Source organism: Spea bombifrons, chromosome 4, assembly GCF_027358695.1.
Source record: "Spea bombifrons isolate aSpeBom1 chromosome 4, aSpeBom1.2.pri, whole genome shotgun sequence".
In the NCBI taxonomy this organism is placed as follows: Eukaryota; Metazoa; Chordata; class Amphibia; order Anura; family Pelobatidae; genus Spea; species Spea bombifrons.
This window is the reverse complement of record NC_071090.1, coordinates 27,608,868-27,753,046: the sequence shown is the minus strand read 5'-3', so window position 1 is coordinate 27,753,046 and position 144,179 is coordinate 27,608,868. Positions and strand designations below refer to the sequence as shown.

The window sequence follows — 144,179 nt, the reverse complement described above, 5'->3', positions numbered from 1 at the left end:
CATCTACCTGGAAAGGAGCAGCCTACCAGCCACCAACTCCTAAGCCAACCGGGAGATTATCACCAACACCTTTCCTAGCCAACAGAGCAGGGGCCACATCGGGCCAGGGGGATACCCGCCGGTGTTATCGGTGTAACCAGATTGGGCACTTGAGTGCCACCTGCCCTTCTAAGAGACCATCTCCACAGACAAATGGAAATGGAGGTACAGCTGGGGGAGCTGCACCTGTTTTATTTGTGGCTAGACCAAAGGAGGCACAAGGAGACAACTTGCAGTGTGTAGCAGTTGAGGAACACCCAGCTGTCTTGTTTGTTTCCAGGGTTCAGGGGAATGAAGATGAGAACCTACAAAGAGTGACTGTAGGTGACTGTGTGACTATGGGACTCAGGGATACGGGGGCTGCTTGCACTCTGGTGCGGCCCGAGATGGTAAAATTGGAGGATCATATCCCTGGGAAGACCATGTCCATCCATGGAATTGGCAGGGTGCGCCCTGCAGTGCCAGTGGCACGTGTGTACCTTGATTGGGGTGTGGGCAAGGGTTTGCGGGAGGTGGGTATATCCGAGGATATTCCTGTTAATGTTTTGCTGGGCAAGGATCTGGGTCGGCTTGTTTGCCAGTATGCACCAGTTGAGGAAACCTGCAAACCTAGAGGGCTGGTAGAGGGCCCTGTCCAACCTAAGGTACTGTCTGAAACTTTGGGAGTAGTGGGTAGCTGGGAGGGAGCCTGGAAGGTAGAGGTATGCCTGTCTGAACCAGCACCCAGGATCCTGTCTCCTGAAGAGATGGAGGGGGATGTGCACCAAGGGACCAGACGTAGAGAGCAAGCTCTAGGGGAAACTTGTGGTTTGACCTTTGGAGGGGCAGAGGTTCAGGAACAGGGAGTCTGTGGTGGCTCTTCTGGTTCAATGCCCCCTGATACGGAAAAGCATAGTGTGACTATGGGTGATCAGGTAGCCAAAGGATTCGGGCATGCTGGGGATACTTCTGTCAACGTGTCTCCAGAAGTTGTATGCCCTGAAGGTATTATCCCTGGAAAACTAAAGGGGATTGGGGATGTGTGCCCAACTGTGTCTACAGCACCCGAGTACTTAGATCTGGGTGCAGGAGAAAGTATGCATGATGTTGGTGTGTCTGAGGATATTCATATTACTGAATTGTCTCAAAGGGTAAACAAGGGATATATGGAATGTGATGTATCTGTGTGTCAACAGCCAAAACTCAGCTTTAATGCTCCAGAGGAAAGGCTTCCTTTAACTCTTAAAATGCTGGAGGTTAAGAAGACCCCTAAAGCTGTAAAGTCTGGAGATAAGGAGGAGGGGGAGGAAAATTCACACCCAGTTATCCCTTTTGTGTGTTTACTGAGTGGGCAATGTGAGGGGCAGAATATTTCCCCTGTAGCTGTAGTGGCATACCAGCAAGATGCTGGGGCAACAGCTACAGAGGATAATATAGAACGGGTTGATGAAAAGACAGCTACATTGACCAGTCAGCAAGAAACCCCTCGCCCTGTGAGTGTAGGTGAAGCCAAGAGCCTGGGAGCCACACCGGATGCCCAGGACAATGGACACCCGTTTGCTGTCTTGCTTGGGAATGGGCAGCGTTTAGCTATCCTAAGCAGGGCAGAGAAACAAATGGATGAGGCCTTAAAACATCGGAGTAACTTATCGCCAAAGGAAGAGGTTTATTCAAGGGTTGGCAGAGAGTGCTTAGCTATGGTGTGTGCTTTGCAGGAGTTACAGCCATGCTTGTATGGTTGTGACTTCACTGTTATAACCTATCACAACCCTTCTCTTCAGGCAGATAGAGTAGATGGGAAGCTTAGCAAGTTGCTGAGATGGAGTCCGGTGCTACAGCAGTATTGTTCTACTGGCTGGTGTGACAAGTCAGCTTCTATGGGAACGTTGACTGTTTGTCTTGTCAGGGGGAGACTAGAATTTAGGCAGACATAGTAGATCAGCGTGTGCTGACCTCCTCTGTCCACCATCTTAAAGGGGGAGGTGTCATGATTAACTCATATAATGTAGTGGATGCATGGAAGGGTAACCCAGCAGAGGTGGTTAGTTTCTTTGTTTAAGCATTCAATGAGTTAATCTGATGTTGATTTAATGTGTTTCTTTGTGAATGCCCTCTGTATCTGTTCTGGCCAGAGGTGTCATCTTCCCAAAGGACCCCTGTGGTGATTCATGGCCTAACTGATAAGGATCCTTAGTTATAGGAATTCCATTCCTATCTTAAGTGGGGGGGTTTCCATCACCTTTACCCCACCATAACTTATTGGCACATCAAAGATGGGACCCGATTCTTGGGGATGGTGTCATATAATCAGTCATGTGGTCAGAGGGGCGTTTGCTTGCAAAAGTCTGATTTAGGGACAATGCAGCGACCTCAAAGCAGAACTCCATGATATACTCTGATTGGAACAACATCGTAAGAAACCATCTGGACTTAAGGAGTTCCCACAGGCCTGCTTATTGGAGAAACCCGTGAGTGAGGGTCCTGTGTTTAAGTCCTATTGCTTTTAAGAACGGTTTGCTGTTTTACTTTTATTTTGTATGTCTTGTTTTTTGTAATTGTGGCACTGTGTAATCTTTGTATTTTTGTTATTAAAATATTCATAATCCAAGTCTGTCTTTGGGCTCTAGTATCGATATCCACAAACCCTAAGAGAGGATAACGCGTTACCGTATTGTTATTGAGTTCTACAGAATATATATATATATGTTGTTTGCCCGGGGTGGGTTGATATATATATAGAGATAAATGTTCTAATTCGGATTTCTCAGGAATCCGGTATCAAAATCGTGAGTGGTGGCAGACTACCTGGGGGGATGCAGGCAGGATTTGGGGGTTAATTTGGTATAGCTTATGCCTTGTTAAGGGGTCAAGTTAGTAAATCCAGAGGCCTGGTGCTATTAACCCCTTCATGCCCATGCCCTCCACACAGTCACGGCTTGGCAAGTAGTCCTGACCGTGACAAACTCACTTAGCGATCACACAATTTAAAAACAATGAAATTGTTGAAAATTTCAAGTTTCACCAGAAAGTCTCTCTGCATATTTAAACTATACCAATATGCATAAGCACTGATACTCTCTCACTGCAATGATTTGCACGCAAACAGGGTCATCACTGTGACCATGGCTTCAAGTTTCTGTGGACATGAGACAATTTATAAAGAGTTACCTTATTTTTGAAGGCGTTAATCACTTTCATATAAAGCTGAATTTGTTTTCCCAGCTCTTCAAATGATTTTGGTCTTTCTTCAGACTCCTGATAGCGTGTCTGAATTGGCTGCCCCAAATTCTAGAAGTAAATAAAAAATGAATATGAGTGTTGGCTATAGGCATATATCCTGTTTTTTTTTTATATAAGTACCCAAATTTATCACTAAATTAAAATCCACAAGTTATTTGAGTTACCTTCAGGTCATTCAATTTATCTATATAAACTTGCTTGGCCTGATCTTCTCCATCTTCATACAGCCAGTTCTCAGTGTCTTCCAGCTTGAGAATCAAGCTGTTACGGTCCTAAAAATCACATAACATGCAAGTTTGTTTCCTCAAATTACATGTAAAATGGGATCCGAAGCGATTGCAGATGTAACAAACCGGAAGGTACACCAGGTCAAGGCATGGAGTGGACAGAGCAAGCTCTTCATCCATCAACATGCCCAAAAATCCATTAACAACATGATCCCCAGATAGGGAACATATCAGATACTAAACTGATAAGAACAGATACTACATTTGATCTTAGCTAAAAGGCAGAGAAGAGATAAAGCCAATAATGAGCTTTAGGCTGGTGAAAGCTTAAGACTTAAGCCTATTGGCTGTTGATATAGCACCGATGCTAAACTTGCCCCTCAAATAATTCCTTTCCTAATGCAAGGACACATGTTCTCCAGAGATTATGCAGTGTCTCTAGCCTATAGCGTTTTTTTGACCATACCAAGTAAAAGAAAAAAACCAAAAACATTAAAATCAAACACACTTACATCTTCATTGACAAACTTCTCATAAATGGTGCACAGTTTGTCCCTCATCTCATACACATACTCTTCAACTGCATTTTTAGCATCGTTACGCTCTTTCTCTAGCTTGTCTTGCATTATCATCTTGCCCTGACGGAAAGAAAAACAAACAAAAAACAGAGAAACATGAAAGTCTGGACTGCAGTTCCAAATGTGAACACACACCTAATGTGTATACAGTCAACATGTTACAAACCTCATTTTCCACAAACAAGTTCAAGACGTCTCTTCCCAATTGCCATGGAGGGTAGTGCTCAATGGGCAGGTCAATTGTGTTGGTCTTTACTTTGGCTTTCTTGGCTTGGGGAGGTTGATCTGTCTTCTTGTCCTTGGTCCCAGGCTGTGTTGTCTATAAGGGGAAAGAACCAAAAACTATACTTCAGCTTGCAATGGTATTTATTAATGTTAAATACTATGCATGAACAAAACTGGAATTTAACTGCAACTGTTAAGCATGGACTAGAATATTCTTCATATTCTGGACAATGCTTTACACATGCAGTTAAATTATGCTATTTACATTATGGGTCACCTATCAAGAGTATTTTTAGTGCAAAGGTAGAAGTGGAGGGCAACACAGGAACATTCAGCAGGATGCACTACTTCTACCATTTTGCGCCAGAACATGACGTTTGCATAACCCTTTGCAAAACCAGTTTTCTAGGACTTTGGAGCTTAGAACTTCCTTTTCAAATTATACACAAGTAGTTCTTTAAATAAATATGGTAATAAACGCACCTCCATTTCATCAGGGTTAGTCTTGTTTTCTTGCTGCGTCTGCTGGTTTTCTTCTGATTTAGCCTCTTCTTGGTCAACTTGCATTTTCTGCAAACAGAGTTTTGGGTCATATAAGACAACCAAAATTTCATAAATGATTAACAACTAAGCTACAAAAAGATTAGGGAACTATGTTGTTTACCACAAATTGTATACAGTATTATAAATCTTAAGATATAAAGCCTACCTCATCATCTTTGCATGCTTGATCCGTTTCCATTGGTTCTTCCCCTTCCTCGATTTTGTGGACTTCAACAAGTGATGCACTAGAGACGCTAAATATCCCATGGACATTTACACGAACTTTAACCTTTACCTTGGAGCTGGATCCATCAGCTTGAGGGATCACCTTCTGAACATGAAACTGACCTAAACAAATGAACACAGTAATCCAGATTAACCATCACCTTGTGACACCATACTTGGTATTTAATACCCGACCCACAGGTCCCTCGACAACTTTTGGTCTGAGATCTAAGCCAACAAAATTGCTCAAAGGCCGTGACAAGTAACAGACTTCAACCGTAGGTTTGCAACAATATCAGGAGACCGCAAAGTTTTATGCAAATTAATGAGATTTGCAGTTCCAATTTTACCTAATGAAGGGTCTGGGTAGGGTAGTTCCTTGGGTGCACTGTAATAAGCATCCAGAGAAAAAGGCTCTTTCCTATAGAAAGTAAGCACTTTGGAGAAAGGAGCTGCATGGTTCTTCGGGAATACCTCACAATCACTAGAGAAAAAAAAAAAAAAGCATTTTACAAGAACATTATAATACGATCTTACACCTACATCTACAATATTGGAAGGAGGAAGGAGAAAAAAACAAAAACACAACATGGGTACCTTTTGCCAACACTTGACAGTTGAAAGGTATATTTTTGGAAATTTGAGGAGGCTGCATTACCAGAAGCACTATATTGACATGTTAAAGCCTAAACTCATGATATAATGCAATATTTCTATCAGTACACATCTCACAAGGGAGATAAAGAACTGTGTTACAGAAGGACCAGGCTCTTGCACAAACTTCTAGACATAAGGGACATTGTATCCTATGCTAGGAAAGTAGGTACACAGCAGGGGTTCCATTACTTCCCTTAAACTTCTACTATAGCATCCAATAAATAAAATTCACTTGGGTCAAACACATTAGTCCTAGCTTTTACATCAGAACAAACAACTAAGAATAACAATTAATGCAATTAATAGTGCATTTTAATTGCGCCTTTAAAAGAAAATAGAAAATATATCTTTTCCTCAATGTTCTTACCTCAATCCTTCTTCAGCTGGGGAATTCCATTTCAACGATATGGGGTATGGCACCAGATCAGTTATAGAAAACTCTCTCACTTTAAAGGCCGGAGACAGAATTGCACACTACAAAAGAGTTGATGAAATTACGTGTTTGATCATAGTAGCTCTCTTTTACCAAACATTAACCACTTCCTTAGTGAAGGAATCACTTAGTGTCTTAGCAATCAACATCAGCTCAAGGTTAGAGTGATGTAAATCCGCACTGACAAAAAGTCAGTTTTATCTCCTTTATTCCAATAACCCTCCTCTGTGTACAGTCCTGTAGGCTGCCATTGTTGTCCAGATAAAAATATTTTAAGTGACCTTTATGGCAATGATAATGAAGCCTTCCACAGAGTTTTTATTGGTCACAGTGGCAGGCTTGACTAATTGAATATTTAAAGAATAAACACTATGCTGGCTAATGCCTTGGTGTACAGAATGTGAAAAAGGGATTTCTATACTAGCATCACTTAAGCAGCTTTTGAGGTAAACAATACAATGCTCTAGGCTAAATCATTCAGGCGCCACCGGCAAATGAAAGTGTATGATGGAAAAAGGAACTCTATAACCAGCAACCATCCTGTGAGTAAAGTGTTTGAGTAGTGTATACAAGAAAATATCACATGACTACCTACAAAAAGATAAATATATAGGAATGGGCAAGAATGAACTCTTAAGGGCTATTCTTTATCACTGTACACAGTATAGCGTTTCATTCTCAGAAGATCTCATTTTTCATGGCGCTTCCTTTGAATCCACTTTGGGATGAAGTCTATATACCAACCTGTAATGCACAGCCTCTGGTTACAGCTTCATCAGCATTCAGAGTTGTGCTGACTTCTTTGTTAAAGAACTTCATTATTCGTTCTTTAACAGCAGGAATTCTAGTGGCACCACCAACTATTTCAACTGAGTAGATATCTTCTTTTTTCAGCTCTGAGGGGAAAAACAAAATAAGTGAATACTATCCCCAATGCAGAACACTACACAAGATTAAAAGCTCGAGAGCCAAATATACCAGGATTTTTTGTCAATCAGTGACTCAAGAGTCCCTCCAAGCAAGTCATCATCATCGCTTGTATTTTATTTAGGAGAAGCACGTTTTATATTGTATTGGCTCGATTATAGGCAGCACCCTTAAAGTTTTTAAAGAAAAAATACACGAGTGGAATGGTAAAACAGTATTTTATCTAATGAACAGGAATATAGGTATTAACTTTTTTGGTATCTATTATGCAGTTAGTTATATACAAATAGAAACTTGGAAAATCAATGGCCATTTTTAGCCCCCCCATTCATAATACACCTTATTTATAGATATGCCACTCTGCCCCCCGACTAACCAACGCATTCCCAGACTTCCTGGTCTAGCGGGGGCAGCTGGTGGACGTCTGCGGAATGCGGGTAGACAACCTCTGCCTGCCACTTCCACCGGGACTTCTGTGCAGGCGCACCGTCATAGAAGTCCCAGGGGAAGTGCCGGCAGCAGCAGAGGTTGACTGCATCGTGCTGATGTTCACCGGCTGCCAGAGAGGAGGATCCAGGTCCCTGTGCTGCTTGAAAAAAGGAGGGGGGCACACCTTCATGTCCCGGGCATCCCGGACTACACAGATTATAGGCCGCACACACACTAAATCGGGCCAATATGGTATCCCCCCCCCCCCCCGACTTAAAGGTTATACTCTCAAAAAGGCTGATTTATACATTTCTTCAATCTGGTCATTCATATACTTACTGGCTTGTTCCAAAACACTACGCAGAGGAGGTTCAACTCGAGATAAGAGACTGTCACACATTTCTTCAAAATGGCCCCTTTGTATAGAGGAAGAACATTTCTGTATTACACATCAATAGATTACCAAAAAGTCCTATCATCTACCTCCATAGCCATAAGTGGGTTTTTAAACTCAATATGTCAGCATAGGGAGGGGGGTCCATGTGTATTTAGGATTAAGTTTGAATTGTGGGTGTTGGAAAGGATTACACTCAAGTTGCACTTGCATGTGCAGTACAGAAGTTATCTACAGAGAATCACTAGCCTGTTGTCACGGCTAATCTCACACACTAGGGCTTTCAGAAAACTAACATTGTTTTATTATTGTTACATTTTAAAACAAGTTTCATCTAGGGATAATTTAATCAGGAAAGGTCAGGGCTAAAGTACTTAAATTGCAAGAATTTTCACAATGCAGCAGGTTGTTTTTCAAATAATTATGAAAAGAGCCTTCAATATTTACCCTCACTCTGTGTTTCATGCCTTTTTTCTGCTGAACTGATCAGGTCATATTTTATAAAACAATTCCTGCCCTAGTGGAGAAAGTGTTTATTGTCTTACCTGTTCATCGATCCAGAGACATCAATATCATTCATGAAACACTCTATATTCAGGGGCAGTTCAGAAGCATTTGCACTCATCAACTTCTTGAGTTTCTCACACTCCTGAGCAAGGCGCAGCAAAGGTCTAATTTTTGATTTGATATCCAGCTTGTATTTTTTACCAAACTCTTCAGTGAAATAGTTTACCAAGACCTCATCAAACATCCTGCCTCCCAATGTTGGATCAAACGCAGTGGCTAAAACCTGTAAAAATTGTAAGTATATCTGTAACCTGACATCTTAACACAGTTATGCTTTTCTCAACTGTATCAGAAGTGCAACTTTATATTCCCCCCTCATACCCACAACCCCCATCCTCAAAAAGACCATTAATTCTCCCCACATTAGAGACCTCTACATGACTATTGCTACAATCAAATTATCCACCCCCAAGAAATCCATTGCAAATAGATTGTAATTTCTTGCAGCATGCTTACACCTGTTTGGTAGGCCTCGTATTACACATTTGTATTATTTGAGCCTGTGACTAGCTTAGCACACCGACATTTTTTTCTTTCCCAAATAGATTGTAAGCAAGAACGGGATCCTTATCTCCTGTACCGGAATACTGCAGTGTGTGTTAACTTTAACGCAAATAGTCATTTTTACTTTGTTAATGCTAGAAACTGGTGGTGCTTTATACGAATAAAAAAAAAATAGGAGTTTTTTTCCTAAGTCAGCGTTAGAGGTTAAGGTCTGTATATTATACTTAAAACGCATTAAAATCCGTAGCCCACTCATACTGTGCAAAATGGGGCTGTGTTTCCACACTTGCAATATAAAAAGCATTCCTGCAAACAATTAAATGTGTCCTGTTGGTACTCTCAATGAAGATGTGATTAGAGCAGATTTTTTCTTTTTTTACAGTAAGGAACTCACTTTAAGTTTTCCCTTGTTAAATGCACACACAGACACTTGATATGCAGAATGCCCCATGTCCACAAAGACCACAATCCTTGGCTTCTCTTCTGGGGCAGGCAAATCTTGCTTATATATTCCATAAGCAAGGGCAACTAAACAGGGAAAAAAAAAAAAAAAAAAGAAGTCAATATGAGGAAAGATACAACTCTAATCTCATCATTTTCTAAACAGACTGAAGCTTAACTACTAAGTAAGCTTAAGTAAGCAGTCCACCCAAATTAGAAACCATCCATTTTTATTTGTGATGAACTTAAACTATTAGAAAGTTCCACCCCGGTGGGGGGAGACACATGTAGTCAGTGGACTGGTTGATTACCTGCAGTAGTTTCATTAATTAGCCTTAAACAGTTCAGCCCTGCTATCTGTGTGGCATCCATAACAGATCTCCTTTCGGCATCAGTGAAGAAACATGGAACCTGGAAAATTACACATTTATTAAAGCATGTGGAAACGAGATGAGAAGAATTTTAGGAAAAAAGATCCATTCACTGTGATAAGGAATATAAACTCACAGCTACAACACAATCCACAACAGGTTTCTTCAGCGCGCTCTCTGCAGTTTCCTTCAGCTTGGTCAGGAGCATTCCTGTCACCTGCTCTGTGGTAAAGCTTCTCTCCTCCTCCAGATACATCACCTGGAAAAAGCAAGCATTTTGTCATTTTATGCCTCTAGCCCCTAACACACAACATTCTGGAATGGGCAGTGAAAGACATATGGCAGTAAATATGATTACTATAATGGAGTGTATTTAATATAGGCATGGAGGTCAGGTGAAAAGTGAAGTATGCGGCGGCACACAATTCTTCATATTATTGACCTTGAAACCAGCTGCTCCTGTAGGCAATTCAACAACTTCACAAGCAATGCCATGTTTTTCAGCCTGGACAAATGGATCTGTGTATGCTCTGCCGTGAAACCTTTTGAAGCCCTGTAATGTGTTCTTTGCATTCGATATCACCTAGAGGAAATAGAGGAAGCATCAAGTCAGCATTTTTCCTACCATGGGAAAATGGGTTTTAAGAAAGAACCCATTGACCTTGCGAGCAGGAAGGATGCTTGTTTTACTTAAAAGCAAAGAGGAAATTAAAGAGCAACACTGTTATAGACACAGCCTAAGACTATAAACAGTTTACAAACAAACAGATGAAAATGCTGTGACCTTCTGAGGTCCCAAAAGCTTGTATCTTGACTATCGAAGTTAACTTACTTGGCCTTTTGCTGCTGCTCCAACTGTTCTGTTCTTGGGACCAAATGAAACACATGCTCTGCAACAGAAGGAAACTTCATTAGAAAAGTATACTGGGCTGTATTATGCAAATGTGTATGTGTATACTAACATCAGAGTCAGTGTGTGCATTCTGTCAGAGTGTGTGTGTGTGTGTAAATGTATAGTGCCAGTCAGCATGTATAGTGTATTGCCCCAATAAACATCCTTTAACTGCAGACCAAGGGGTAATAAATGAAAATAAAAACAACCAAATTTGTAGACCCCTGTTAGACATTCATTGGATGTGGCAAAGCTGAGTAATATAGAAAACCTGTTATTTTACATATAGTTTGAAGCTAAGGAACATGGTCACCAAGTATACTATGTAACCATCTGTAATAATCATATGCTGCGAAACAAACATTTCAGAAAAGCTCCTCTTCTACTACACATGTACGGCAGGGGCTAAATCGGCAGCCATGTCAGTAGCTAGCATCTGTTCCACAAACATCTGCTTTATTTTCATCAGCAGGTGCTAGCAAAGGCATACTTCACTTCCGTAAAGGCATGGAACAGGCTTTCTGCCTAGGGCTGTGAAACATACAAAGCTGCACTTTTAAACTAAGGTGCCAAGTATGTGGCAGTCAGCAGAAGCACTTGGCAAGTTTCCATGGCAACAGTAATTTTGTAGCAAAGTACTAATAATGCTGCTATTTGTAAACATCAAAAAGGCTACTTTTCGGGATATACAGTACTGTGCAACAGTCTTTGTAGGATGTGAAAATGCTGTAAAGTAAGAATTCTTGTTTTTAACACCCTTTGCCTTTAAAACAGAGTACAAAACGAGTGTTTGCAGGCAACAGTGAAGCATGGTGCAAGCGCAGCTGGGATTTGGTCTGAATTAATGGTCTCATTAACACCACGAAGTACAGGCAGATATTTATCCATCACGAAGGCCCTAAGTTTATTCTGCAGCAAGACTGCGACCTCAAACATCATTAAGAACCATCTTTTGCGTAGAGAAAAACATGGAGTCCTGGAAGTGATGGTATGACACCCCCCCCACGGAGCCCTGATCTCCACATCATCCTCTGGGATTACATGGAGAGAGAAGCAACGGAGGCTGCAGAAATCCACAGAAGAACTGTGGTTATTCCTCCAAGGTGTTTGGGACAACCTACCTGCTGAGTGCCTAAAAATCTGTTTGCCAGTGTAGCCAGAATAATCGATGCGGGTTTGAAGGTTAACAAACATTGATTTGATTTAGATTTTTCTTCTACACTTTTCACTTTGCATTTTGTCAAGTGATAAAAAAAATAAACTATTGACATGGCTATTTTGGAAAGCTTTCTTACTGCACAATACTATCCATTGCTCAAAATCAGGAACTTAAAACTTAATTATATCCAAAACAAATATGGGAATGCCACAGCCTAATCTCATGACCAAACCTGTTCAAGGTGTTACTCATGCATGTTCTGCACAAAAGAGGACACGCCACACCCAGAATATCATTCTTAATAATTCACAAAACATTTACAGATTAAAAGAAAATCAATTGCAAGATTTTTTAAATAAAATAACCAAGTCAAGTTTAATGTGCATCACTTTTTAATATTGTAAACATGGCCACTAAGCTCCAGGCTTTAGACTGGGCAGGTGAAGAGCATTGAAAGATCTCAAGCAGCCTATGGAAATATCCATAGTTGACAGCTGACACTGACCCTTCCACTCTTGTGGTCAACGATTTTAGGAGAAGCATACCGTTTTGGTATTGGCTGCCACAGAAATAATGAGAACATTTCCCAAACTTTCTAAAAGAAGCACAAACAGCTAGTGTAAGAAGATGGCATGAAGATTCAGATTTGTACCAATACGCATATGCCGTTTCCAAATTCCTAACATGGATAAGCCAGGCATGATCTTGCGTGAATTGTGGGAGTTAAAGCTTGGCTTATTGACTAATAGCATGGGATTATTTTGCACAGAAAAGAGGATGGACACCGAACCACTAGATCACAAGTGGGCAATAATGCAACGGGTCTGGTGAAACTCAACTTTCCAAAAGAGCTCAATATGGTGAGAATCAAGAGAGCATCTAAAGTAACTTAAATATACTATGCAGTATATGTTCCATTGTGCCATGACCAGGCATCCAGACCACATATTTTTCATGCAACACCCCTCGTGACATGGGAGATCTCCATTATGCATTACTACATAGGATTGCTGGGTGGTTTACCAACAGTATTTCCCCCTCCCTTCTCACTTCTTTATTGGCTTTCTAAACAGTGGCCATGGTGAATTGTCATGGCGAATGGCTGGCTATGCTGACATTGCTGTACCGTTACATCACAGCCACATCTTCAGAAGGTACAAAGTGCAAAACCAGATTGTAACAATGTGTTCTACTTTTTACTCAATGGAAAACATACATTGAGTAAACTAGGTACAAACGCTCCTTCCAACATATCACTGTAGAGCTATAGCAGATTTCGCCACCTCTGAGCGGCAGCAACAAAATCTACAGGAAAGCACACGCCATACAAGGCCCAGCTCCACTAAAAAATAATTCGTTACATGGCCTGATGAAGCAGCCAATTAGTGACAGGAAAGGGCTACCGCTGAACTTAATTGGAGTACTTTCCGCACATGTACATGGGGGTTTGAACTGTCCCTTGCTGGCATTTGCCAAGCTAGCCCCCGGAGCGTGCAGTCACCACCGGCAATCTCCAGTTTTAGGAGTCTAACACATCCTCCAGCGTGTATGCTCAAAAAGGGCTCCTATTGATTTCAATGGAAGCGCTTCCCGACCAGCAACAGGCTGCTTCAAGTGGCCAAAACTAGCACAAGATGCAGACAGCAATTTAACCAGATTTTGGTTTTTTTACGGAATACTTCAATATGCATTCAAGAGTGTTTGTATTTTCAGACGCTACACACAAGGTATCAGTTACAGTTTACACGCCCATTAGCACCAGCCCCACTAATGGTTTTTCTTCTAGTCCCGGCAGCAGACTTCATACATCCCAGCACAGAGGACAGTCTCCAAATCAGCCACAGAACAGAGCAATTAATGCCAATATAATCCTGTAACTTGGGTTTAACGTTGACAGGGTCTGGATGGACCAGCCAGGAATGTGAATTTGTGCGTAAAAAAAAAACAAAACAAAAAAAAAAAACACACATTTGGTGTGATGAGCAGAAATCCTCACTCTTCATTTGAAGTGGGGATTCAACTTGCCATGGCTTTAAATGGTAATCGATCACTAAAAACAGAAGGCTGGCTGTGCTATGCTCCTCACTTGTTTCACATGTTAAAAGCGCTAGGCAAAATTGCAGGTTTTCAGGATGCTAGCGTGGCTCAAACTTGCTCAGGTTTCTTTTGCTAAGCGTATAACAAGCAAATCTGTTTTGTGCAGAAGTGTTGATGCAATTCATAATTGTTGATGCTACCTTGTACTGCTTTGGGCAGGAAGCCTGGGCAGTTTATAATCATTGTCTCTACAGCAGCACCATTCTCCTTTCCTTGCGTTACCCTGGTGAAAAAAATACAAAAACGAAGAAAAAAAAAACACGCTGGCAGCCCCCACCAGCACTCACTCCATTTACACATCATGGCACAGTTCAGAGGTAGACGAGATAGGTACCATAAAAAGTGTTCCCCATATGCCACAGGTACAGTGAAAGAACTGGCCCTGTGCCCCCTAAACAGCTCACTAACGCAACACTCTCCACATACATGTTAACATTCTACACACACGTACACACCTGCCAACACCAAAATGTAACAAACATCATACAGGCTAGCACCACACTCTTATACACACACACACACACAAACATCTGGCACTATACATATACACACAAACACACTGACTAACACTATACATATACACACACTGACTGACACTATTGCATACACATACACACACACACACACTACTCCCCCTCATAGGGCATACGGTGCTGGATTCATTATGGCAATCCTGCAAACCCCCCGGGCGCCAGGAACCGGTTTCTAGTCGCCATGGCGACCTGGCACCCAGGGTTTGTTGAGCCCTGTATTAAGACAAATAAAGATGAATACCGTATTTGCTCGATTATAAGACGACCCCCCAAAATCTGAATATTAATTTATGAAAAAAAGAAAAAGCCTGAATATAAGACGACCCTATAGGAAAAGAGTTTTACCAGTAAATGTGAATTCATGTAAACTATGTGAACAATTGTTTGTTAATAAAAGCTATGATTGAGAAAAATATGTTTTTATTTCCTTTTTTTCAACCTGCGCCCGCCCCAGTTATGCACATCTGCCCCCACGCTTGCCACTCTGCCCCAGAAATGCCTTATACCCTCTAAATGCCACTGTGCCCCATGATACGCCTTTTAACCCTCTATATGCCACTATGCCCCATGATATGCCTTTTGACCCCCTATGTGCCACTCTGCCTCCAGAATTGCCTTATACCCCTATATGTCACTCTGGCATTTAGGGGGTTAAAAAGCATATTATGGGGCAGAGTGGCATATAGGGAGGTATAAGGCATTTCTGGAGGCAGAGTGGCATTAAGGAGGTTAAAAGGCATTTCACAGAGCACTCTCCCCCCCCCCCCCATTTAACACTCCCTCCCTCTCCCTCCTCCAAACTTACCGGTGCTTCTGAGTCCCCGGTGCTTAGTCCGGGCAGCATGTAGAGCTCTACGTGCTTGAGCGGAAGTTGTCTACGTGAATCGCTTAGAGCTCTACGCGCTGCCCGGACTAAGCACCGGGGACTCAGAAGCACCGGTAAGTTGGCGGGGGGCATAACACAGGAGGATCTAGGTCCCCTGCATCTGAGTCCCCGGTGCTTAGTCCGGGCAGCGTGTAGAGCGCTACACGAATCGCGTAGAGCTCTACACGCTGGCCGGACTAAGCACCGGGGACTCAGAAGCACCGGTAAGTTGGGGGGGGGCATAACACAGGAGGAAGTTCCAGGTCCCCTGCATCGCTGTGGGGGATCTGGATCTTAGTCTCATAGTCAGAACTATTTGAGGTCTGATTATAAGACGACCCGATTATAAGACGAGGGGTATTTTTCAGAGCATTTGCTCTGGAAAAAACCTCGTCTTATAATCGGGCAAATACGGCATTTATAATAATTGAGAATGTTTGCACATGCACCACTGACCTGCAGAGAACCAGATATTTCTCGCATTTAGAGGGGGAGAAATTATAATGTATTTAAGTACAGTATACAGGAAAGAGTTTTAGGACTGACAAAAACCTGGTTTAATCTCATTTTGTTCCAATAAGCTTTTCCTGCACACCTGGAGGCTACATATTTGTCAATCGCACAATTTCTTGCTCAGACAAGACCACGTTAGATTATTTTTTTTCTGTGATTGGGTGTCCGTTTCCTTATTCTAATTTTATTAGCTTACACCAATTGCTCTTATCACTATCATTGTTTGGCTATTTTATATATTTATAAGGTGACTAATAGTAATTGTTTCGAAGTGTTGATATAACCCAGAAGACCAGAGTATTGCAACAAGCTCTTTTGTTTTCCAAAGAATCATGTAAATATCTTAATTACCTTATTTTCTTATATATTTAACACATACAATGAGGAGTTTATGCAAATAGAAAAGAAAAAAAAAAACAATCGTGTAGGATGCCATACAGAATGGTATGCGTGTGTGAGGGTGTGTAACACAGACATTGGTACACAAGCTCATCTAAAAATCATTTACTTCCATGGTATATAAAAAAAAAATGAAAAAAAAAAAAATAGGAAAATACACCAATGTCTCAGTTGAATATAAAGAAAAGTCCAGAACACTTACAGGAATAATTGAGTGCTTCAGTTCAATCTTTGAATGTGGTGCAGGGCACTTCCATGAAGTGCAGTGAAATTTGAAATCTGCAGAGCCTTGGTTAGCACAATGCCAGGAAGTAGGCACCGGCTGAAATTACTAAATCGTGTCCCTCAGTGAAACCTTGCTTAAACCGTTGACCATTTATAATCTTTTTTTTTTGTTGGTGCAAAGACAAATAGGGGTCTATCCAGTGAAGGGTGCGTTGGCAGGAGAGTTTGATCACTCAATTAACCATCTATGAGGGACCAAAATCTTTCAAAATCTCCTGCCAACTCACCATTTACTGAACAGAGCCGGTTTGTCTTCGTATCCTCAACAATCTCGTATCTTACGGTGCTCGTGTGAGCTCAAGTGTTTTTAGTAGGTCTTGTACAAAGGTAGTTCTTGAGGTTCAAACGAACACATTCTTCAACGCTTCACTTCACTATCACTACCATTTGCCATTTAACAACATTCTCATCCCACACAGGTGTTGACAGATCAGACTAAAGTGTGTTTTGCTGGTCATTGCGGTTGGAAACATTGTGGACACGAGGAGGAAACTACCAGAAAGGTTTCTCCAACAACTGCCATGTAGCTGCCCTTCTCTGTGTCTCAACCAGGAGTGGATGTTTAACGAGTCACCTCACTACGGGTTCTCACGTTTGTTGAAATAGAACAGCACAACTGTCACCAAACCTCTACGCCGGGAAACAGGGGTGTTATAATTGGGAAGTAAATCTTAGTACACTAAAATGTCACTAACGGTGGGAAAGCCTTTAGTCCTGGGGTGATCACAAGCTCAGGTAAAACTAAATCATTCGAGCATCACCAAATGGATTCTAAAGTACACATCACTAGTGGTGTAATGTGGGGCTATCCTATCTCATAATAGTCCCACACTAATAAATTCCCTAGAGTGAAAAATGAAAACAGGAGGCAAAAAGAGACGTCGCTCTTTTTTCTTTAAGACACATCTTTGCTTTGTCCAGATCTATTCAGCAAATGGATACCTGACAGGAGAGCTTGACCCCCCCCCCCAAGAGTCTCCTCGCGTACTGAAATATGCATTATACAGGGTCAGCTCAGCTACTGTCAGCCCCTTATAATGAATAGTGACGCTATGGCAAAAGGTGCCAACTAAACTGTCACCCACCCCCCTCAATTTTCCTAGCGTACCGCTTATTTTAACATTGTGTCACAACAAAGCAACATTATATCCAAAAATAAGCTTCTATAGTATAAAGCATTTCTCTTTAAAATAGAATTATTAATGAGAAAAAGAGGCCGCTGCCAAGAAACTTCATAAACCGTTGTACAGCGCTATGGAATACGATATATAAACAAATATCTAACCCTTACAGAGTATGATTCTCATTGGAACGCCTGTTGGTGAAATATATATATATATATATATATATATATATATATATTATACTCACATCTAGATACATAAGCAATAATGAATGGATAAGTATGCCCACGTAAATATGCCCCATTATTAATTAACACTTAGAGCCATATCTAAGGCAATGAAGGTACACAGGGTGGACGCATCGTCGTAAGTATCGATAATCACGGTGGGAACTCGGGCCCTCGGGTGGGGAATAAGCATGTGCAAAGCGAAGGGCGACAGTAAGCATGGCGGCGCCGGGTATACTCACGGGGTGCTGCGGTCGCTATACTCATTAGCAACTGTTTCAATGCCTCCAGCACGGGCCACGGCAACGTAGCAGCTCTGAAAGCCCAAGTCAAAGCCCACCACAGACATGACTGCAGCAGAGTGAGCAGCGCGAAGGGACACGAGCGGCGAACAGTCAACAGGCCAGCAGCCACACACGGGGATGAATGGAGCCGTGCAAAGTCTCGAAAGATCTCGCTGTCAGAGGAGGAGTAAAAGGGAAAAAACTGTTCCGGTCCGTATCGCGAGATTACACTACGTCACTCTCTCGGACGGCGATAGCCAATCCAGGAAGTGCTGCGCTTCTAGACAACCAATAGCCCTCTCAGAAAGCCCGGCTACCTCACGAGCGGGCGTGGGAGGCGCCTAGTGACTAAGCTTCCTCCTCACGCTTCTTTTTCCCTTTCAAGGGGAGGGGGTGGGCCTTCCGCCATAGTTTAGTGCGTCATACGTACATTGATGCAGTTGCCACGGATACCGCAACGAAGGGTGGGCTGCGGCTCATAGAGTCGTCTGGGCTCTGACGTCACGTCCCCGGGATCAGGTAGACATTCCAGGGAAGATAAAACAAAATGAAATCGTGATGACCGAAATTCCCCCCAAAATACTTTACATCACATAAGGAACATGAATACATCCTATACAAACATTACTCATTGGAAAATGATCTGAAGAGATAAAAATAACTCATGAGCAACATCTGCCAGAGAGAATCCCTCCAAGGTTATAAGTAGTGCATTGGGTCATCAAAAAACAATGTACAAGTCATACATAATGCTATTCTGAGAGGTTCACGTATGGCGGAGGACTGGCATATCTCCAATTGCATGAATTAGATTGTAAGCTTGCAAGAGCAGGGCCCTCTTCTCCTTTGCACCAGTTTGTTATTGTATGTGTTTCTAAACTGTTCTTCTGACTGTAACAGTGCTGAGGAATCTGTCTTTATAAATAAATGTAATGTAAAGAATGGAAACACAATATGGACCAAAAGAAAACTGCTAATCCTAACTCATGGTGTTACCACCACTGACCTCCAACCACAACAGGTCATACAGAATCCTAACTCATGGTGTCACCCCCACAAACCTCCTTTCACAATAGGCCATACAGAATCTTAACTCATGGTGTCACCCTCACAGACCTCATCCCGCAACAGGCCAGACAGAATCCTAACTCATGGTGTCACCCTCACAGACCTCCTTTCACAACAGGCCATACAGAATCTTAACTCATGGTGTCACCGTCACAGACCTCCTCCCACAACAGGCCAGACAGAATCCTAACTCATGGTGTCACCCTCACAGACCTCCTCCCATAACACATGGTGTCACCCCTACAGACGTCCTCCCACAACAGACCATACAGAATCCTAACTCACTGGAAGTTCAACATGGCACCTCATGGCAAAGAACTCTATGAGGATTTGAAAAAGAATTGTTGCTCTACATAAAGATGGCCTAGGCTATAAGAAGATTGCCAAGACCCTGAAACTTAGCTGCAGCACAATGGGCAAGACCATACAGTGGTTTCACAGGACAGGTTCCACTCAGAACAGGCCTTGCCATGGTCGACCAAAGAAGCTGAGTGCACATACTCAGCGTCATATCCAGAGGTTGTCTTTGGGAAATAGACGAATGAGTGCTGCCAGCATTGCTGCAGATGTTGGAGGGGTGGGGGGTCAGCCTGTCAGTGCTCAGACCATACGCTACAAACTGCATCAAATTGGTCTGCATGGCTGTCGTCCCAGAAGGAAGCCTCTTCTAAAGATGATGCACAAGAAAGCCCGCAAACAGTTAGCTGAAGACAAGGACATGGATTGCTGGAACCATGTCCTGTGGTCTGATGAGACCAAGATAAACTTATTTGGTTCAGATGGTGTCAAGCGTGTGTGGCAGCAACCAGGTGAAGAGTACAGAGACGAGTGTGTCTTTCCTACAGTCAAGCATGGTGGTTGGAATGTCATGGTCTGACATGAGTGTTGCCGGCACTGAAGAGCTACAGTTCACTGAGAGAACCATGAATGTCAACATGTACTGTGACATACTGAAGCAGACCATGATACCCTCCCTTCAGTGACTGGGCTGCAGGGCAGTATTCCAACATGATAAGGACCCCAAACACACCTCCAAGATGACCACTGCCTTGCTAAAGAAGCTGAGGGTAAAGGTAATGGACGGGCCAAGCATGTCTTCAGACCTAAACCCTACTGAGCATCTATGAGGCGTCCTCAAACAGAAGGTGGGGGAACGCAAGGTCTCTAACATCCACCAGCTCTGTGATGCCGTCGTGGAGGAGTGGAAGAGGACTCCAGTGGCAACCTGTGAAGTTCTGGTGAACTCCATGCCCAAGAGGGTTAAGTCAGTGCAGGAAAATAATGGTGGCCACACAAAATATTGACACTTTGGGCACCATATGGACATTTCCACTTAGGGGTGTACTCACTTTTGTGGCCAAGGTTTAGACATTAATGGCTGTGTGTTGAGTTATTTTTAAAGGAACAGCAATTGTACACTGTTATACAGGCTTTATACTCACTATTTTACATTGTAGCAGACTTCTACAGCCTGCAGACTTCTAGCCTCCTGGAAAAGCCAGCATGGATTTTCCCCAGAATGGGGGAATGGAGCATCGGCCCACCCTGCTCTCCAATTGCTTCACCCCAGGGACCCATATGTATAATCTGCATAGCAGCTGTACTCAGATGCCATGCTAATCATCTCCCTGGGGTTCACAATCTCACAGCACGTAAAGGTATTATTGTACTAAAGTCTTATTAGTTCACTATGAAGCATTTATGGGAATATATATGAACCGATATTCCAATGGCTAGTTATAATGATTATAGCTAATGATTTTTTGAGTATGGTAGAACGATACAGAGTGTACAATCATAGGCCTTACTTTTTACTTGCTGGAATTATGTCAGAAGATTAGCTGCATCTGATTAGTATTAGATCTGACCATCAAGCACTATGTAAATTTTTATTGATAATGGGTCTATGTGATCTTTTAACACTTCTTGGCCGTTGGAATTGGGTTTATAGCCTGTCACAGGTGATGCACGTAAAGTTACCACTGTCCTAAAGTCTTATTCGTCCACTATAAATGAATGCACTTTTTTTTTTTTTTTGGACATATACTTAGTTATTGGAATAATGACATTGAGTACATATTCGCAGGTGTCAAATTTCATTTGTTGGAATAATGTTTGGTGACCTATACATATATAGTTTAATTTTTTAATATACACTACACTTGACCCCTTGTGAAGGGGTCTTATTTAGATTTTGGACTTTCAGCCTGTCATAGGCGAAGCACGTAAAGTTATTATGGCACTGAAGTCTTATTAGCTCACTATAAAGTAATACACTCATTGGAACACGTTTAATAGCTCACTACATTACAGTAATGATTTTTTGGGTACATATTTTATTATTGGTAAAATGACATCGAACTTATACTCATAGGTCTTAAACTTTTATATGATAGAATTATATCCGCTGACCGGCCGCAGCTGATTATTGAATAGATTTACACATATTGCTTGCATCTTCGACTGGCTTTGCAATGGTATTACATTTATCTAAATGACATCCAATGGCATATTCAAAGTTTTTAGCGGTTTTGGACATATACTTAGTTATTGGAATAATGACATTGACTATATATTCGCAGGTCGCAAATTTCATTTGTTGGAATAATGTTTGGTGACCTACATATATAGTTTAATGTTTTAATTTATAAATAAGACCCCTTCACACTTGACTGGCAGTGTGAAGGGGTCTTATTTAGATTTTGGACTTGTTATAGGCAAAGCATGTAAAGTTATTATGGCACTGAAGTCTTATTAGTTTACTATAAAGTAATACACACATTGGAACACATATGCACTGTTTTAATAGCTCACTACAATATATTAATGATTTTTTGGGTATATATTTGACCATTGGTAAAATGACATCGAACTTATACTCATAGATCTTAACCTTTTATATGGTGGAATTATATCCGCTGACCAGCCGTATTGAATAGATTTACATATATTGCTTGTATATTTGACTGGCTTTGTGATGGTATTACATTTATCTAAATTATATCCGATGAGATGCTATTCAAAGCTTTTCATCAGTTAAGGTGTCTACAATTAACTATAAGTATTATATTAAGTAATTGTCCTATAGGTATTGGACTCATGCAATATTTTAATATTCATGAGTTATTGACATTGGGCTCAAGGCCTGATACGGGAGAAATATGTAAAGTTATTATCATATTGAAGTATTATCAGCTAAATACATTTAATGGAATAAATACACATGGCTGATCTAACAGACTATGATAACGTTTTATATCTAAATGATTTCTTGGGTACATATTTATTTATCGGTATAAGACATTGTGATCAAATTTCTAAATGTTGGAATAATGCCTGTGGCTTAGATGTACCCATTTAATGGACATGTACTGAAGGTATAGCACATATATGATATTAATCTGTATATTACTAAGAAAATCATGAAGGTGATTTCTCTATATGCTCTAAAGGCAGTTGTGATTTTTTTTTTCCCCTCTTCATATTTAGTTGCGTTCTGTATAAATATAAATATCTCACAAAGCTCCTCAATAATGTGGATGTACTATGACCCCGGAGAGATTCCAAGCCAAGGGATGTAATAATTAGCTTTTCTACTTTCAGTGCACGTCAAAAAATCATGGAGGCCTCTAGAGAATTCGCCCCCAAAAATGAAAAGTTTAAAAACCTATTATTCTTTCAGAATCTGTCTTTGGCTACCCGACTGAAAAGGAAAGAATTTAAAAATGTGACTTTAGCCATGAGGTCCCGCCGCATTAGATATGCATGGGGGTTCCCGGTCAAACTAATCGTTTGGACAGGAAAGCAATCGTTGAGCTTGTCCACAGTGGATACATCCTGGAAATGATTAAATGATAATGCAGATGGTCAAGAGCAGACGTAAATTGACTTTTTTTAGCACAATATATATAACTAAAGCTTACACAATGACATAGAAACTTGTACAATTTTAAAATGTATTAGCAAGAACACCTAGTGGTGAATATAGTATAGTATAATTACTTGTTTTTTCTCTCTAAAAATGCCCAGTTCTATCCTATGAACAGGAATTAAGATGAATGCAATATTTAAGATGTATTATGAATTAAGGAACTACAATGCATTTGAATCACTTTATACTATTCAAAACGCACTATGAATTAGGGAGTGGTTTACTTAAGCATAATTTAGTAATTAAAACTTATATTTATACACTCTGACATAAACGCATCTGGGTTAAGTGGATAATCTAGTTCTATAGATTAATGATAGAGAAACGTTTCTGCACAATATATATAATTAAAAAAATAAAAACCAGAATATTTAAAATCATAAACGGGAATAAACACCTATCTAGTACAGAAGATATTGGGAGGGCTTTTGGCGCGTTCTACTCAGCTCTTTATAACATTGAAGGCCAAATTCAAGATAAGCAGCAGATTAGAGAATATTTGATAGATTCCAGATTGCCAAAACTACCTGAAACTGTGGTGGAACAATTGGACATTCCATTTTCAGAGAGAGAAGTGTGGGGCGATAAAAAATACGTAAAAGCCCCAGGTCCTGACGGATATACTGCCATGTTTTATAAAAAACTGTCTAAATAGGTAGCACCATATGTAACTTATACGTAACTTATATTTCCCTAATGGTATGTTAGAAGCTATCATTCTCCCTTTACCCAAGGTAGGGAAAGATTGTATGAAAGCATACGATTAGAGATCAATTTCTTTGATTAACTTCTTCTATTGTCTAAAAATGCCCAGTTCTATCCTATGAACAGGAATTTAAGAAGAATGCAATATTTAAGATGTATTTTCAATTAAGGACCTATAATGTATTTGAATCATTTTGCATTATTTAAAACGTATTATGAATTAGGGAGTGGTTAATTTAAGTACAATTTAGTAATTAGAACTTTTATGTAGATACTCTGACATAAACGCATTTGGGTTAAGTGGATAACCTAGTTTTATAGTTTAATGTACAATATATATAACTAAAGCTTACATAATGACATAGAAACTTGCACAATTTTAAAATGTATTAGCAAGAACACCTAGTGGTGAATATAGTATAGTAAAATAACTTTTTTTTCTCTCTAAAAATGCCCAGTTCTATCCTATGAACAGGAATTAAGATGAATTATCAATTAAGGAACTACAATGCATTTGAATCACTTTGTACTATTCAAAACGCACTGTGAATTAGGGAGTGGTTTACTTAAGCACAATTTAGTAATTAGATTTTATATTTATACACTCTGACATAAATGCATCTGGGTTAAGTGGATAACCTAGTTCTATAGATTAATGATAGACAAACTATTCTGCACAATATATATAATTAAAAAATAAAAAATGTAAAAACCAGAATATTTAAAATCATAGACGGGAATAAACACCTATCTAGTCCAAAAGATATTGGGAGGGCTTTTGGCGCGTTGTACTCAGCTCTTTATAACATTGAAGGCCAAATTCAAGATAAGCAGCAGATTAGAGAATATTTGATTGCCAAAACTACCTGAAACTGTGGTGGAACAATTGGACATTCCATTTTCGGAGAGACGTGTGGGGCGATAAAAAAATACGTAAAGCCCCAGGTCCTGACGGATATACTGCTATGTTTTACAAAAACTGTCTAAACAGGTAGCACCGTATCTAACTTATACGTAATTTATATTTCCCTAATGATATGTTGGAAGCTATCATTCTCCCTATACCCAAGGTAGGGAAAGATTGTACGAAAGTATACGATTACAGACCAATTTCTTTGATAAACTTGGACACAAAAATGTATTCTTCTATACTAGCAGACCACCTGAAACCTTTATGGCAGGAAAAAAAAAAAGATAATAATAAGACTAAGATCCAGATCCCCCGCAGCACTGCAGGGGACCTGGACCCACCTCTCCGGCAGCCAGTGGAGGTCTGTGCGATGCACTTCTGCCGGGGCTTCTGTGATGGAGCGCCGGCGTCACATGACCTTCCGGTACTAATTCATATAAGCCCAGCGGAAGTATCGGCAGAAGCAGCGGAGGGTGTCTGCGCGTATCACACTGGCTGTCCCACTAGACATCAAGGATTCTGAAGCATGGGGAGAAGTCTAGGGAAGCACTGGTAAGCCGGGGAGGTTAAGAATCGCATATGGGGGGTATAAGGGATTTCTGGAGGCAGAGTGGCATATAGGGGTTAAAATTAATACCAGGGAGGCAGAGTGGCATATAAGGGGTTAAAAGGAATATCAGGGAGGCAGAGTGGCATATAAGGGGGCAGGTTGGCAAATAAAAGGAAATAAAAGCAAAAAATGCATTTTTCTCAATCATAGTTTTTATTAAAAAATAGCTTACATGTGAATTCATATTTACTAGTAAAACTTTTTTCTTATAGGGTAGTCTAATATTCAGACTTTTTCTTTTTTTCTTAAATTAATATTCAAATTTTGGGGGGTCTTATAATCAGGGTTGTCTTATAATTGAGCAAATACGGTATTAATATCAGACCCTACTGCCAGCACATTTTATGTTGAAAAAGTTGGACCTTACCGTGACATTGAGAGGTCCTCTCCCCCGCTAATCATCCCCAGTGTCCCCTTATTCACTAAGCCAGGGGTGTCCAACATGTAGCCCGCCGGACTTCAAGGTGCGGCCCGCATGAGCCAGCTGCCTCCACCGACCACTTAATGATTAACCAGTACAAAAGGGGATGGGGCATCAATACACAAGGGAGGGGGGGACTACATTAATACTACAGGGGGGTGGGCTGGCTGGAGCATCAATACACAAGGGGGCAAACACACAAACAACAAAGCAGTGTGGAAAGCATTTTTATGCTGTATGTAGTTTAACCCATCCTGATGCGGGTTTCAGTGTGGCAGAGCCTGTCCTGGTTTGTGTGTCGGTGTGGCAGAGCCTGTCTTGGTGTGTGTGTCGGTGTTGCAGAGCCTGTCCTGGTGTATATGTGTGTGTTTGGGTGTCTTAATCCGGCCCAGCTTCCAGTGTGCGCCATCTTAAATCCAGCTTGTACCCACAGTGTGCTCCAGCCTTGTGCAGTTTTATTTGGCTAAACTTGTTTTAAATGGTTTGTGGACTGACTTTCTTTTACTGTTTAAGTAATTTAATATTGATAGAGCCTGTCCTGGTGTGTGTTTGTGTGTGTGTGTGTGTGTGTGTGTGTGTGTGTGTCTGGGTGTCGGTGTGGCAGAGACTGTCCTGGTGTGTGTGTCTGGGTGTCGGTTTGGCAGAGATTGTGCTGGTGTTTGTGTGTGTCGGTGTGGCAGAGCCTGTCCTGGTGTGTGTATCTGGGTGTCAATGTGACAGAGACTGTCCTGGTGTTTGTGTCTGGGTGTCGGTGTGGCAGAGACTGTGCATATATTTGTGTGTCGGTGTGGCAGAGCCTGTCCTGGTGTGTGTGTCTGGGTGTTGGTGTGGCAGACACTGTCCTGGTGTTTGTGTGTGTTCGTGTGGCAGAGCCTGTCTTGGTGTGTGTTTGGGTGTCGGTGTAGCAGAGCCTGTCTTGGTGTGTGTGTTTGGGTGTCGGTGTGGCAGAACCTGTCTTGGTGTGTTTGGGTGTCGGTGTGGAAGAGCCTGTCCTGGTGTTTGTGTGTGGGTGTCTGTGTGGCAAAGCCTGTCTCGGTGTGTGTGTGGGTGTCGGTGTGGCAGAGCCTGTCCTGGTGTGTGTTTGGGTGTCGGTGTGGCAGAGCCTGTCCTGGTGTATATGTGTGTGTTTGGGTGTCTTAATCCGGCCCTGCATCCAGTGTGCGCCAGCTTAACTCCAGTTTGTACCCACAGTGTGCTCCAGCCTTGTGCAGTTTTATTTGGCTAAACTTGTTTTAAATGGTTGGTGGACTGACTTTCTTTTACCGTTTAAGTAATTTAGTATGACAAGGTTGACAAAAAACTGTTTGTCCACTGCTTTTTTCATTATCGCCAAATTAACCCTGTATTAATATCCATTATAAAGCTAAAAGGCCATATTTTCTCTCAGTGAAAAATGAGTGCGGCCCACGCACACATACGTTTCTGATGAAGTGGCCCACTGCAGAGAAAACTTGGACACCCCTGCACTAAGTCATACCTCTCTCTTACTTACTCCCTGTAGTTCAGGTATAGATCAAATATACAACACATGAAACAGTACTTGCATGTATAGATCAACTGAATAAGACATACAAACCCTATATTTGCAAGTAAACATAAATAATGTATGGAAACATAGCATAGCAGGTATAAACAGAACACACAAACACTGCATTGTAGGTATAGATCAACTGGAAATTACATGTAAACTCAGCACTGAGGGTATAGATCAAATAAACAACACATGGAAACAGCATTGCAGGTATTGATCACCTGAAAAAGACATACAAACCCTGTATTTGCAGGTATAACTAATGTATGGAAACATAGCATAACAGATATGGATCAACAGAATAACACACAAACCCAGCTTTGAAGGTATAGATCAATTGGAATTCACATAAAAACTCAGCATTAAAGGTATAGATAAAACCCTAAATTACAGGCATAAATCACAGGTTGCAACCCCCAAAGCCATCCCTGGCATCCATACTGTTCACATAGAACCTGACCAGCACCCAGATAGCACACATAGGACTTGCCATCTTTGTCCCTAAACAGCCCAGCATTAGTCGACTTTATCCCCAAGGCTCAACCACCTTGCTTGTACCATCTTTGCCTTTCTACAAATAAATTATACATCCTTGATATAACACTTTTACAGTCACTCACTAATTCACACTTTCGTTCACATCATTCATTCATTCATACAATTATTAATTCTCTCACTCATTCACACAAATCATTTACACATATTCATTAATGCATTCTCAAAAATTCATTATCTCACTCATTCACACAATCCATCCACACATTAAATCATACTCTCACTCATTCACATAATTCATCCACACATTCATTCATTCTCTCACTCATTCACAAAATTCATCCACACATTCATTCATTCATATTTGGCACCCACCACACACACACACACACACACACACACACACAAAATGATTGTTGGCTAGAATATTTATTTCACAAATTTTTATCTGTATGTCAATCTGGAAAAATAAATTAACTCATAAATAAATTAAATAAGTTTAAATAAATAACATTTTCTGAACAGATATGGTACCACGTAATTCCCACTACTATACCCTGACCCAGACATTGACAGTAGTGCAGCATAACCCCTATTTTTATACACTAAGCCAGACATTGACATAGTAGGCCTCTGCCCCTAAAACAGCCTGTCTGTGCCACCGCTGTCCATTTAGCAGCCTGCCTGGGCCAAGTCTGCCATTGAAACCGCCTGTTTCTGGAAAAAGCCTGTCTGTGCCAAGTCTGCCCCTGAAACAGCCTGTATGTGCCAACCCTGCCCCTTTAGCAGCCTGCATGTGTCACCTCTATCCCCCCAATCAGCCTGCCTGTGCCACCTCTGCCCCCTAATCAGCCTGTCTGTGCCATTTCTTCATAACTGCATTCATTCAATCCATCACCCACAAACTAGCATTTATTCACTCACTCACCCTTTCACTCTCCCGCACCCACTTACATCTCTTGCTGATTTCCCCGGTCAGGGTGAGTCAGATCAGGTGAACCAGTGAACTTAAAATAAAACGCAAACGCTGACAACATTTTGGGGACTTTTGCCATGGACACACCGATACTGAAGGCATCGCCCAAATAACACAACAAAACTTCTTCGAAGGACCATCGGAAGGACTCCTAGCAGTAGTCCAGAAATGTTCCCATTCCGTCCAAGCCGTACAATAGGCCATCCAGGTAGTGGGAGCCAATGACCGCTGGAGCAACTCTATTGCTGATCAACCCCGAAACTTCCCATCCGAGCCGGGCAGGAATGACCCTTCATCTCCACATCCTGTGCCAGCTGCCGAAACCGAGCCCATTGCTGCCGAGATAGAGCGTCAGCGATGTCGTGAATATGAACAGCCCGAACAAACATGTTTAACTGTAAACATTGAAGGACCAAATGTCTGAGCAACTCAATCACCAATGGTGAGGAAGCTGAAGCCTTATTAATCGCGGAAACCACTCCTGTGTTGTCACACCGAAATTGAATCCTCCTGTCCCGCAAGAAGTCCCCCCATAACTCAACAGTCACCACAATTGGAAATAACTTGGAAAAACAAGATTCATCACCAAATCCAATCTGAAATAATGCGCTGGCCACTTCCAGGCACACCACCTACTCTGAAACCTTCAGAGTCGGACGCATCAGTAAACAAACTAATCTCCTGATCCTAAACTTCCTTCACCATCCACACTGATTTTTATTAAAATCGGACAGAAAAACATCCTAAACTTCCAAATCATCCTTCAACCCCTTGGAAAGTCGAACAAAATGATGCAAAGCCTTCATATACCTGCTGTCGCCAGCGCCATACGCCTGCAGAAAAACCTCCCCATGGGAATAATCCTGCAGGTGAAATTCAGTTTTCCCAGGAACTAATGCACCGAGAGAAGCCGAAAAGATGACTCTACATCAGTTGTGGCCAGCAGTGCCCCCTGACTGTAATGCTGCACCCAATGCAAAGCACTGTCAAAAAGTGCCGAAGACACTTACACAGGTCCCTGTCAATGCCATCATTAACTGAGTTGCCCTTGGGATACAACAGATAATGTGAGCCGAAACTTCCTCTGCTCCTTCTTGGGCACAACACCCAAAGGAGAGACCCTCAAATTATCAAAGGGGGGTGAAGCAAACGGCCAGCCATACTCCCCTATTCAACTCCCCTTCCCTAACTTTACAGACACAACGTGAGGATAAAAGAGCGCAGATTTTAAATTCCTAGAAAATGGACAAACCGGAACATCCTTAAACAGATTCAGAAAACCATCAGAAAAACCATGTTCCAGCAACAGGCCCATGTCCTTCAAACCATATCGCCTAAGCCATGACACCATTGTGCATATGGTTACTAGAGTCTTCCCCTTTTCCTGAAGATCCAGAACCCTTGCCTTACCTGCCCTTTTTAAAACACGACAAGAGACGGGAACCGGAACAGCCTGAGCACTCATGCTTGTACTCCCCACTTGCATAACCCTGCATTATACTGCCAGGAGTAACCCTTTCGCTGCACAGCTGATGATGTCACGCTGGTACCGCCGGCACCCCCTGAAAGGGCTGATCAATAGCCCTGACAGAGGCTGTAACCTTCAGCCATAGCGCAATGTCCTTATGATCCCAGTGTATCAAATGACGAACTGCTTTGCTCTGCCTAAACTGCTCCATGACCCATGTGGTCACGTAGCCACGGGGTGCTATTCTCAAGGGCCAAAGCCCTGATCTGTAAGAACAGACTCTCCAAGCCCTCATCAGCCGTAATGGCTATTTTAGGTGGTAAATTCAAAAGAAGGGGGGTGTTCTAAGACCGAAAACTGGACAAAAAAGGCCCCAAAAAGAAAGGTATTGTTGCCTGATTGCCCCTGGACAGCTGCTTGCTTCCCCTGCTGTCTTCAAGCAAAGAGAGTGGTCCCTGTGTATCAATAGCCCTGCCTGACCTCCCCCACCTGTGACCACACCCTTGTCCCAACTACCCTCCCAACATGAGCAGGCTGCCGCCCCTTCATTCATTTTTGGCCTATAGGGCTCTCTATACTTCTGTTTGGGACAGGAAAGCACACCTCTGCCCAGGAAGGGATAAGGTAACCCCACCCCACTTGGTGGCCGACAAGGGGAACACCATGTGAGGGGCAAGCTAGTGAGACAGTGAGATCAAAACATTGCAGACTTGGACAGGGCACCAATATCGGACGATAATTTTAACCCCTTAATGACAAAGCCCGTACATGTACAGGCTCAAAATACATAGTTTTCAATGGGTTTAGGGACCGCCCATTGTCCATAAGGGGTTAAAGAGGTATATGGAAATGTCAGGTTCTGGGTGGGTTGGGGATTCCAGTGAAAGCAGTGGGGTGGAGTTCAAATACGTGCACTCCACTGCAATCCTGGCTACCACCACACCCACACCACCTAGCGGCTGACAAGGGGAGCACTAAAAGACCAGCCTTTTGTAGACGGATATACATAAGAGGCAGGATGGCAAGGGAGTGAGATCCAGAAAATTCTGTTAAACCCATTTGGTAGATAAGCACATTGTCATTTATTTACGCTATTTAATGCCAATGACCATTCTACTCATTTATGTGATATATATGCCATTGATCACTCCACTGCTGTCATGGGTATCCCCACCCAGCAGCAAACAAGCCGAAGTTGAATATCTGTAACGGGCAGGCTAGCGAGTTTCCTTTATCTGGTGCACTGTGAAGTTAGGGTACCTATTTCACTTTTCGGGAAGAAATGTGCCTCCCTGTCCCATTCAGGAAGATTCTGCATCTGGCCTTGTCATCTTCCTTGCCCCTTACACATTCCTCACCAGCCTGTGCCTTATATATATAGATATATAGATATATAGATATATATATCCTGGGTGAGGTACCCAGAAAAGCAGTGCCTCCAACCTTAGCCCTCGACCTATATCTGGCTTTTATACGCCGGTCAAATGTTTCAAATCCCTTTATCAATTGGCGGCCGACAAGAGGAACACCCAATATATAGGGGCAGGCTGGCTGGGAGCTCTGCAGACAGGGTATCAATGTCAGCCGACGAGTTTACAGGGGTATAACAGTGTAGTATATATTGTTCTCCAGGTCAGATATTGCAATATGGAAATGGTGGGTTGTGGGTGGGTTGGGGTTACCCGTTATAGCAGTTGGATGGAGCTCACCCCTGCCCTTGACGATGTATCCCTGGGTCCCCATCTAACAAGGGGATCTCCCAATATATGTAAGGGGCAAGTTGGCCAGGCAGTGAGATCCAGAACTCTGCAGACTGATAAAGGAAATACATGTGAGGGGCAAGCCAGCATGACAGTGAGATTCAGAACTCTATTAACTGAAATGGGTGTGATGGCAATTAAAGAGTTATAGCAGTGCAATGGAGATGTGTTCTTTGGGCCAAATGTTGCAATGTGGAAAAGATATGACAGTGTTTTTGTCTATGAACGGGTTATGGGGGTCTTTTGGTGCTCCCCTTGTCAGCTGCTGGGGGGGTGAGAGTACCTGTGATAGGAGCCGTATATGGCATATATAGCATAAATTAACCGAATATATATGTGAGTTACAGAACTCTGTACACTGGGGCAGGGGACAGTCTTTGGTTGATCAAATTGTCGGGCTTCTGGGTGGTGCGTGGGTACCTGGGAAAGTGGTGAGGTGGAGCTCACCGCTTTCCGGGAAAAGACAAAGACCTCGGCTGCCAACAAGAGGGACACCCAATATGTGAGGGGCAAGCTTCAGGTTAGTGAGATCTGCACTCTGCAGACATGGAATCAATGTTGGTCGACAACTTTAAAGCGGTATAATAGTGTAGTATATTTGTGCTCTCAGGGTCAAATGATGCAATATGGAAAAGATTTGACAATGTTTTTGTACATAAACGTGTTACACTAGGCTTTTGGTCCTTCACTTGTCGGCTGCTGTGTGGGGTGGTGGTATCCTTGATAACAATGGGGCTGAGCACGGGCTTACCACTGCATTGCTTGCCCAGGGAAAGGAAGCAGGATCGCAGCAGGGTCATGAAACGTGAAGTAATGTGACTCTGCTGTGTTCCTGCATCCACTTAGAAATACAAGAGATGTTGCTTGCCCGTGGAAGCGATCGCTGTGGTTGCCCGTGCCCGCTAGAGTGGTGGGCCCAGTTGCAGTTGTGACCTGTGTAAATGCAGTTGCTGCGGGCTCAAGAGGCAGCTGCTATGGGGCACCCAGGAATTACTGGGCTCCGGGCAGTTTCCATTTTTTGCTCCGTATTAGAGACGGCCCTGCTCATCCTCATGTCAGGGTCAGATAATGGAAGGTCATGTGACCTCACAGTAAAAAAAAGTGACTGTTCACATAAGCAGGTAGAAAGATGGCGCTTTGAAGGTAAAGGGGTAAGAGGAAGGAAAGTGGAAGGAAACTGTGAGAGAGGGGGGATGAGGGAGTGAAAGAGTGTATAAGAGAGTTAGGTAGGGATTGAGAGAGGGCAAAGGAGTTAGGTAGGGATTTAGAGAGAGGGCAAAGGAGTTAGGTAAGGAGTATGTATGTATGCATGTATGTTTGTATGTTAGAGGGTGTATGTGTTAGAGAGTGTGTGTTTGTTAGCATCAGTGTGTATGTGTAAGTATGTGTGTTAGCACACGTGTTTAAGTGTGTGTTAGAGTGTTTGTTAGTGTAAGTATGTATTGCATATGCATGTTAATGTGAGTGTGTGTAAACTGGTGTAGCAACTGACTGGCACAGGGGCAATTGTGCCATAGACCAGTCCAGAATTCTATAAACACAGCCAGATGGAGTTAGACTGCTTGATGTTGAAAGCCAGGGGGCACTGGGGGCATTTGACATGGTTTAAGAGAGATAGATGATAAGGGAGTTAGATAGGGAGTATGTATGTATGTGTATGAGCGTGGACGTGTTAGAGGGTGTGTTTTGTGTGAGAGTGTGTAAATATGTGGGGAGGGCAGCAAGGGGATGATGTTTCTTCAGGTTATGGTTTATTTATTGTCTCCATATGGCTTTCCTCTGGCTGAGTGGGAGATGCTGAGCCTTTTAAAGTTGAAGTAAGTTTTATTGACCTTAGTGGTTTGACCAAGGCTGTGTCCACAACATCAGATTTATGAACAAACATATATGCTGCCCTCAAGTGGTAATAATAATGCAGTACAGTGTGTCTGGTTTTCAAAGATACACCACAAGAAAAAAATGTTCCTTATTAAAAATAAACCCACTTATTGCTAAGAAAATTGATGAAAGAGGAGCCCTTATCCACAATTTTGCCATGTCAAAAAATATTTTATGTACTTCTTTTGCTTGTGTGTAACACACAAAACAAATCAAGAATTCAGCATACACCCAGCAAAAAAGACGAGACAGTTAAAGTGTAACAGCAGTGATGTATTTACTTTTGTGGTGGCTCTAGGCTCAACCTAGAGCAGTGCCCCCAGCCGCCTCTTCCTTTGATCTTGGTGTACAGGTACAATAATGACGCCGGGATATGTTGTGTTTTAAAGACACACAACTCCTTTTAATGAGGCCTATGGACATGTATGGAGCCACCACAGCCTTCGTAGTGTAAATAGGCCGGTTGGGGAGATCAAAGTTCTCTCTTGTACCTGGCCAATTGTGCAATTTAGTTTAAATTTAGTAAAATTCATCTCTGGGTAAGAGTGGTCACGTAAAGTCTTGCACGGAGGCACTGGACTAACCAAGTTTTCAGCATTCCTGCACATTGCCTATTTTCTTTATACATTTGTATGGGTGCAAGTGCCCTCTCCTGTACAGCACGGAGTACGATGGAGGCTTGCCACGATGCCTGTCAGGTATGCTGCGGGAGCGTCTCCAGATCACGACAATTGGCATGCCACACCCCAGTGAATTTCAGTTGGATCGGTTCTACATAATCAAATGACTTAGATGGACAAGCCCTATAGGACATACTGGTACATAAGGTAGGAATGACATAAGGAAAGTCCAATTGTGCGATCAGGCGTTCTCTTCTGGCAGAGGTCACTGCTGACGTGCACTGTAAGTATTGTTTAAAACTGTTTACATGCACCCCAGAAGTTCTTTATCCTATCGTTTTATTTAAACAAAAATGAAGTGGGGATTGATATATCCCCCGGCTGCTGTGATGTCTAGGAAACAAAATGTAAATGTTACCTTTGTGATTAGATAATAATGATGTAAAATGCACTTTATAAAAGAAACCTGAGCAGTTTTGTACCTCACTGGTTTCCTCTCCAAGTACAGAATGCTGATTTGTACCTGCAAGATAAGAATGGAAAGCAAGCTTTGGTAATCCTGAATCATGTTATTCTGTGCTTTGGTACCTTACCTGAATAATCATAAAAATACATTCATAACCGGCTAAAATTAGCCTACCTGGCACAGCCTCCACAGTGACCTTACACCGCGGCTCACATGCATCGCGCTGGGAAATGACATTTCAGTATATCCTGGCTGGCTGGGGTGACGCCGTGGGACAAGCCTAAGGTAGCGCCCAACCATGATGGGGGGGGACGACGACGACAAGAAGCATACTAAAAATGAATATCAGCAATATATATAATAAATACAAGTTAAACTATAGGATTTAATATTAACGTTTCCAAATTTATTAAAAGATGGGTCTTACATTTCTTTACTAGTGAGGCTTATTTACACCACATCAGAGCTGGCAAAGTACATTAAAACTTGTACAAAGGATGCAGAGTACAACTCACTATATCGCTTCGTTATAAACAGTAAACTGTGGCTTTCAGACACCCTGTCACACGAGCTCAAAAACAGAAAACTATTTCAACTATTGGACTAATCCTTTCACATTCTCAATATGGAGATAACCAAGACCCAATCTGGAATGCATTGCTTTTCACATTGGATACTTTTAGGATGTTTTATTTCTGAAATCTTACTGTACGACTGACAAATAAAGTATAAAAAAAAAAAGACTCCCATCCATATTGTTATATACTATGACCATTTGCTATATATACACACACACACACAACCATTTAAAAGTTTGGGGTCATTTAGTAATTTCCTTCTGAAAGAAAAGCAAAATCGGGCCATTAAAATATCAAATGGATCAGAAATACAGTCTAGACGTTAATGTTGTAAGTGACTATTGTAGATGGAAATGGCTGATTTTAATGGAATATCTTCATAGAGGTCAGAGTCCCTTTTATTATACCCATGTTCCAGTGGCACGTTGTGTTCACTAATTCACGTTTAAAAGGCTAATTGATCATTAGAAAGGCTTTTTGCAATTATGTTAGTTTTCCTGAAAAACAATATAACTGAACCCAATTTTTTGTGTGTGTATGTATGTATGTATATTATATATAGAGACCCCCCCCCAAAACAAAAACCCAGCAGTTTGAAAGTTAAAGATAAAGCACCAAGCTGCCTCTGGGTCCAACAAGTTAAATTTAGGGACAATTTTTACATTATAGACATTTTAAGGCTACACATTCCTTAAAATAAAAAGGCACACTGTTTGAAACCCAAAACATTTTTACAAGGCAATTATATTTTAGTGCTAAAAATTAGATGCGTCACCATGTGGAAATACAGTCAGTTATCTGTTCCACTGCACAAAGAAAATGTACTTGGACTTCTCATTCATTGCACAAAATATAGAACTAGTAGAAATATTGTGGGTATAATATCCTTTCTCCTCCATTTTAGCGTTTTACTAGTAAACTCTTCTATGCTTTTTTTGCTAAAAAAATATTTGACAAAACACTTATAGTATTTTCCAGATACAAGGTCAAACCTGGCTTCATAACTTACACCCTGTTAACACTTTTGGGAAAAAAAGTTTTTCCAGTTTATGTACAACCAGTGAACACATTGGCTTAGTCTCTCCAGATATAGCAAACGAATGCAGCGGGGCCAGTGACATCCACTTGTCTAATCTGTAATCTTTCACAAAGAAGGAATTAGAAACCAATTTGCCAATGTAACCTGTTAGACTTTTCCAAAGAAGTCACTTTAGCCATGTCTTGAAATTAAAAATAAAAAAGTTCTAAAAACGTAGGTGCTTCTGAAACGTGTACATCAATCAAGATATACATGGGATTAGATACGAGCTAGGACAAGTCTTTTTTGAAATCTCAGATACAAGATCTTGAATTAACAGTTTCAGACGCCATTCTCTGGTTCTTCCTCTTCTATTTTTTGATTTTCTTTCTTATTGGCTCATCTTCTGAGCTGCTGTCGTCTCCACTACTACTGCTGCTCTCACTACTGCTGGTGCTGCTGCTGGACTCTGTGTCCGACTCAGAGGAGGAAGATGAGCTTTGTGAGGAAGACGATGAGCTTGAAGAGCTTTTGTCACTGTCCTCAGAGGATGTGGAAGAGCTGGATGAATCGTCACTCTCTGAAGAAGAATCGCTATCGGAGCCGCTGCTGCTGCTGCTACTAGCACTGCTGCTGCTACTGGAGCTTGTAACACTTTTGGATCTGAAAAATGATTGATAGTGCTTTAAAAAAAAAAAAAACAAAAAAAAAAAACATCCATGCAAGCATTGCGCAAGCAGAGATCCATAGATAGGAATGGTTACATTATGACCAATAGCCCCAATCACACCATATAAGGACAAGGAACTCTTTCACTACACTGTACCACAGAAGGTTCTGATTCACCATCCCATCAAATATCCAGGAGCTAGGTAGGAAATCCATCTCAATAAATATGCTTATTTTGGGTGGTATGTTATATTAACCTCCAGGGAAGCCACCCTTCCTTGCTCCTCAAAATACACAAAATAAATATTTAAAACATACTAGATGAGAAAAGAAAGGAACTCACCTTTTCTTCTTTGCTTTTATTTCTGGAACGCTGTTACCACCACTTCGATATAAAGAAAAAATAATAATATGTTAGTTTATTTCACTCGGATATCATTCATAACACAGATCATAGCACCCAAAATAGCAAAATTAACAGCAAGACAAACTGAATTTGAATGTGACGATTCTATTAGTACATTGAACCTGGGACCTCTAGAGGATACCACTGGGTATAAAGACAGGGAGAGATTCTCATCTCAAAGAAGACGGCTATTTAAGGTGTGATTGGAAGAAATCTACAGCTCTTTCAGCGAACAGATTTCACACTGGGAAATCTAAAGACAAAGTGTAATAACGGCTCTAGATGGAGAACATGCAAGCAGGAACCAGGGACCCATCCCCCAGTGATGTATCCAGGCCTAGGACAACTAGGCCTATGGCGGGCAGCAGTCCGCGCTGCTGTCAAAATGGGGGATAGAACGCTCTTGGGCCATAAGGTGCCCCAGTGTCCTGCTGTTCAATGGGATATCTAATTTATCTTCTCAGACAGCTCATTTACACTATAGAGGCTGTGCAGATCGCCTTTAAGACACAGCGCCGGGATATGACATCATATCCCAGCATTCCGTGCCTTAAAGGCTCAGCACGTCTTTTGAAGCAGTCCAGACCTGATGAGGAGAGGGTGGCTGGGGCCGGAAGGTAAATAAATCACTGCTCATCCCTCTCAGTTTACATGGTTTAATGTGGAACCAAACCAAAGTTGGACTTTTTCCCCCAGTGATGGAGGTGATAGCCTACCTTTGACCCATAAGCAAGCGGGCCTCTTTTTCTTTTAAGGCTTTCTTTAGTTCCGTTGTTCGGGAAGGTCTGTAGAGATATTTCCTTTTGCCTTTACATTCGTAGCTCCAGTGACCAAACTCGAGGCACTTCTGGCAACGTACATTTTGCTTATTAGCCTCACTGGAAAAGAGAAGTAGACAGCTGAGAAAACATTTTAGTTTTAGGTCTGACATGTGTTAATATTCTCCTTTACCTATAATCTAGTTTTCTGAACTCCCAAAACATTTCACCCGTTTCAATAAGAGTAAGTTAAATTTATTTAGATATTATTTAATCAAATGCATTTTTTTTGCTATCGTTAATGTTCAATTTATACAAATCTGTAATACAGCCATATACATTAGCAACAACAGAAGTTACCTTCTCTGGGACAGAGTTACTGCTCTTTCAGATGGTATACAAGAGGTATGAAAAATGCTTTATAACCCTTGATATGTCACTCTGCCCGATACTCCCCCCCCCGGTATGCTTTAATAACTCTTGATAAGTCACTCTGCCCCCCCGCCGGAAAGTCACGTTACGCCGGTGCTCCATCATAAACGCCAGCGTAAGTAGAGGGCAGTAACGGAGGATGTCTGCAAGCATAGCACAGACACCCGCCGGTTGCCAAAGAGGAAGATCCAGGTCCCCTGCAGCGCTGAGGGGGATCTGGATGTTAGTCTTATAGTCCGACCTCCATTTAAGGTCGGATTATAAAACGAGGGCTATTTTTCATCGCACTTGCTCTAAAAAAAAACCCCTAATCCTATATTGGAGAAAATCGGTTCACCTAATCGATCATAAAAATCGTTGATAACGACTTTCATAATCGATTAGTTTCTGCAGCCCTAGTCGTACTTACGCCTGCCTCCGAGCGATCAGCCGGTGCATGGGAGTAGCCATTTTGGCCAAAAGTAGCCCCGTGGCATTATGGGAGATGAGTTGCTGACGGAAGTACTCTCATAGCGGGGTAAAGGTCATCGGTGAAACTAGCGCAGCCATATTTGTTAAGGGACGAAGTGACGCAATAAGGTTGCGCACATGCTGTTAACGAAGCGCGACGCCATTTATTTGTTGGTTTTACCTGACCAACGGACTTTTTTTTAAAGTTTATAAAGTGGGAATGAGCAGGAGGAGTTTATTTCCTCCTACAAGCCAAGTGTTTGTTTTGTACGGTATGTCCCCAATTGGATTAGTAATGCAAAGCTGGCATTATACACGGGCTGTACAGAATAAACAGTCATAGCATAGTGAAGCTTCAAAATGTCCTCTATTTAATATTAATACGGATAGCAGTTTCCACAAAATGGTAGCTTACTTTAATGTAATTACAAGTCTATTTAGAACATTTATAAAAGAAGCAAGGCACGTACCGTGAACAGAATTCCAAAATACTGGACAATGTAATTTAAAGTACAATAATTTTACTATTAAGTAAAGTCTAAAAACTGCCTATTTACAGAGCAAATATTAGCGCCATGTCTGTCTCACAGATCGGATTGACAGAGATGGACAATGTATGCAAACAATATGTTGGCAGAAGTAGTTTTCCATAACAAATAGCTGACCTGACACTGTTATCATAGAAAAATACATTGTATAAAAGTAGGTGTACATTTGCAAATGTGACGTTGGAATATATGGGAGAATCTGGTAGGACGGGGTTGAGAGTTCCAGAGAATAGCTGCAGGGCGAAGTCCTACAGACATGAGTGGGGAAAGTGATAGATTAAAGAAGCAAGCAGTTCGTATGGGTAAGAGCAGAGATAAGGGAATCATTTTGGTAAGGGGTAGACATTTAAACTTTAGCATGCACAGTGAACCACTGGAAGAATTTAGTGGGCAGCAGCCAAAGGGCAATGGGAAGAAACAACTAGTAGGATTGTTAAGTCATCTATCATGTAGTCGGGATTTTAAGATTCTATTCTACTTTTAGAGCCAGTGTCATTTGAGCAGGAGAGCCTGAGGAGCAGCGTATGGGATGGCGGATACTACATTAGAGTATATGAGGTCAATGTCACCCCCACATCCTCTGTTCTATCAATGGCAGGCACCTTTCTGGAGCTCTGCTGACAGGCTCACCTACTAAAGCCACAGCTTGTCTGGGTCCATGGCATGTGTCTCACCAGCCTGCCCCTTACATATATCTGGCTTAAAATTCCCAGTTTTTTGGTGCTGTCCTTGTCGGCTGCTGGGTGGCGTGGGGGTACCCAGGATAGCAGTACCTTACCAGCCTTCCCCTTTTGCAGTGGGGTAGGATTGAGGTCACCTGGGATAGTAGTAGGGCTGCAGCAACTAATCGATATAATCCATAATGAAAATCATTGCCAACGAATATCATTATCGCTTAGTTGAAGCAATTTTTATTGATTATAAAATGAGGTTTTTTTCAGAGCAAATGCTCTCTAAAATACCCCTCGTTTTATAATCCGTTTCATTCAGTGTGACTCACAGCAGTTACTACTTACAGTCCCTCCCTGTACTTACGATTGGCCCCGCCCCTTTCTTTCTCCCTGTCCCTCTCTGCAGTCACACTGATGATTGGCCCGCCCCTTTCTTTCTCCTAGTCCCTCCCTGCAGTCACACTGATGATTGGCCCCGCCCCTTATTGCGATCAAAATGCTCAACAATTCATCTAACTGTGAGTATAAAATTAATATCTGGGTTGCTGTGGGGCAGTTGTGGTTAATGGGGTGTTTAGGGTTAATTTAGGGGCAGTTTTAGTTGATGGGGTCATTAGGGTTACCTTAGGGGCAGTTATGGTTGATGGGGTCTTTAGGGTTAATTTAGGGGCAGTTATGGTTGATGGGGTCTTTAGGGTTAATTTAGGGGCAGTTATGGTTGATGGGGTATCTAGGGTTAATTTAGGGGCAGTTGTGGTTTATGGGGTCTTTGGGGTTAATTTAGGGGCAGTTGTGGTTTATGGGGTCTTTAGGGTTAATTTAGGGGCAGTTATGGTTTATGGGGTCTTTAGGGTTAATTTAGGGGCAGTTGTGGTTTATGGGGTCTTTAGGGTTAATTTAGGGGCAGTTATGGTTAATTTAATGCTGAGGACTGAGGGTTAATTTAATTATGTTAATAAGGTTAACTTAAAGTGCAGTTAGAGGTAAAGGTGGGCAAACTAAGGGGAATCTAAATTATTATTATTATTATATTTTATTTATATAGCGCCAACAGTTTATGCAGTGCTAAATACAATACATCAATTCAAGGGGTATGGCAAGATGAGAATTGACAGACTAAGACAAATCAATACATTAGGTGGAGAGAGCCCTGCTCACAAGTTTACAATCTGGAGGGAATGGGGCCTGGGGGCAGTGAAGATTAATCCTGTATTTATTTATAAAAGTATTGTATCAGTGTGCTGTGAACAAGTCTGTGAATCTGTGGGGGCACTCTGGGATATCTGGGGGGTATAAGGCATATCTGGGGAGGACGGTGTGACATATCTGGGGGTATAAGGCATATCTGGGGTACAGTGGCATACAGGGGAGGGCTGGCAGCCTACGGCCTGGGGGGCAAGTATAGTCAAGTGGCCCATTGCGCCACTGAATCAGCCCATCATCCATGCACATCTTTTCCTGATTTTCTAACACATGTTGATGTGATGTGATATAATGTAATGGGATTGAGGGTACCTACAGAAAGTAAAGTGCCAGGAAACAGATGATCAAATACACACCAGGACAGGCTCTGCCACACCGACACCCAAACACAAACACCAGGACAGGCTCTGACACACTGACAGACAAACGCACACCAGGACAGGCCCTGTCACAATAACACCCAGACACACATACCGGGACAGGCTAAGCTACAACAATAATAATAAAAAAAGTATTTTCCACACTTTTTCATTGACCCCCCACTTAGTTATTTTGCCCCCTTTTGTGTAATGGTCCCATCTATGTCCCATGTGTTATCTATCTCGCCAGCATAGATAAAATGCTGCCCTGCAGTAACCCCTTAGCACCCAGATTTCACTCACAGGATCTGCCCAACACCCAGAATGGAAGCATAGGACTTCCCACCTTTGCCCCCAAACAGCCTGCCTGTGGTATCCTCAAACAGCCTCCCTGTGCAATGCTTTCTCCTAGTTACACCTCCATGCAATCACACAGGTATTCATTAATTAATTTATTATTCACAAACATTTATTCACTCATTCATATATTAATTTCCTCATTTACAGATACTAATCATTTACAGATACTCATTCATTCACTCATTGACAGATATTCATTAGTTCCCTCAATCACTCATACCCATTCATACAACCTCCCCCACCCCCTTACCTGAGCTGCAGATCACTCTGTGCCACTCGCAGACTTCTGCAGGAGCCGCTGCGTCCCTCTGGATTCTTCTCTTGTACCACCCGGGAAAGCAGGAACGGAGTGGAGTCAGCGTGACTCCGCTGGTTTCCTGCTTGTCTCGGGTGGAACAAGAGACGCTGCTCGCATAGCGAGCAACATACAGGTAAGTGGCAGGGCATCCTTGGAAGTGATTGCGGGGGTTGTGACCTCTGCCAACACGGTTAATGCAGGCTTTTGTCCCGCATTTAAGACGGCCATGACGGTCGTGGGGCCGCATCGGTCACTCGGCCGGCCGTTTTATTAGTATTTAGGGTGGCCTGGGGGGCAATTGTCCCCCTGCCCCATGGCCCAGCCCGCCCCTGGTGGCATATCAGGGGATATAAGGCATATGTGGGGAGGGCGGAGTGGCATATCTGGGGGTATGTGGCATATATGGGAGTATAAGGCATATGTGGGGAGGGCAGTGTGGCATGTCCAGGAGGCATGTGGCATATCTGGGAGTATGTGGCATATCTGGGAGGCAGTGTGGGAAGCCTGGGCTCAAATGTGCATAACTGGGGGGGGCAGGTTTGGAAATAAAAACAAGAAATTAATTTTTCTCAAAGTTTTTTATGTTTGTTTTTAACATCCTGTTTGTTTATTAAATTATTTTAAATAAATGAAAAAATTACATTAATTTTTTTTATCCGATTAATCGAAAAAATAATCGGCCAACTAAATGATTATGAAAATAATCATTAGTTGCAGCCCTACATTTTTCTCAATCATAGTTTATGAAAAAATTGTTTACATGAATTAATATTTACTGGTAAAACTTAGTTTGAGACATAATGTGTTTTGGGTTCTTGTACCTTTAAAATATAGTTTAAATTATATCGGTAAAATAAGAAGGTGAATAGAGAAATGCCATTGTGATAAAGAGAAAAAAGTGTTAATGACACATCTTAATGTAAATTACAAGTTTTTATTTTAAATAAATGAAAAATTTGCATATTGCTTTTTTTATCCGATTAATCGATAAATCGGAAAAATAATCAGCCAACTAATCGATTATGAAAATAATCGTTAGTTGCAGCCCTACTTCAAACCCCATTATTCTGCTGGCTGCCTATACCCCGTTAATGCCCTTACCCCTATCCACGTTCTATTCCAAGTACAAATATAGATAGGCTCTTTTACTTGCATGTGACGTTGTTTTCATAAAAATATGTTGTTCATGAAAATATTAAGCTCGAAAAAGTTGAATGTTTTATATTCCCAGGGGATTAAAGAGAAACCATGTGGCCCTGGTGCAAAATTTGCCCCGGGGGCCCCCAACTTCATCAAGCAACATGTCCTGTCCCACAGTGCCACCTTTGCCTCAAACAGCTTGTTAGTGACTTTGTCCCAAGCAGTTTAGCAGTGCCATCCTAACCTCCAAACAGCCTGTTTGTGCCATCTTTGCTCCAGTTTGTAGGTGCCTCCACACAGCTGGTCTGTGCCATCTTTGCCCCCACACAGCTTGTCTGTGCCATCATTGCCCCCAAACCCCGCTTCCAACATACACTCTGGCACACATATGTAAACACACTTATACAAATGACACACTTACTCATACTCACTAACACACATGTGCACATTCATTCTAACACACACTCCGTCTCACCACTTAAATACATGTCCATACACAAACACTTACACATCCATGCTCACAAACAGAATAACACATCCATGCTCAAATACACCTATACATACACATTCATGCTCACATACATACATACATAAACACAAACACATATACATACATACATACCTCCTGCCCACCACTACAGGAGACAGGAACGGTTGTTACACCACTGTATATACCTTTTCTTAGTTGGGAAACAAAGTCTTTCCCTGAGGATTAACATTCTTTCTGTGATTAACTTATTATAAAATAATATCTACTACACTAAAATTTCTAAATTTCTAAACATTTAATACCTATACTATAAATAAAGCTTTTGTTTACATAAGGTGAAATTTCAAAGCTTCTGATCTCAATGGATGACCTTACAAGACCTGTGCATACCATGACATGACCCCATCCCCCATTCAAATTCTTTCTATTTCTTTCCAGATGACTTGTATACAGTAATCACATGGCATGGGGGAGGGGTGATGACCTATCACTCAAGTGAATCTAATGGGTATATAAGAAATAAGATATTATCTGCTCATTACTCTTGCCAAACACTAGTGTTCTTCTCTGGTGGCTGAGCTTAAATTGCTATGCATGACAGCCATGATCATAATGTGAATGAACCGAAGTTGTACTTTGTGTATAGGTTTATTTACAAAAGAGGACATTTTTAGGATACTTACAGTTAAAACTCATTGGCCTTAAACATTTCAACTCCTGTGCATTACGAAGGACAAAATCTGAGTGGGCAACACATAATCATGCCTTGGAACTTTATGGCTCTGGCTACCTGGAGCCTGCTCCCCCTTGCAGGTTGCAGCTAACAGTGGGCTTTCCTGCTGATGGTGACTGTTCCTGCTGACACTGGTGGGCATTTCCGCCGACGTGGAGAAGTGGGGCATGTCAGAATGCCGCTCCTGTGGCTCACAGTTTTCAAATGATGACCCAGAGAAAAAGTGATTATCCTGGAATCTTTGGGCAACAGCCTGAGACTTTCCAGATATACAAATAATGCATGTGTGGCTATTTTCAATAAATCTCATTCAGAGACTTTCCCTATTATACAGGTGGCAGTCCCAAAGATATGGCCTGTCCAATAGCGGAATGCACGGCCACAAGAGAAAAAGCAAATCACAAAAACAAAATAGTATTTTTAACTTGTTCTGTAATACGTTTTACTTTGATATAAAGTGGATATAGATGCAATATGATTTTTTTTACAATTTTTTTTACCTCTGGATATCTTTACTAGTGCCCTGGAGAACCTGCTCGAAATCCTTAGGCAATACACAGATTGATGAGGAGCTGGATGAGAAAAGCATCTACAAACCGCATTAAGCTTGTCAGGAAAGCATGTTATAAGTTGGTCCTCCACTGTCTACGTACCATGAGTAAAAATGTTACAAATGCTAAAATGCTAGATTTGATTTTCAGGGAGCAGGGGTAGTGAACTGGTTGGAAAGAGAAGATAGAGGCAGTACCCTTTCCTGTTGTTGGTAGTAAAGTGGTGTTTTTCTGCTCCAAGTTGGTGGCCACAAAACACCCACACGTTATTTACGGTCCGAGGGCTCAGCTAACAGCACAGACCTGTGGGATATGACAAGCAGTGTGTCCTGCATGAATTGCCTTGTCTATTTTGTCACATTAACAGCTCGGTGGAGTTTGCTATCCCAGTTTGGAGTGAACGGAAGTATGGAAAATGCTACACCCAATCACAAATGAATGGAGTCTTGCTGAGCCAATAGAGACTTAACTCCAACCTAGGAAGTGACTTGGTGTGGCACATTAAGGAACGTCTCAAATTTTTTTCTTTTATGGAACTAAAATGAATTATTTAAGTGTGTGTATTTTTTTTTCTATATTCCTTTGCTTTGTAGTTGTCACTGCAGAGGATAAGAAGTGCTAGCACCTGCGCCTTTAGAGGGAGGCTATAGAAAATGCTAATTTGGTTAGTGAACCAGCTTGGTGAAGCCTTCTGGCTGCTGTTTGGTTAGCTGGAGTCAGCTGACTAGGCTCAGCCAATCAGCAGCTGGCCCTGAGCCCTAGCTGCCTGATTGGTGGGTGGTGTCATCTGATCAGGGCTGACCAATCAGAGAGAGGTGAGCCAGGGCTGGCTGCTGATTGGTTCCTGGAGTCAGCTGACTAGGCACAGCCAATCAGCAGCAGGCCCTGAGCCCTAGCCTCCTGATTCGTGGGTGATGTCACCTGACCAGGGCTGACCAATCAGAGAGAGGTGAGCCAGGGCCGGCTGCTGTTTGGTTGCTGGAGTCAGCTGACCAATCAAAAACTGGTAAAACCAGCTTAGTATCATATTGCATGCGACTTTATTATTTTTTTATGAGCAACTAAATTATCTTTTTTTTCTTGGTTTTATGGGCAACATGTTTACCAATTACCACTGCTTTTGCCAAGGGGAGTTAACACCCATCATTACCGGGGTGGGAAAAAACTGGCCGGATTTGAACTTACAAGCAATTGGGTGAAAGCCAACACCTTAACCACTACTCCTAGCTAGAGATTCGGGAATATACTGGAAACTAAAGGATAGTCTCCGTAGTGTAACCGTTTAGGTGTTCATCTTGGATTCTTGAGTTTCTGGGTTCAATTCTCTGAGGGTTAAATTTCATTTTTTCCTGGATGCTTTTTTGTGTGCTTTTTTGCATTTGGTAAGGGAGAAAAAGCGATTTTCAGCAACCACGTAGACCAAAACATAAGACATCTTGTCTTTGCCCTTACAAGCCACCATTCTTTAGTTTATTAAGTGTGTTTGTTTGGGCGTCGCATCAGCTTAACCCCTTAATGGCAAAGCCTGTACATGTACAGACTCAAAATGCATTGTTTTCAATGGGTTTAGGGACCGCCCATTGTCCTTAAGGGGTTAAGGACTGTATTGGGGATTGTTTCTCCAGTCCCTTATGCCAGTTCTCTGGCATAAGGGCCTTGGTTTCTTGAGCTTCTGAGTTCAATTCCCTATGTCTTCATTTTTACCTAGATCTGTTCAGGTTTTTGGTTTTTTTTGTTTTTTGAGAAGAAAAGCGATTCTTAGTAACCATGTAGACCAAAACATAAGACATCTTGTCTCTGCCCTTACAAGCCACCCTTTTTAGTTTATTTTTGTGCGTTTGTTTGGGAGTCAGGCTAGGTAAAGGACTGTATGGGGGTAAAAACTAAAGGATTGTTTATGTCGGCACTTACCCTGTTCTCTGTGGTGCAATGTTTGGTTCCTGAGATTCTGGGATCAATTCCTTCAGGCTTTACCTTTTCCTGGACATAGACCAAAACATAAGTCTCTGCCCTTGCAAGCCACCATTCTTTTGATTTATTTTGTGTGTTTGGGAGGAAGGCTAGCTACAAGACTGCATTTAGGTAAAAAAAACAACAGATAAAAGTGTTGCTAGTGTCTGGAGTGTAGTGGTTAAGGTGTAGAACTAGGGTGCTAGAGTTTTTAGGTTCAATTCCTTAGCGGCCCTTTTTTCAACTGTCTCTCCTCTCTGTTTTGTTTTTGTTTGCATTTGGTGAGAGCTCCTGCTGGGACCTTTTTTCTGCCAAGGGACATTTGGATATTTATATCATCATTCACAGGCCATACAAAATCTTCAACTTAAAAATTAGCCCTGTATTGTATATTTATCCCACCAGATAGCCCTATTTTGTGTATTGTTTTTATGTGATGACCCCCAGCCAGCTCTGCATGTAAATGAATGCCCCACTGCCCCCCACACACCCTTGTGTATTGTCCTCATCCAGCCCCACATTGTATATTTATCCCACCACCCAACGCCCCCCTTTAATTTATGTGACGCCCCCAGTAAGCACCCCCTCATAAATGAATGCCCTCACATCCTTACATATTGCAGCTGCTGATTGGCTGAGCCTTGTCAGCTGACTCCAACAGCCAATCAGGGGCTGGCCCTTACTCCTGCCTTCTGATTGGCTGAACCTGGCCAAGTGACTCCACCATCCAATCAGGCATTGGGATTGAGTACCAGGGGGTTTTGAAGCTTCACTTTCAGGCCTTGGTTCTTTTGTGTCCAGGCTAGGGCTTATCCTTTTACAGTATTTCCCCTGTCTCTGGTTTTATATTGCCATTGGCCCTATTTTATTTTGGTGTTTTTCCTGCCTCCACCTTTGCTCTTACTGAAGGCACAAGGTTTATCTGACCCTATTGTCTCCAATAATGCTAATGTCTTTTCCTTAGCTTATCATGAGTAGTTCTCCATTCCATTGCTTGAATGTGTAGTGTTCAGTATGGGGGATGACTCAAAGAATGAACAAACTAGTCAGATATACATCCCCCATACTGCAAGGCAGCATTTTATCTATGGTGGCGGCATCAATACACAAGGGTAGCAACTGGCATCAATACACAAGGGTAGCATTACACAAAAGGGGGCAAAAACACTAAGGGGGGTCAACGACAAAGTGTGGAAAATCCTTTTTTTTTTTTATTGTAGCTTAGCTTGTCTGGTGGGTGTCAGCCTGTCCTGGTGTATGTGTCTGGGTGTCAGTGTGACAGGACCTGTCCTGGTGTGCATTTGTCTGTCTGTCAGTGTGTCAGAGCCTACCCTGGTGTGTGTGGGTGTTGGTGTGGCAGAGCCTGTCATGGTTTGTGTGTGTCTGGGTGTTGGTGTGGCAGAGCCTGTCCTGGTGTGTGTGTGTCTGGGTGTTGGTGTGGCAGAGCCTGTCCTGGTGTGTGTGTTTGGCTGTTGGTGTGGCAGAGCCTGCCCTGGTCTGTGTGTGTGTGTTTGGGTGTCGGTGTGGCAGAGCCTGTCCTGGTGTGTGTGTTTGGTGTGACAGAGCCTGTCCTGGTGTGTATTTGATCACCTGTTTCCTGGCACTTTACTTTCCGTAAGAATAAATTGAACCATAGTCACTTTAAAAGACAAAACTTTCTAGGCCCAGAAATCAGTGAGCAGAAAAGTGAAGGTTTTGTGTTATTTCATCTATTTCAATCATGTCGTGTTAAATTGTGGCTTAAGGGGTCCCATGTATGATGACCTTTTTAGTGTACTCCCAATCACATTACATCAACATGTGTTAGAAAATCAGGAAAAGATATGCATAGATGGTGGGCTGATTCTGTGGCGCAATGGGCCACTTGACTAGACTTGCCCCCCAGGCCGTAGGCTGCCAGCCCTCCCCTGGATACAGCATCTCAATCAGATTAAAGTCAGGCCTTTGACTAGGCCACTACAAAGGTTTCATTTTGTTTCTGTTGAGCCATTCAGAGGTAGACTTGCTTGTGTATTTCAGATCATTGTCCTGCAATCCAGTGGAGGCTTCTCCATAGGAGCACATGCGCACGTGAACCCCCAAGCAAAACAAAATTAGCAAAATTTATAAAAAATCCATTTTAATCTAAATTAAATCGTAATTCTATATAATTTAGATTAAAATAGATTTATGATGAATTTTGCAATTTTTTTTTCCTTTTACGCGTTGGGGTTCACGTGTGCATGAAACCACCTCTCCCCTGATTTTTCCTGCCTGCCTATGCCAAGAAAGAGCTATGAACAGGCTCCCAATTTGCTAAAGCGCCGGCTGAGCCGCCCATTTGGGAGAAGCTCCCAGCTGTCAGCTCCCAGCCAACACACTCACCGCCCAGCCCGGAGTTTCCCCGCCCTCCCCAGTGACTGAGGCGGGGCTAACAACACAAGGCACAAAGTGCCATTATTCTGTGTGTTCATGGAGAGGAAACAGCAGCATGCGAACCCCCATTGGAATTACCCACCAGCCGCCACTGCTGCAATCACAGCCAATTATGGGCCTCTGTTGGTACCATCGATCTTTGTCCCAACTCCACTTCCGGCCCCTGTATGCATCTGGCCCAACCATACTATTATGACTGCCCTTCCGCCTCTCATTGTCAACCAATGCACCATAGTATTTTGCATGTTTACAGCAGCAAGTCGTTGATAAAAATGATGTTATCTTATCAGAATTACAATAAAAATAATTGAATAAGATTTTCTACATTGTGGACAAAGTCCATGGTACAAAATTGCCAAATTTCACACTTCTGTTTCTTGACATTGACAAGATACAATTTTTTTAGTACGCTATCTCTATTCAGATTTTGACCTTTTGATTGACTCAGGTCACCACCATGTTTGACTGTGGGTATGATTGCTCTTATTGTGAAATGCTGTGTTAGCTTTATAACTAACGTAACAGGACCCATGTCTTCCATAAAGTACCACTTTTGACTCATCAGTCCACGGAATATTATCTCTAACGTCTTGGGGTCTGAACGTATAAATCTTTCCCCTTAGCAAGGCATTAAGGGGTTAAAGCCTCCAAAAAAGGGAAGAGAAGCGGGTTTTTAAATTTCTACCTGCAGTGTAGAGGCAGCAGATGCACAGATGGATCATGGAAACTAATCGATTGGAAGTTTTGAACCTAAGGGAGAGGGCAGTGTGAGAAGAAGTCTCCAGGTTTTCAGTGGACACTACCTGATGGTTATACATATACCTACCTATGTGTGAACTCAACTGTTTTCTTTTATTTGCTATTTACTAATCAAGTTGTGAACATCTAAAGTTAGTCTGTTTATTGGGCTGTAGAGTAAAATTAAACTGTCTTTATTTTGAAACTTCTGTGTCCTGTCCTGCTGTGAGAGTATCCCACAGAGGCACACACTACTACAGGGTCATCAAGATATTTTTTTGGCAAGCCTGTGTGTTTTTTTTCTTTTAGTCAGCAGTGGTTTTCACCTGAATGGTTTCCATGGATGCCATTTTTTGCACAGTCTCATATTGCACAATTGTGAACACTGACCTTAACTGAGGCAAGTGAGGCCTACATGTTTGTTTGGGTGCTTTTGTGGCCCCCTGGACGAGTCGTTGAGCTCTTGGAGGTATATTGCTAGGTCGACCACTCCTGGGAAGGTTCACCACTGGTCCAAGTTTTGTAGATGATGTCTCTCACTGGCGTCCCAGAGCCTTAACACGGCTTTGTAACCCTTTCCAGACTGATAGGTGTCGATTACTTTGTTTCTCTTCTGTTCTTGACTTTCTTTAGTGGTAATGTGCGCTGCATTTTCAGACCTTTTAGCCTACGCCATTTTTTTTATTTGTTTGCTGTTTAGAGTCAACAGGGGTGGCCATAATCATTGATTTAGTAAGAAAGGGGGCAATTACTGGTAGCCAGGTAGGGTTAGATAGCTTTTTCCTTCTATACATGAAATTATCATTTAAAACTGCATTTTGTGTTAACTCTGGTTATATTTGTCCAATTTTAAAAGTTTCACGATCTAAAACATTTAAGGGTGACACATATGCAAAAATAGAAGGAATCTGGAAGGAGCAAATACTTTTTGTTAAAAGCACTGTAAAGTTATTAACTGTACCTATATAATAGTGTTTACTAGTCAGGGTAGTAAGCAATGGATGTGTATTTTAATATAAGTACGTTTGTTTAATTGTTTTCTGAAGAGGCAAATAAATTGCTGATTGTTGTTGTAAGGTTAGAAATCATTGGTGATGTGATCATTTTAGAATAGGAAATTGACTTAATAATGCCGGCCCTGCCACAAGCAGAACCTTCAGCTAAATATCTACAAAATAGTTACGCTGTTATAGAAGAAAAACATAAAAATCACTGGTAGTTTTAATAAATGATTATTGTTATAATGTTTTCTTTGAAACATTCAGGTACAGTTCAACAAAGCTACACAGCAGAATTCTTGTATTACTGTGAGTCTGTATCATAAAGTAAGCCACATGAATAATGTGCAGAACTTATTACAAGTTGTAGGGAGATAATTGGATTGTGTAGTTGAAACTGGTTTTAAACCTTGTTTTTCAAGACATAGATTAGTCAAGTAAATCATGATTCATTTTTAAGGAACGCTGGTAACTATAAGCTGTAGTATTATATTTCCACCCTGATGTCACATGTTCAATTATTGTAAAGTGTTCAGAATGCATACCCCTGGCGATTGGGCCCAGGGTCGGACCTTTCAGGCAACTTTCTGTGTTGACGATATGCAAGCCTGTAAAATAAGGCAGAGTGTAAGGCAATGAAATGGTATGGTTCCAGCGTCAATATATGTGGCTTCCGAAGAAATGTAATAAAGAAACAGAATCCTAGTCATTGTGATACAGTAGATATAGGTACAGTTTGTGAGCCCTCTCTTACTCCCAGCATAAGTATTCATCAGGGTGTGACAAGTAAATATCAGCTTGTAAACTCTATTAAAGAACGCTGGAGTATTCATTTCCCTCAATTTATATTACATTTTTTTTATTTGCCAACAGAAATTTGAATGGGAGTGACATGAACACATCGCATACCATAGCATAGATGTAAAAGTTGTAGGGGTACAGCTCAGTGGTCTACTTTGGCAAAGAGCTTGGCTAGGCCTAACCCAGAGAAATGTACCAGCCACTTCCAAGCACTGTGGAGGCCCAGTGTCACAGACCTCCATCATGTAACTGAGTGATTTTAAAAAAGGAGATCTCTGATCATCCCAACTACCCATAAAGCAATGCCACCCTCTGGATCTGCCCCCCTTAGTCCACCTTCTGCTTTTGGTGCCCCAGTGAGAAGAAGAAGAGAGATCATATGGAAAAAATATGATCTCATATTAAGAATTGTCCTTTAGCACTATGTGTGACAACCAGAAGGGGACTGGTTTGTGCCTACACTGTAAAAATGAAATAAGTTAAGACATCAAATACTTTTAAATCCTGTATGTACTGTGGCCAGTAGCTCCTTCACTACATCCTTTAAGAAATATGGGCCCTTCAGCCCCTTACAATGCTGGGGCCCAGTAACAAATGCTCCATGTGACGCGGTCTTAATTTTGTGCCCATTTAACTAAAAGAACATTTGCGTGGTCAGGCATTGATGTTGGACAAGAAGGCCTGGTTCGCAATCAGTGTTTCAATTAATCATAAAAGGTGTTCAGGGGGTTGAGGTCAGTGCCCTGTATAGGCCACTTTATGTGAACAGGGCCATTAGCATGTCAGAACAAGAAAAGGCCTTCCCCAAACTGGTGACACAAAGTGGAACTAAGGGGCCTATCTTAAATTCTGGAAAAAGCTTTAGACCATTATCCCTCCTCCATTAAACGTTACAGTAGGCACTATGCATTCCAGTAGGTAGCATTTTCCTGGCATCTGCCAAACCAGATTCATTAATCAACTTCCAAATTGTTAAGCATGATTCATGAATCAAAACAGCATAGTTTCCACTGCTCCTGGCCCTAGTGTATGTGTGCTTTACACCACTTCAGCTGTCACTTGGCATTGTGTATATATAACAATTTCATGAAGTTCGCCACGCGGTGCTTGTACTGATATTGCTTCCAGGAACAGTTTGGAACTCTGTAGTAAGTGATGTGCCAGAAGTTAGGTGACTTTTACGTGCTTCAACACACAGCATCCCCGCACTTTGAGAGTGGCTGGTCTCTCTCTTCATGACTGAGCTGTTGTTATTCCTAGATGCTTCCACTTCACAATAGTAGCACTTACAGTGGACCAGGCAGAAAGTACACAAACTGGCTTGAGGCAAAGATGGTATCCTGTGATGTTTAAAGTCACTGAGCTACAGTATTTAGTATTACCCATTTAACTGCTAATGTTTATTTATGGAGATGGCTGCCTATGTGCTTGATTTTATACACCTGTAAGCATTGGGTGTGACTGAAACACCTAAACTCAATAATGAAGAAGTGGTGTCCACATACTTTGTCATATAGTGTGTATATAATGGTGTTTACAGATTAAAATACGCAATTTATAGGTCTTAAAAACTCAAGTTATACCTTACCATCAGAGAAGCTGCCTTAATGTTTTCTTGTAAGGATCTTCATAATTATTCATCCTGTGACGGGACGCCCTGTACCCCGACTGGGTACTCCCGCCATACGTTGCTTCCTTGCCGGGTCACAAACAATTAACCCCTTCAGCGCCAGGCAGAACCAGTGTTGTAGATAGAAGGGGGGACGTCGCTGCACCGGACCTGCGTTGGCACTCTGGCTAGCCGAAGCTTAGCTACACAGTGGGGCTGTTGTCCTGAAAAGGACAATAAAGGATCATAGCAGCCCACTCCAAGCATCAGGCAGCACTCATGTTGAGGTGAAAACAGGACAAGGGGTAATTTACATACAATAGACACAACAAGCCATACAAAATTCTCCATCAGGTCCTCCTTTACACACGGCTCAGTATTTGCACTGAGCCCACCTCAGCCCAGTAGGAGGTCACTATTGTAGTCTGTGGGGAGGATGGTAAACACTGGTGTCTCCCTGACTTCTGTCTGAAACCTGCTGGATATCAGATCCAGGTGCACATACTATCTCTGTCCTGTCAGCCCTGACCCAATGGAGAGTAAAACCACCCATAAACTCCCTCCCAAAATGCAGGAACCCCAAATCTGTCCAAGCTCCACAGTCTTTAGAGTGTCTGGTACTTTGGGAAACCTGGCACTCCGTACCAGGGCCCATAGTCTGTAGAAAGGAGGCTGGCACTCAGTCCCCTCCAGAAGCCCATGGCACGTAGGCTTCCGTGACACATCCCAATGACTTCTCTCTGCCCTAAAATTAAGTTGCTAATAATTGATTAATTTAGTTAGTAAGGAGAAAGGTGAGCATTTCAAGACTGGATATTGATTGATATCAACTTTGCCAACTTTAGACACATTTCCTCTTATAATTACACCTATTGACAAACAAAGTAATTTAGTTATGCCAAATTCTATAAATGTGGCAGTTGCTCTTTAATAATCAAGCGAGTGCCCTTTTTTGTTCACTGCTGCCCTGCAATAAATAAACAAAACACACACATACATATGCCCTTGCACATTAATACATGCCAAGACACACCTATACATTCATACGCACACACACTTACACATACACACTCATGATAATAAACACTTACACAAACACACTTACTCACTCTTTCACACAAATAACCATCACAGCCTTGCCTTCACTGTAGCCTTTTTTAATAGCTGCTCTCACACTGCAAGCCGGTAAACCATTACCGCAAGGTCAGTTTATGTGACAGCCTCCGCAAGTTCAAGTCAGACCAACTCTTTTGGACAGGCCCAGGGTCAATTTCTTACTGCTCTCAGGGGAGCGTCCACCCTTGCCTAAAATGTATTATTTAATTGAAAATGTATTATTTAATTAAACCTGTTCTCTGTGCCATAGTTCGATGATTTTTGTAATATACATTTTCTCGGCCAATTAGTCCTCTGATTTCCTAAAATATATGCAGAATATCAACACCTTAACTGGCTGGTCTGCAGTGTTCCAGGGTTGGATTTCAGCTGATGTATTGCACATAAAATATATAGCTTCTATATGACCAGTAGAAACCTGCTGACTTGATGTAATTGAACTCACTAATGCGAACCAAGGCCATTAATGTTATGGAACAAAATGCCTCTGTAATGATGGATTTCTGCATAGAGAATGTATTTAATTCAGCGGTCAGCTGTCAGTCATATCCTATTTTAGTTACAAAAAATTACATATACATAGATGGCTGAACATATCAAGTTAGTCACCAATAGTAAAAGGCCTGACAATTTGGATTTGTTTAAACCAATGGTTTCCAATCTAGTCTTACTACTATTGGAGAACAGCAATGGACCACCCACCCACCTCCATACAATTGACAGCTATCTGGGGCTGGTCCCACCCTTATCTGCAGCTATCCCCGCGCTTCGTGGGACCAACTCTGCCCCCTTCACAAAGCAGCTCCACCAGAAGAGGAAGGGTTCCAGGTAGCCTGACCTAGGAAGTTAACCTGATTTAACTCCTCTCACCTACCACTGCCAAGCCTTTCCTAGCCTCACTCTTGCAGTCGAGCTGTATGTATGTCCAGCGATATTATTTACTTAATTAGTGTTTACATTGAGATATACTTGTGTGGTTAGTCTATCTCAAACATTGGCACTTTTACCTCTTGTGTAATCCCCCCACCACCATCTCCTTCATGATTATAAACTTGTTTCTGCTGTGCTCTGCTTACTTTTTGTTTTGTAAATTCAAATAGTTATGTGAAACACTACTTGTTAAGTCCTCTTTACTTATTGAATAGTGCTGAGCTATTTGATTGCGCTATATAAATCATTTAATAAAAATGGACTATGTTGAACTAACAATTTCATGATCTACCAGACTATAAGCATCGGACTCAGTCTCCAGCTTCATGACTAAGTATAATATGGGTTATGTACAAAAGGCAGTTCTGGTAACTCTTGGCCAAGTATCATTGCTACCTATCATATGCATATCCAGAGAAATCCGGGAGAAGTGCCGCTTTTCTGGTTCTGCGGGTCAACACATGAATCCTCTTGATTTGCAAGTACTGTACAGCGCTACGAAATATGATAGCGCTCTATAAAAAATAAATAATAATACTGCAAAATTGTTACCCAAGTAACACTATTAGGTTAATGGTTTGGATTTCATAAGCAGTAATTTGTTCTTTTTAGAATTCACATGGTTATTTGGGCACTGTACTTAAATATTTCCTGAACATATCATATTAACAAAACAAAGTATTTTCTTTTCTTGCTGATTCAACTACTTCATAGTTACATAGCTTTCATTATCGTCTCTTGCGGGCTTGCAAGTCAGCTATAAGGAAAATGGATTAATATTACTGTCCATTTGTATATTGTCAATGTTTAATGTTGGCACTCTATGAGTAACATTAATTTTCAGTCTCAGTACTACCAGGTTTAGAATTACTTCCTGATGTTCTATAATGTCTAATGTACAACTTTTTGAACCTGGTGTCATACTGCCTGGGAAATGAAAGCTGGTGGAACCCATGCCAATTATAAGGATATTGCCGGCTCTATCAATCTTCTTCTGGGTTGTATAAGGCTACAAACTTATTTTTCCCATTGCATTGTAGTTTGCTATAAGTTCTTTCTTGGTGTTTCCACCTTGTTATGTGTTTTTATAAGGTCTAATAAACCACCTTTCGAACCTGGTCCCACACTACATGGGAAATGGTAGCTTGAGGAATCCTTATCAGTTCTAAGCATATTAACTGCACATTCTTCTTCTTCGTTGTCTCGGGTGTACCGACCTGTGTACTGTTGCTATGTATTGTTACTTAATGTTCCTACCTTGTTAGATATGAATCACCATACAAGTCACGTGGCCCAATGACCATTTCCAAACCAGCTGATAGTAACAATTATTTGTCGCCTATGTTATCAGCAATGTTGATATACATAGTTGAAGCTGGACTCTCCCGCAGCATAAAGACAGACCAAAACACTGAAAAGAAGGAGAACTTTGAGTTGGCTCAGCTCCAGCTTACATTCCTTTACGCTTTAGGAAACAGGCCAAGGCAATCAGCTTTTCCATTTGTGCATTCTCGCAAAACTCTAGTCGAGGAGAAAACAGTGAGGGAATTTAAACATGCACAGGGCAGAGATATGGCTACCAAGGATTAAATAAAATGTGAGGTTGTTACCCTAGGGAAAAAATAGGCAGCCTTAATGGTCCAAAAGGCCGTGAAATTATAGGTTTAAATGTACAACTTTCTGCATGTGCCACTACTTGCCCGTACCTGGTGCAGACAACTGGCTTGCAACTGATGAAGTCCCACATGCTGACTCTGGGGAGCAGTTTGGTAACTCTCTAAGGTTACACCCACTGTCATCTACTTCACACCCACTTGCCTTGCTTTCCACGTATATTTGGACCTAGACCTGGCCCAACCCCTTCCCTGAGGTCAGCTACACCACTAAGAGAGGGGGATACGATCATACCTGGGAACTCTCCGGGTTTGACACGCCCCGCTCCCTGCCCATTTTCTCTTTAAATGGGGGGTGTTTCCCGCCGACGTCAGCGGGAATGCCCCCGGCGTCAGTGGGCAGTCCTGGCCGCGTCCCGCAAGGGAAGGCTCCGGGTAGCCGGAGCTCATAAGTTCCCAGGTATGGATATGATACAGTGAATATAAAACATCTATACACCCCTGTTAAAATGCCAGGTCCTTGTGATGTTAAAGAATGAGACAATTTTATTACAGCAACCAGTCTTTTTGGGTAGGAGTCTATTAGCATGGCACATCTTGACGTGGCAATATTTGCCCACTCTTCTTTGCAAAAGCACTCCAAATCTGTCAGATTGCGAGGACATCTCCTGTGCACAGCACTCTTCAGATCACCACACAGATGTTCAATTGGATTCAGCTTCTGGTGAAGCCATGCTTTTGTGGATTTGGAAGTGTGCTTTGGGTCGTTGTTGTGCTGAAAGATGAACTTCCTCTTCCTAACTACCAAAATTGCCTGGTATTTGGAACTGTTCATAATTCCCTCCACCCTAAGGCCCCGGTTCCAGCTGAAGAAAAACAGCCCCAAGCCATGATGCTGCCACCACCATGCTTTACTGTGGGTATGGTGTTCTTTGGGTGATGTGCAGTGTTGTTTTTGCACCAAACATGCCTTTTGGAATTATGGCCAAAAAGTTCAACCTTGGTTTCATCAGACCATAACACATTTTCCCACGTGCTTTTGGGGGACTTGATGTTTGTTTTTGCAAACTTCAGCCGGGCTTGTATGTTTTTCTTTGTAAGAAAAGGCTTCCGTCTTGCCACCCTACCCTATAGCCCATTCATATGAAGAATATGGGAGATTGTTGTCACATGTAGCACACAGACAGTACTTGCCAGAAATTCCTGCAGTTCCTTTAATGTTGCAGTAGGCCTCTTGTAAGCCTCCCTGACCAGTTTTCTTCTCGTCATTTCATCAATTTTGGAGGGAGGTCCAGTTCTTGGTAATATCTTTGTTGTGCCATACTTTCTCCACTTGATGGTGACTGTCTTCACTGTGTTCCATGGTAAATCTAATGCTTAGGAAACTATTCTGTACCCTTCTCCTGACTGATATCTTTCAACAATGAGATCCCTCTGATGCTTTGGAAGCTCTCTGAGGACAATGGCTTTTGCTCTAAGATGCAACTAAGCAAATGTCAGGTAAATCCTACTTTAACATCACAAGAACCTGGCATTTTAACAGGGGTGTGTAGACTTTTTATATCCACTGTATGTACACACACCTTAACCAAAAAGCTACCCTGGGACATTCAGCTTTGGCAGCATGGGAGCACCAATCACACCTATATAGGCCTGTTAAACATCCCATTCCAGATGCATTGTTATTAATATAGTGTTGCCCCCTTTGCAGCTATAAGGGCCTCCACTCTTCTGGGAAGTCTTTCCACATTTTGGAGTGTTTCTGTGGCAATTTGTGTCCATTCGGCCAAAAGAGCATGTTTAAGATCAGGCGCTGATGTTGAACGAGAAGGCCTAGCTTGCAATCTCTATTCCAATTGATCTCAAAGGCGTTCGATGGTGTCAGGCCTCAGTGTGGGCCAGTCAAGTTTTTCCACACCAAAATCATCCATGTTTTTATGAACCTTGCTTTGTGTACAGGGGTAAAGTCATGTCTAAACAGAAAAAGGCCTTCCCCAAACTGGTGCCACACAGCTGGAAACATACAATTGTCTAAAGTGTCTTTGTAAGCTATAGCATTAACATAAAAGCCAAGCCCAAACCATGGAAAACAGCCCCAGACCCTTACCCCTCCTCCACCAAACTTTACAGTAGGCCCTATGCATTCTGGTTCTGTGTGTAGGGTTATTGTGGAATCCACCAAACCCAGATTAGTCCATTAGACTTCCAGAGATTGAAGTGTGTTTTATCACTCTTAACCACACATTTCCACTGCTCCAGGGTCCAGTGGCCACTAGGCATTGCGCATCGTGATCTTTGGCTTGTGTGCAGCTGCTCAGCCATGCAAACCCATGAAGCTCCTGACAAACAGCTCTTGTGCAGATGATGCTTCCAGAGACATTATGAAACTCTGTAGTGAGAGATACTACAGAGGACGGGCCATTTTTATGTGCTTTGGCACACGTTGGCACCACTCTGAGAGTGTGCACTTTGTTGCTGATCTGTTGTTACTCCAAAATTCTTAATCTTCACAATAATAGTACTAACAGTAGAGAGTATCGGAAGAAACTTATTTCCATCCTGAAAAAACATAGCACACTCAACTAATAAAGAGGGAATTCACTGTTGAACAAAGACACGGCAAAAATTGACAACAATACTTTTAAGATGAAACGTGTCCAAAGCCCTTGAATGCTCATTTAAGTAAATATTGTTTTCTTTGAGACAGTTTATAGTGAATAGTAGTCATAACTTGAGTAAAAATGTATAATGAGGAAATATATAGTTCTCAATGTGGCGCAGCCGGCGTAGAAAAAAGTGTAAAAGTGTCATAATGGCTATTTCTAACCATGGCCCTTTTAGTAGTAGTTAAAAAAAAAAATAAAAAAAAAATGGAAACCAACAACATGGCTCTTATTACAACGTCCTTGCAGGCGACATGAGCTACGTACGCTTTGGTTGCACACACCAGATTGCGATGACCCTTAGTATTTAGTGCGCAGGCGTAACCTTCTCCTCTGTAAATCAGCTCGCGCCAAGGCCACGAAACTAACCATTCCCGGATAGTGGAAGACCCGCCCTTCTTGCGTCACGTGACGTACAGGGAGCCCCTCCCAATGGTCAGTGGGAGAGACAGACAGACATCCACAGATACGGAGACCGTGAGAGGTGTTTACCCACCCGGGGATTTATAGCCACCGCGCGAACACGGGCGGCTATCGCAAGGACGTCGTGAGTCTTCTGTAAGAATGGAGAAGACGAGAGACGGGTCACCGGAGGGCCAGTATAGCTGCTGAGGGGGAGAGACACTGGGTTAATCCCCGTACACACGGTGGGGGAGGAGGAGGTGTTGTCCCTGCTGTGGCAGCGCCCGGGCCGGAGGCCTCAGAGGAGGAGCAGGAGGTAAAGAAAAACACTGCTGAACCCACGGTAATCACTACGTAATCCCCGGCCTGGAACGCCGGTAGTTTAGTCTAGGTGTGGGTTGTCGGAATTCCACCGTCACGGCTGCCTTGTGTGACCACATCTCCCGCGGCTCGCTATTTATTGCAGCGATAGCTGAAACACAGTAAGGTGTATTTTATTGAAGCGGCGATTAGAAGTGTGAGCTTCGCGGCCACTCTGCCCCGCCTTCTTGCATGATGCTAACCTGATTATCTCCCAGCAGGGGGTACATCTCATCTTTCCACCCCCCCCTTTACCCATTAGTATGTTGTCACCAGGGTAATGGGGGTGGGATAGAGCTTTACTGGCCCAGACATCAGTGGCCCTCAAGTTAATCCTTTCAGCCAGAACGACTTCATCTGTTAAAAGACCTCTTGGGAAGCAGAGCGTAGCAGTCTCCAGTTTGACAGAAGAATTTCAATGAATTAGAAGCTGATTGCCATCTCTGTTACCCCTGAGGTTCTGCAGCAGCTGCTGGCATTTTTAAACTAAGCATGTGATCTCTGCAGCCATGGCACAGGCATTAAAACCTGTGAAAGAGGATAGAATTGTCCCCTGTGACCAGCAACCACCTTGGTTGGTGTTTAGTGCAAGGTACATGGCAATCATGGTGTTAAAGGGCAATTAAACTTGTAGTCTGTATGACCACATCAGGGTATGCTATGTCTACACCTCCCCCGATCCCTATTTATAACGCTCTTGGTGTGAAGTCCCTTAGTCCTGTGGAGTAGATAGGGGAGACTGTGCTTTTGACCATGGCCTAGGTAGACCCGCCGTGCAAATTGTCCTGAAATAACTCTTGTCTCGTGTGGTGTTGACGTAAAATGACTTTGGCTGTAAGCTTGTGAGTTGCCATCTTGGTTTTAATTGAAGTCTTCCTGTATAACTAATAACTAACACAATGCAGTGTGTCGTTATGTGAGATAGGATGGTGTTCTCCTCACCCGTTTTATCATAACCCAATGGACTTCTGTGATGCCATCTTGGTAGGAGAGACACCGGTTGAGTTGGTTTGATTTACTGTCTTAAACCGATCTCATCTCGAGTGATCCACACCACGCTGGACCCTCCTACTTGCTTGTTTTGTTTAAACTGGAGATATCCGAGAGAAGCTGGTTCCTTTTGTGTGGCCCCAAAGCCTACTAGCTGTGATGATTAGGCCTGTGAAGGTCTGAATCTCCAGTAATTGACGTCAGGGCTTTGTTCCTTCACTTCAGGCCAGTGAGCATGTCTGTGGCATCAACTGATGGGGGATGCTATGAAGACGCGGTACTAGTATGTCTAATGCATTTCGCAACATGCCTTTGCCACTTTTTTTGTTTTTTTTGTTTAGGGAAAATTCGATTTTCAAAGCTGTTCTGTTAATTCTGTTTGAGAATTGGGCATTGTTTTCCAGCACAGTAGGGTAGGGGTTGACAAATTCAGTTTGGCTCTAGACAGCTTTTTTATTTTTTTCCCCCAATGTTTGTTTTCATATCCCCCCCCCCCAGTCTTGAGTTAAAGTGTGTTTATTGGGGCAATATGACATAAAACGCACCTTTCTCCAGTGCTTCACCAAGTTGTACACTACCACGGTTAACCCCTTCGTGACGAGGGGTATTTTACACAATAACGACTCAAGCTTGTGTGTTTAACCATTATTCATACGCTTACACACTAACACTAAGCGTGTTACTTACACACTAACACTAACATGCTACACTCATACACGCACATGCTAACGCCATATACTAATATACACTTTACGCTTTATGCAGACATACGCTAATGCCATACTGTAATATACACTACACCATACATGCACACACTGAATCAGGCACTACAATACAGTAGAAATAATGACACTATACTGTTACACATGCTGACTCTAGAACTATATATGTACCCACTGACACGATATCACTAATATATATTATACACACATTCAGTATCTACCCACACATACTACCTCCAGCACTATACACATAAACGCGGACTCTGACACTACAGTATACCAACATGCAGTCACATATTCTACTCCCTCTCCTTACCCCTTTATCCTCGTGGAGACCTGCCGCATCAATGTTCTGCCGTGGCAGCTTTCCGTGTGTAGGGGTGAAACGGGTGCCTTGAGGTGCCCAGCTGGGTCATTTAACTCCCTTCACAGTGCCCCTGCAAGAAAAGCATTGGCTGTTGGGTTCGCAGTGGCAGCCCTGGGCACTGTTTACTCCATTGTCATACAAAACCCTGGGCCCCAGGAAGTGGCTTCTAGCCGCCATGGCAATCTGCCGCCCTGGGTTTGTTGGGTTCTGCATAGGGGCTATATTGGTGGCTATTACTTTTAATGTTTGGAATCTGTGTCCTGTTGCTTTAGCAGGTCCCCACACTTTTGTATTTCTTGGTAAATGATTTTCCATACTGTGGTATTTCTGTACGCAACAAGCTTTAGGTTGATTTGTGGAAAGTTTATTGGACTCTAGAACCACCAGCCACACATTTGAAACCAGTCCGGTTCTAATGCGGTTGTGTTTTTTTTTCTATGTCCCAACTTTTGCCTAGGCATCTTCATGAAAGTTCTGCCCCACATAAGTCTACATTTAGTGTCTCAACATTTCATGTGTCCTCTTCTAGCAATAGGTCGGCTGTACATGTGAAAGTTTGGGAAACAACAATGACATCATTAATGTATGTAAGTGGATTTATTTATTTTTGGTCTATAGAATTTTCCAAGCTATGTATGAAATGGAAGGTATTGGCAGATGAGCTAGTCCATGTATCAAAACGTGATATTCTGATGTCCTTGTATCCTGAGATGAAATGAGAACGTCGCCGTAAGTGCCCTCCGATGCAGAGAGGAAAATGAAGCTGACGTAATCTGAAGATTACTTCCCAAAGGGTATATTTACTTGGAGCCCACCTTGCATGTTCTCTTCATGTATGTTCCTATAGAATTAAGTGAAAGACTGTTATGTCTGCATGTGACAGGTCCACGTGTTGGTTGACCATTGCAGGGTTGTTCTTATATGGAGGAAATTCCTATAAAGATTATTTCTGTCTAATTAACAATGTGCTAAACGTTTCAACCTGAAAGAAAGGGTCGTATTTCATGTTCTAATAAACACTCCTTTATCTGAAGGCTTGTGATTGTAGTCTTGATGAGGTACTAATGAAGATCCAATTAAGTAATTTTCCTGTAAACTTCCTTATTAAGATGGTCTTTTTTAGTGGTTACAACTGGGATTTTCTACTGGTTAGATAATTGGAAGACAATATGAGAAGGAATAAAAAGGGCAATATAATGTACTCTAATGTGCTTTCTTAACTTGTAATATATGCGGAGGTGACGTGGGGAGTATACCAGGCATGCACACTGGCAACAAAATCCCTGCATGTCAAGATGCTGGAGATCCATAGATGTGGGAAAACGGCTATTTTACATCTCGGCTATGATATGCATTAGGGGAGTCTATATGGTGGTGGAGTGTTCCCCTTTCTCGTGCCGGATGTATATTGTCAGTAGGGTTTGCAGCAGTGAGTGTTAAGGAAGTTTTTGTTGCTTGAAGCAGAACAGGAAAAAGTTACTTAACATGACATAGAGAGTTCTGTTCTCCCCGGCGTAGTTCACAGGCGGGACATCTAGTGTTCGCTACGGTTGTGTCTTCTAGCCGGGCTTCACACTGGACGGGGTGGCACTAGCCTCCGCTGGTGCAAGAAGTGAAGGGATTATCACTGTTGCAATACCACGCGGCTTGTGTAGGGGCATTTGGTGCCATTTGTGCCCTCGATATTTACATGATTACATTGTACGCTGTGCCAGGTGCAACTTCTCGATAACAGAGCAACTACTTGCCCATTATATAAACACACAGTTGTCTTGTCGGTGACACTGATTGTGTTGGTTAGTATGGATTCCCACTTGCTTTAGTTGCATCCATCGCTGATTTTGATGTTTCACAAGTGGAAACATTAGAGTGGTTGGCATATAACGCCTTTGCGTTTGTGCGCAGTAATACCGTGACGTCATTGCTGCATCCTCTGTCATCGTTTATATGTGGTGTCTTATATATAACATGTACTATTGTGTAATAACTGTTCTTTAGTAAGGTGCTATGGCATCATGATAGTTGGTAGACAGGATGTATGAGTCACTTTTTTCCTCATTCTGCACACATGCATTCCTGCGAGCTCAAAGGATTGTATGAAGTACTATTTTCATATTCGGTAAGTAATCTGATCTGACCTTTCGCTTGACTTTAGACATAGTTCAGTGTGTAAATGAATGCACGTTCAAAATAAAAGGGACAGCTTCAAATTGCCCTAGTATATGATTGAATATGTGTATATATGGGTGTTTGTATGTATGTGTATATAATATAATGTATGTGTGTGTGTGTGTGTGTGTGTATCCGAAGCAGAAAGTGTATAAAAAGTAGTTTATAAGAACATCTAAGAAGCAGCACTGTGGTTCCAATTGTCCTCGCCTTGGAGCCCCTCTGTTTAGTTGTTTGAACAGTATGGAGATCTAGGTGCCGGCTGTGGAGGATGACATGATTTACGGCTGCGGTAGTGTTAGTCACTGTTTCTGTGTTGGTGGAGCTACGTTCACGTTGTATCCATCACAAAGTTTGTCACTAATTTAAAATTTGACGCAGTCGGTGTTGGGAAGCAGCTGTAAACTGTATGATCCCTACGTCTTCCCAAACTGCTTTGTACACAGCTGCTATAAGCCCCGTATTGTTTGTAAATGAAAATGCTTTCCAATTAGAAGTGTTTTAGTGGGGCGGTTAAAAATTGCCTGTGGGGTGCAAGTAGACTTGAAGAGAAAATTGCGTGGATACGTGGGAATTTCCAATAAAGAAACGTTACTGACAGGAGTTGGCAAAGCGCTCTTTTGGTCTTGTCAGGGCTGAAGGCCGTTATGGTGTCCGAGTACAGATTACTTGCTGTGTCACTTCATCTGATCCACCTGTTCTAACAGGAATAGCCTCCACGCATGTGTAGTCATGGGGTCCGAAGATCATCTTTGCCCACTCCAGTAGAAAGCTGCATTAATGCTGTAATGTTCTTGGTGAGGTCGCCGTGAAGATGGATATAGAAGGTGGATCTGGTATGTTGATTATTGGATCCATTTTTGTTGTAACTGCGTAGTCCGCAGAAACATTTTATACGCTTTGCCGCCTGGCACCTTGGGCTCACAGCCCTTCCTATGGTTATTTCTAAATGATTTTTCCCGTTATCTTTTAGATTTGTTCCTCCATATGTCCGAACCTTTGTTTCCGAAGAAGGCTTTCTTTCTTCCCCGTTATGGGACGGTTAATTACTTGGGGAGAGTTAAAGGAACGCCCCAGCCCTGTTTACATGCAGAAAATGCTTATATTATCTGTTTTTACTGTAAATCGCAGCCAGTGCATGTGCCAGTAGTGTACTTGAGTATGTTTACGCTTTCAGGCAGTGAGGGGAGGGCGTTTTATTGTGTAACTTGCTTTTGAATCTTTTGGGCTCAGTAGACCAGCAGTGCATGGGGAGGCTGAGGGAGCTTTTGTTTCTTTTTCTTGGAAAAAAAGTTATATTGTATATAATTTTGACACAACTGTACTTTTTAACACCATGAGCTTTAAGGCCTTTCATAGTCATATGCAGTTTCCACTGGTTGGAGTCCTCTTAATATGTCAATACAGAGCAGTCCATCGGTTCACCATCACAGTGAGGAATATGAAAACCAACCGTAACACTAGTTGTGCGACTACATGCATGTCGCTCGTCAGCATATTAAGAATGTAAAAGCCCGGTCTGTAAACAGAGGTTTATCTACAGCATATATATCGTTACAGTGAACTTTGAACACTCTAGACATAAATACACATTTTGATCGTGTGATTAAACACTGTCAACGTGTGGCTCTTCTAGTGCTAGGAAATTTCCATTCCTGGGCAGTCCCTTGATGTTTCATCCTCAGTCACGTGTTGAGTCATGGTTTTTAACTCTTCCTGTCTTTGGACATGGTGATGCATTGCAGAATATCTCAATGGGCCAGTATTTATTCATTATGAAGGGCCAAGCACTGGAAGGCTTCCCCAGCAAGAATGGCTTTTCAGCCCTGCCTAATGCACGATTCAGAGGGCGAGGAGACTTTGACGTGAGTGCACTGGGTTTGGCTTTTTATAATATATAGTAATGCCAGTGAGTGGAAATTGCAACTTTCCCTTTAGTGAATAGACCCTCGTGTGCTGCTTTCATGTCATGAGGGGGTCGATTCTGGTGTATTTTGGAGACAGTCCCTTGCCGGGCTGTGAATTATGGTCAATTTACAGTTTACTCAATTCATAGCTTTAGTATATTTGTTGCTTTATACCAGAGGCAGTGAAATTCTTTATCGATGTGTTCCAAATATGCAGTGAGGGTAATGGATCTAGCTGTCCAAGAGAGGAATGAATCTTTAGTCATTGGACATAACCTTTTTATTGGGGCAGCACAGAAAAACATGTAGACCTGCATAACCTTTTTGAAACTCAGTGGTCTCTTCTTTCTGCAGGATGCATTCAGTCTTCTTTATCCTTTTGTAGCCCTGACAGCCGCGAGGATTGGCATGTGAACTCTGTTTGTTCACAGTAGACTTTAATACCATTAGTCCTTTTATTGCCACAAGAGTGAATTACTGAATAAATTATAGTGAGGTGATACTTATAGATTCCATGGTGTGTGTGATCAAAGTACACAGCTGGAGTATATTCAGTCTTTTTCCTCTAAGTTGGGCCTGTCAGCTTAATAATGTGTATATGTTCAGGTTCTTCAATGGCGGCTAACGTCACATGATGCTTCCAATATGTGTTGCCATGTATCCCTTAAATATATTCTGAATAACTGCAGAGGAATCCGTGGGCGCTTACGGCTAGTATACTGACCATTAAAACAATTCAAAGCATAGCTGTGTGTTTGCCCCCATCTGCTTTTCCACTTACTTTTCTCAGAGAAGTAGCCCCCTCTGCCATGAGAGACCCAGAACAAACATGGGATTTATGAACTCTGACCTAAGTGAAGATGAGAGATCTGCAGATCCCTGGGTATTGATCTAGTCTTCTGTGGCTGCCTTCATCACCTTACTGTTTGAGAGAATTTGCCAGGGCTGCTACTTGATGGTTCACTACTGCCCCACACACCTCCATTTTGTCAGTATTGCCCTGACGTTTCTTTGTCACTCCCATGCCTTACGAATGGCTTGTGTAACGTTTACCATACTTGTGTGCAGCAGCTGATTTTTTTTTTAGGCTGGTCAGGCTGTTGTCTTTGGAGCGTTGGTGTCGAGTGGAAACCTTGTATGCTGGCATATGCAGTGCGATGGTCCAAATCAGGACTGACCAAGTTCTGCACGCTCACATGTGCCCCCACGCTTTGTGCTGATATGTTGCAAAACATTTAAGTGTTTAAAGTATGATTTTGTCGTGCCTGGAATATGACATCTAAAGATTACAACGCATGCACTGTAAAATCTATAAATAGAAGGCAAAACCTTGTTTGATTACGCAAAAGAGGTCACCTAGAGATCAGACATAAGCAGCTTGCACGAGGATGTGCGCTACGTTGGTGGCGTGTCCGTGTTTAGCTTCTGTCGCTGGGTGGATTAGATCACACTGACCTGTGAATAGTCGCGTTTGTTGGACCGTATTATGACTAGCCAATGAATACATTCGGTTTTGAGGCATATTTAGACATCACTTTATAGCCCCTCTTCGGAGAGATTTGACGTCGGACCTTAATATAACCTCTTAAAAGCAATGTTTGTATTTAAAATCGAGAAATTAGAATATATTTGTGCAGGACTCTAGTGTTCTGCAGCAATAAACGCTGATCATGATAGAAGCATCAGATACACATGATATTGGAAAGCTTAGTATCTTTCACTTTAGGGATTCTTTAATTCATAAGGGCATTCTTCAGTGGCCTTGCTTCACCCCCAGCTATTACCTGTGTGGGAGATGTATAGAGCCAAACACATGCACGGCGCTGCCTCTGGGCGGGTGTCTATACATGGCAAATATTTCGTTTGACTTAAGTGAGAATGCTTTCCTGTAGCTGATTGGCTGCTTCATGGAGCCAATCATTAGCTAGAAACGTTGTTGGAGGAGAGCAGCTGCCACAGCTTCTAAGTCAGAGTACTACATATGTTTTGGGTTTTTTTCTTGTAAAGAACACACATGGAAGTAAACAGAGTAGCTTGCTATGCAGTCATGTTTGGTAGAGCTGTCAGGTACTCAAAACTGCTCCTTTAAGAAGAGATGTGGAGGATTTTTTGGATGGCCTATAAAAAGGAAGACCTCCTTCATACTCAAGGAAAGAGCTCCGTTGCCATTATTTCTCACAATTATGCCACAAAACATATGAGGGCTTAAAGGTAGAAAGGGCTACAGGGGAGCAAATAACTGGGAGCAGCTACCATTGAGTAGGTACGGTTGGTAAGATTTAAAGGGTTTTTACCCCAGCTGTACCGATGCAACATTCCTTTCCTCAAATCTACTTCAGAAAAAGCTAAACGTTTTACCTTAGGAATAATAGATGAGCTATAAAAATGAGTCCTCCATGTGACTAGACGTGCGACTTTCTGCAGGAGGCTCATATAAGAAAAAGTATATTTTGTACTGGTACCTGTTTTATAAATTAACGCGTGACCTGTGCCTTCACAAACACTTTGAGAGTGGTAGTCTACGTGAATGCAAGGTAAAATATTAAGATCCTGCTTTTCTAACCTTTGGCCCAGTGCGGAGCTGGCTTCCTGTCCAGACAATGTGACCACATGAAATATTGTGATCATAATTCATAGTCGTGTCTAACAATGCTTTCGTTATCAAGAGGAAGGGGTCATAGAGAATGCAAGATTACATTATTGTGTAGTATGAAAGAGCGGCAGGGACCCAGTCACCAATTTTGTTCTAAGCATGCACAGTCTCCTAGTCTTCAGCATCTCCTGAGCGCAAAAGGTTGTTGACTGTGACAGATCTGCTTATATGTTCTTGTGTGAGTTGAAGCCTTTAGATGTGTTGGGCTTCTGGTAGGGAAACTTGGCTGTGTCTTACAAATATTTGTCATATACATTTTTTTTTTGGTTAGTTGCAAATACACTTAAAGGATAGTAAAAAATGACATTTGGGAGAAGTCTTGAGGAAGTCTACGCTCAACCTCTTTGTTGATATCACCGTAAATTGCCCAGCAGTCGCAACAGTTTGCTTCACCAATCCACTCAAGTTTTAAGCATTAGTGTCCCGTTACACGGAATGTTTTCATTTGCAACGTGATCCACGCGCAGCAGTTCAGCCTACCAGACCTGGCTTTGTGTATCTTGTATCTTTGTATAGCTTTCGTCATGAGTCTGTCTTACTGAAAACTAGCGTTGGTATCAATACGCAAACTTAAGTTAAAGAATATGAAATGTTTGTATACCTTTTATTCCCTTTGCAGGGTGATCTGTCCTCGGCGTCACCGTGCTCTTAGCTTGCGCTGCATTAAACCCACATAGGCTCATCCTCCTAACCATGCTTTCCTAGGATTGTGTGTTCTGCCTTTAAACATGGCTTTGTTTCTATTAGGTGTCCAATGCTTGGTGTCCTGGTTGAAAATGATATTGTAAACATTATGAGCTGTAACTAGAGTCGTGTCTCCTTACCACACAGTCATGATACTGAGCAGCGATCGTAGCCGTTTAGCAAAAGGATCTCGCTCTCAAACTCTCTGAACCTCCTGCCGTAAATCTCCAATATTTGTACAAACACTTGTTTGTCTATGAACGTGTGTTTGTTCTCATAGGAACGAGGCAAATATTTAAGGCAGCCATTAGAATTGTACGGGCTGTCAACTTCAACATTAATTTGTCAATAAATGTAGCTTTTTGCCCGTTTAAGCACCGCAAATACCGGATTCATACATTTTGTAGGAAGAATGTCTGATCGTATCAAAACCTTTTACTCATTTCTTGCCATGAGTGAGATTGAAGATAAGCATTTCACTGCTTGTTGATTGAGATCACATTTCTCTGTATTAATATTAAAATCATCAGTGAAGTTTATTGTTGTGCTTAGTACTATATTTATATGTATTTATACATATATATTATCTATATTTGTAGAAAACGCATTACCTGCAAAACAATGAGTGGGGTTCTCTGATTGGTGGGTACTAAAATATAAAGTTCCACTTTAATGTCAGGCATTAACTTAGTATTTAACATTTTGTTTCTCAAGAAAATGATTGTTTCTTATACTTTGAATAGTCTGCGGATCAGTTCCCTTGACAGTATAGCTTACAACCCAGCCAAAGTCAAGATTTGTTTTTCCAGCAGATGACCAAGTATAAGTCCTATACTCTTACTGGGAGGTTACACGTCTCTAGTTCCCAAGTTAAAATAATGAAGATGTTTTTTTCGCCGTGCGTTTAATGAATGTGATAGCTGTAATGCTTTTCCCCCCTTGCAAATACGTGGCGTGATTTGTCAGAATCCTCCTCGTTTAACGTGCCCTCATCCCCCGGCTCCTTGGCTTGTGTAAGATGTGTTTGGCTGTACGCATTGGTAAATACACATTATACTTGCCCTGAGCCAGCTCCAGCACTGACTCGTGTAGGCGTTCCAGGAAAACTGTAAATACTTGAGGCATTCTTCAGTTTTCTAAATAAAACAAAGTACTTGAAGTTGCATCCTTTGTTGTCGTGTCCCTTTAAGGGCACGCACCTCGTCCAATCATTACACCCCAAATTCTTCCTGCGCGTGATGACTTCTCAGACTTGTGGAGCTGCTGTTGGTTTTAGCTGTGAGGTGCAGGCAGATCTCCACCATCCTGTCTCTTTAGGAAACGCAGGAATGTTTATGTGGTTGCTTCACACAGCCTGCCCAGCTCTGCTCGATGGGCCTCGTTCCAGCTTGAACTGGATTTTCAGCTTGCTCAGCCTAAGCCTCACACTGGCGATCCACGCTCGGTTACTTTTCATCTTCTGAAGGATGCAGGCCGCTCTTATGTCTTTCGGTGTCTGTGTTGTGCGCTCCTTGCTTTTTATGCATCTGCAAATGTCTTGTTAGAGGTTTCAGTGTCTTGTCCCCTTTTTGTAGCAGGGTGTTGGGGGTAATACTTGCACTTGGTTACTTTCTTACAGTTTTGTGAGTTTTTGGGTCTTAAAGTAATTGAAGGTACTCAATGAGCTTGGTGCTGATGGATCTTCATAATTGGACAACCCTTTAGATATTTTAGGCTCCCATAGAGATTCATATGGGGGGAGGGGCAGCAGTTTAGTGTTGGGGGATGTGGGTATTGGTCCAGCTATGCTCTATTGTACTTGTATGCTTTTCTTTAAGTCTGTTTGATAAGTCACCTCGTTGTATGTGGGAACATACATCGTGAGGCAACAATTAGTCTGCTGTTTTCGGGGCAGTTGGAGTCTTACCTACATACGGGAAGTGAAATGATTCACATCCTATTCACGAAGAGGAATGAGTTATAAACCTATATTTATAACTACGTGTTTTGTATTCTCTGTATACTTTATGTTGGGCATTAACTATGTAATCGCCTTCTGAACCAGGTATTTAAAGAGAAAAAAACGAGTGCCGTGTTCACAAATCATTGCAGGATTAGTATTTAAATGTACCCATCGCGCATCCTCTGTATATATGTGAATTTGGCTTAGGGCAGGTTCCGTTTGTCGACATGTTTCACTGCTGTCTCACGTGGCCGGTAATATGATGCTTTATTTTCTTTCTCTCAAAGGTGACGGCTTGGGAAGGCAAATCTCTCCAGACAGAAGCATGGTTGAAGCGCAGGTATTCATTCTGCAGACAATCGGCGAGGTGGCGATAACTGGTAGGAGTTTTATTGGCATTTTCTTGGTAACGGGAGGCTATTAAACGCTAAACTCCAGAAGGTATCCCAGCTACTCTCCTCAAGGCCCCGGTTTGAATATTTAGTATGTCCTTACATCTGCGCAGGCAGATAGTATTACAATTCAAATAAATATTTTAATTAAATATTTCTGTATGAAGAATTATTCCATATAACAAACAATTAATTACACAATAGTGTGGATAAGTTTAACCATTGTTGCTTCCCTCCAGCAGTATGTTTTGTTTACCGGTCATACATAATATTTTTAATGTTGAATGAGATCAATAAATCGCATCCAGTATAGTGATGAACTGAGCGTGTTCTTTCTTCCTCTTTCATATTCCCACACTAATCTCACTAATCATAAAACACGATGTTTGATGCAATGACGGTATCAACCCGGAGAATGCACTTATCATTTTACACCAGTATTATTTGAATCCCAACCTTTTGATCCCATATCCTGAAACCCTATTCTGTTGAATGGTTCTTTAGGACAGGAGTGGAGACCACTGTCATAGCTAGTGCCTTTTGAAGCTGAAGCTTCTTAATGTGACTAGTGACAATAAGCCATTCCTCACATTTAATTTAGCAATTATATTTAATATTTTATAGGAAAATATTTAAAAAGTAACCTATTTCTTATAATGGACAGTTAAAATGTACTTTAGCGACAACTAAAGTCTTTGCTGCGTCTGCGATTTGAAGGCGTGACGTTACAGTAACATCTAATGTTACCTGTATAAAAAAACACGGTTGGTTTACAGCGTCTTAGTCACTTATGCGATGGACAATTATTTTACTTGGTTTTGGCATGACGTGTTTAGACCTCACAGGCATATTAAACAAAACTGTTGACAAATCTCCAGCCCCTGTACAGTATGACGATACTGGCGTGACTGATTAGTGACATCTACTGAACTGGTTTGGTGAGACTGAGTTTGTAACTCTTGACGTGTTTACTGACATTGTGTAATTACGTTTCTGGGTTTGAAGCCCCCTTCTACTTGTATAATATGATTATTTACATTTTTACCAATGTATTTTTGACAAAGCACAGAGTGTTAGCGTGGCTGAGGTAGACTTATTTTTTTTTTTTTTTTTTGTCATGCCTTACATGGATATATGGACGGACCATGAATAAACTTTTTTTGTTTTGTTTTCTCATTTTGATTTGTTGCAATTTGTGAGTGCTGACTGCGAACATCATTTTTCCCCTACTGTGATTTTAGATGCAAGGTTTTTCACTTTGGTTATATAGTACTACGAAGGGCTGGAGGAAATGTGCGTCGGGGCTCCTTATCTGACTATAGAGGAGAAGGCTTTGGCACACGCCATCCACTGTTGAAAGGAAAGGGCAGTTCTTGTTAGGGAAACTCCATCGGTTTCACTGAAAGAAAGGCCTAGGTGAAGCAAGCGCCTGCTGAGAGCCGGTGTCATCGGAGGGAGTGAAGATTAATATTGTGTGTTCCCTATTTACCACAACGTGAATTTATTGGACTGGTGCAGCATGTGATCATTACTTCCTGAGCAAACATTCGTTGGCACACGGCCCTGTTTACATGTTAACCCATTATTGCACTAAACTCTCCTGAAAGGAATGCAGCCACCCGACCTGCAAAAGAGCGTCTGTTTACCCTAAAATAGTTTCTGGCCAGCAACAGCCCGTTGTGTATTAGCGCATTGTTCAAAAGGCCTATTTCTAGTTTTAGCTGTCTGCTTTCATACGTGTCTTGCTGTTTTCTCTTTTATTTACCAAGTGTAATTTCCTGCATTTCTGCAGCTTTCCTGGAATTCAAAGTTTTGTAGTTTTATATTCCAGGTGGGAGCTGAGAGCGAGAGTACATGAAAGCCCTTCCTTGTAAACAAAAGGGGTTTAAAGAGAATTCTTTAAAGGATCGTCCATATTGGAGTCCATTTTGCGAGTGCTTTAAACTACTCTGATCATCTTAGTAGTTGCTGCCTTTGCATGTATTCCAGGGAACGCATGGGGCAATCGTTTTAATAGAGACATACATTTGAGTGGCTTTTGTGTCTGAGGTAGGAGCCGGTTTCGGGCTGGTGCATAACCTTAATGCTGAACAGAATCCAGCAGTCCAAAGCTGTTCTTACCAATAACCTTTTCCATCATCTTTTATTGTGCAAACACTTCTGGTTTACATTCTAATATCCATACAAAGACGGTGACTTATATCACCTTTCAGAGAAATCATTACATTTCACTTGACGTTTATTTATAGAGCTCTGGCCAATTCTGCAGCACTTTTTTAAAAGAGCGGGTGAATGAAGATTAACAATTAAACCTATAATAGTACGCATGTTAATGCTGAATGAGAAGAGGATTTTGTTCTTGCAAGCTTACACTCCATGATGTGTTATGAATTACAGTGGGGTGAGGAAAGTGGGATGTGTGACATCTAGCTGTAAGTTTGATCCCCACAGTCAGGCCGGGACTGGGACAAAAAATAGGCCTGGGCATTTAAGCCTGAGCAGCCCATTTTTATTTATTGTTAAAGCCCACCCTTCGTGGACCATCTTTGCATTCACACAAATCATTAACAGATTCATTAATGCAGTCTCACAAATCATTCACACAATTCATCCACACATTTATTCATTCATTCTCATACGCATTCACACTACCCCCTCTCCCCATCTTATCTGCCCCTTCTCGCTATGTTCCCCTTTTCACTGCACCTCACCCTACTTACCTTGTTGCTGGAGCAAGCAGCAACTGCGACTGGGCCTGCGGCCGGGCTGGATTGACGTAGGGGCTGATGGAGCTGCAGCTCCAGGCCCCCACCTTAAACTAGGCCCAGTCAGGACTGGACTGACTGGGCCTATGCGGCCTCTACGGATAGGGCAAGTCAGTCCGGTCCTGACTGGGCCTATTTTAAGGTAGGGGCCTGGAGCTGCAGCTCCATCAGCCCCTAAGTCAGCCCGGCCCACCGGGCAAATGCCCGATGGCCAGTCCGGGCCTGCCCACAGTCTTAGTTAGTTATTTCTGTGTTTGTAAGTGATATATCATGCTGTTTAGATGGAGGTTGTGTTTTATAAGCAAGAACAAACAGGACAGTCACATTGAATTAATAGTGCCATTGATATGTGTACCAAATCATATGGTATTCTGCTTTACTCTAAGTGAATTGCCATCTGTTTTTTTTTTTTGGTACTTTATTGAGTTTGAGTTTGACGGCGTGCAGTGGGAAATAAAGTCTTTCAGCTTGCTTTACAGTTTAGATTTTTGAAGCGGACTGTTATTGCACAGTCTTAGTCTCAAATTTGTACTTCGCTATATTTTTGTGTGAGAGTATTTCATTTGTTTAATGTTTATGCACCACAAGGTGTTAGCAAAAAGCGCATGAATGAAAACTTTGCGACGTAAGAGCTATGGAGGTTTGCAGTCTCGTTGAGGAATCTATCCAGTACAGCCTCCGCATTGCCTCCCTCTAGAATTAACATTGTAATGTTTAGTTATTCAGCTTGTTGACTATAAGCCTAGCCTCATAAATTCACATATAGCTTTTTTTTTGGCTATACCTGTTTATGCCATTTGTATATACATGGTTTTGCTTGTGTGACTTTAGGTTGTGTGGCCTGGTAAAGAATAAGTAGGCTTAGGGTCTTGTACATTAAATAGCATCATTCAGGCATTTTGTGTTTTTTTTGTAGGAGCAGACGATGACAATGTCATGGAAAATAAATCCCATTTTCAGTCATTGTTCATAAATTCCAGCATTTACGTGACTTTTCCCTGATATCTGTCTGTAAATGTATTTATAAGTTGCAAAAGTACATAGTTGACAACCTTGGAATGCTATCGACTCTATGCTACTACACTGTGTTGGTGTCTGTAGCGATTTCATCACTTCTTTGTATATGTTTCTAAGTGAGGGTTGAGTTGTATCGGCTCAGCGTTTTTTTTTTTTTGAGCTTGCCTTTATCATAGTGATTAGTTGTGTAGCAGTTTGTAGCGTTCTCGTAGACTTACAGACTTGGCAGACATGTCGCAAACCCACCGAATAATCCCCACATGAAGGAGGGTGTGAGATGATTTAAAAAGCTTTCCACCCTACTGACGAGGGATTGAGCGTGCACTTGATGACACCCGTCTATGTCAAGTTAAACTGTTGAACAGGCTGATGTGCCTTTCCAGTAGAAATGATATGGCCGAGCAGGATATTCCATATAGAAATGTTCTCTGGAATATGGACAGACTTGGGAACAACTGCAAATTTCAATATGAAAGCATTCCTGTCATTTTGGTGCTTAGAAATATGACAATCATTGAAATCACTTGTCGATGACCAAGGTAAAAACTGAGTCGTTCAGAGGGGTCTTTTGGTTCTTTGTGCAGTACATTTGCCAAATACTTCTATTTCTTTTATTTACTTTGCTAGCAATATGAACCGTGAAGATCGGAACGTGCTGCGTATGAAAGAAAGGGAAAGGCGAAATCAAGAAATCCAGCAGGGTGAAGACACCTTTTCATCTAACTCTCCTCTCTTTGCTGAGCCATATAAAGTTGTAAGTTCACATTTGACTCATTAACTGGCAATTGGATCTTATGAATTATCTGAATATTTTGTAAATCAAACAGGGCAAAAGTGGTTTCATCGGAGACCCTAGCGTCGAATGGGCCTGTGACCGTAGAAACAGGTTTAAATATACAGGTATGGTTTCCATACGATGTATTACAAAGTTCCATAGTGTTGCTGACGTATAAGTCTGTCATATCAGCGCTATTCAGTGTAAATGATGGACATAGAAATAAAGAAAGGCGAGGTTTAGACCAGATGAAAAGAGATTTTGGATCAGTCCTTCACTTCACATAGTACTTCACATAGTATTGCCACGTATCAGTTTTTTTTTTTTGTAGTAGTAATTTAATTTGTCGTGGGGGGTGGAGAAGTAAAAAAACTGGACCTTACATGAGTTTTGCAGAACTTCTGGAGAACTTTTTAATAATGAAGGGGATGGAAAAAATCAAGAACTTGAAAAAATATAATCTGGCATATTTTCATTAGCTACAACAAGCGTACATATTTAACTTGGCAGGACTATTTAGACATCATACAGAAGCAGAATAGATTGTCGCTTAGCATCACTACTATGCGTAATGTAGGTTTTCTGTCTGCTGTAGAGCTTTAGGCGCATTGCTCCTGGCATTTTTCCAGACTTGGCCACTGGAGTGAAACTAAGCCATTTTCGATATTGACCAGCAGTGTTGGTAAACTTCCCCTTGCGGCATAGACGTGAAGAGAATGATGGCACTCTCAAACTGCCCCAGCCAAAGCAAGAATATATATAAAAAAGTGTTTTAATCATTGGCATATTATGAAACACTATTGGGCAAGGAATGCGTCTGAGTTGACCTTTTGGGATGCAGAAATGTTCCATTATACAGACCCAATTGTCTGAAGGATAAGCAGCATCCTTAACCTATACTTCAATATACAGCTATACCAGACTTTCATCGCTTTCTCTTTGCTACTAAATATCTTTGCAGTAATTTGCTGTAATAGCTTATGAAAAAAGGTGTTGTGTAAAATCACCTTGTCTATCACCTTGGCTGACAATAGGATGTCAATTGGCAGATTCCTTTGGCTGCTGTGGGGAGAAGACCACTTTTCTGAATTTGTGCTTGAGCACCTAGTTATGCATAACCCTGTCTTTTTTTTTTCCCCCGTTCTTTGCTTGTTTGGATGTGAAATGACAGACGAATGTGTGACACCGTTTTGAGTAGCATAGATTTAGGGGCTGTAAATAATTATCTCTTTGTAACGATTCCTTGCTTGTGAGACTCAATTTTCCTCTGTATATTAAAAGGATAGTCAAATATCCCTGACACCCACACTATAGAAGAATGCTTGTTAATGTACTCTGTTAATACTTTTAATAAGCATTCTTCCAAAAAAGTGCTTGCCTGACACGGTAGCGGCAGCAGCTGCCTTCCTCCTACGTTATCCAACTTTCACACATGCACCCGCAGCGTTCCGAAATCCCCCCCCCCCCACAGGCCAATGCTGGAGATGGCTGGAGGTGAGCATATTCCATGCTGAACACATCTCCTGCGCAGCATTTAGCTGGTTGGTGAGGGTTCTCCAGAATCCGTTCTACATTAAAGGGACCCCACATTTATTATGTGACTTAAAATGTGCTATACACAGTTATATTTACTTTCTAGAAACTGTATATATTAGTGTACATAAAAAGTATATGAAGTGTATTAATGTTCTTGATCCAGCTGTCTCCGGGATATTTTTAATGTATGTACACTTTAGACTTAACCAACAAGCCCTGACTTGTAGTTTTTGCTCCAAATTTGATTTGTAAAATTCTAGTTACTGGAATTCTATTACCACGAAAAACAGGTTCAGCTGGCTTTTATTAAATGTATGTTTATATCAGGGCTTGACAAATTTGTTTTGAATCTAGAAGCCAACTAAAAAAGTTAGGAGCCATTTTTCTTTTTTTTTTTTTTTTTCCAAACAGTTTTTTATTTTCAACGACAAAAATAACAGATCTTAAATTTACACGTAAAAAAGACTAGAACCAAACGTCATGGGCATTTCAGTTATGCAGATAATTTGTGACACACCAAATTTTTGATATATTAGTGTTTTTCATGTGGCTTTTTTTTGCTGCCAAACCGACACCCAAACACACACCAGGACAGGCTCTGCCACACCGACAACCACATCAGGACAGGCTAAGCCACTACGAAGCATAAAAAATTTATTTTCTACGCTGCTTTGTCATTAACACCCCCTTTTATTTTTTTGCCCCTTGTGTATTAATGCCCCAGCCAGGCCCCACTTTAGTATTGGTTAATGTCTTCTGCCTCACAACTTTCTGTATTGCCCCCTTTTTGTGCATTTATGCCACCACTTCCATGTGCATTGATTTGTGTTTCCTCCAGCCAACACTGCTCCCTTGTATATTGAGCCCCCCACCCCTTTTATAGTGGTTAATGTGATGCCCAAACACCCTTTTGTCTATTGATGCCCCCACCACCATGTGTATTAGCCCCAGCCACACACACCCCTGTTTATATAGATTTTGTAATTTCAAAACCCAGCCATCCCCCTTTTGTATTAAAGTTTTAATGATGTCCCATGGAAATTCCCCCCCTTTCCCTTAAATATAGGTCCACTTTCCTCGAACCCCTGTTTTTAAAAAAAAACGTACATTTTGGCTTTTCTTTTTCCCCTGCTCTCCTCCGATGTGACGATCCTCTCCCCGTCACAAGGTACTCTTCTGTGAGCCCCGCCCCCTTGAGCGTCATGTCTTGAAAGGGGCGGAACGAAGAGCCTCACTGAGGCACTGCCACTTAGCAGCACCGTGTGTGCAAGCCGGCCGCCTAAACACATTAAAGCAGCCGGCGTGCACACACAGCGGTCTTACCACCTCGCCTCGTGGCCGCACTACATGAACATTCATCTGTCAGCCCACCCGGTGGGCCGGTCGCAACCTGGCGCCAGGGATTTGTCAAGCCCTGGTTTATATTATAATGTTGCACTTAGATTGTCCACAAGTTAAATCCAACTAACATTAAAACGTAACACTGAGGCACAAGTGTACAATTTTTATGGTATTCTTGATTCAGGTGACCTGCTCCCACAAACTACGTGACTCCTAAGTGATCTGATAGACCTTACTTTTGATAGAAACAAACTTTGAGGCTTTGTTGTTTTGTCCGTTCTCATCCCTTCCAAGTGCGAGTAGGTAGATCCTTTTATAATTGTTTACTTTTAAGTAGCCTTCTTCGTATTATAATGGCAGATATCTATAGCAAATTCAATATGAATTAACCCGTGGGATATGTGCATTGTCCAGTATGTTTGTTCAATATCTCTGCTCAATAATAAATCTCTTGTACGTCATTGCAAAATGTTGGTTGTAGAGTGGTCCTTTGTGGGAAAACCAGAGGTGAGTGTGTGATTGCCAGGCATAAACCTACAGATAGCATTGCTTATTCAGCTTGGTCATTTCAAGAGGGTGTGAATTTGGAATTAGAAGCAAATGTGTTCACATAACTTTGAGTAGCTGCCTTGACCGGTAAACAAGGACCAGTTTTATTGTTTTGGCCCATGAAAACTTTAGATTTTTGTTTGTGTTGAATTCTAATCTTTTATTTATTTTTTTATATTTTTTTATTAGACTAGCAAGGAAGATAAATTATCAAATCGCATCCAGAGCATGCTGGGAAATTACGATGAGATGAAGGAAATGATAAGTGACCGTCCTTTGATCGTTGGAATTCCAAAGCCAACAGTTCCACCACCAGATGATAAATCTGGACAGGGCTTCTTTGGTGATCAGAGACACAGCAGCTCTCATCAGAGCAATAAATGGACTCCTGTGGGCCCGGCCCCCAGTACTTCTTCCCAGTCTCAGAAACGATCCTCATCCAGCTCACAAGGAGGACACAGTAGAAGCAGCGGTAGTAGCAGCAGCCAGAGGCACGATCGAGAGTCCTACAGCAGCAGCAGCCGTAAAAAAGGGCAGCACGGGTCAGATCACTCCAAATCCCGCTCAATCAGCCCAGGAAAACAGTCTGCATTAACCTCTGGTCATTCCCGCCCTCACGGGAATGATCACCACAGCAAGGAACGCCCCCGTTCAAAATCCCCAAGGGACCCAGAAGCTACTTGGGACTCTCCATCTCGAGCACCTTCTTTCTCAAGCGGGCAGCACTCTACTCAAACCTTTCCCCCGTCCTTAATGTCAAAGTCTAATTCGATGTTGCAGAAACCTACAGCTTATGTACGACCCATGGATGGGCCAGAGTCTATGGAGCTAAAACTGTCCTCTGAACACTACAGCAGCCAGGCTCAAGGAAGTAACATGAGTGAACTGAAACAGAATAGCAAAGCACACCTAACGAAGCTGAAAATACCCTCCCAGCCGCTGGATGTAAGTTGTGTAGAACTTCTTTGATATGAAAAGTAATAGACATTATAGTATAACTGGATATCTTACACATTGTGGGCTTGTTCTAAAATCCAGACGGGTCTTAAGTGTTTATTTTTTTTTCTGTATCTGAGATCTGGTTTCTTCTTGCTCAAAAGAAACCTGAAAGTTTGTGTAACTTAAAGTCCTGCTGTGCTCTACAACTGCAAATTATGATGGGCATCCGAGAAAAACCAATATTAAAAGGATAAGTGTCCTTAATGTAATGAAAGCGCTGTAAAGGAGCACATGCTTCATAATAAGTCTCAAACTTCCTCTCTACTTTTTGGCATACGTTGTGCCGTTTAGTTAAACTGTGTCCTTTTTTTATGCCCATTAAATGAAATTGTATGGAACATCCTCCGAACATTACCCTGTTTCAGCGTAGATTAAACTGCGCTTGTCATGATCAGGTCCTGTTTGCTAATATGATGCAATATCCTTTGGTTATGGAGGCCAGACAGTCTCTTTATTATGTGTTTTGTCGGTCGCCTGGGTTGGAATGTAACTAGGCTGATGGCATTAGAAGAGTTTGTCGAGTTTATTGATTTTTGTCTTAACATAAAATGAATCTCCATCCTTCGCTGTGTACCCAGATTACGTGTGTTTAAAGTATGATCGCTTATGTTGACTGCTTCTTGGCAAATCTTTATTCTCTGGGGAGTTGTTGCATATTTCGTAATGTTTTTTTGCGTGTGTTTATTTGTTGCCACTTAATGTAACCCACAAGTGTTTCATGGTACAACTCTGTTCTTTTACTGAAGTGTAGTCGGTAAGGTTCTTTAGCTTTTTAGATTTGGCCGAGCCAGCGTTTGCTCATTAAGTGTAAAAGGAGCGAGAGCTGAGCTGAATCGGACTCCTCCTTAAGTTACATTGAGCCATATGGAATTTGTGAAAACTGTCCGTCTCAGACATAAATATATATTTATAAATGTTTTGTTTTTTTCAGGCATCTGCTTCTGGTGACGTAAGTTGTGTAGATGAAATCCTCAAGGTAAGTCCTGTGTAATAGTTAACATTTTCTATTTTGACAGCAATAATCCTGTAATTATCTTTGGTATTGGGTTCCACCAAATTTAGCATTACGTTTTTGTAAGAGAGTCTGGTTTGCCTTTAGGTTCCAGCTGACTAAATCCAGCTGTTGGCCAATAAATTCAAACGCTTTAATCCTGTGCATTTGCAGTAAACATACGTTTATCTAGCGCAATCACCGTATCTTTGGTGTGAGTTCCCTGTTAGCGCCTAATATTGTTTTTGTAAACAGGTCTACGTTTTCCATTAAGTTTTCATGCTTTCTGTGCGTGTTCTAGCTTTGTTATATCAGATATACTGTATAGTAGTAAAGAATAAAATGACCCTAATCCACTAGTCTGACATTCTATGGCAATGCTAATGAAGTCTGCTCATTCCCACAAAGTATCGGCTCAAAATGTCACATGACCACCAGCAATGGCCGCCTCTACTTCTGCATGTTAAAGCTATAGTGTCGCTATTACCAGATCCTACATTTTACAGTTTTATATACTAAATAAAATCTAACTTCAATCATGACGGCAATCGTTATTACATGTTTATTTTCTGTCTTCAGGAGATGACCCATTCATGGCCTCCACCTCTGACTGCTATACACACCCCGTGCAAAACTGAACCCTCAAAATTTCCATTTCCTACTAAGGTTTGTAGCACTTTGCATCCCGATGATGCCTTCTACCCGTACACACGCTAGAAAATGTTGGTACGCATTGAATGGCAAAAGGGTCTCGGTAGCTAGTAAGAATGGAGTGCCCATCATAAGTAGCGTGTAAGAGTTTAACCAGAAACTGAGGCTTGTCATTGAATGTATGTGTGCGGAAATTACTTTTATTTACAACCTCTGCGGTTTTGGGTACAATGAATGAGTTTTGTAAAGCATACATGTTGGAAGAACATCTGCCATATCCGCCAAAAAAAAAGTACACGTTGCCACATACTGTAAACAAAATGCTGCTGGGGATATTATATACACCTATGTGCTGACATAAGGATTAATTGTGCTGTAAGGTAATGATATAATTACCAGATTCCTTTCTGTCTGCCTGTGCTTGCAAGACGATGCCAGGCTGTGCCGTGTATGCGCCGATTAGTGCTATACGCCCACTTTTTCCCCCGATGAACTATCACACCCCTTGGGCAATCTTGCATTACTTTGTATTTATTTCTATACACTTACCATGTATATCTTTTTTTTTTTATTTATTTTTTTTTTTTTAGGATTCGCAGCAGGCTAGCTTTGCCACCGGTGAACAAAGTGAGTACTGAACAAACATACAGTGTGTGGTTTTTGTAGCTCTGATTTCCTGACACAGCCAGTGAAACAATGGAACTCTGGAATTACTTCACAGGAATGATGAAAAACCGCAATTTAGTTACGACATTTCATCGTTTGTCGTTTTTCATTTTATTGGCGACCAAAATGTTGCTGCTTCTACTGTAAATAAGCTAGTTTGGTTGCATTTTATGCAGTCCCAATAAGACCTGAGTTAGTCATCCACCCACCATGATTATGTTTTGGGACGGGTTAGTTACTATTATAATTGTTAAAAGGTTTCTGATAAATGGCGACTCAATAAGCACAGTCAAGTGTTTGCTTCCACAAATAGTTCTTGTCTCGGTGACTATTACATCGTTTAACTTATTTTGGATTACAATAAAAGATCAGTTTTAGGGTGCCACATTACCATCAGTGGGCTTCTTGTTTTCCATCTATCTGGCTTTGCAGACCCTCATTGTTTAGATCCTAAATTAAAGCTTTAGAATGAAATGTTGTGTATGGGCCCATTAAAAGATAAACTAAAGATCCCCTACTGTTTCTGAACATGAAAGTCCCAATTGGGTTATTGTTTCTCTGCGTTGCCTGTGACTGGACATCACCCGGTGTAAATCAGGGGTGCGTTACTGGTTTTGGTCACATGGGTCAGCATGCTATACAGCTCTTTTTGCTGTATAACAATGCTTTGTAGGTCACGATGACTGTTAGGTAAAATAAGCCTTTCTTCTTTAACCCTGAAGAGGCATCCTGAGCGCCATAATGTATCTACTTGCTTTAATGGCTTTAGTTAAAATCAGTCCATCAGTGTTGTGATTTATACCTCTGCCGTAACATTAGCCGTTCTATAACGGACCTAATGCCTTTACTTCATAATACTGCTCCATAATCTATTAAGCAGTGCTGTTCTAGATATAAGCGGGTATTACCCCACCCAAGACCTAGTCAACAAGATCCTTGTAGTTTTTAAAGTTTACACCTTGATTCTGACTTGGCACAGCCCCTGAGCATCCTTTGATTTGTACTCCTTTCTTTGCACGACATTGTCAACATTTAGCAAATGCAGGGATGCGTGTGTAAATGGTGAACACATCGTGTGCTAACTGAAATGCATATTTCAATGTAACGTTCCCTTATGTATGTTTGTTTTTTATTTTAATCTGCAGAAAGACTAAATCCATCATCAAAAGCTACTAATGGTCATCTACCAAAATCGTAAGTGTAACACTTGAGTGTTTCTTAGAGAAGTCTTTTCGATCATAAGGCAGACAAGCCCACTGAAGTAATAAAACTTTTTGTGCTTTTGATGTTTGTGCCCATTGTGCAGTACTTGGTTTTGTGTATCTTGTGCTGATACAAACCTGCGTGAACCTGTCCCCTAATGAAATGATGTCATTTGACAAGAAATTGGTTTCAACGTGACATAAATACTTCCGTGTAAGGCAATTGATGCTAAGCGCTGAATCCCCATTAACACGACTATCTCTCCTACTAACCAGGCCCGGTGCCTTGGGTTCATCTTTGACTCAAACCCCTCTCCTTTACCCCTCACGTTCAGTCTCTTGCCAGATCCTGGTGCTTGCACCTAAAATAACATCTCTTGTATCCAACCAATTCTCAATCAAGAATCCACAAAAACTCTTGTACATTAGCTTATTTCCCGTCTTGACTACTGCAACACTTCTGTTTAACGTTCCGTTGTCTCGCTGTGACGGGACGCCCCGTAACCCAACTGGGTACACCCGTCGGCTATTGTTTGCTTCCTCCCGGAACCGCAAGGGTTAACCGCTTCCAGTGCTAGACGGTACTGCAAGGAAGGGATCAGGAACAGACTCTGTATTCTGTGTAATAACACCGTAGCCCGCTGAGACGTAGCCAAATACGGTGCTGTAATTGCACTGAAAAGGACACTGAGTGATATAGCCAGTCCCTCGATCATTAGACGAGACTAATGTCAAGGTGAACAATAACACTTTATTGGGAAACACACAGCCTTTCGTGCACCACTTTAACAATGAAAGAACATAATCACATTAGTACAACAATACCCTGCCCAGACAGCCTGGCGCCATACTCGGGCCTCCGAGCCCAGCAATGTCCGTATAACCCCAAACCGCTGTTTTCGGGCTGATTCAGAGGGAGCGGCAGTGATCACGGGCTACCAATGGATAGCTCGGGGTCTCTAGAGTATTCTGTCCAAAACACCACATGATCCGCAGTTGGGACCCCGAGCGGTAGCAGTTTAAAGGTTCCCCGGGACAGACCTCCATACAGCCGGGCGTGGGCTCCATGACTGTGTCGGCTGAACCCCGTTCTCCTGGAAGTAATAGAAACTGGGGTTCCATGGGAGGCTTCCTATCTGAACCACCCCTTGCCTGTACCCCCGCCACCTGTGGGTTAACTCTACAAAAGAGTGCTCTGGTGTGGTCAGTGGTGTCCAGATTATTAGGGGTTAAAGTCAGCGGGCAAATGCTCGGGTCCTAGCCAAGAAACTTCTCCAGTGGATTATGGCCAGGACCTGGTCAGGCAAAAGGGTATGTGCAAACCTACTCCAGTGTTACCGATGTGGTTATGCTGGTGGGGTGAGGGGAGAACAGGAACCACATAACAGTAAACAAAATAAACGGATCTCTGCCACCCAGGGTTGTGACACTCGACTCTCTCCTCTGCAGTCTGTCCTAAATGCTGCTGCTAGGCTTATCTTCCTTGCATGTCGCTCCTCTGCTGCTTCCCCACTCTGTGAAACCCTCCACTGGCTCCCTATTACCTCTAGAATTAAATTTAAAATCCTAACATAAAAGGCCCTCCATAACACTGCTCCTCCATACATTTCTGCCCTCGAAAGCAAATGCTAAGGCTCTCCTCCTCACTTATCACCTCTTCCTTTCCCTCTACAAGATTTCACTCGGGCTGCGCCTTATCTCTGGAGTCTACTTCCACCGAACCTTCAGCATTCACCCTCCCTCTCAACGTCTCAAAACTCACTTCTTCAGACAAGCTGCGCCATATTAGTTCCCAAAACTTTCCTGTCACTCATTAAACCACCACACTACCTCTCACCGTTCTCTGTGCCTTATGTTTGTCACCCCAGTCCCTCAAGATTGTCGGTTTGCGAGCCGGGCTCTCTCCATCTAATGTATCGGTTTGTCTTGGTCTGTCAATTCTAGTTTTGTCATACACCTTGAATTTATGTATTGTACTAAGCTCTGCGTAGATTGTTGGCGCTATATAAGTAAAAGACGATAATAAATGGCTTATGTTGAACTAAAAATCTGTGGTGTTTAAGCCAAAGCTGGAGGACTGCCCTTTGGCCACATTGCCTATGGCTCATTATAAATTTCATAATGTTCAGAAAGTCCTGACTTTTATGTATAACGTTGAGTGAAATACTGACTTTTTCTGCTGACTTTTGGCTACTTGCCACACATACCAGTAAATTATCTTGGTGTTTGGCAAGATTTAGATACAGTGGCTGAGTTTGCCAGCGTGGTGACGTACCTTACAGATAACTGCTGAGTGACACTCGAGTCTGCGCCAGCAAAATATTCTATTATGTTTTACAAACCAGCTTGACGTCTTCTGATGCACTTTGGTAGATTGGTTCTCATTATTATACAACATAAAATACCACATTTGCTTACTATTGTTACAAACTGCACCGGCTGTTGCCGTATATCTGCACGTATGCCGCGTCATCCTCCATTCTCCCTCCTTTGTCCTGGTATTGATTTAAATACAGCATTCATACTAGATATCTGTGTTGTAGTACCCTATTACAGCATTGTAAAGTTTTAACCGAGATCAATATGTCAACTCGGCAAAATCACGTGACTTTTGTTTATTGGAGCAGGTCGGTCTGCCGCGTTGGTCGCTCACTTGCTGTACATGATGTAAATCTATAAGTTCACAGACTCTTCTGACCTGACACATGGATGATTCAATTTCCTGTTTTATTTGTAGTATGCTGAAAGAGGACCTAAAAATAAGCAGCAGCGAAGATAGTGACGGAGATCAGGTAAAGTCATTCGAGACCATAAAAAATTTTGTGTGATCTTCTGGCACAGGAAAATATGATGGGTGATCTTATTTATTTTTTTTTTGCTTCCTGAATGTTGAAAAGTGTTTTCTTTAGTTTTTTGGGTGGTGGTTCCAATGCACAAATGGCTTTTCAGCAAAGACGTTGGTGTTCTCGGAGCTGATTAGATCTACATAATACAAACTGCCTTTTCAGCCGTTTTGTGTTGCAGTGCAGTACTTCCCACATCTCGCTATTGCAGCCTTAGCATGAAATAAATGCACGATGTCAATCAATTGAGGTTCGCAATATTATTGCTAACCGGTGCATAAATATGTCCAATTATTACCTTGAAAGTACACATCTTCCCTAAGTTGTAGATTTGACCAACAGTTCCTTTACCTGGGTTATTTATTTAAAATGCATCGTGCAGGAGTGAATACATGAATGTAAAGGAAGTAGAATGTCAGTAGTTGCTGATGTCCCATTATCAGAGAATAACTTCTTCCAATTCTTCTTTCTGTAGGAATGTGACAAAACTGTACCTACGAATACACCAGGAAGGTGGGTTTGATCTCAAATTGTAAACAGCTACTTCTTAAACGTATTGTTTCTTAATCCGCTTTGCATCTGTAATGAAAAGCTGTTGATTTAATGCATATTCATCTTGAGCTAAATGGTAGTTCACAGTGGAAACGGCATATAAACGTAAACTTTAAAAGGCTTAATATCTGATTAAAACCAAAAAGCCTATCTAGTCGGCACTGTTATTCTACCTGCGGTGAACTATTAAGCATTTCTTGTAAAGATTTTCTGAAAATATAGTTATGCTTTTTTCCCTTGTCTCGATAACCTCACATTGCCTTTAAGGTTTGGCAGGTAATAGAAGTCCCTCCCTGCTCGTCATAATTATAGAGTAACCTCCGGGATGTGACAGAAAAGGAATATTGTGTTCAGTCACACCGGGCAGCCGTTTTAGTAACTCGCTGCTGTGGGTGGCTAGTAACATTAGAAACCCAGAATTTATGGCAGGAAAGAACCATTTGGCCCATCTAGTGTGCCATTTTTTCCGCGACCTTAAGTCAGTCCTTGGTCCTGTGTCAGAGGCCGGCTAGTTCTGTGCGAGTGCCATGCGTGTTTAAACTAGTAGCTGTGATCTCGCTCCGCTGTGGTATTCCGTTGGGTAAGACAAGTTACCGGTTGTCTCAAAGCAAGTCGCAGGTATGAAACTTGTCACTGCGAGACGGCGAATTATTTAATGGGACAAGTGGACTGGAGAAAAAAACAAAACTGGTGACCTGAAAGGATTCTCTATTAGATTAAGAAGATTAAGATTAGCCCTTAATCTGGCTGTTTATCGTTAAACTAACACGGTGTATCTGCTCAGGTTAAATTCTAATGCCATTTTATCTCTCTAGAGTATTTCAAAGTGTAATTTGGAAGAACGCTTGGGCATGTCTATGTTTTCAATTGTTTTAGTCGTGTTTTTTCCTACAGTATTAGCGCACAATGAAATCTATGTAGCTCTAACGCATTCTTACCATACTTTTTGGTTAAGTAAGGTTAATCTTAAAGCAATAAGAATTACCTTTTTTGTTTTAGTTCTAGAAGATCCAGTTAATGATATTCATCTGTACCATATCCTCCATGCTTTATTTTTAGTATTATTAATGTTTAAATGCCTCGGCTTTGATCTTCACTCCTGTCTTCTCCCCTCCTTGTTCTTTTAGTAATTCTGAGCCCTCACAGCATAACAGTGAAGGAGCTGAGAATTCCAGAGATGACTCAAGCAGCCATAGTGGATCAGAAAGCAGCTCTGGATCAGATTCTGAGAGTGAAAGCAGTTCTAGTGACAGTGAGGCCAACGAACCATCGCGTAGCGCTTCACCAGAGGTAACCTGTTGGCTTTAGTCACAACATGCACCTTTCTTACATTATCCCGGGTGATTGTAAATTCTAATTATAAAATATGAAGTATATAGTTTTCAATAGAAAATAAGGAAGCCCGATCTGGCATTCCCTTCCGGGAGACGGCGCTGCTGGCGCCAACCGGAAGGTCACCGGAGGACAGAACAATCTCCAATGATCAGTGATCAACAAAAAATACTCATTTAGAAAAAAAAAATCACTAAATAAAATACATTTGGGGAAAAAAATAAACAGTGAGCTAAGTGATGTCATTGCGACAGCACTGGCATACAGAACATGTTCGTGATGTCACTGAAGAGATCTCTATCCATATTGCTCTGTCTCTACATGTAAAAAGTATAACCCCTGCCCCCTTTCACTACTACCAAACCCTTTTGTGATAAGGTAAAAATTGAGATAGCTACAGGACTTGAGGTACCAAAAACCCCATGGACTGAAGGGGTTAAAGCTTTATACAGAAGACTCGGGCTCCCTTTATGTTCAGTTGGCCAGCAGTGCTATCTCTTTCCTGCTGTGGTTAGATAGTGTTAGTGTTGTGCCAGAGCCGTTTCTAATCATTTCAATTTTAAGTTCCTACTGTACTTGTCTAAAGACCTACGTAACTCCCAAAAAGTCCAGTTTAAGTAAATTAAGAAATGTTTAAGAAAACAGACCTTGCTCTTTAGTAGTATTTTTGTATATTATATAATCTTAACTTATTGGGGCCATCATCTCGCCTAGAATGATTCAGAACAATCAAGTTTAACAAATAATTTATTCCGTTATTGAAATTATTTTGAAGAAAAGGCAAATTTGTGTTTACTTTATAGACTGGTATTCTCTTGCTATGATCTAGTGATTGCATGATAAGATTACACAAAGCTCTATTTTTATACATATAAATAATGCTCTGAGAATGTATTACAGAACATATGTTGGATCGTTCTTCCTAACTTTAGTCCCAACATATTGGTCATTCCGTTAAGTCATTAATTCTGTAACTTTGTCTATTCATACCTTTTTGTATATCTGACCAATATGTGTTACCTTCTAATTTTGTTTTATTTATTTATTTAGCCCGAGCCTCCTCCGTCAAATAAGTGGCAGCTGGATAACTGGTTGAATAAAGTAAATCCACACAAAGTGTCTCCTGCGTCTTCGGTCGAAAGCAATATTGCATCATCCCAAGGATACAAAAAGGAGAGCCAGGAACAGGGATCAGGAGCTGGGTACTCGGAGGCAAGCGGGCCAAAGGAGTCTAATGCATCAATCCCTGTCAGAGACTCCAAGACGGCGCAGAAAGGCTCTGAGGGCAGCCGAGGTAGACAGAAGTCTCCTGCTCAAAGTGAGAACGCCACTCAGAGGAGGACCATTGGCAAAAAACAGCCCAAAAAGGCTGAAAAGGCAGCCGTAGAAGCACCCAGAGGTGGACTCAAAATAGAAAGTGTGACGACGGCAGAAATGACTACAAATCTGCCACCTAACAGACATAAGGCTGCTACCAAGGGCTCTCGAAAACCAAACATAAAGAAGGAACCCAAGTCCTCTCCTCGTCCTGCAACGGAGAGGAAAAAATGTAGGCCTCCAAGTAAACCGTCCCAGAAGTCCAGAGAGTTTGTTGACACAGATACCTCATCATCTGACTCTGATGAAAACGAGAGCCTTCCTCCTTCTTCCCAAACCCCCAAATATTCCGAGAGCAATAGGACTCCCCCCGCAAAGCCCTCCGTAGAGGAGGATGATAGCTTTTTTCGACAGCGATTGTTCTCTCCTATGGAAGAGAAGGAGCTTCTGTCTCCACTTAGCGAACCAGAGGACAGGTACCCTCTTATTGTAAAGATTGACTTGAGCCTGTTGGCCCGGATACCGGGAAGGCCTTACAAAGAAGCAGAACAGCCGAAGGCTGAAAAGAGTGCGCCAGAAAAGCACCCTAAAGAAATCATGAAGCAGACTGAAAAAAGTTCCAGCAAGGGAAAGAGGAAGCACAAGGTTGGTTGGGGAAAATACCTGAAAACACATTTTATTTGATCTTCCATGTAGGCCAGGGTTAGCCAAGCAGTTTAGTAAATCTGCTAACAGTAACTACAGTTAGGATCATTTCAGCCCTGTTCTAAAAATCCCTGTATAAGATGTAATAAGCTAGTAATGTGAAGTGTTGTATGGATTGGAGTGAAAGCGACCCATTATCAGAGTTTGCTAAGCTGTTCATTAATGTGTTTTCTTGTCACACAGGCAGAAAATGTTTGGCTTTTTCAAATGAACGTGTTTTAAGCGTTCTTACACAAAATGGTTATTTTCCTCATCACTGTTTGGCACGCTTTGTATATTGTGTACACCACGCCTTAAAATGCAAAGACTTCAAATTATTCAGTGTTCATTTTGTAGAACTTGTTTTAATGGAAAGTCCTGTTTAGTAACCGCATATACCAAGTTGTATGCTTTGAATTGCCGGCACTGTTGGTTATAATTGGGGCTTTGCTTTACAGAATGACGATGAGACAAGGGGCAGTGAAAGCAAGAAGCCAAAACTGGAAGAAAAGACTTCAAGCCACAAAGCGTCCAACAGAGAGTGAGTACTGGATGCTGTGTAGATTAGCCTTTTGAGCCTGTAACCTTAGTGCACCTAAATCACTTTGTTTTATCAGATTTTTTGCTTTTCCTGTCTGAATTCTGGATAAGAAGCCAGTCATTTTTAAATTTGAATCCCTCTACAGGTCTTCAAAACTGAACCCAGTGAAAGAGAAGGACCCGCTCCCATCACCCGCCCCTTCTGCACCGCAGAAAGATATCAAGACGGAGCACGCGCCTCGCAAAAGGACAGTCAGTCAGTCGTCCATAAAATCGGGCAGTAGCGGCAGCACCAAGGACAGTAGCACCAAAAATAATTCATCTTCCAAGCAAAGAAAGACAGAAGGAAAGTCCTCAAGCAGCTCAAAGGAATCAAAGGTGCAGTTACTAAGTCCTCCATCAATAATGATAAATATGTTTTTCAACAGAAGGACACGATCAGGATTAGATTAAATTCAGACAGCTGTCGATTTGTGAATTGGTCAATGTGAGCTTCACCAGTTTCTTCTATGGCTAGGATACATGTCCACAGTAACCTCTTGCAAGGCAGAGTTCCCATTTAAACTATGGCAGGCTGAATATAGCTACTAGTGTTTTTATTTTTGTTATTTGATACTGTGTTATTTGACACATTGCTTTGATGCTCTCATTTAATTAAAATGTGATCTCAAAGTCAAGTTCTCTTCGTAAGGGCTTATATTTCAGACACCTTAGCTTGATGTTTGTTCAGAGTGTTCTTTAAATTTTGTTAACATTTATTTGTCCTTTTTTCAGGAGAAACCCTCAAGTAATACAAATTCTGTTGCCTTCATACCACCGATTGATAACAAATGCCGGAGAGCCAAGCTGACTTTTGAAGACAGGTGAGACGTGGTTTATATGAAGGCTTGCAGTTTCTACATATTTCATGTTACTGATGTAGATCTCATGCCGTTAAGACTTGTTCTCCGGAAGTTTGAGAATAACGGGGAATGTAGGTGAACAGCTGGTAAGAATGTCCACGGTCTAACCATATGGATGGGTGATGTCCAATTAAGTGAATTTGTTTTCTTGTGGTTTTTTTTTTTTTGGATCCATGCAGAGGGGTAGAGATCAGATTGCAGTCTTTCAAGTTAAACTGTGAAGGTTTCAAAGGCTAATGTACTTTGTAACAGAATATCAACTGACCCCTTGCACAAATCCGTGACCATGTGAATTTGTCAGATTTGCGCAGTTTAGTTCTCTTTTTCATTAGCCACCTTACAATTTTTTTGCACATTTCTAACATACTTTTGTAGTAAATTGTCAATCAAGATTTCTGTGTGTGTTTTATTCCTTTGAATTTACCGTCTGATTTTCTTTTTCTTTTGCTGTCCTTCCAGAACCCATTCAGCTGATCATTACCTGCAAGAAGCAAAGAAACTGAAACATAACGCTGATGCTTTGGTAAGGAATTGTCTCCAGAACTGGTTTTCATGTTGGGTACCTTTTTGTGGTTTTTAGACTTGTGCAGATGTTGTGTGTTCACTTTTTTCTTTTTTTTGTTTTTCCTTCTCCTGAATAGTCTGACAGATTTGAAAAAGCCGTCTACTACCTTGATGCTGTGGTATCTTTCATAGAGTGTGGCAATGCTTTAGAAAAGAGCGTTCAAGAGTCCAAGTCTCCGTTCCCAATGTATTCTGAAACGGTGGAGTTAATAAAGTAGGTGCTTTAGGCCTTTCTATCCTTTTGACCAACCTTTAACGATGGGCTCTGTTTTATGTGTAGACGAGCAACTGTTAACATGAACGCCCTACTATGCTGGTAATGACTACGCTCATTAACCCATAGCTTTATGGATCTGCTAAAGAAATTAAAACAAACTAAACTAGCCTTTAATATACTGTACATTATAAAGAATTTTAAACTCACTATTAAGCCAGTGTATATGCATGTTTTGGATGTATATATAATAATTCTCATAAGTAAGGCAAGACATATTTTGGCGAATCCAAGTATTTGTTTCAGTCGTGCCTTTTCTTCCTTGCACCATGTCTGTACTAAATGCTCAATTTTATTTTAGGGTAGTTTTGTACTGATGGCTTTTAATAACTAAAATCTAGATGTCATTTGAACGTAAAAGTTGAAGGCTGTCATTGAGCCGTCTAAGTTGAGCTGCTAATTAAGAGTTTCAAAAAATGTCTCTGGCTTTAACAAGAGTTTTTATCTTTTGTAGGTATACTATGAAATTAAAGAGCTCTGCGGCTCCCGATGCGACATCAGCAGATAAAAGGCTCGGCGTGCTTTGGTATGTGTGGTCTGGCTCCTTCCTGTCATGGGTTTTATGGACTCTACGTATGTAGTGACTGTAGCCGATCACTTGTACTTGACAGTTTTGACTGTGAATTCTCGTGCTTCTCAATGCCAGCAACTGATTGTGTTTTCCTACTGATTCTGTATTCCTTGTTAAATGGTGGTAAACGAGAGACACACACGGCATCCCTTGGTGATACACAGTTGCTGAGATGCCAAATGAGTTTATCGTAAATGGGCAAATCTTATCTTAAACCTCACGTTTGTAAATATATGGTTTGTAAATATGTGCGCAGGATGCCTGGGGATTCTCTGTTAGGAGATAGGGTTTGCTGAGAGATAAGCATACAGGGAGTTGAAGCATATAAGCACTGTCCCTTTTATCAATAAGTTTAACTCAATAGATAAGCAGACAACCATTCAGGGCAGGACCCGGTATACAGTAGCTTCAGGGGTGTCTTCAGATCAACAAATTATCAGTCTGCTAATAGTTTTGTTTTTTTTGTCCCCTCAGCCTTCGTTGTCAGTCTTTGCTGTACCTGAGGTTGTTTAAATTGAAAAAAGAGAGCGCTTTAAAATACTCAAAGACGTTAACTGAACACCTAAAAGTAAGTACTTTGCTTGTACGGAAAGTTAGAAAATCGAAATCTACTAAATGTTTGTAGTTGCTGGCTTTATGGTCCCTGGCTGTATTAGAATCTGTTTGACTTAATGAGCATTACCGATCTGAGGTCCTGGTGATTCCCTGTACTTTCCCTATGAATATTACTGGGGGGGGCTATACTACTTTTTACTCTTTATGGACATGAATGTGTGCAAACATGCTATCCATTCAAAAATACGTAAAGGTCATCTATGCAGTTGAGCAAATACTAATAAAAATTATTTTTCTGTTCCTTCCAGAATTCATATAGCAATTCCCAAGCTCCATCACCTGGGATGGGAAGGTAACTAATATTGCATATTATGTGTATTCCTGTTTGTAGAACTTTATAAATGATTTAGGTAGTATTGTGAGCTGTGTGTCTAAAAAGCTACACCAGCTTAGAATGTGCTAAAACACAAATGAATAACGCCTTAGTGGCCCAAGAGAATAGTCCGTTTATTTCAACGTGAGGTCCCGAAAGCTTATGTAACTTTCTATCTTTTTCTGTGTTGGACTAATAAGCATTCAGCTAAAGACGACATCTGCCAAAGCAGATGAACATAGCTCCACAATTTAATATTTCCTAAATTCCTGTATTTTTTGGGAATGGGTGGAAACCATTTACATTGGGCAAGGGTTTTAAGCCTTAAATAAACTCAAGAATCTTTCTCAAGCGTGCCAAGAAGTTATATTTAAATCAGAAATATGCTTTCATACCATGCTGCCTTGAAATGACTTGACGCCTTATTGATGTCTTTCACCTTTGAACAGCAAATCTGTTAGTATGCCTTCCCCGGTGTCTCCGAAGCTGTCACCGGGCAATTCGAATAGCTATCCCTCCAGCGTGCCCAGTTCCACAGGGGGGACAACTTCAGTGACGATTCCACAGAGGATCCACCAGATGGCTGCCAGCTACGTCCAAGTCACCTCCAACTTTCTGTATGCCACTGAAATTTGGGACCAAGCTGAACAGCTCTGCAAAGAGCAAAGTGGTAGGGTTTCTTGACGTTTTAATTATCCTTTTAGAGTGAAACGGTTTCACCTGAATTATCAAAACTACCCATCGCTTGGGGATTTATGTTTCTCAGTTGTAATGTTTTTGAGATATTTAGTTTAAATCCTCATAATGGATCTCCTTGTACTTTTTTGATTCTTTACCCCAGTCTTTCAAAGCTGCCTGATCCAATTCCTCCCATAATGTTATATTGTTTCCCTACGGAACTGTAAAATGTTGGATTTGGTTGAAGCCACACATCTGCTAATTCTATTGCCATTCATATGATTAAATTAATTTTTGTGGATTTTGTTCTCCTCCTTTTTTTGTAGATTTTTTTACTGAACTGGATAAAGTTATGGGCCCCCTGATCTTTAACACAAGCACCATGACAGAACTGGTACGCTATACCCGTCAAGGCCTGCATTGGCTACGCCTGGATGCCAAGTTGAAACATTAAGGACCCGAACAACCGGAACAGGAATTCTCCTCGCTGCCTCTAATTTTCTCCAGAACACTGTGTTTTTGTTGAGAAGGAAGACTGCCCTAGCAGAATGGCTGTCACAAGGGACAAACTGTTTTTCCACATCTTTGTTGCAGCCATATTCATAAAAACTCCCTAATTATCTTTTTAAAGGACATGTTGAGTTTTTTTTCAATTTTTATTTAAAGGAAATATTTAAAAATATTTTTCAAAGTAGCATTATAAATGATCTCTCCCACCTCTCTTTTACAAGATGAATCGATGTTCCTGATATAAAGTTTTTAAACTATTTATTTTATTAAGCCTATTAAATCAGTCAAGGGAAAGTATTTTTCATCCCAAGCCAATGTAGGAGATGTCTACATTTAGTGCATTAACAAAAATGACTTTTTTTTGTACATTAAGGATTGGACTGTCTGATCCATTTAAATGGTAACTCCAAAAACAAAAAAGCTCAGTGCTTTCAGGGGTGACGTTTCTTTTTTTGATTTCTCCTACACTTTTTGCCTTCCAAGTACTTTATATGATGAACTTATGCATTTCATGTTTTTATGGTTTGTGGGCTTTGTTCTTTCGTACTGTCCGTTAGACCTGATGAAAGCTCCGTGCATTTTAACATGTAGTGATAGGGACTTATTAATACACAACATACAGAAGATAGAATTTCAGGTGTTCACAAATGTCTACAGTTTATCACTTCGAGCGAAAGAGAAGATAGAACAGGAAACCCAAAAGGTATACTTCTATGTATAAAATATCATAAGCAAGAAGAAATTGTAAAGATTATATATATATATATGGAAATGTATTATTGTAACTAGGTATGGTATTTTCAGAGCAGATTCAACCACATAATAAAACACTATTTAAAGCAGGGGGAATCCAAGATCAAGTTCAGCTTTTTGTTGAACTGCTGGTTACAGGATCCTTGGCAGCTGCTGAAGCCTGGCGGTCGCCAATACGATTTTAACAATCATAGGATTACAAGGCTTGCATGAAATGTAATGTTGACTTGGGCTAAACAGGGTATGGTTTCTTTTCCTCCCATTGATTTCAAGTAAAAACACTGGTCAGTTGATCATCCAGAAATGAGTGTTTTGTGTTGTGAAATATCTATGGCCTAGAAGGGTATATCCTGTGAAACGTGTGAGTGCCACTGAGTAACTCCTTGGGGATTCCACCTGCGTGTTGGTATACGTGTTTTGCACAACTGCCGTTTTTAATGGCGTGTCCTTTTGAAAATGTCTTCAGTGTTTTATCGATGAGCAGCACATTGGTATCCCTCCTTGCTCCATCTATAAAGGTGATCCGAGCAGGTTGCTGAATATGGCGCAGTCACCAGGGAAAGTAGTGGCGTCTTCCACGTTTAGCAGTTCACCTTGGAAATCTACTTTATAACGAAGACTCCACATGGTGTTACCCGCTTGTGTTTTTAGTCTTAAACGCACTATCCCTCTGTGTATTAACATCAGGAAATATTGTGTCGCCCTCCACCCTGTTTTTGTTTAGCAGAATATTCCTGCTTACATCCTATGTGATTATGTGGTAGCTTGCGTAAGCAGTACCACAATTTTCACCCTAAATCCTAATTCTGAGACTGGTTTAGTGTGTTTTTTGAGCGGTTAGCTGTTTTCCGTTATCTATGCCAAACAAAACTGCAGATACTTGACACCTTGTTCTGTTATTAGAGAATATTCCAAATCCTCGCACCAAAAATGACAGAAAATACAATGCATATTCTCTGTGTATCTTGTGATTTTCCAATTAAATCATGTTTGCCATTTACGTATATAGTATAGTTTTGCTTGTGTACAGGATGAGCCCTTAGTCTCATCTAAGCAAAGCAGTATTGCCACGGCCTAATTTTATTATAAAATCAAGTGGCTGTCTCGTATTTTGTAGCTAGGGGCGAATACTTCCAGGTCAAGTCGTTGAACATTTGAGCAGCATAGGAAGGGGTGAATGTGTTTTCCTGATGCATTGCTTTGCACTCTTCTGTCTCTCCCTATTTTGAGCTATGCAATCTATCATCTGAGCTTTGAATAATCCGATTAGCAAACTTGGTTAACGGCTGGTTTGGAAACATCGTATTAACCCGATTGTTGCTTTCAGTATCCTTGAAGGCTGTATAGGTTTCCCCCAACTGAAACGTGGTAGCTGTGGCACAATCGTTTAAGCAGTCCTACATGGTTGAATGGGACCACCTGGTGATGGGCGCGCTCCACTGTCTGCATTGTTGTACTATCGTTACTGGTTTCCTCATACATTGCGGTGGGTGTGCAAGTCTTTTTCTCAGCGTTATAATGCAGTACCTGTTGTATGGTTTAACGAAGTCTAAATCGCCCGTAATCCATTCATTACTGAAGGTGCATCTTGATGCTTGAAGGACATTGTCGATGGTTTCTTCTGCTCCATGCTATCACTACAGCAGTGTATGGTTTGCCTTATCCCACTATCTTGCATGTAACTGGACGATTCATTAGGACCTGGCTATGATATTCCTGGCTATCGCTGTATTAATTGTACTAATCTGATATTGACTGTAGCAGAATTTTTTTTTATTTTTGTACCCTTTACACACTTCTGCTATATCTGCCGTAAAGTTTGTTACCAGTCAAATCACAATCCACGATTTCTTAAACCGCACACAGGTTTCTTTTGGCTCAATACTATATTTCCCTTAAAGTAAACCTATGATGTGAGTGTTTTGTAGTGTTTATTCTGATGATATGGAGATTTATATTCCACACTTTAGTACCTACCTATTTATGGCAGATTGTAAAGATAAAATGTAAACATACTATCGTCAAATGTAATTGTCACACAATTACTCTACCTGTTATTTATTGGGGCTGCTCAATGTGTGTTGATCTGCACCCAAAGTAACAAAGTATTTAACAATTATATATTCTCTAAAAAGAAAAAATATTGCTACGATATATATATATATATATATATATTCATACGGTCTTGTACCCCCTTCTACTCATGAGGTAGTGCTGCTTTCAAAGCCGCTCCTCATCCTTCAGCGCTATGTTGAATGAGAGTATTCCATTTTACAGTGTTGGTTCTTTGCACATCTGTATAATCTGAACTGTATTGTGCCAAAAGGAATTGCTGCTTAACTAAACAGTGATGTGAAACGTCATGCTTCCCAGTCTTAGGGGCTGCGTATGCAAGGGGCACATGAGCGGGTTACAGAATGAGGTTGGCATAACAATGTAGCTAATGGAATGCCAGCCCTTCATTCCCTTACATATTATGTTCTCCCCCCCACTCAACTGCATAATCAGATTGGCAATTTCTCTTAAAACTGACCCCTCTGCTTTAACGGCTCCATAATGCATGACCCAGATCACTGAAGAAACCTACAGTTTAGCGTATGCCCCGCAGTGTTGTGATTTTTGGGTTTTAGAACAATAATGCAAGTGAAGGAATGATCATTTAATTTTAGACTAAAATTGCATTCATATTATATAAATACATACAGACAGGGCTGGGAAGTTGCCTTGTAAATCCACTCATCGGGTAAATTTACCTGACCGGTAAAGAGAGGTTAAATGTTTCTAGCTAAATAGAAGCCTGATGAGTCCTATCACATACAGAAATTCTGATCATTTAACTTGTTGGCCTTTTTTTATTTTTAATGTATAGAATTAAAGTTTTGTGCACCTACGTTTACCGATACGGCCTTCCCTGTATTGGGATAAGGCCATATAATAAAGCAAAGGCCCAGGGACGCCAACAATCATTATACATTGGAGAATAACAAGTCCTAATGCTGCATTTTCTGATGCAGTAAGGAGTTAAAAAAACACTTAATCTTAGAAATAACACACTGGTATTTCCATTGTGTGATGTATAGGATGATTGTCAAATTAAAATGCTATTTATTCATAGCCTTTAATTACTACCATTTTATATACACCAGAAGGTAAAATATAAAAACAACCCTGTCAATTTCATTAAATGTAAGGTCGTTTTTTTTTCTTTTTGTTTTTCTTTCCATCTGTTTAACCCTTTTTATGAGTCTGCTGACGTATCGGGCTCAGAAGGCTAAAATGTTAAAATTTGTTTAATTTAAGTGTTCCTTTTGAAATGTGTTAGACTTATATAGAGCAGCCCACCATACCCTTTATTTATTCATTTTGCGTCAATCGTGGGTTTTTTTTTTGTTTTTTTTTTAATCACTGCTATTTTCACAAATTAAAATTCAAGTGCAATGTTATCCTTGAATATTACGGCTTGACCGCTGTTATTTTGTATCTTGTCAAAAAGAAAAATATATTTATAAATAAGTGTGAACATGCACAGGAAGGGATTTTAAAACTATAGGCATAGGGATTTTTGTTGTTGTTGTATAACGCTATTGTGAAATGCTACCCGCAATAAATAATAACTTGTGCTCTTATTTTGAACGTGGTGGTTTTCAACTAAACGCGTTGTACCTCTTTAGAGAAAGGGCACTGTTTATTTATGCCGGTGCTTAAACCCTCTACCTGCCAGGGATCGATAGCCAGTTATATTGCAATTTATCGAATGATCCTCGTCATACAGCAGGGGTGTCCAACCTTCGGCCCTCCAGCTGCTGCAGGACTATATCTCCCATCCTCCTCACCCAGCGCCTTAGCTGAAAGAGCATTATGGGGGATGTAGTCCTGCCGCAGGTTGGACGCCCCTGTCATAGAGGTTTACTCTTTCCAGTAGGAGGCAAATCTAAAAGGTGCGGTTTGTGCAATGTTTCATTGGGCATAGTGTAGGGGTTTTGTTATGTCAGACTATTTAAAGGAATCTTAAAGCCGGTGTCCATACCTGGTATCTTTTAAACATTGGAAGTTCCTTCCTGATTGTGGAAGTCTGCTTTATATCACACGACTGTTTCTGTGGAGTCGCAGCCCTCATACATTCTAGGTGCTCTAGGTATTCCAGTATTTGCAAGCGGCGTTATAATAGCAGATCTCGGATTAGAGGCCGGTATTGTTTCAGCTGTTCACTGGGAAAGGTTGAAGGCCTTCCTTATGAGAGGACCGCTTGTGAAATCACAGCTCTCACTTTAAATCACACCGCTCTCGCGTTGTTGCTTTCTTTTCGGGAAAATATTGTCGGACATCGTATATTGGAAAGTGCTTTATGGGGCTTGGGGTTGCTGCAGGTGGCCACTGTAATTCAGATTGATCACAGGCTTCGGAATAACACTGCTGTGTTCATTAGCCAAATTATTCTACCGGTGTATTGATTAAATATGGTGTTTTTATCCCCGCAGTATTACAGGAGTGTAACCTGCCCTGTCCTTGGCCTCCGCCTGGTTATTGTGGAAGGCCGCACTGTTCGGCACACGTGGTGCTTCTGTATCTTCTCCCTCATTTTGTTATGCTTTAAATCAAAGCTTCATATGCAATGAGCACCATCTTTATAAGTGGGGAGAGGGGATTAATTACCTTTTGGGATAAAAAATAAGAATTTTTTTACCCAGCTGCTGACTCAAGCTCTTCTAAGACCAATTTGAATGGTGAGGGCAAAAAATGTATTCCTTAACTGGGTAATGTGTGGAGGCCATGTTTAATTCCTCGATTCCGCAACAAAATATAATGTTTACCTACTTTATCAAAACATGTATTACTTCATTGGAAAAGTATACTTCCAGTATAAGTGTACAAACAATAGTAAATAGCTTATTTGTGTAAATGTCTTCTAATAATCTGCCACCTACACTTGGAAACGGGCGCCTGACGCGTAATGTAAAAAAATATAAAATGTATTATATGTCCAGTTTATTGTGTCCCGTTGGCGTCGCTCGTGCTTGGCGTGAGCGAATGGACTCTCACCGTGCCACTGCCCTCTTTTGACTAAACAAATACAAGATGTATGGAATTTTGCACAAGGAAAGTGGATGTTAAATTGTAAATAGTGATTAAAACGCGTTGTTTTCTTTAGGTACAGCAATGTGTTGTGTAAAGATGGCTCGTTCTTGCAGTCGTAATGCCAGGGGCTGTTTCCAGCCTGGCCCTCGGACACATAATGGGTTTTTAACTTCTCGCAGGCGGCAACTCATAGAGCTTTCATCACTAGCACAGATATACTTGTGCTCGCTCCCTATAACTGGCACTTAAGACATGTCATTCTCTCCCGATTCATTATTATTATTTTTTTTAGGCCGAGAGGCATATGGGCTTCATATGTAGAGGGTACATCTGTTCATCCTATACAAAGCCGCTTATTGCTATATCGGTGAAAGCAAAATGGAGAGATTTTGTTATCCAGCCATGACGTATAACATATCCAATGATTTCTGTATGTCAGCGGTGATGCCGGCTCTCTGGTCGCCAGATGAGATGCAAATCGTTTCATTGTAGACTCCCCTATGAGTGATAAAGGGGTCAATGCTACGGTCATGCACATGACTTGCATCTGTTTCCCCAACAATACTTTATTCAAACTGAATGTCCTGTATCAATGTCCTAATCCAGTCAAATCAGAGCATGACCCGTGTCTGTATTTATTAAAAAAAAATATTTACTATACATTTTTATTTGCTAATTTTTACCACTGGAAACTACATTATTTAGAAAGGTACTCCAGATCAAAAAGCTTTTTATTATAAACCTGAATTTTTTTCTGTACTGTGCTTCAATCCAAAAGCTGTCATTTTTTTTAACCAAATCTTTAATTAAAACTGTGATTTTTATTTGTTGCAATACATTTTAAATTTCAAAATGTACTTTATAAGCTCAGATTGTCACTTTCTATGTAAATTTGAGCGTTTCACATCACAAAGCTGTCACTCTTGAGCAAGTATTACATACTTACTACAGTTTGTTCTCCCAAACCTGTATAATATATGTATTTTGTGGTTTTTGAAAACATAGGAAGTTTAGAGTGTCTGAAACATAAGTTTTAATGTGTATTTTTAAACCAATGTATGGCAATTCAAATACTTGGATGGAAGGGTATCTCATTTCAATTTGTAAAAAAAAAAATTTTAAAAAAATCAAAAACTCTTTTTAACTGTCATTAAGATGCTTTGTAAAATGCAAAATTGTAACTGGAGAAACTACATTTAATAAATATCCTAGATTTTCTGTATTACCCTTTATTCTGTCGTGTTTGCTTTTTTTGGGAGGGAAGGAATTTTTGAATTTTTTTTTTTTCCTCCTTCCAATGAGTTAATTTATCCTGTGTGGGACTCAAATCACTAATCAATTTGAGTATGTTAAATAATAATAATAATGTTTATGGATCTAGAAACAGGAAATGTGTTATGTAAATGTATTCAAAATTCCCTTTTCAGGACAAATAAAGCTATTCTATATAGATATATAGTTCTATATTAGGATGGTGAAAACAAAGATTTTCCCCATGTATGCAGAACAAAATAGAAGTAACATACAAAATTTTGTTAAAAGCCCCCACCCCTAATATCCAATAGATGTATCTGTACATACCTGTAAATTGTGCACATAGTATATAAAATTAAGATTAGATACCATAATTGTAAATAATAAAGAAACAGTCTAGGTAGGTAGAATCATGTCTAGAATTATGCAAACCATTCTCCACCTCTGGTACCCCTGCTTTTGAGGGCTACAACTCGCACAACCCTTTTTCTGTGGCATCCCATCCATCTGAGGGTGATGGGAGCTGCAGTCCGCAAGTGCGTTCTGCTCTTGCGCTGTGGCTCTGGTTAAACCCCTTCCGCGCCAGTGATTATCATTTTAAATAGCTGATATGTAGGGAAAGCGAGCAAATGCATATTCTTCTGAGCCCCCCTATGCATTTGCATGGGGGAGTATATTCAGAGGTGTGGCATTCAGCTATTCTATGCATTAAAACATATATGATGTCTGGAGTGTCTTTTTCTAATTTTGGAGAAAATATCTCAGAACAATTACACATTGGAAATACTAGCTTCACGAGCCCAAAGGCTATTTTTATGTTTTTATTTCTGTGTTTTTACTGTCCTGTACAGCATGCCTACGTGCTGCTCCCTGCGTGCTGCTCTCATCATTAAACCCGAGTTCTGCTGAGAAATCATAAACCAGCCGATGGACACTTAGTAACAGAACGAAATATTTTGAGCGTTATCTCTACCTAGCCATTCACAGACAAAGGTATGTCTTTTCTTTTTTCTCTCACAGTTCCAAATGTAAACTATTTGCTCGGTTCTGTTCCATTAGCAAGCCTCTCTTCAGATAACTAACAGAAGGACCCATATGTGAGTAGGCATAAGCCCTTCAGTGGTTAAAAGAGTGATTCTGAGAAAGTATAAGTCAGCAGGTGCAAGGACCAAATTCTAAAAGCCGAGCAAAAAAAACATAATGAATTAACTTAAGGACCAGAGCTAGTTCAATGTTTTTGCCAAGTCTTTCTTCAAATGTTATTTCCCTCTTGCTTTTAGTGAACCCTTAAAAATTATATATTTTTGAGCACATGAAAGCATTTGTTAGACATTTTTTTTAATGAATAACATTTTAAAAAAACTGGATTGCCTTGGTCATCTGACTGTATCCGTGGATGTGATAAGCTGTAGAAGCGATCACATGGCTGATGTCATGGGGCCTGTAGGGACATCTCTCCATGATTTACCAGGTTGCAGTGGCTATGTTCTGCCAGACCTAGATGGCTTCAGAAAGCAGTAGCATAAGGTCTTCTCTGAATATCTGCTTCAATATCACACTAAGATGATTAATTTTATCTTAAAGCTTTCACCCCACTTCCTGGAAGCTAATATCTTGCTTCCAAAGGAGGGGAAGGAACCAATAGTATTATCAAGTTGATCTCAAGATATTTTGAGAAGTCATTGACGCCCACATTCAGTCAGTTCTTCCCCAACGGATCAAGCCAGATCGAACCGGGTTTGCACCTAGGTAGGAGTCTAGAGATAACACTATTACAGCCCTGAATCTTACCTGGCAAATGCTTCTGATTGCTATTGTCTACGCATGCTGAAAAAGTTTATAACAAGGTGATCGGTGTCACCCTGTCTCACATAGGACATGAAATGTCAAACTAAATGAGATAGGGATGTCCCTTCTCACCACTTCTGTTCATGCTTATGTTCCTGGAAGCAATGAGACACAACCCTAATATCAGTGGTGTTCAATGTTCTTAGGTGGACCACAAGGTTCTAGCTTACACCGGAAACGTCCACTTTGTCATTTCACGACCCTACTTATCCTTGCTGAATATACTTCAGGAACTAGAGTCATTTGGAGGCCCCTCCAACTACAAAATCAGCTGGGACAAATGTGAGATCCTTAATCTCTCTGTTCCCCATCCATCAGCAGTTGCATTATGTTCACCTTTTTCAAGTGGTGTTTGGGGAACCTAAAATACTTTACCAGAGACCCTGAACGCTTGTTCCCAGAGAATTTTTCTCTCAAGCAGCAACCTTTCACCAACACATGCAATTCTAGGCAAAACCTCATGTCCCTTGTTATGGATGCACCCTATTATGGGTGGTGGATAACCCGCCTCCCCTCGTTGGGGGCATAATGCTCCTCTATCTCACCCATCAGTGTACCTCAAAGCCTTTTTTCATATCTACCTTCTCAATGACGCAAGATGATATGTGATCGGGACTGGATTTGCACAGTGGAGGAGTTGAGTGAACTTTAGAAAAGTTACTTAAACAGGCCACAGAACGATTCAATGTCTATTTGACCATCTGGTTTAATTGGCTACAATCCACTGCCTTCCAGGAGATTACGTACATCATCTTTTCTTCCGCTCTTTTATCCTTACTTTTCCTCTCATTCTGCTTTACTTCCCACTCTTATATATCGCCGTCATTCCTTTCTCTCCCAAACCAGCTGGCCTTGCCATTTAGCAGTCCTCCCCTTTTTTGGCCCACATTTAACAAACTCTCACTGAGTAATGTTAGGCTAGACTGTTATTGTTATTATATACAGATACTGGGGTCTGTACTGTACGTCCAACCTCATTTCCATCATGATGGATTGGACTTACCCTTAAAAATTTTATTGATTTTTGCTTTTTATTGAACCTTTTCATACAAGCAAAACAGCAGATGGTTTCTTTGGACACGGCCATCGTATCTCCGCCCTGTTCATATCCCAACATCACACATCCCCTCCTATATCACCCACAAAAGGACACAATATAGAGAAAATAATAATTTTATTGCCATAGCCCTATGTAACGTTTCTGCCAGATAAGCTATAGAAAAGTGCAGTCTACTGTTAAGCTGCCGTGCATTAAAAACTGCCGAGCTCTAGCACAAGTATAGTAAGAAATTCGGTGTAACAGTATACCCTGCTATAATGTTAAAAGATTTCTATAAGAATATCATCTGCACAGAACACAGTTTGATATTTTATGTGCAACAACATGACAGAAACTTTTATACCAATCGTTCAGTGTGGATGCGAAACAGATGCAATGAATGTCCTGCATATGGAAATCTAAATGCCTTCGGTTACAGCCATTTAGCGGTGAACCATCAAGAAAATTATATGGATCCAGTGCGAGGAGTGAATGCGCAAGCGACTGAACGGTCATGGTTGGATACCAAAATATGCACTTTGAAGAAAATGAGAGGCGGCCCCAATGAGCTGGATGAGCTGGAAAGGATGCAGGGGATTTGTTTTTGGCATTTCAGGACATACATCGTGTCTATTGTTCAAAGGATTGAAAAACTAAAATGCATGTGGATCTGCTTACCAGACTTCTTGTCTACACTGTTGCTTTATAGTTAATTTCACTTTTTTTCTTAGTTTTATATTGTTCCAATTTTAGCACTCTGTCAGACTAGCAGCGCAGCAGGTGTAACTCTTAATCCCCACTAAGTCAAGACCTGTGCTAAGAGATCTGACCTAAAACAGATCTGATGATGAATGCTGACATTACCCGGCCAGACTGAATGCTCTCCCAAGGTAAATCATTAATGCTCATTGGGTAAACTTCTACAGGAGCTCACAGCTAACACATGGCAATGTGGACTAAACCCAAACACATAAGATCTCTTACTGTTCCTTTTAGTTTCCATAAAGGACATATAATATGTATGTGTGGCCCTTGGCTTTGTGCTGGTGTACCTTTTGCGCTTGGAACAAACAGGACTGATTGATTGGCACCAAATCCCCCTCCCACCGTGTGTTTTGCGCTGAGATGCAATTGTTAGCCTCTTATGCGTTTCCCATCGTTCAGGTCTCAGTGCAGAGATATTTTGTTGGGTTCTCAGCATCAATACAGGTGGATTTATGCTCCGATTTAACATAGGTTGTTTCCTGTCCTCTAGCATCAGAACATCATTGTTGAACTTTTAAGGTCATCAAAAAAGATTGCTAAGTCACATCATTTATTTGGATCATACTATTATAGGAACTGTTTGCATTTCTCCATCAGATACGCAATGACCAGCCGTGTTGTAAGAGAATCCTTGAGGATGCATCCATTAAAAAAACATAAATTAATTGCATCATCAGTAATACCATTAAAACTTCTGTCTGGAAGATGGATGAATTTATACTGGCAAGACAAAGTCATATGTATAGCTAGCGAACACAGGGAGGACAATAAGCATTTTTAGAATAGCCGCAACACCGACCTATAGGCCCGGGTAAATCTTTTATGTGAGTTCTGATGGTAATGGCTTCAAGTCCTCAGAATAACGGTGCAAATAGCCTTGTACCACTGTGGCATAAACAGATATAGGGTTCAGCATTCCTGTGCTGAGTAACAGTCAAGAACCTTTTTTCCTGGATGGCTTTGCTGGGCCAGGTAGAAGATATCTGGAAGGATTGCTGAGTAATTAGGAGAGTCAGAATGAGTACCTGAAAGTCTGCTGATGTGTCATGGACTTGGTTGACCTACCAAATAGGTTTCTTTTAATTGGAAGTGGGAAGTCAAAAACTTCTTAGGCACTCTTCGAGCCAAGAATGATCAGCTCAACAGCGTGAGTTGAGCCACCAGGCTCCTGACTCGCTCTTGGTAAAAACGCTTGCAAACCCCATCAGGAAACATTTTACATATTAATGTACATATCAAATATATAAAGTTCATGACAATGTTCTACAAGCGCTTGCAAAGTAATAAATAGCTTTATGTAGGACACATGCCCACGGTGCAATTGTATTCCTTTATCAGTAGTGTATTTAAAAAAATACTAGAAAACAAATAGAAATACTTAATCTGCAAATGTCTTCAGACAGCAGCGATTGTTTCTGCAGAAAAAAAAAAAACAGAAAAAGATTACCATTCTATAAGCATATTCCCATTATATTGTTTACAATTTAAATACACTAAGAATGCATTGTTTTTTTACAACAATAAAAAAATATATATTAGGAGACCTTAAAATGTACACTAAACAGCTACTATTACTACTAAAAAAGCTTAGGTGATGGCATCACTCCCCACAAATCCCACTTCTGCCTCTCTCTTCCAAAATCTCTACCTCTTTAAACAAGCCATCCATAAATCCAACATCCCCATCTGACTACTGTCCTGTCCTGTTTTTCCCCTGGCCTCCAAACTACTGGAACAATTAACTTACAATTGCATATCCCACATTCTTTCCTCTAACTCTCTTTACAATCTGGTTTCAGTCCACAACATTCTATTGAGATAGCCTTCACCAAAATTACTAACAACCTCCTCACTGCTAGAACACAAGGTTACTTCTCCTTACTTCTCCTTTTGAACCGCTCTGCAGTTTTTGGCGACACCATTCTCCTGCACACTGTTCTTATAGTATCCATGACATGGATCAGTTCTGGCTCAAATCCTACCTTTCTATCTTCTTTGGCACCTCTCCCCAAATGCTCTCAGTTCACGTCATTTAAGGCTTAGTTCTGGGGCCTTTACTTCTTCCCTGCACTCTGTTTCTTGGAAAACTAATCTTCTTTTTAGAACTTCGGTACTATCACTATGCTGAGAACATGCTAATTTACCTTTCCTTCTTTGACCTCTTGCTTCTCTTCTAGCTTGCCTCAATAACTGTCTACCTGAAATTGCATCACTTAGGTGGCATCTCACACATGTTCCCTGTCTGAAGTTAAATAGATGCTGTCCCCCATACTCATAAACATTCTTCCTTACACATATACAAATATATTTCTTCACACAAAGACTTATCATTAACTGTTCAGTATCTAATTTATTTACTTTCCTATACAGTGTGTCTCCAACAACAAAAATCTAATTTGAAATAATTTAATAATAATTACATGCACAGACGAGTAAGACACTCAGAAGGATCTCTGCATGAGGCACCTATAGGACGCAAAGACAATGATCTCCAAAATGGTGTCATCCTCGGCAACCTCGCAGCTCTCTGTTGTGCCAGGCCATTTAAAGAGGCAGCTTCCACCTAAAGGGAAAATACATTTGTATGATGTTATACACATACATCATATGGAAACATTTTTCTATAAAGCCGATTGTGGTTCACAGATATATGTACTTACATACCCTTTGCTTTTGTAATAGTTAAATTCCTTCTAATCTTCACTTACTACCCCTTAGTATTTAGCAGAAGTACTCAAAGAGCCACAGAGTCAGCCTCTACCCCATTACATCAGTCGAGGAAGAGGGTGTGCCTGGTGGCTCTGGCCTTTTGCATAAGTGCTCTGGGAGGCATGGCATGGTATGGAGCGGATAGCGGGGAGAAGTGGGCAAAGAAAGAAGACAGAAAAACAAGAAGAAGCAAGAGAAGAAGCAGAGGGCGTAGAAGGTAGGACGATATTGACAGAGAGCATGAGTGAATGAATGAGAGTATGGGAGAGAGTGAGAAAGTGTAAGAGAGAGAGGAAGCAACAGTGGTTTTGATTTTTCCCCAATAGTGTTGTCTTATATATTCAAAGATTTGGCAATAAAGTAATCCATCAGTAACATAATAACAGGGGCGTACCTAGAGTATTTGGGACCTGGGGCGTATCCTGTATGTGCCCCCCCCAAACACTTTAAAACTGCATAGCTTCTATCGTTATATACTAGCGCAGACATTGAAGGTGCTACAGCATTACTGTTATCATTATATACTGAGGCCCACATTGACGGAGGTACAGCATAACACCTAACATTATCTACTAAGCCAAACATTGATGCGGTGTAGGCCTACCACTTCATTGTCTGGCTTAGGGATGCACCGAAACGAAAATTCTCGACTGAAACCGAAAATCCAGCATTTACCTGTCCGAAACCAAATATGACCCCCCACCATAAAAAAATCTCACACTTTTATTTAAAGTAAGTAACACAGCAAAATAGGACAAAAAAAATCAATAACAATATTAATATAATATATATATATATATATATATATATATATGATTGTTAACAGCAATCACACTCCTATCATGCCCAGGCATACCCAGATTCCAGCATGTACTAGCTGACTTGGCATGATAGGAGTGTGATTGCTGTTAGCAATCATACATATATATATATATATATATATATATATATTGTTATTATTATTGTTCACATGTGAACTCAGCACTGGAGGCATAGAATCAGACATACAAATCCTGTATTTGCAGGTATACAATAATATTGTATGGAAACATAGCACTCCTCAATATCTACACCCCTCTCCCACCCTCACTATCTACCCTCTCCCCCTTTGTAGTTAATGGTCTTGGACTTACCATCCAGAAGTCCTGCGGTGGGAGCACGACGCCTCTGTCTTCCTGCTCTGCCATTGCGCTGCTTCACTACTGAGCGCCGAAATATGACGTCATATTTCGGCACTCAGCATGACATGACGGCACCGCGACGGAGTTAGAGGCCTCACGAAGGAGACTGAGGGGCGCCGAGCGGTTGCTAGAGGATCCGGGACATGTGGTCACCCTAGCCCATGACACCCCCTGACAAGCGGCACGCAGGGGGGACCGCCCCCGCCCCCCCGCTAGGTACGCTACTGCATAGTAATTCGTTGAAAAAAAGAGTTCATCAAGTGAACCCTTCTCCCTATCCAAAAAAAAAAGGGGGTCCTTCTTTACTCCAACAGGCAATCAGATTTCTCCTTGGATCAATAAGCTCTTAATAGTCATGTTTATTCTATCCTTTATAGCCCTGTATGTTCTGCTTTTCTAAAAAAACAGACCCTTTTAAAGGCATCCATTGTATTTGCTAGCACCACCGCTCTTGGCAGTGAATTACACACATTTATTTCCCTTATTGTACACAATCCCTTACTTTGTTGTGTACGAAATCTTAGCTCTTCCAGTCTCTGAGGATGACCGCTTTTTCTTATGCCCTCTAAGACACCATTTTTCTAGCATACATAAATGCAGCTTTTTTAGTCTCTCTTTATTACTAAGATCTTCCAATTCTCTTATTAATTTTGTTGCCCTCCTTTTGCACCTTTTCTAGTTCCATAATGTCATTTTTAAGGATTGTTGCCCATAATTGCACTGCATAGTCAAGGTGAAGTCTTACCATTGACTCTTAAAGAGGCAAGAAGATATCCTCCTCTATCCATACCCAGTTTAAAAATGTCAATTTCTTATTGGCCTTTGCTGCTGCTGACTGGCATTGCACACTAAGTCTTTTCCTTAGTAGTTTTTCCCAGGGAGATACCATTTAAAGTATACATTGCTTTGTTGTTATTTTTAACATAATGCATTACTTTACATTTGTCTGTGTTAAACTTCATTTGCCACTTGCCTGCCCAGTCCCATAGTCTAAATCCTCCTGCAGAGAAGCAACATCAAGGTTAGACTGTATTATCCTAGCTAATTTTGTGTCAACAGCAGACACTGAGACTTAACAAACAAATTAAAAAGAAGAGGACCAAGGAAAGACCCCTGAGGCACCTTGCTTAATACTTTGGTCCAGTTTGAGAAATTTCCAATTTACAACTCTTTGTATTCTATTGTTTAGCCCCTTTTCAATTCAAACACATACAGTACATTTGCCCCTAAGCCAGTAGCCCACTGCAACCGAGTCATGTTATTTTCCATAAATCAGACGGAAAGTATTACTTTATTTAGAGCTTGCAATTAGATAAATCAGTAAAAAATAGTTTTAACAGCACTAATGTGTGAATGATTTTTTTTTATTAATAATAACAATGTTTAAACCCTCTTTATAAAGGTATTTTTTTTTTGGCAAAGCAGTGAATGGGGCAACCAATAGCTCCATTCTTTTGATTACCACGATGATTGCCTCATATTTAAAACACGGCCCCAGAACAGTTTTTTTTTTTAAATAACATTATGTGCTGTTTAAAGTTTTTTATGAAAGCAATTAAGCTGAGCTAGATATATAAAATTCCCGCCAATTTTCCAGTAAAACAGCTGCTGAAACCATTTTTGATGGTGAGGAATGAGCCACAAATAATGACCTTTTAGCCATGTGGTATGGCCCATACCCAAATCTTATATCTCATTGTAACATTGTAACGTACATTCGTGATAACTCATTTCCAGTCTTCGCCCTGGCTCCTTAGACATCACATAACAGATTATACTACACTATATCATTCTCTACACTGTATCATGCCCTCATCTCGAAGTGTGATCGATCATGTAACGACAATGTGTTTCCTTTGTCTAAGCTTACCTGGTATATTAATAATGTGCATAGCACAAAGATGGCTGCCTGTTTCCCGAGTTGTGAGGACATGTTGCTGTCTAATTCAGTTCCAAGAGGTCTGGTCCAGTTTATAAAAGGAAGTGTTCCCTCTTCCCTGCAACTTTATACACAGAGTCGATTTCATCATTTGCATCCTGAGAGGGACAAAGTTCAGCAGTTACATTTAATAAGTTAATACCTACCAACGCAGTGTCGCAAAAGGTGTATTAAAATTGCCAACATTACTCAATATCCCACTTGGAATTTGCTGCTGTAATGGTTCTCTAACCCTTGTTCTACTGCATTCTGCAGGCTTCAGGAGACTTTAGATTCCATGTAGAAAACATCAAGCAATAGGCAAGATATCACATGCTATTAAAATGCAAGGCAAGTGTCCAAATGTCAATGTATTTAATTATAGTTCATTCATTTGGCTTTTGGAAAACAATTGGAAGGAAGTCATGGAAGCCTCAAGATACATGCCCAGGTCCTCTTGGTGGAGAGCCACACATGGACACTTGAATGAGCATCAGCTTTGCTAGGGTTGGCATAGCAGTTGAGGTGCCTATTTGCCTGCCTTGGCCACTGCTCCCCGTGTCCAGCCTGGTGACTAAGCCAAACTAATGGCCAAGTGATGATTGTGTCGAGTGAGGGCTTTCTTTTTCCCTTTTTTTTCTGGAAATCTGTTTTCGACATGACTGAATACTGCAAATTATTCCAGGCTGCTGGTCCACAGCCTACCACTGCATTAAAAATCACAAAAAAAGGATCACAAAAAGGAACCACTCGTGGCGAAAGGCTGCCTGAACATGTATTGTAAAAGTGACCTGTCAGTTTCAATGATGTAATTTACAAATTGTATCTGTATTGTAACCAGGGCCAGACTAGTGATGACACAGAGGTCCTGGCACTTTAAGGCCAGCAGCCGCCTGATGACATAAGTGCAGCTGAACGCTGGATATGTGCTGACAAGCATTATCTCTATTGATTTTATTGATGCTCTTTTTTTAATTGATCAATTGAAATTAGTCACAGGTTTGAATTGCAAAACATGCATTTTCAACAAATGTTGGGAATTAAGGCATTAAATGTCCCAGACAGGTTGGTACACACTGAACGTGGGTATTTTTCCAAAGTGTGAATATTACTCGTGGGGATGGTGGGAATTATAGTCAAAACTGCCAACTACCAATTATGTTATAAATGAAGATAGGTATGTTATTTCTCTTTCTTCAAATGATCTTTGGAGCCCACACACCCACCAATAAATATGTGATTTTATTGCTGAACAACCAAAATTGTACAGCTTTTTAGCAACCCTAATACTTTGTGTGGCACACGTCATTAGTGCTGTCACTCGAAAGGAATGTGACAAAGTCTGTATTTAGTTTGTAAAGAAATGTCCAATTCGGAAATAGGAAGATTTAAAGCTAATCAGCCTTTAGAGCATAAAATAACAATCTATAAAGTCATCCACTCTTCTATCATTGTTCTGGAACCCGGTATACAAATGAATGATTTTCAATTAAAAAAGCTCATTTTTATACCAGGCTAAACAATGATGGGGACATCAATTTAAAACACCTTGTTTTCTCGAGCAGTTTTTTTCTAATCTGTTTTAAAGCTGCACTAAAAAGTTATTTTTTGTGCATATAATTATTTGTGGTTTTATTTTATCTTATTGGTTATTTTCTTTTCTGCTTGTGTCATCCAGTTTTTTAAATAGCTTTTCCACAGAGGCCAGTAGGGTTTGATAGGAGTTGTAGTTTACTGTTGGCATGTGAAAGGCCGTTTATCTCTCCTTCAGTGTTTCTGGCTGTATGTGAAGCCAAGGTATTTACATAGTGGGCCGACTGAGAAATATTAAAGGCCAGACGGTGGGGAGACAGAATCACATGGGTCCAAATCCAACACGATGATCCTTCAAGTGTTCTGGCAAGGGACAGCATCTTTAACTGCTGAGTGCGTCCGTTGGAAATCTTTGGATTTGCTCTTCTTTTGTTGTACCGCTGAGTATCACAGCTGATTACGGTACTTAAGGTTGAGGGAAGCAGTGTTTGGCTGAATCCACTACCTCTTCTGGTTCTGCTTCATTATTAGTGATCTGGGGCCTTATGAGCATCCCTCCTCCTTATAACCACCCTTTTTGCCCTACGTCTCTATCCTGCCCCCTCAAGCCTCCTTGTCGTCACTTCCATAACCCCCTCCTTGTCTCATTTTCCTGGCAACCTTGTCATGCAGCCTTTGGATAACTCTCCATGGCTGCCTTTTATTCAATACAAAAACTTAACTTTGCTGTTTTGGTCCCCATGGAACTGAACGTTTTTGATAACTTTTACTAGATCACTGTAGGCAGAGTAAGATATAGAGGTACAAAACCCTGCCGAACATTTATATAGATAACTGCCCCTGACTTTCTGTTGAGTGTTCATGTGTTGCACAGCAGCCCTGATGCTCATAGCTAGGTGCAGACCACAAACTGTGGAAAGCCTTTCCAGAAGAGTAGAGGCTGTTATAGGAAGGACAACCCCATATTAATGCTCATGGTTTTAGAAAAGGATGTCCAACAAGCTTATACCATCATAAGTGTGATGGTCAGGTGTCCACATACTTCTGGTTTTATCGTTATAATTTAATAAAAATATTTAAGTAAACGACTGCAAAACTATATCTTGGCCATTCCTTACGCACACAGACTAGTATTTAATGCTTTAAATAGTAATAGAAGAGCAGATAAAAGTAGGCAGACATAATTGCTGTTTCACAAAAAATAAAATGAAAGGTTGAGATGACCTTTGTACCTGTGTAATATGACTCTGCAATAAAGTTGCATATTTGTTTATTTGGGGACATTCTGTCATTGTGTTTTTAGATATTTGAGGAGTTGTGGTGGAATCCAGAATTATCTGTAATACTGCACCTCCTTGTAGATAAAGTCCACTGTGAGGACAGGGAGTTGTGGTGGTTGCTCCCACTAGTGTGGACCTTTTAACAATTTACGTCCTGAAAATTGGCAGTGTGAAATGTATAGATTTTCTTCAGGGATACTGTTGGCTGCAGATCACTATATGAGACTATTTCAGATGTGCTGAGAAACAGAAATTGTTCAAGCACTGCACATTAATCTGAAGTGGGTTGGACGCTGTCAATGCAAATTGCACTCAGTCCTTTTAGATCCCATACAGAGAGATACACTCACAAGGGCACAAAGCAACATGGAATTATGAAAACCCTTGTGATGCTTAAAACATGGAGATTAGAGAGACAAAAGTATATCTCACGAGGGTTGCATGCGCATTGCAAAGTTCAGACCACACCTCGATTGAAATGCTGTAGCGGGACCTTAAGAGAGCTGTGCATAAACAAATGCCCACAAACCTCAATGAATGGAAGCAACATTATAAGGAAGCGTGGGACAAAATTCCTCAACGATATGAGAGACTGATAAAGTCATGAAGAAAATGATTACTTCCAAGTTATTGCTGTGAAAGGTGGTTCTACAAGCTATTGAATCACAAGGTGTACTTTTTTCACACACGGCTTCTCCATTTCGGCTTTATTTTTGTTGAATAAATCATGACACCGTGTAATATGTCATGTGTTTTTGCTGATATGTAATTCAAAGAGGGTGTACTTTCTATTTCACACTCCAGCACTATACTTCATTTTAAAGGTGTTAAAATCAGAGTAGTGGGATGGGCATCTTTAAGCCAGCCACGCATAAACCACAATCTATATATATTTGCTTGCTTGTCCCTGGTCGACTTACTTGTGTTGACAACTGCTCCTATTATCCACCATCACCACCACTGCTAAAAAGCTATTTGGGTGATAGTTTAACACACTGTGATTACATAAGTTTGTAAAGTCATATTTTTTATACGTAAGGTTTTTTTTTTTTTTGAAAAACCTATAAAAAAACTTTATTAAAGTATAGTGCCCCTGTATAAAAATAAACAACGTTAAGCTCAATTTGAAACATACTTTTATTTAATAAGTGTCACATATGGCTAGAAAGCCAAATAAATATTTCTTCTTGCAAGTCAAAGAACTGCAAAAAGAAAACACCCAGGGTTGTAGATTTTCTCTCAGAAACAGCTTTACTTGTCATTCTCATACAAGGATGGGTCCTTCTTCTTGTTGTCTGCATACATTTGGTTCCCTGTTGTGTAGGTCACGTATGCAAGCACAAACGCTGAAAGGGAGAAGAAAATTGCGTATATTATAGATGTGATTAAACAAACCTTTACCACCGCAGGAAAATAAAACAAAATGAACTGTGGGGGACAGGGACTGGGGTCATGGAACTGCTGTGAAAGAACATTTCCAACTGCTTTAAGTAATTACAATATCCTTTATTTAAACCACTGCACTCATGAACTACTAGCTATTGCATATACTACCAGCAGCCTGACATTTGAGGCAAATGCGCTCCAATACTAAAGGACAGCACTGAATGCTAATTAAACAACAATGTATTCCTGTCTTCCTCTTATGTGGCTTGGTTTCTATGAAATTAGAAGGCAAACAACGTTTGTAAGAAACCAGATAATGTTATAATATAATTTGTTTTAATCAGATTTTAGGACTACTGAGGCGAATAGCATGGGCGTGGAGGACAGAGGCAAACGCGTGTCCTGTAAATGACTGGGCACTATTTAATTTTGACCCGAACCAACCATTACTTTGATGAAATTTATGTTTGCATAGAATGGTCACTGAAATAACACTGTGGATCCAATAGAAGACTTGAAACAAGAACAGTCACAATCAGTGAGCCAGGGGACACAGTTACAGTTTAACTCCTGGCAAGGATCGATTCATAAGCTTCCCAGCTGTTCTCAGCAATCCAAATGTTCCGGCTACTACTGATAATCATAAAGGTAAGTCAGATGTTTGCACTTTTCTATTAATTCATATGGTCACTTTTCAATCAGCAGCAGTTTACCATCAGGTGCTCTATTCCTCAATACGACTCAAATATTTCTGCAATCTTTTATTATTTATTTTTTACATTTGTTCGCTACACCACCTCTGTAACACAATCACACAGCACTGTATACAAATGAACCCCCTCAATGCAGAGCATGTGCTTACAACGCAGCAATACAGAAATTCTGTTTCTTCTACTTACAATATACATTTATATACATTAAAAGATGTATACCCCAAAATTTAGCACGTGACACACAAAATGATGGATCAACTTACGTGGTGCTACTTTCAAGACCTGTGATGAGAACCTCCGCCACACATTAGGGATGCCTTTGGAGAAAAAATGAGGAAAAGCCCTCTGCTCAAATGGCGACAGACTGTAGGTGATGATATGACGCACCTTGGCCAAGTCCCCGAAGTGCAGACCCATGGCTTGTTCTGTGAAAACAAGGTAAAGGATTATACAGAAGTAACAAATACGTCACGAAACCTAATACTTATATTAAATCTATAAACTCATGTTTATATAGAAGTACGTACATGCAACTTGAGTTCTATCCCACTCTGCCGCCCCAGATATGCTTTATACTCCCCTATATGACACTCCCTGATATGCCACCATGCCCCCCTATATGCCACTCTGTCCCTCCAGATATGCCTTATTGCCCCTATTTGCCAATATTATTATTATTTATTGTTTTATAGCAGAAGTCCACCTGGTGTCAAGTGGGGACAGCCGGTGGACTTCTGTGCGCAACCTCTGCTGCTACCCATCACTTATGCTGGGACTGCTATGACAGAGCACCGGAAGGTCACGCCACGCCGGTGCTCTTCCACAGAACCCCTGGCATAAGTGTCGGGTAGCAGCATAGGTTGCCTATGAGCATCGTGCAGACGTTCACCGGCTGCCAGATAGGAGGATCCAGGACTCCTGCAGCGCTGCTGGGGATCTGGATCTTAGTATTGTAGTCAGACCTCTATTTGAGGTGCGATTATAAGACGACCTTGAATATAAGACGAGGGGTATTTTTCTGGAAAAAACCTTGTCTTATAATTGAGCAAATACGGTATATACTGTACTGTGGAAAGGAAACAAAGCTTTTTTTCTCTCGTACTGAGTGGTTATCATGTTCCTCGCAAACTAAAATAGGTCAATCATCATTAAATATTGAATCATTGCTATCCTGGCAATATAGCTTGTAAACCTGGCCCAACATTTCCTGTCCTTGACTGCTTGTTCTGCATCGTTCCAGACCACGTACAACCTGTGAGCTCCATAAATATTTTGCAACGTCTGCATACATGTCACTGGCACCGTTTCTCTATAACAAGACATTATCAAGGGCCGGCAACGAACGAACGAAGAGTGAGAATAAGAATGAAATGCAGCAAATTTTAGGGAAAGCATCACAAGAAAACCATAATGTGGCAAAGTGTAGCTTTATAAGTTTTTCCTTTCCACCGCCGTACTCCAAATGATCTCTAAAGGGTGTGATAGGATGGCTGGATGTTTGTCTATCCCACAAACCATGTCGTGGCAATTTCTTCATATCTTTTACTGCATTTACCATCAGATGGTTGTTCTCACTTTTACTGCTTATTCAATGACCATAAACTTTGGATCTACAAGCTGTCAGTCCTAAAACGTGGACTCAGTTCACAACAACGTGAATAAACCATGAGAAAACTAGTAGAAAAACATTTTTGGTGAATATATCTGGGGTCTAAGGTAGAGAGATACTACAACGAGTTTCCCCTGTGAGCACAAGTAAGCTTTAAATTCAATCGTTAAAATGGCTTACTCCAGATTTCCCTTAGGCTTTAAAAAGGACTGAGTTTCTCCTGATGTTTGCTTAATGGGTCAATACAAAATGTGTTATGGCCAAGCCCATGTCTATCTTCCACAGTAATATGTCAGCCCTGTCATAATCCTTCTACACTACTGACAGATTTGTCACTTTGCCACATTAGGCAACCAATATCAGGAGCAACTCATACACACACATATATATATATATATATATATATATATATATATATATATATTCCTTAGCACACTTCAGACTCAAGCAAGTAAAGAAACGAAACTCAGAGAAGTCCTTACACTTCATAAAGATGTTTTCCTTGAGAGGACAAAGGCCATGATCACCACCCAGCATTACATTTTCATATGAAGGTAATCAGTAGTAAATATAAAAACTCTCTAAAAACAAATCTTACTTAAAAATGGGTAAATGTACACTTAGTACCCTATACAATAACTAACCATTGCTTGAACAATCACCGCTCCCAAAACCTGAAGGTCTGAGTCAGCTTTGCAGAAATGAACAGTAATTACCAATCCACCATTCCAAGAAAGCCAGGCCTCAGCAAAGGGTACTTACAATTATTTCAATTGCACCTGGGTCAATACTAGAACTACGCCTCACCCGATTACCAGGACAAATCATGCATATACTACGAACTAGAGAACGTAAGGGTTACCAGCCGTGGCACTAAACTCCCCTGGGCGTCTTTATACTTAGAGACACTAATGTCACAGCTACTCTCAATTTAAACACACAAAAATATCCACAAATCCAACACACTCACCTTGTACCCTACACCACGGACTCTCAATGCCAGAACAGGTCACTGTAATGCTTCCGCCACCAACTTCCGCTTCCGGGGGTAGAGGACTGGAGCCTGAAGCATGCAAGGACGCAAATGCCGAGCGCCATCTAGCGGCAACTTGTGGGTAATGGCGTTTCCGGATAACACGTACTGTGTGTTCTGACATGTTTGTACACGGAAGGGATTGCTATCCGTTTATTTTACAATGCATAAAAGCGAAACTAAGTGGGCTAGTCCTTTTAAAACGTAATAGCCAGCATCTTCTAGATCCCATTGTACAGCACTACAGAATGTGATGGCGCAACAATGGCAACAATAAATAACAATAATAAAATGCCGCCTTCTGTGAGGCCCCAACCCTCAATCATTCCTTTCCTGTCCTTGTGTCGTTTTTTCCTGTGGGCTCCATGTTGTCATGGGGCCCAACAGAACGGACACAGGCAAATACTTGTGATTTAACAACGGTAAAAAATATTTTTGAAAATTAGTTTATGTAAATACACAACTCGCTTAAGAGGGACAGTCTCTCTTTGGGACCACTTTTCCCCCCTCCCTATATGTCCCTCTTGTCCAGGATTTGTGAATGTGTGACAAGATGAAAATAAAAAATCAGCCGCACCCCTTAAAAAAAGTGTCCATTCAAAATGTGGGGCGGGGGTGTCAGAAGATACATTATTATTTTTGTAAATAACAGTATAGACACATTACTGGGCGCTCCGGGTTGGCCGCAGCTTCTCCAGGTCACGACAGAGGTCAGTCTCCCCACCCCCTTCATTTCACTTTGAATTTTTCTGCATTTGGGGCTCATCAGAGGACCGCCAACCCGCATCCCAAAGAGGGATCCCGGGTGTTCCCAGGCATGCTCATCACCGTACTTGAGGCTCTTCTGCATACACTGATCCATACACTGGCACGGGCCACGTTTTTTTAGGACACATTACTGACCAGCAGAGGTGAAGTGCAGTTCTGCAGCACGTGAGATCCATCACCAAGTCATTTGTTCCCTCGCATATCCAACTTACTGCAGGGTAGCAGCTTACCTGTGCTGGTCAGCAGCATATGAAAACTTGGCCAGTGTGGTCACCCTAAATATCCAAATATTAGCTTTAAGAGACAACCAGAATGATTGGATACTTGGTGATGGCAGGCAACCAGTAACAGTAATGGTCCCTATGACATCCAAAACCTCAGGAACCAATATATTGTGGATTAGAGTCATTTGAATTGAAGTAAGGAGTTCAAATACGATAATGCAGCGAGAAAAGCACCAAGTGAGATAATATTGAAGTATCAAATCAGAGTAGAATACAAAAAGGGGTAGTTTTTACACGGTCATCCTAATTTATCACCCGTTCACCCCAAAATATGTGAACACATAGTCCCCATAAATAACTATAAATACGCTCATTCAGAAGCGGGTGGGACTGGAACACACATGTTGCAGGAGCGAGTGGGACTGGAACACACATGTTGCAGGAGCGAGTGGGACTAGAACACACACATTGCGGGGGAATGCACTGCAGGCAATTATAGGACCATATAAATGATAATCCAGGCATGCCCAAGATGGCTATCAATGCATCCATTTATTTTACCTCAGCACATTGATCGATAACGTCGATCAATCAGGAGTCACAACCATGTTTTCAAAGGAATCATCTCCACGTCTTCATGGCGATGTCAGCAAATAGACACATCGTATATATTCACAAAGACCAGAGACACATGCTTGTCTGCATTTCCTTTTTTAATCATGTGTTCAGTGACATTATTACAGCAGGGACATTTGATACATTACGTAACCCAAGAAAGAGTGTTGTATCCATTTAGAGTCAAAGTGATTTCCAGCTGGTCCCGTGACACGACTTGGCCATCCAAGCTCCGACAGAGGAAAATAAACGTAGGAAGCATTCACCTGTAGTCACACGAACTTGCGTCTAACATTTCTGTGCATATTACGTTAAAGAGACAAAGAATTTTCATTTAAATCGCAGCGCAAAAATAATTTAACAGAAAGTGCTCATTGTATAACCCCACTGTAAGTGCGTATGCTGTCGTCCTTCAAGCTATAAAAGTAGGAGCTGCAATACATCCTAGTGAATATTAGATAATTCTGGGAAAAAGCTGGGGGATAAACCTAATACAGAGATTAACCAATTATAGGACTACACTAGAGGGAGAAAGTTGGCAATGAACAGATGCATTAACGGTGCCTGGGTAATGCCAAAAAATGAAAGTACTTTACGTACTTGTAAGCCATTACCCAAGTCACAAATGCAAGCGTATCCAGTAACTGGTAGAATAGCAATAGTTTATAGCCCCCGTAAAGGTATTAATTCTGACTTCAGATTAAATCTCATGCTTATAGGTGGTGACTGGTACATACCGGTTAGAAAGCTTGCAAAACCGGGGCCCTGCTTGGCCATCAACCCCTTCAACTGGACCCCTGCACATTATGCATTACATGTTACATCTCCATTCTTGACCTCTAAGCAAGGGTTAAAACTATTTGTTTTTGTTGATGTCTGAAAGGAGGTTTTGTAAGAAAAAAACCCCGAAAAAAAAGTGTATTTTTATAGCTGGTCAGTATGCAAACCTCGGCCAACAATACCGAAACAAGATAGCGCCGTTAGTTCGCACATTAACATTTAGCTCCACATACATTAAGGCAATTAAAAAATGCCAACAGGACACTTGGACTCTTGAGTTTCAGAAAGCTGGCACTCAAACTTTCCATGTCCATAAGAAAGATTGTTTCGGGATGTATAAAGGAGGTTGTCCTAAAGCATTAGACAACTTTGCTCTCTGATGCCATCGCTGAAGGAGGGCAGTTGTCCGTCAGACAACCACATTACCCATCCTTTTTAAAAAACGCGTCTTAAAAATGCTAAGGGATTGTCAGTATTTTTAAGCAATCTTAAAACCCCCTTCTTGGCATCTAGAGACCCTTAGATATTAAAAAACGGCAAAACTGCAGCGTTAAAATATCCATTAACGTTAGATCGCAAGTGACTGGTTTCCTTTATGTTCTTCACAATTTATTTACGGTGGATTATCCCCTTTACTCTAACCAAATATACTGTATCCTATACCCAATACGCTATATAATAAGTTATATATAGTAAATATATATATAATAATTTAGAAAATCAGAAACACTGACAATTTTTTTTCCTTTATCTTTAGTTTTTACTTTTGTTGTAGCGGATTCATGTTTAATGCTACCTTACGTGCAATAATTTCCCACATTTCCAAGGTGTTTTTGGGGACCGATTACGGATGACTAGCGACAGGTGCATTTAGTGGCAATCATATCTTGATATTCTTTATAGGCAATGGAGTTATCAGGCTCAATAGTTAAAACACTCATTGGTCTGTACTCTGAGGGGACACAAGATGGACGAGGAATAGAGGAGTCCAGTTTTTCGTAGATTATGTTCTGTACCATGGTGTGAACCGGGGACCCATATCGGTGCCCTAGGACTCTAGGGCACTCACCCTTGCAGTAATCAGGGCTGTAATGATGTGGTGCTATTATCCACTTGTCCCATTTTAGCTGGCTGAAGCGCAGGCGGAACTGATGAAGCTCACACTCATGTTGGTGGTATGCAAACTCTTTAATAAACTCACTGAAGTTGTATGTAAAGGAGACAGCAGTTGGTTCCTCTTCTCCTGTTCTTTCATCTTGGCCTCTTCTATGGCGAGATGCTTGTCTCAACTGTAGATCGACCCCCAAATCTTCAAAGAAGTTTGAAGGACCTCTTCCACTTTCATACCAGGCAGGAGGTTCCACCATCTCACGTTTCTTTTCTCTGTGGTAGGCCTTGTGACTGGTGTCATTAAGGTAGAGGAGCAGGGATGGTGGAGACCTTGAAATTTTGAATGGACTCTCCACTGGAATCGAGTGGTGTTGATTGCTATGTAGGCAGGTTAGATTGAAGGCCAAATGTAGTTTTTGCTTGTTAGAAATAAATGGAAGGAGGAAAGAGGTCACATCGATTTCTAGCCACCTTTGCCTTTTTTGAAGTTGAAATTCAAAAAAATATGATGCAAGTGGACAAATTGGGCTTGTGGCATCACCATCCATTATCTCCAAGCTGGAATTGCAGGTTATGTTGGAAGATGAATACCGTTTGGAAATGGAGTAAAGCAAAACAGACTGGAGATATTGTTCTAAAGCAGAGACACGGCCAACGTTAAACGTTAAATCCATTGAGTGCAGGGCTCCTGAAAAGGAAAAGAAATGCATGTATTACAAAATGTTCATCTAGTACGTGTACAAATCAGTACCTGTGATACAAAGTCATTCTACTATCTAAGTGTACTATCTAAGTCTGCCTGTAATCTTAAAGATAGAGCAATAAAGGTTGTAAACGGAAGGAAATTACAGTGTCATATCCCAGCGGTCACGTACAAACCGCTACAGTGAGGCCAGGACTATCCCACGCAAGTCATAATTGTTGGGAGGTATGGTATTTTAAGTGCCCATTTTCTATAAAGCAGATTAGGTGTATATTTTGATCTTGTTAGGGCACTGTAGCAGGCATAGAAGACCATATGGCCTATGTAGTCTATCCGTTCCTCCTTATGTAAAGACTCAAACCTTGCTCTTGCGATATGCCTATGCTGTGTATGTTTAAATTCACTCACTGTATTAACCTGTACTAATTCTACTTGGAGGCTGTGCTACTTATCTACTATCTTCACAGTAAGGTGGCCTCTCACACTTCTACCTCCTACTTTTATCAAACTCAACACAATATACAATTTATTTGATCAAGATCTAAGATGTGCTTTAACTCCTTCACAACCGCCGACATGCCAGTTACACCCCCAAAAAAACAATTCTACAGCAATTCACATTTATGGTTAACATCAGATGACAAAGGCAACGCTTGTTAGATGCCAGTGCTTACAAGCTGCGGTTCTCTACCACTGCCCTCAACTGAGAGAGACCGAGCTGTAAGAAAACACTTTCCCCTGGTCCTAAACCCCAGGTGTAAAAAATAAATAAACTTGACCCCGAGGGGTTAATTTTTTTTATATTTTTCTTTCATTAGTGAGGAATCTGTAATGTATGATTAGGATTAAAAAAAAATAAGAAAATGTTAAATACATGAAAATTATGTTGGTATATAAGGTGGTTTCCATATCAGGGCAAATTAAATATATTTTTGGTGTTTTTTACTCCACTTACTACGCACTGTGTGTGTATATGTATGAAAACATACACATTTTTCAAAGAAAACATGAAAAAAAGTCCTGGTCCTGTAGTGTAAAATAGCCCTGGTCCTTAAGGGGTTACTTTAGAAACCAGAGGCATGGTGCTTTGTATAGTTGGTGAGTGAAGGAAGCGGGTGGATTTACCATTGTAAGGCCACAAAGGAACACCAGGTCCCCAATCATCTTCTGGTCCCACACCCTCCAAAGGGATACGCAGCTCTTTTCTCACCTCTAGATATAAGACGGGTAACTAGACCTATTAAGATTGTATACCGAAGGCTACATTGTTATTACTTTCTTGTATGATGTGATATCAAGTATGTAGCCATACCTCCCGATGTCTGCACATGTGTCCCTGACAACAGGGAACAAAGTCAGGACTGAAGGATTGCGGTCCTGAATCCTGCCAAAATCGGAACTGTCCCCCACAAAGCAGGACAGTTGGGAGGAATGCGTAGCTAAAGAAAAACTATGATCTGCAGAGTGTTGTGCTTTGCGTGATCAGCATGTTACGTGTACTTGGGAGCCTGTGATTAGCATGATCCAAGTTGTCTCCCTGTTTTGATTAAAGTACAATTAAAAGCTACTAGTATGAATTCTTAACTAGGCCACAAAAGGAGGCTGCATTGGGCCAGCAGTAATACATAATTCCAGTGCCTGCCCAGAAACACACATGCTTGTATCACAACCAGAATGATCACACTGGCCATTTTTCCAAGGCACACAACTCACATGTTAACCACCACATGTAAAGTGCTGCCCTGCAGTATGTGTGATGTATAAACGAGCATAATGGATCATTATACAGCTCAAACCGCGAGGTAGGACTTTGCATGGGTTAGTCAGGAATAAGCTAAAAGGACACATTCTGGGAAAAAGTGGCTAAGGCATACCTCTCAACCAAAATGGCAGATCATTAGCTAAAGCATACCCTTCATCGGTCACATTATCTGCCGAATACAATATGCTCGTGTTACCATAACACCTAACATTATACACAAGAGATTTGCGCACCGCAAATAGACCTAGATGAACGTCCTGCTCATACAGACCTTTTCCATCTGTCTGGTGTCTCGGCATACATTCTGCCCTTGGCGTGAACAGCCTGACTGTATTGTACTCATGGCTTTTGTGAACTTTGGGGACTCCCTCCTTGGTGGCAGACATCTTGTACAACCGCTTCATGTACTTGACAGCTACGGATTGCGGCCCTGGTGTTCCTTCCTCCCACCTCGAGCGTTCTGACAATTCCTTCAGCAACGGAGGGAGTAGATCATAAGGATCTGCGTTGTCCTCAAGGCCAGCCCTAGAGAAGTAAACTAGCCATGCGGCACAGTAAAAGCACCTTAAAAGTGCATCGGATACAGCCATTCCTTGGAGCAGAGCGTCAAGACAGCTATCCAATTCCCTCCATGACAATTCCTAGCTAGCTCTAGAAGGGCCAGACCTGCAACAGACTCTCTTAAATAAGCTTCAGGTGGCTTATCAGAGGAGAACTATTAACCCCTACAATCCCGCAAGGAACCTTGGGCCAAAGAGATTGATTAAGCCCATTGATTGAATTAAAACACACAAATTCACTGAAAAGTATACAATAATGAAATTAGAACAGCTTTACAAAGAGCAGGACCCCACCCTCAACCTCACTCAGATTAAGATGGAAGGGGTAATAGGGATGCACACAAAGCAACTTCCATTTAACCTTCTGCACTGACCGCCTCGCATGAAACATGTATGCATTTATTGTCTACGTGACTGCAGGCATAATCACTCGTACATACGAAGGGTGCAGCGGAGATAAAAGCAGAGAACAAATAGTTAGTCCTTCTGCCGTATCAGATACATTTAATGTTACAGGATTCGACTGAATCTCTATTTTATTGCATTCCGTGCTATTAGATAAAACATGCATGACTAATATTATAGCCTTAATAAGTAAGATTATTTTGAAATAGAATAAGACGTCCGTGTGAACCCGTCTCCAATCTAATTAAATATTAAGCAATCTATTTGCAAAACAAGGATTTGATTGTCCTGTGCCAAGCAGTCACCTGCTTATATTGAGTTCCTCTCAGAGAGGCTTCAAAATAAAAACTATGGGGCAAGAAAGGAGCCAGTGAGCTTGTGGAATGTGTCCTGGCAAAAGGTTCACCGAGGCACTGATCTGGCTCAGAGCGCTCTTATTGCAAGGTTAACCCATTTTGTTAGAATAATACCACGTACCAGGTGTTTGGAGATGTGGCTTGTGTTTTACCCAGAGACAGAGGCAGCCCCAGGACCGCAATGCCGCTTCGTCCTAAGACCAGACAACAGAACCAGTACCCTTGTTAATCATTTGGATAAAGTATTCCTGCGTATTCCGCTGTTCCAGTCAGAATAGGATCTTTCTTTTGCCCATTTCTGTAACCGTAGACATAGAATACACACAGATATAAGAATTATTATGTGTTACTACATTTTTTTTGTCCTTTTGTGAACTAATAAATATGAATCTCGCAGGTGCACACTAGATGGCGCTATTGTTGCGAATAGCGCTGTCACTAAGCATATTGATTTCTACTTTCAAGCAGTTCATGGAGGTGTGTGTCCTGACGACGATCCTGGAACACCTGTGTTAAAGCATACACTATTGCCTTGATGCACAGATGATCATCCCTGTATCCCATTTATTTGTAATGTCAAATAGATACACAATGTAATACATCACGTATAGCGCTCCCTTCTAGAAGCCATAGTTAGTCTTGGCAGCATGCTGTGTCTGCTTGGCTCCATAAACCGATATCTGGCCATGCTCCAGCTCAGTTTATGCTGAACTTTGTCCAGATTTCTCAATTACCAGCCAAGTGCTTTGTATGATTCCTACACCTACATTGACTTTTCCATCCCTTCCCATATATGACACAAATAACGCTTTCCTTTTTGGGATAATAACAATAAGAATGTATTTTTATAGTGCCAAAATTCATGCAGCATTTTATACATGACATACAGCTTACCAATACAGCACGACTTGATCACTGTCTTGATTTGAGACCAGATTCCCATTGTAGGCCACCATACACCACCAGAACAGAATGGTATGTATAAATTTCAATAAATACAGGTTTGTGCATTAAGATATATGTATGTTATTTGTAGATTGACTTTAATTACTGCTTTACCTTGCTGTAGAAGAGCACTTTTGGTGCAGTCTTCCAAAACACAAGTCAAAAGAAGCGCATAAAGGATCAAGTCAGTGTGTAAATGTTGCTGAAGTGCTTATTACTCCACAGCCTAGAATGGTTTTACGTGGAAGTATAAGTAAAACATACAAAAATGCTGTTAGCGTGCCTCTAAATGTGACACACGCAAATAGAGAACTCCTGGTAGGACATATTCCTTTCCAGAACCTTACTAAGATATGACTTATGTCTATACACTTATCAGAGTTTGCATATTATTACAGTAGGCTAGATCAGGCATATTTGTAGAGTGCATGTTGTGTTTTGAATGAAGTAAGATTGAGTTTGTGTTATAGCACCAAATATTTACCTACATAACTCATCCTACATTGTGATATTATATTTATGATAGGGGCCACTTTTATGCTCCGGGCGACCTAGAACTGTCTAACTCATCATTTGCTGCTGTTGTTAGGCTACAGCTATTGTAAACCAGTCTAAACCTCTGTATTACCAAGGAAGATGGGAGTTATAGTCCAACAACACCCAAATTGCTGTAATTGCTCTGGCTCTCCACAGGCCGTAGATTATTATTACCATCATATTAGCGCCATCATATTTCACAGAGTAGTAACAATTCTTCTTTAATATAATAAGATGATATACAGAAACAACACGTGAGGAGGGCCCTGTTCAAATGAGCTCACAATCTAGAAGTTAATTGTTGACGTTCATAGGCTGCTAGACTGGGTCCTATTAATGCAATGATGTGGGGTGTATTTACAAATGTCTCCCTTGCAACCGGCCCATTGAGCAGCGGAACACTGGGGGAGGGCAATCTAGGCTCAAGCCTAGTCGGCCTAGGCCAGGGGTAGGCAATCTTCGGCTCTGCTGATGTTGTGGACTACATCTCCCATAATGCTCTTACAGTCTTACATAATGCTGGCAAAGCATCAAGGGAAATGTAGTTCACAAGATCTGGAGAGCCGACGGTTGCCTACCCCTGGCCTAGGCCATGATACATCTCTGATTACATGTTAGCCTGTCTGGACTGCTAATGTGCCACTAAGGGATGATGCATTGTGACTGCATGAATGTGAGCCTCCAAAGCCTGCGCACTTATATTTAGCGTGGCACATGCACGTGGAGAAGATAAAAGGGATCTTTTCTATGGAACACCGCAATGGAGGGTGTTTACAGTGATAGCTGATTATGTTTTTCATAATTCAACAGCAGTGTTATCATTTTTGTTGTTTGCAGTTGGTGTTGTGCACTAGTGTTATCCTAGCAGCAGGATTTCACAACGTTCTTTTTGGCCACTCCTTGTTTGTTATTCTAACACTGGGAAAGTAAACACGTTTTTAATAAAATGTTGCTGGTTCAACTAAAAGAAGGGCACCGGCTTCTGGGATAAAAAAAAAAAAAGGTTCTCGGAAGGAGAACGGTCACTTGGGCAGCTCTACAACAATCAATGTAGTTTAAAGGTGCGGTTCCATGTATTCTGCTCAAGTTTTTGTTTTGTTACTAAATGCCTCGTAAGAAACATCATTCTTAGTCCTGTTGAATGCACAGAACCTTCCCAGAAATAACTAGTTAAAAAATAAAGTTTACCTCAATCATATTTCGTATTGGAAGTATAAAGAAAGTATTAAATGGCACATCTCTGCCATTATGTTATGTGTATTTGCTTAAAACCAGAGAGTAGAATTAATATTTGGTCTAAGTGGAACAGCACCTATAAAATAGGCATGTGGTATTACACCCATTCCCTGGATCTGTGCAGGGATTTCTTTCCAGAAATAAACAAAGGTAGCATTCAGCGTTACAATCCAATAAATACCTAAAACACTATGTATTCTCCCTTTTAAACTAAACATAATTACAAGCTTCCTTTCGATGGATTTTCGCTAATGATCTGCAGTCCCAATCCTACCAATTTCTGTATAAAAGGAAAGTCTTATCCCATTTGCCAGAAGCATTCCCAAGCTTCTAGTCCAAGAGTCTGGCCTCTAGATGATGTCACCAGAAAAAGCTGTCTGGAGTGTGGTTTTAAGTAATATAGCAATATCAGAGTGGGGACTGTTTTCATCCACCACAACGGGTAGTCACACTCAGCTTTCACTATATAATAATACAGATGGTGTAAAAGCCGAAATTATCCTTCGCAAGTTACCTAAAACTACTACAAACTAGTGTATTCATCAATGGCTAGTCCAGCCCCATCCCCATAGGATAGTGTTGTGTGAGACCCCACAGATCAAACACCCCCTGAATTTTTGGATTAACAATGAAAATAAATCATCTATGAATGTCTCTTATGAATGCCAATCATAATATTATCAACTGAACAAAAAAAGTGTTAACTATGACACTAATAAAACCGTCACCTCTTATTAACCTTATTCTTGAGTGGCTTTTTTTTACGTTTTTTAATCTACCATTCACTGTGTATGTTTCCTATGGCCCTTTATATCTAGTAACAATGTCCAGCATTTTCATATGCTAAGTCAAGGTCATTCACCATACATACTGTATGATAGACCCTTAAACAATGACATCATATAAAAAATCCTCACTCATACTGAAGACCTTTGCCAAGCAGCTGTCTCTCCACAAGGTTTTGAGGTTCACGTTGTTAAAGGGGGTGGTTGAATCATCTGTAGATGGTTAGTGACCCATCATTTTAATAATATGATATATATTCATGTAGATTCATAAAGTCATCCGATGGTTATTCATCAGTGTAATTATTATTATTATTTAATTTATATTTGTCAAAGGGTATGACAAAACTAGTATTGACAGATTAAGAGGAAGTTATATTAGATAAAGAGGGCCCTGCTCACAGTGTTACAATCTACAGAGATTAGGTGTCATAAAACGTGTCATAGATGAATGTGGGAGTTGCATCAGAGGCAGATACGTTCTAGCTGAATAGTTTGTATGCTTCTCTGAAAAAGTAAGGTTTAAGATTGTTTTTTGAATATTGAGAGGGGGGGGTGAAACCTGGAGGTTAGGTGAGTTCCAGTAAGTGTGAAAAAGAGAAATGGGATAAAGCGAGAGACTTAGCCCACTGGAAGAGTGTAAAGATCGAGTAGGGAAGTATTTTGTTATAAGGGAAGAAATATATGGTGGAGTCATCTCAGGGAGGGTTTTTTATGTTAGTATAAAGAATTTGAGTTTCATTTTGAGGTAATAGGGAGCCAGTGGAAAGCTGGAGCCAAACAAGAGCATTGTGAAGATAAGCTTTCCAGTATTTTGGGTAGATTGCAAAGGAGAGAGCCAAAACAGAAGAATACCAACTAGAAGGGTTTATTTCAAAGGAGGAGAAATGCTAGAACAAGAGGTCATTATCTAAAACTAGAGAGGCTTAGGTGTAACATAAGGAAGTTTTACTTTACTGAGTGGTGGTAAATAAGAGAAACAGGTTCCCAGCAGAAGTGGTTAGGCTAAAACAGTGCAGCAGTTTAAACATACTTTACATGAGATACGCACAACGTTTTCCGGAATCTAAAACAAGATTAAGGATTAATTAAGAAAAATAGACAGACTAGATAGGTCCAATGGTTCTTACACTATATGACTATATGTTGATGTCTGATCATCACACTTAAATGAGCTTGTTGGACATCCCATTCTAAAACCATGGGCATTAATATCCCCCTTGTGGCTATAATAGCCTTCACTCTTCTGGGTAGGCTTTCCACAATACTTTGAAATACGTCTGTGGGAATTTGTGTCAATTCAGCCAAAAGAGCTTTTTTTTTTAGGTCAGGCACTGATGATGGATGAGAGGGCTTCCTTCGCAATTCCATTATTCCATTTCATCCTAGAGATGTTCAATTGGATTAATCCAGGCCTCATGAGTTCCTCCACACCAGACTCATCAAGCTTTGTCTTTATTGACCTTGCTTTGTACACAGGGGCACAATCATGTCAGAACAGGAAAGGGCCTTCCCCAAACTGGTGCCACAAAGTTGGAAGCATACAATTGTCTAAAATGTCTCTGTTTGCTGTAGCATTAACATTATTATTTAAGGGAACTAAGGGGCCTAGTCTAAACTCTAGATCATTTCCCCTCTTCCACCAAACATTACAGTAGGCACTATGCATTCCACTTGGTAGTGTTCTAGTGGCATCCGCCAAACCCAGATTTATCCATGAGACTTCCAGATAGTGGAGCGTGATCTATCACTCCAGAGAATATGTTTACACTGCTCCAGAGGTGTGCTTTTCCTCACTGCATCCGATGTTTGGCATTGCTCATAGTGATATTTATCCATGTGAAGCTGTTGGGCCATGGGAACCCAGATTTTATGTTTCTGTGTTAAAGGATGTTGCAGTAGAGTTTTTGATTTATTGTTCTTAGTTGGATATGATAGATTGTGAATGGAGACCAACAATTCAGGTACTGGGGTGGAGATGGAAAGAATGAATATTATAAGTTTAGTTTTGTAGAGATTAAGTGTCAGGTAGTGTTGTTACATCCAAGAAGAAAAAGCAGACACACAGTGGTTAATATGGAACATGAGAGAAGGAGAGAGAGATTAGGACAAGGTCTATTTGCATATAGGTGATACTTGACAGTGACGCCGTCAGGGGATATGACTGGAACTGTTGTACAGGGTCTGAGAGCAGGAAGACCGAGTACCCATGCTTGGCCACAGGTAAGGGAGAGCCCCACAGGACCCTAGCACCTATTCCCCCATCCCCCCCGAACATCATGGTGTTGTTGGTTTTACTGTATGGCATTAGCATGAGTATGTGTATGTGTAGGGTGTTAGCATGAGTGTATGTGTGTAACTATTTGGTGATAGAGTGTGTGGGTGTCAGTGTATGATGTCATGTTGAGTTTGTGTGTCAGCATATTGTGTTGGAGTGTCAAAGGTGATCCTAGGGTTAGTGGCACCTGGGGAGGGGCAGATAAGGAGCAGGAGAAAGAATGTGCATGTATGGTAGAGTGAGTGGGTTTAAAATCAAGTTTGCATGTTAGTAAGGTGGAGCGATGGGTGAGGCAGTGGGATGGACATGGGGTGGGCTGATCGGAGGGCATAGGGGCCCAGATGTTTAGCATGTACTGGGCCCCAGGATTTCTGATGATGGCCCTAATAGCTGAAGCTAAATTAGCTGATCAGATTGTGAAGAGGTAAATGAGTAAAGAGGGAAAAGGAGTAAGTGAGGAAAGGGCAGAGGTGAGAAATGTTTTTTAGGTGCAAGAGGAAGGATCTGACGTGGGGATGCATGTAAGGGACAATGGATTAAAAAAATATGTTATAGTGATTCCTAAAGAAACCATGGAATCTACCCCCAAGACTGTTACTGTGGCAAAAACCCTTATTTGAGACATTCAGCACGTGAAAGAAAGTTTCAGTGTAACCAGTGGCTAATTTTCTTCTTCTGCAGGCCATGTTCCAAAACGCTGCTGCGGGCTGAGGTTCAAACACAATATTTACATAACAAAGAAAGGCGAACTTGAAGTGCCAGAAGATTGAAGGATTTAAGTTACATAAGAAACATCAAGCTTCTTCACGATAGAAAAATAAAACCATTCTCTCTAGTGATCCATTGTCAGATATGTGACTGTTTCTATTCATAATCACAATAGTCTGACCACTGCTGTTTACAAGGTCTAGTAAATAAACCCATAATGACTTACCAAACCCTTAAAAAAAAAAATAATAATTTGGACGGGAAAAAGGTAGCTGCCAAAAATGTAATCATCCTACCGCTTTGTTAATGGCATATTGTAATCCATCGAGTGCCAGATGCAACGCACTGCTCATGTCTCTTTTGGGACCAGCAAATAACCCATATTTTTTTTCACAGAACAAGCCTTGTTCATAGAGAGGAATTTAACAGGAACACTCCATTGTTTTCCCCAGTGATTGCTCCATATTTTCCAGTTTGCCCCTAAATACATTTTTTGTAAATATGGTGTAAGAAATTCCCTAATAATTTAGTCACAGTAGGTGGCGGTGAAATACAACCACACAACTGTTAGAGGGTCTTTCTGAAATACTACTATGTTAACTGAATGGTCAAATAGGTATATTTAAACATAGCCCACGTAGAGTAAAAGCTGGACCCTAACTGATATTGTAAAGGGGTCTATAAACTCATAGTCAGTAGGGTGAGGTCTCTTCCTCCTCCATGTTCTCAAGAACCTTAACCCTATTAAGGACTGAGGTATCTTTTTCTACCCTTGGTGGCTGAGGCTGTTTTACGGTGTTGGTGTTTTTCTTCTCTCTCATTTAGCGTACCCACATAAGTTGTATATTGTTTGTTTTTTGATCATATAATCTAATTTACCATAAATGGATGGAGGAAACAAGGGGGTAAGGCCACACTCCTGGTTGCATTGCTGTGAACCATTAACAGCATTGTCATCAAGAATTAATTTGACATGAAGGGTCGAGGCAGTTTATATATCCTGGTGTCCCCCACTCTGGTGGATATATACATGTAACAGAAGACTTCAGAGCCAGAGAAGTGTTAACGGTGTACATAATGAAGACAGTTAACGATGATTTATCTTTAAGAAGAATAAATAAAGGAGTTAATAAGTAAAGGTAACAACATAATAAGCATATTGTGAAAAGTACATTTTTGTAACAAAGAGTTTAAAACATCACAGCTGTGGCCTTTCACCATAATCTAACTAAAGATAAGAGGAGTTTAGCAAATAAATATCTCCAAATCTTTCATTTTCAGCATTCCTGTGGCCGGTGAAATAGAATAGACGTGCAGTTCTGCGTATAGCCTCGGAGTAGCCCAGTGCTGATTGCCAAACAAGTTCCTGTTCTTGTGGCGCATTCCAAAAACCGCATGATTTTATTTGCAAAACGAATGTGAAAACAGAAGAAAGGCAGAGGTAATGCTAATATTTATTCATAGGGTCATGTAAGAGTGACCAAATCACAGCAAGTCTCTTGTTTTTTTTTTTTAAACTGTGCTTGGACAAAATGGACATTCATACTATGGATCCATATTTGGGGATCTACCGGTATTTCCAGATGGAGAGACCCAAATATGATTGAATTTTGGATTCGTCAGCTTAGTGTAATATTTTCTTTTTAAGGCTTATCTCTTTAGGTACCAATGAAGTGAACCGTCAAAGAGGCAGACCAAAAAAGAAAACCCTTTTTTAAAAAAACAGATTATAATTACATTGAAATACTGTTGAAATAGCATTCACTTTAACATAAACATAGTTAACATAAACATAAAAAATAGTTTATTTGTATACCTGTATATGTTAAGTAGAGAGCTTTTATATTGTAAGCTTTCACAAAGATTTAATCCTACAAATGTCTTGTGCTTGAGTCAATATAAGTTATTGCTAATGTCAGATCTGATAACGTTCTGCGAATATACTGTACAAACCAGTTATACAGGAATCGTGTCATGATATTACTTTGTGTAATCGCTTGACGCTGATGAGGTCTATAATTTACTATTATATTATTAGGTTAAGATTCTTGTATCCAAATGGCTTTCAGACAACCAACAGATCGTCTTTCTTAAAAGGCACTTTTGAGATCTTAAACACCTTTAAAGCAGCTCAAGACTCCAGTAATGTTCAAATGGATAGATTAGTGGTGCCATTAATGCAGGCCGACCCTGATTTATGCTAAGAGAATAGACTCAAATTTCCATAAAATTAATTACATTTTTGCCACAAACGCAGTCAATAACAATGCATTTCTTTTTATACTGAGGAGTAAGGGCTTGGAGAATGGAATAACTGTCATGACAATAAGTCAACATAATGACAGGAAGGAGCATGCCTATGGCATTCGCATACAAATTTATATAGTAAGAAGTTATGCATTTTACCATATTGTCTGTAAAATGTGGTTATAAGATGTAACAAATGAACAAAAGTCCTGCACAGTTATGGGGACAGACCAGGGCCGGCCGTAGACTTAAAGCCGCCTGGGGCGAAGTTTAAAATGCCGCCCCCCCCGCCGAGGCGCGGGGGGGGCGGCATTTTAAACTTCGACGACGCCATTATTTACCCCCCACCCCCCGGTGCTTACCTTTAAAGAGTCCTGCGGCGAGTCTCCCTGCTCTGCCACGGTGCCGGCTTGTAATGCTGAGCGCCGGAAATTGACGCCACTTCCGGCGCCCAGCATTACAAGCCGGTACCGGCCCCTTCTGAAGTGCCGCCTGGGGCAATTGCCCCAGTCGGCTCCATTGTAGGGCCGGCCCTGGAACAGACATTAAGGAAACAATTATTACCGGCAATTAAAACCCTTGAGTATCCATAGGTGTTCAATCGTGCACACGCACATTCACATACTCTACTTCAGTATGTCACAGAACATGTTGGCATTCATTGTGCCGGCAGCACTCATGCATAAGTTTATCTTGGTCTCTTCGGACCACAGGACATGGTTCCAGTAATCCATGTCCTTAGTCTGCTTGTCTTCAGCAAACTGTTTGCGGGCTTTCTTGTGCATCATCTGTAGAAAAGGCTTCCTTCTGGGACAACCATGCAGACCAATTTGATGCAGTGTGCAGCGTTTGGTCTTAGCACTGACAGGCTGACCCTGAGACCTTGTAACACTAACGAGTCACATGACAAGGGGGAGGGGAAATGGCTAAATGGGCCCAAATTGGACATTTCCACTTAGGGGTGTACTTACTTTTGTTGCCAAGGATTAATGGCTGTGTGTTGAGTTATTTTGATGGGAAAACCAAATTTAGTTATACAGGCTGTATACTCACTACTTTACATTGTAGAAGAGTGTCATTTCTTCAATGTTGTCACATGAAAAGATGTAATAAAACATTTACAAAAATGTGAGGGGTGTACTCACTTTTGTGAGATACTGTACTTGTCACCCACACGGCTGTACACAAAATAAGCCTGGGTGGCTGCCCTATTTGCCCAGTGTTAAGGATGGCCCATCGCCTACACGGTGCACAGCAGCCTGGGACCTTTGGTACTTGGGGCCAAGTCGCAACTTTATAACTGGTGAGCTCTGTAGTTACGCCGGTGCAATTGGCAATCTGATCTGAAAAAAGTGTTTAACATAAAAATATCATTCTCCTACTACTTACATTTTTTCACAGCCCAGAATTCTTACCTTCCTTATTTCTAATCACTCCTGACTACTTCCTTACTATTAAATCTTTAAAAAGATTGTACTTGATAAGTACATCAGAGTGAATTATAGGTTTACAAAACTAAACAGTGTAGGATTACTACTGGTGGTGTTTTAAACTATGTAATCATGTGATTCATGACATTGATATATTAAGCTTGTAAAGAACCAGTTTACAGAATTTAAAACATGTTATATTTAGCAGAAGTTAATAACTTCCATCTTAATTCAGAGACATATTACATTTATTTAATTCATTTAAGATTCCAAGCAACATAATTATTTGTATTTATCTTACAAAAGTAGCTTGTACTTGAAATATATGTCAGATTAAGCGTACAAGCGTACAAGAATTTCATATCAAATGCACTTTAATACATATGATATCTGAGACGTCCATTTAAATTTCCGCGTGGCTCCCCCTTGCAAATGCATAGTCAGATTTAGTTTTACATGCCCCCCAACTGTCCCAATTTGGGCGTGACAGTCCAAATTTTCACACCTATCCTTAACTCTGTGCCGCTTTGTCAGGGCCGTAAGAAGGGTGAGGCGAGAGAGAGGCAATCACTCACTTACTCGCGGGCGCAGCTACAATGGGGCATTCAGCCGCCCGATCAGCAGCACAAACCCCCTCTAACCAGCCCAACATTAGGGAGCACGGGATCATGCTCTCTAATCACTACATGCCGACAGTTGATGGTGAGCGCTGGTATACGATGTTATACCCCCACACTCAAAAGCCAGCATATAGGGAGCACTGAAATGACAGACCTTGCACTCCCACAACAGGATGGAGGATGGAGGAGGAGAAAGGTTAGATGGGAAGGAAGGGGTGTAAGGGCAGCAGAGCCGGCCTTAGGTGTTCCGGCGCCCTGTGCGAACTACTCCTCTGGCGCCCCCCCTCACTACCCCCCTCTGCCCCTTCAAACTACCCCCCGTCTGCCCCTTCAAACTACCCCCCCTCTGCCCCTTCAAACTACCCCCCGTCTGCCCCTTCAAACTACCCCCCCCTCTGCCCCTTCAAACTACCCCCCCCTCTGCCCCTTCAAACTACCCCCCCCTCTGCCCCTTCAAACTATCCCCCCTCTGCCCCTTCAAACTATCCCCCCCTCTGCCCCTTCAAACTATCCCCCCCTCTGCCCCTTCAAACTACCCCCCTCTGCCCCTTCAAACTACCCCCCCCTCTGCCCCTTCAAACTACCCCCCCTATGCCCCTTCAAACTACCCCCCCCTCTGCCCCTTCAAACTACCCCCCCCTCTGCCCCTTCAAACTACCCCCCCCCTCTGCCCCTTCCAACTACCCCCCCCCTCTGCCCCTTCAAACTACCCCCCCTGCCCCTTCAAACTACCCCCCCTGCCCCTTCAAACTACCCCCCCTGCCCCTTCAAACTACCCCCCCTCTGCCCCTTCAAACTACCCCGCCGCCACGGGGGTCCTCCGCCGCCGCCGCCGCCGCGGGGTCCTCCTCCGCTGCCGCGGGGTCCTCCTCCTCCGCCGCCCCCTCTGCACCTAAATGAAAACGTTGTTTTTTTTGTTGTTGGTTTTTTTTAACTTTATTTAACATCCTCCATGTTAAATAAAGTTAAAAAAACCAACAACAAAAAAAACAACGTTTTCATTTAGGTGCAGAGGGGGCGGCGGAGGGGGAGGACCCCGCGGCGGCGGCAGCGGAGGAGGAACCCGCGGCGGCGGCGGCGGCGGAGGACCCCGTGGCGGCGGAGGACCCCGTGGCGGCGGCAGCGGCGGCGAGGGAGGACCCGGCGGCGGCGGCGGCGCCCCCTGGAGTGTGGCGCCCTGTGCGGTCGCACAGGTCGCACACCCCAAAGGCCGGCCCTGAAGGGCAGTGTATATACCGTATTTCCCCATGTATAAAACGCACCTTTTTTAGAAAAATTTGAGGTCTTATACAGTGGTGGTAGATTTTTTTTCTTTTTTTACCGGAAAGGGGACCTGCTGCTTACCTCTGTGTTGCTCAGCAGTGTCTCTTGACCCGTTGAGTTGACACAGGAACCCAGTGGAGTTACGTGAATGTACATCACATCACATGACTCAGCTCCGTTCCTGTTCGAGCCACGCAGAGGGAAACAGCGACCCCACGGAAGTCTGCGAGCAACACCAGAAGATCTGCAGTTCAGATAAGGGGGCGGGGGAGTAAATGAATGAATATATGTGTGTGTGATAGCATGGATCCGTGTGTAGGGGGCACAGGGTGGCTGCAAGTGATGTACATGTACTGGCTGCCTGAGCATGATAGGAGTGTGATTGCTAACCATTGCTAGCAGCTAACATCAATCACACTCTTATCATGCCCAGGCAGCCAGTACAATAACTTTATGTAATTTTTTTTTATTTTATTTTGGGCCCCAAAATTAAGGTGCATCTTATACATGGGAGAAATACGGTATGTGTGTGTTTGTCAGCTTGTGTGTGTATAGGTAGGTGTGTGTAGACCAGTGTAGGTATTTGTGTGTTTGTAAGCTGGTGTGTGTATGTGCATATGTATGTGTAAGGGCAGTGTATATGTATATGTGTGTTAATGGGCAGGTGTGTGTAAAGGCAGTGTGTATGGGCAGGTATGTGTGTAAGGTCAGTGTATGTGTATATGCATGTTTATAGGCAGGTGTGTGTAAAGGCAGTGTATGTGTATATGTGTGTTAATGGGCAGGTGTGTGTAAGAGAAGTGTATGTTTTTTGTGTTTGTAAGCTGGTGTGTATGTGTATGTAAAGGCAAGGGTATGTAAGGGCAGTGTATGTGTATATGTGTGTTAATGGGCAGGTGTGTGTAAGAGAAGTGTATGTTTTTTTGTGTTTGTAAGCTGGTGTGTATGTGTATGTAAAGGCAAGGGTATGTAAGGGCAGTGTATGTGTATATGTGTGTTTATGGGCAGGTGTGTGTGTGAAGGCAGTGTGTAAGGGTCCTGGGATGGAGGCTAACATTAACTTTTTTTTTATTATGAGGGAAAAAAAAATCTGCTGCTGTGGACTACTCTTCCAATGATGCTCAGCCAGCATCATAGTGGACACCTAGCTGGCTGAGCATCATGGGACTTGTAGTTCACAGCTAACATCTGCAGCTTTATATACTGTTAACTGCACTTCCCTTGCTGCTCAGTCAGAATCATGGAAGTTTGTTTGGCTGAGCCTCATGAGAATTCAATTCAATGTGTTGGTTATTTTTAATATACATAACTGTGCTAACAAAAATGAAGCGTGTTTTAAGTGGTGATAAAAAAGTGCGATATTGTAAAGTGCAATTTCTTGTTTTGGTGAGTTGCGCAAGAGCAATAAAAAAAAAAGAAATGTCCCTCTTTCACATTGGGAGGGAGGTATATTAAAATACTTACAAAATGCTTTAATATGCACTCTTTGTTGATGAGGCTGCATGGGACATCAGACATTTATTAAAGCACTCTGATCAAAATTTAAAAAAATGAAACACTTACTTGACACCATATTTGCAGCCATACTGCAAAATCTTCATTCTTCTGCCATGATCCAACATATCAAAGCGAAACGCGTAGTGCGTGTTGACGACATTGGGAGGAGGAGTAGCATTACGGAAGTGGATCAGAGGACTAAGACGGCGTCTCTTTGTGGTAGCGCTGCTACGAAGTTTGAAGCCTGGACTCTGTGACATCCGAAACGGAGGACAACAAGTTTGCCTTTCTTTTATACATTAAAATTATCGTTTTTACCTACTCCCCTCCGCTGCCTACCTTCTTTATCTACAAGTACCAGTGTGGGATAAAGAAGCTCCTAAGGAGACCATCACACTCTATGTATGGGCATATTTATGCCCTTTAAATTGTAAGGGTCCAATCTGCTTAATAGCGTTTTTTTAAAAACATACTTTGATATACTACACCATAATTTTTTTCTTTCTTTTTTCTCTTCCTTTTATATACGAACCTTTTGGATCCTGTGTGTGGGAACGCTCGCTGGAAGGGTATTTTTGTACATATTATTTTTGTGTTGCACATATAATTTACTCACTTATTATTTGGGTGCGCAGACACTTGTGTGGTTTTGATTATATCTTGCAAATGATTTGCTCATTCAGGCTGTGAGTCAGTGGCAGGAAAGTACTTCTATCGAAATCAATGGGAGCGTTTTCCTGTCACTGATTGACAGCTTAAGTAGCCAATCGGTGGCAGGAAAGTGCTCTAATTTAAATCAGTAGGAAGACTACATATGCCTACTGAAGTCTAGAAGTCTAAACAGACTGCTGCTCACAGCATTTAAATGATGGAGCTGATTAGAGGTGAGTACATTATGTGCAAGGAGATTCATTTGGTCAAATGCATCTTCTGCACGGTATTTAGCTGGGAAAAGTGAATACTCTTTATTTGCAAAACATCCCACATGAAAATTTAAAGGCACCATGCACACATTAAAGTGCAAATGATGGCTGGAATGTCCCTTTAAGATTAAACACATACCATGTCACATTCATGCACGCATATACATTCATGTATACCCATAACTAGAAACTTCATAGTGAATGATGATGACATAAAAGGGAATATCTTAAAATGAAGGAGGGCATGAGAAAAAGTTATCACTTTGATTTTGGAAAAAAATTGATGTGTCCATATCGGTGCCATAAAAAGGACCTCTGGTGCAAAGTCTTCCACAGGAAAGCACAGTTAGCTATGCAGGTTCTGCTAGTATATGTAATGTTATTATCGTAGGACACACACCATTGCTTGTTTTAATCTGTAAACGTTATTACATGTGTTTTATTTGTATATGCCACTTTAAAATCTATGATTTGTAGATCTGATTTAACTAAATAACAGTTATGACTCATATAACTTCATATGTTGATTCTTTATATGACTGTGAGAAACAAGCCAATAAACTTGTCTTAAATAAGTTTAATCATTTGGTACAGATTATTTTTAGTTAACAATTTCCTTTTAAGTGTTCACAGTAACGAGTGGAAATAAAATGACACAATACTTAGCTGTGGTTCATTGGCAGGTATGAATTATCAGATAATCTAAAAGCCACAAAGCACCGTGCTCAAGTTTCTGGACGGCAGTGAATGTGTCTCTGTAAAATAGTTTAGTACAAGCCACTGTTTTCTCCCATTCTACCATTAATCATTAATTATTCCAGACTTCCCTTTATCGCTTGTACCTGTTGATGTCTAAACCCAAGGCTTTCTTGGGAATCCTGTTAACCTATTAGGTGTTAAGTAAAATTAAATTTTTTATTATCAAATAATAATGTTTAATATTATTAATAATTATTTTATTATATTTATCTAAATACTGCTACCTATATGACAAGGCTGCACAATTAAAGCCCTTAAGGGTCGCCAACACGCCACAAGTTTTCGACGCCCCAGCATGAGCAG

General features: G+C 41.3%; 6 protein-coding genes and 1 non-coding gene across 10 annotated transcripts in view; 1 reads left to right on the top strand and 6 right to left on the bottom strand.

Moving 5' to 3' along the window:
• HSPA4 (heat shock protein family A (Hsp70) member 4) overlaps window positions 1–18,331 on the bottom strand; it is a 22,839-nt gene extending 4,508 nt beyond the window's left edge. Inside the window, exons 1-17 of the mRNA XM_053463326.1 lie at window positions 18,116–18,331; window positions 10,612–10,669; window positions 10,222–10,362; window positions 9,916–10,038; window positions 9,720–9,819; window positions 9,362–9,495; window positions 8,442–8,686; window positions 7,842–7,918; window positions 6,891–7,042; window positions 6,081–6,187; window positions 5,407–5,540; window positions 4,998–5,179; window positions 4,772–4,858; window positions 4,230–4,382; window positions 3,998–4,123; window positions 3,423–3,530; window positions 3,187–3,306 (exon numbers count right to left, since the gene is read on the bottom strand). Of these exons, the coding sequence (XP_053319301.1) occupies window positions 3,187–3,306; window positions 3,423–3,530; window positions 3,998–4,123; window positions 4,230–4,382; window positions 4,772–4,858; window positions 4,998–5,179; window positions 5,407–5,540; window positions 6,081–6,187; window positions 6,891–7,042; window positions 7,842–7,918; window positions 8,442–8,686; window positions 9,362–9,495; window positions 9,720–9,819; window positions 9,916–10,038; window positions 10,222–10,362; window positions 10,612–10,669; window positions 18,116–18,222 (2,154 nt within the window). The 5' untranslated portion in view covers window positions 18,223–18,331. The remainder of the gene's footprint in view (window positions 1–3,186; window positions 3,307–3,422; window positions 3,531–3,997; window positions 4,124–4,229; window positions 4,383–4,771; window positions 4,859–4,997; window positions 5,180–5,406; window positions 5,541–6,080; window positions 6,188–6,890; window positions 7,043–7,841; window positions 7,919–8,441; window positions 8,687–9,361; window positions 9,496–9,719; window positions 9,820–9,915; window positions 10,039–10,221; window positions 10,363–10,611; window positions 10,670–18,115) is intronic.
• On the bottom strand, window positions 3,596–3,779 carry LOC128492998 (U2 spliceosomal RNA). Its single transcript, XR_008354199.1, has one exon. It is a non-coding gene; the product is annotated as a U2 spliceosomal RNA (small nuclear RNA).
• Window positions 18,332–36,559: 18,228 nt separating the features above from the next.
• On the bottom strand, window positions 36,560–39,349 carry ZCCHC10 (zinc finger CCHC-type containing 10). The gene is made up of 4 exons (XM_053463343.1): window positions 39,267–39,349; window positions 38,384–38,545; window positions 37,605–37,646; window positions 36,560–37,255 (listed from the first exon to the last, which is right to left on the bottom strand). The coding sequence occupies exons 1-4, from the start codon at window positions 39,305–39,307 to the stop codon at window positions 36,964–36,966; spliced, it is 537 nt and encodes a 178-aa protein (XP_053319318.1). The 5' UTR covers window positions 39,308–39,349; the 3' UTR covers window positions 36,560–36,963.
• Window positions 39,350–60,933: 21,584 nt separating this feature from the next.
• AFF4 (ALF transcription elongation factor 4) lies at window positions 60,934–98,010 on the top strand. 4 transcript variants are annotated; one of them, XM_053463323.1, is made up of 22 exons: window positions 60,934–61,211; window positions 72,977–73,029; window positions 77,491–77,617; window positions 81,254–82,009; window positions 82,995–83,039; window positions 83,634–83,720; window positions 84,296–84,332; window positions 85,517–85,565; window positions 88,311–88,365; window positions 88,892–88,929; window positions 90,096–90,258; window positions 91,351–92,262; window positions 92,760–92,842; window positions 92,988–93,219; window positions 93,616–93,704; window positions 94,203–94,266; window positions 94,385–94,521; window positions 95,036–95,107; window positions 95,627–95,720; window positions 96,016–96,059; window positions 96,530–96,750; window positions 97,085–98,010. In XM_053463323.1, exons 3-22 carry the CDS (start codon window positions 77,495–77,497, stop codon window positions 97,210–97,212), a joined length of 3,429 nt encoding a protein of 1,142 aa, XP_053319298.1. In that variant the 5' UTR covers window positions 60,934–61,211; window positions 72,977–73,029; window positions 77,491–77,494; the 3' UTR covers window positions 97,213–98,010. The 4 variants fall into 4 exon arrangements, with proteins under 4 accessions (XP_053319298.1, XP_053319296.1, XP_053319297.1 ...); XM_053463321.1 differs by having other exon boundaries at window positions 72,977–73,069; XM_053463322.1 differs by having other exon boundaries at window positions 60,934–61,238; window positions 72,977–73,069.
• A 10,526-nt stretch (window positions 98,011–108,536) lies between these two features.
• On the bottom strand, window positions 108,537–113,891 carry LEAP2 (liver enriched antimicrobial peptide 2). The gene is made up of 3 exons (XM_053463347.1): window positions 113,764–113,891; window positions 110,424–110,566; window positions 108,537–109,418 (listed from the first exon to the last, which is right to left on the bottom strand). Exons 1-3 carry the CDS (start codon window positions 113,824–113,826, stop codon window positions 109,382–109,384), a joined length of 243 nt encoding a protein of 80 aa, XP_053319322.1. The 5' UTR covers window positions 113,827–113,891; the 3' UTR covers window positions 108,537–109,381.
• A 3,856-nt stretch (window positions 113,892–117,747) lies between these two features.
• On the bottom strand, window positions 117,748–121,423 carry LOC128491138 (cytochrome b-c1 complex subunit 8). The gene is made up of 3 exons (XM_053463346.1): window positions 121,303–121,423; window positions 118,987–119,148; window positions 117,748–117,970 (listed from the first exon to the last, which is right to left on the bottom strand). Exons 2-3 carry the CDS (start codon window positions 119,138–119,140, stop codon window positions 117,876–117,878), a joined length of 249 nt encoding a protein of 82 aa, XP_053319321.1. The 5' UTR covers window positions 119,141–119,148; window positions 121,303–121,423; the 3' UTR covers window positions 117,748–117,875.
• Window positions 121,424–124,535: 3,112 nt separating this feature from the next.
• GDF9 (growth differentiation factor 9) lies at window positions 124,536–142,454 on the bottom strand. Its single transcript, XM_053463643.1, has 3 exons — window positions 142,261–142,454; window positions 127,599–127,852; window positions 124,536–125,550 (listed from the first exon to the last, which is right to left on the bottom strand). The coding sequence occupies exons 1-3, from the start codon at window positions 142,452–142,454 to the stop codon at window positions 124,607–124,609; spliced, it is 1,392 nt and encodes a 463-aa protein (XP_053319618.1). The 3' UTR covers window positions 124,536–124,606.
• Window positions 142,455–144,179: the final 1,725 nt, after the last annotated feature.

Bases quoted from the DNA above. Each gene is read 5' to 3' on its own strand.
- LEAP2 (XM_053463347.1), bottom strand. From the start codon at position 113,826: ATGTCCTCACAACTCGGGAAACAGGCAGCCATCTTTGTGCTATGCACA. The intron at 110,567-113,763 runs GTAAGCTTAGAC...TTTTCCCTTTAG, and splicing joins GCACATTATTAATATACCAG to GTGGAAGCTGCCTCTTTAAA. The intron at 109,419-110,423 runs GTAATTATTATT...TTTTTTCTGCAG, and splicing joins TGTCTTACTCGTCTGTGCAT to AAACAATCGCTGCTGTCTGA.
- AFF4 (XM_053463323.1), top strand. From the start codon at position 77,495: ATGAACCGTGAAGATCGGAACGTGCTGCGTATGAAAGAAAGGGAAAGG. The intron at 85,566-88,310 runs GTAAGTGTAACA...TTTTATTTGTAG, and splicing joins AATGGTCATCTACCAAAATC to TATGCTGAAAGAGGACCTAA. The intron at 96,751-97,084 runs GTAGGGTTTCTT...CTTTTTTTGTAG, and splicing joins GCTCTGCAAAGAGCAAAGTG to ATTTTTTTACTGAACTGGAT.
- GDF9 (XM_053463643.1), bottom strand. From the start codon at position 142,454: ATGTCACAGAGTCCAGGCTTCAAACTTCGTAGCAGCGCTACCACAAAG. The intron at 127,853-142,260 runs GTAAGTGTTTCA...TTACTTCTCTAG, and splicing joins GGCTGCAAATATGGTGTCAA to GGCTGGCCTTGAGGACAACG. The intron at 125,551-127,598 runs GTCTGTATGAGC...TTTCCTTTTCAG, and splicing joins ACACCAGACAGATGGAAAAG to GAGCCCTGCACTCAATGGAT.
- ZCCHC10 (XM_053463343.1), bottom strand. From the start codon at position 39,307: ATGGCTACTCCCATGCACCGGCTGATCGCTCGGAGGCAGGC. The intron at 37,647-38,383 runs GTAGGCTATCAC...TTTATATCGAAG, and splicing joins CGCTTGCTTATGGGTCAAAG to TGGTGGTAACAGCGTTCCAG. The intron at 37,256-37,604 runs GTGAGTTCCTTT...ATCATTTTTCAG, and splicing joins ATAAAAGCAAAGAAGAAAAG to ATCCAAAAGTGTTACAAGCT.
- LOC128491138 (XM_053463346.1), bottom strand. From the start codon at position 119,140: ATGGGTCTGCACTTCGGGGACTTGGCCAAGGTGCGTCATATCATCACC. The intron at 117,971-118,986 runs GTAAGTTGATCC...TCTCCCTTTCAG, and splicing joins GGTCTTGAAAGTAGCACCAC to CGTTTGTGCTTGCATACGTG.